The sequence below is a fragment of the Desmodus rotundus genome, chromosome 10 (genome assembly GCF_022682495.2).
Source record: "Desmodus rotundus isolate HL8 chromosome 10, HLdesRot8A.1, whole genome shotgun sequence".
Lineage (NCBI taxonomy): Eukaryota > Metazoa > Chordata > Mammalia > Chiroptera > Phyllostomidae > Desmodus > Desmodus rotundus.
In genome coordinates, this window is record NC_071396.1 from 22,259,587 (window position 1) to 22,401,768 (window position 142,182).

General features: G+C 51.2%; 3 protein-coding genes and 1 pseudogene across 4 annotated transcripts; 1 reads left to right on the forward strand and 3 right to left on the reverse strand.

Annotated features, from left to right (window-relative positions):
- Positions 1-6,482: 6,482 nt before the first annotated feature.
- GNPAT (glyceronephosphate O-acyltransferase) lies at positions 6,483-31,901 on the reverse strand. 2 transcript variants are annotated; one of them, XM_053912547.2, is made up of 16 exons: positions 31,682-31,900; positions 26,168-26,350; positions 22,286-22,462; positions 20,366-20,495; positions 17,930-18,057; positions 17,564-17,639; positions 17,168-17,319; positions 16,916-17,046; positions 15,426-15,649; positions 12,337-12,579; positions 10,920-10,999; positions 10,039-10,179; positions 8,839-8,938; positions 8,665-8,758; positions 8,048-8,109; positions 6,483-6,789 (listed from the first exon to the last, which is right to left on the reverse strand). In XM_053912547.2, exons 1-16 carry the CDS (start codon positions 31,757-31,759, stop codon positions 6,746-6,748), a joined length of 2,043 nt encoding a protein of 680 aa, XP_053768522.1. In that variant the 5' UTR covers positions 31,760-31,900; the 3' UTR covers positions 6,483-6,745. The 2 variants fall into 2 exon arrangements, with proteins under 2 accessions (XP_053768522.1, XP_071075539.1); XM_071219438.1 differs by lacking the exon at positions 26,168-26,350 and having other exon boundaries at positions 31,682-31,901.
- Positions 23,553-25,455, reverse strand: LOC139440327 (heterogeneous nuclear ribonucleoprotein D-like pseudogene; annotated as a pseudogene).
- FSAF1 (40S small subunit processome assembly factor 1) lies at positions 31,854-46,527 on the forward strand (the record flags this gene model as incomplete). Its single annotated transcript, XM_071219439.1, has 7 exons — positions 31,854-32,123; positions 33,942-34,289; positions 42,826-42,882; positions 43,691-43,786; positions 43,904-43,990; positions 44,561-44,613; positions 45,538-46,527. Coding segments are annotated over 7 exons (1,050 nt in total), but the record flags the coding sequence as incomplete, so codon positions are not given.
- A 1,787-nt stretch (positions 46,528-48,314) lies between these two features.
- Positions 48,315-89,721, reverse strand: TRIM67 (tripartite motif containing 67). Its single transcript, XM_053912546.1, has 10 exons — positions 88,583-89,721; positions 67,666-67,761; positions 65,932-66,054; positions 64,824-64,934; positions 63,636-63,789; positions 61,366-61,511; positions 59,601-59,739; positions 57,925-58,228; positions 55,500-55,662; positions 48,315-54,326 (listed from the first exon to the last, which is right to left on the reverse strand). The coding sequence occupies exons 1-10, from the start codon at positions 89,621-89,623 to the stop codon at positions 54,261-54,263; spliced, it is 2,343 nt and encodes a 780-aa protein (XP_053768521.1). The 5' UTR covers positions 89,624-89,721; the 3' UTR covers positions 48,315-54,260.
- Between the last annotated feature and the right edge of the window lie 52,461 nt (positions 89,722-142,182).

A 142,182-nucleotide genomic window follows, 5' to 3' on the forward strand; every position in this document is an offset into this window, starting at 1 on the left:
TTTGCACCGTGGTGGGAGCGCAAAGTCTCAGCTGCCTCCGGGCGGGGCGCGGGCAGTGCCGGCCTCGTGGAGCAGGGAGTGGGGCCCGCCCTCTACGTTAACAGCCCTTCCCGCGTCTGCTGGAAGGACCCGCAGTTGCAGGGGGAGCGGGGATGCAAATGTGGACGAATGGTTACGAGGACAAGCCACAGGTGTTCAGGACGGTATGGCAGCCCCGAAGAAGTTCACTGAGAACCAAGGAGTGAGGGCGTTTCCAGGGGGTGAGGACAGTGGGGATCGCGGAGAGGAGGCACGCGGGGCGGAGTGTACAGGCCGTGCGGGTCTGGGACCCAGGCTCTGATCGCCCCTCCGACTTTGCTGGCTCTCGTTACCTGGCGGTACTGTCCCTTCCAGGCCCAGGCGGTTGGACTGGGGACCGCGTCCCTGCCGGCTCACCCTGCCCGCGCCCTGCGCCCCGCACCCCGCTCCTGTGCCGTTTGTTCCCTGCCCCCCCCCCCCCACCGCAGTACAGGCGCCCGGCCGTCCCTGGCAGGATCACCAGATAGAGTGCGCAGTTAAACTTGTATCTCATTCTAAATACCGCTTGTGTAAGTGTGTCCCAAATGTTGCAATTCTTTGGACACATTGAAGCATCGCGAATACTACCGCGGAAACAATAAAACAAAACCCACCCCTTCCAGGCTGGGTGCCCTCGGCGGATTCTGCGGCCTTGCGGGCGGTGCAGGGTCGCCCCGTGGGCGGAAGACGCGCCCCGACCGGCGCAGCGTCCGACCGGCTTTGTCGGGAACGAGACCACGTGGTCTCTGGCCACCTGGCTCCCTCGTCTCTGTCCCACTTCCTCAAGTCCGGGGAGCAGACGCTGCTTCGTGCCCAGCACAACCTCTCGCCTCGGCCTCAGCCTCCGCCGCGGTGCCGCGCCCCTGTCGAGCGCGGAGGCGGTGCTGGGGTCCAGCTCTGTGTGCGGCACCATGTGGGGCGGCTCCTGCTGCGGGTTCTGGTCTCGAGTCCACGGGGGTTACAGCTCGATGTCCCTCTGGCCGCCGGCCCAGCGGCGCCATCCGCGGGGGGGGGGGGGGGGGGGGGCTCTGTGCCACGTTTGGGATTCAGGACTTTCTTCGAGACGGCCCCTCTCCGGCGTCTGGGGTCTCCCGAGCGTGGCCCAGGAGAGAGCGTGCGGGGCGGACACCCTCACTCGCTTCTCCCGCTGGGGGACTCTCCCTCCCGCGCCAGTCACCTGGCGCGGCGCCGCTTCCTCCTGCCTCGGGCTCCAGTTGCCTGGAAGCCTAAGGGGGAAGCATTTCAGGACGTTATTTATTAGAGAGAGGGGAAGGAAGGGAGAGAAACGTGTGTGCGAGAGACAGAGATCAGCTGCCTCCTGCGCGCCCCCAGCTACGGGCCAGGCCGGCAGCCCAGGGACTGGGAGCAAGTAGCTGAATTGTCTCTTTGAGCTGCGGAAAAAGGCGAAGAAAAATATCAGCAGAAAAATAACAAAACCATCGATACGACTCACCCACGTATGGTTCACGCACCGAGTCTCACCCGCACGATGATTTTAAACAAAAGAGGGGAAGAAAGAGGAAGGAGATGGTGGGTGGGTAGGTCCCGGGACCTGCGATAATAAAACTAGTCTCGGCTCGCAGCCCCGGCAGCCTCGCGGCGGGGCCCTGGGGACCCTCATCCAGGGCATCCAGTCCCTAGCAGGGCCCCGGGGCAGCGTCCGTGACCTCCCCACCCAGGACCCGTGGGTCTTTTTGCCTGGGCCCTGCAACTTCAGCCATTAGCCCTCTGGCCTGGGACTTTGTTTTTTTTCTTTTTTTTAAGAAAATAAGAGTTGGACTTTAGAGTCTTGTCAGCCTGTGATTCTTTCCCAAAAAGCACTTGCGAAACGGAAACGAAAACAGTTAACAGCGTGCTGCATTCATTTCGTCACTGGACGCCCAGCGGCTCCGCTCCTGGTTGCCGAGGGAGGACAGTCACCGCCCCCCCCACTCCCATCTCCACTTCACTGTCGTCGGAGGGTCAAAGCGCTGGGATTTGTGAAGCACTTAGAAGGAGCCCGCAGAAGTGTTGGTCAAACAGCACACGCATGTCACGAGTCTCTCTTCTGCGAGGGACACAGGCCAGGTGACTCAGGAGGCAGAGGCATGGGGTGAGGCCCCAGGCCGCCCCCTTCTCCCCCCTCCCCGCTGCTGCTGGGAGAAACTCTTCAGCCCCAGGCTGGGCAGCTGACTCACAGTCCACTGGGTTTAAGGGAGCTTCAATTTTTTGAGCAAAACAGGACCTTCCATTTTAATTCATGAGTTTTGCACTTCTAGAGGGTAACTTTCTTCTGCAAAGCTAAGGATAGTGTGAGTCAGCAACGGTCCATTGGATTTCTCCGAACGTTCTACCAGCACCCGGTGCAGGGCTCGGCTAGCAGAGAAGGCCTGACCTGCGGCCACGCGAAGGCACCACCAGGGAGCTCCTGGTCACAGGCGGCCTGGCAGGGCTCTGCAGGTGCCTGGATGTGTGAGAACAGACAACCTGCAATGACATTTGTATTATTATCTGCTTGTGTCAAGTTTCCGCCCTTTAGCCGAATGCTTCCTGTGGATCACGGGACTTGAACTTCACCACAGCTAATGCAACAGGTGCTCTTGTTATCCTCACGTAACAGACAGGAAACTGAGGCCTCCCGCGGATAGGAACCTGCCTGAGGCCTCGCTGCTCCTAAGTGGCAGACCTGGGCCTGGTTTCCTAACCCAGAGCCTGCACTCTGCTCCCGGTTCCGGTCCGTTCACCACGGAGGGGCAAAGGCGCAGAGCACAGCGACGTCACAGGCAGAGGGCAAAGCCAGGGTCCTGCCCGGAAGCTCGGCCCCAGAGCACAGCTCTTATCCCTACAGACCGCCGGACACTAGGGCCAGGGACAACAGTCAGAATGGTGGTCCTGCTCAGACCCGCCCCTAGCTGTTTCTTCCCAGCCCCCTCCCCCAGCCTTACTGCCTTTCCTGGAGGCCCAGGAAGCTGCATGGGGGGACATGGGCCCTTCCTCCTCCCGGGAAGAGCTGTTTTACCTACATTCTTCTCAGAAGTGTTGCCCTCTCCCCCACCCTTGGGTCACCATGGCTTCTGCCCATGGTCAGCTCTGGCAGGGACAGCTCCACGGCAGCAAGTGCAAGTTTGGCACCTACCCCCTTGAATCTCTAGCTGCCTGCATTTGGGTAAGTTAAGCGCACAGTCTGTGAGGTCAGACATGCAGTGCATGGTCCACGGGGCTCTCTGGAGGGTTAAATGAGATGATACTTGTAGAGGATTTGGAACCACGCCCGGCACACAGTAGGTGCTTATACGTTAGCTGCTATGACCACTGTGTGTTCAGCAGTGGGGCAGGCTGCGGTGCCCAGAATACCCAGCCACCCGAGGCCCAGAGGAGCCCCGGGGGGCGTTGATGGGCCCAGTGCAGACCAGCCCTGTCCCCACTAAGCAGACAGAAACAGAACGAGCTGTTGGAGAACACACACAGGTGTTTCCACGTGCAGCATGGAGACAGTCAGCTGACAGTCTGCTGTGGGGAAGTGCAGGGCACACCACCGCTGACTTGAAACGCGACTGAGTTCTAACCCAGAAACGTCACGAAGGGAAATGGGTAATGGAAGGAAAAACCAAGGCCACTGGAACGGTGGGAAGACATTGATTGTGACTTGGCCAGAACTCCTGTTTCCAAATGTCCTTTCTATTACCAGGACATCCCCATCTGCCGCCGTCACCGAGGGCAGGCTGGACGGAGCGCTGAATTGCTAGGCTGGGAAGGCGCCCGAGGCTGTTTCCCGCCACCCCCAGACTGCCCCTCCTTGTGTGGGGTGCTCATCACACCGTGAGAAGCAGCCTTGTGCGTGACCCCAACTGGTGTCTGCCCGGTGTCCTATCGCAGAAGCCTCCTTTGCGCCTCCCTAGATTTAGGGGCTGTTCTCAGACCCTGAAACCCGTCCTGGTGGGACAACCTGGTGACCCCGGAGCTCGCCTGCAGAAACCGAAATCGCTCCACCCACAAGGTTCCGGGGCGGCGGGGGGGGGGGGGGGGGGGGGCTAGAAAGCGAAACATTGTCGTCTCTTTGCTTTGTCGAATGGAAGCGGTCAGAAAACTCAGGTTCCATTTCTAGTTTACACAGGTGAGGCAGGATTACCTTTTCTAAGCTAAGCTTTGGGCGTTAGCTGTGTGTGGGATTGTTTGTTGGTATGCAATGGCCTGGTTTCCCAAGCAGCGTGGGCTTCACACTCTGAGAGCTGACGTGGAAGCAGGAAAGACTTCCTCGGACCCAAGTCCAGTTTTCACCAGAGATAATCAAGCTCTTCTCTCAGCTCCCTCCTAGTTCACAGTCTGAACGTCTAATAGGGTTCTCATTTCCTGGCTCCCAGGAGTTGTTCTCCAGCCGGTTGACTCCCAGACAAGGTAGAAGAGGCTGATTCCTGCTTCCGGAGCCTCCCAAGTGAGTGAGGTTTGGCCTGTTCCACAGCTCTTTGCAGAACGAGACACGTGTGAACTGGGGCACAGGGCCCGGTGACCTGCGGGCGGGTCCCCCCATTCTGGTGCAGTCCCAGTCACGCATGCAGATGAAGCCCTCCCCCCAGCGTGGCACACTGGTCTTACAGATTACCTTTTAAACATCACTAGAAAGGTGGCGAAACCCAAAAGGGTCTTTCACAAAGAGGTAATACGTATCTGTAAGTCAAGCACACACCTTTTTTAAGTAGGCTAAAACACTGCAGGCTGTACATGTGTGAGCCGAGAGCCGACACATCGGTGGCAACTGGTTTCAAAGATCCGAACCTTAGTCTGTGTGAGATGAAGCAAACAGTCTGCACCACCAATGCCTAGAAAGGCTCAGGACGGGGAGGGGCTTGGAGGGCAGGAGTGGAGGCGGGGACCGCGTGGAGGTCCAGTGGAGGTCTGTGGGAGGGCAGCCACGGCCCTGGAGAACCTGCCCTTCTCCCCGCCAGGCAGCCGCTCCTCCAGCCCAGACTTGCTTCCGGAAGAGGTTCAAGAGCGGGGCTGGGGGCATGTGCTGTGTGAGCCTTCCCGCTGCAGGAGACCCTCAGGCCTCGCACATGGGCAGCTCACAGGGGACTGAAGGGGTCCTCTCTGGAGACCCTGACTCAGCACAGAGAACAAGGCCGAGTACGCTGACGTCTGGGCCCCCAGCTAAACCACTGGCTGCCTGTCCCAGGGGCAGCCTGCGTGGCCCGCTCTGGGAAGCCCACCCACCCGCACAGAGAGCTGCTGGTCTGCTCCACCCTGTCCCCTCTGCAGGGGCAACCAGTGGCCAACGGTCTCTAGGTCTCTGGGGGAAAACTCAAACAGGAAGGACAAAACACACAAACAAACTTGGTGAGAACAGGGAGAATTAATTGTGAAAGATGAAAACTTCCACAAAACTGGACTATCAGACAGAGAAGCAGCTACTGAGTCCACAAGAAAAAAACAAGGTGCTAGAAAATCAGAAGCTAGGTCCTAAAATAACACCGATTCTCTCTGCACACCTCCCCCTCTCTGGCCCGTCCTTCATCGCCCCAACAGCGCCCTCTGAGAACTGGTCCCGCCCATCCCAGAGGCTTGAATGCCACCTCCAGAGGTGGCCAGCTGCCAAGTCTTCTGGTGTTCGCCCATCCCATCTCACACTTTCCTTCCCTGGGATTCTTGAGCCCACTCAGACACCTACCTTCTCTCTGATGCACATACTTCCTCTAACTTCTATTGATTCAGGACCTTGAATGGCAATATTTAACGTTAGCTAATTTATTATATACAGCAGGCCTTTGAACAATGTTGTTCAGCCATAGTGTTGGTGAGAAAAAGATAGATCCCTGGCCGGGGCGGCTGTGTGGAGTGTGCATGTCCTCCTCATGTCCTGAGGATGGGCAGCCGCGGTGAACTGGTGTGGCTGCACTGTCCCCGTCCCTGTCTGAGCGAGTGGGAGGGCTCCTGCGACGGATGGAGGGGCACTCTGTCCAGGGCGGGCCCTGCCTTGTGCTGCGAGTTGCCGGACAGGCTCTGGCCACCCCGACCCTGACCTGAAGCCAGCAGGCCCGGCTCACACGGACTTCAGCATTTACTGTCGCAGGGGCTGGGTCTGTGCTCAGAAGTCTGGTGACGCCCGGTGACCGGACGCGTGCTGTGGGAACCGAGCGCCTGTCCGCACTGGCTAGCCCGTGGTGGCAGGGGTTTCGCCAAACGTCGTTTCCCTCCAAGCTGCAGTTTCCCAGAACCTATCGGCTACGTCGGGGGGAGCTTACCGTCTGTCAGCTGCACCCTAGTCCGAGGCTATCGGCACTGAGGAGAGGCGCCCCGACACCAGGGAGGCGCCCCGAGAAACACACAGACACCCTCCTCAGGGGCCTGCTACCGCCCGCCTCTGGCTCCAGCGGCGGTGTCGCACTGTAACTCAGGAGTCGGTGTGCCAGTTTACCACGTGAGCGGCCGAAAAATGTGTGACAGGACTGGGCTATGTTTTTCCAAACATGTTTCCAAAAGGCTGTTTTATTTTAAAACACACACAGGCTGGACACCAACGCCCTCTGGACCGCAGTGGTGGAGATGCTCACGCCGCCTGCTCTAACCGCTCGCGCAGCCCCTCCCCTGAGCCCCCCGTCTCAAAGTCTTGGGAAGCATGAGAAGAAAGAAGGGTCTATTCCTTGACATCCCTGCTTGCTGTGATGAGAGTCCTTGGAGACTTTATGACCGGAATTTCCGTAACCGTTGGCAATTGTTAAAGTTTTGCGGTTGCTGCTTTTCCTACTGGTGTCTTACAACCTGGGGGAAAGAGAGACAACTCATGATGTGACACGCACTTGACCTTTCTCCCACAACCACTGAACCCACTGGCAGAGAGAAACAGCTGGCCTTTGGGCCCAGTGTGACCCAGGCAGACACTGGCCACTGCGTGAAAGCAGCAGCATCTCAGAGAGCTGCAGGCGTCACCAGCGCCCCTCCAGGGCGGAGGCGGCATCTGAACCCAGTGCAGTGTTGTGAACTTCCAGTCTAGGATGCTCTCTCTCGTGGGTTCATACTCGTACCATACTGGCTTCCCGTCACTAAGAAATCAATTCCATCCTCCTCGCAGAACGAGGGATTTGGGGTTTGTTTCAGCTATTTGCCCCTCTCACCAAACTGAAAACTGAGTTTCAAGGTTCCATGTTCCGAGAGTCCAGTTTCGCCTTCTCGATCTATGTCCGCAACTCCTCTGCCCTCTCCTGCCCCCCTTCCTTTAACCACAGGCCCGCCCTGGTCTCCCCGTTTGCCAGCGACCCCCATCTAGCGCTCTGCCAAGCAGGCATAACCAAGGTGCTCCTTTAGGGCCAGGCACAAACATACAACTGGTAAGAGTACTGCTCAGGGCTTCTTTCAGTGTGGTCGGCAGTAATGTTTCTCAACTGCTGACACCCTCCCCTTCTAACGTCACCCTGCACTCCTAGGAGAAGCGGTCCCCACCTCCTCTGGCCTTTTATCTGTCCCTATCACACTCTGGGCTCTCACCGTGCATCCCATCAACAGCGCCCCCACCTCCTGGGGCTGAGCTGGTCCTCCGTGAGCTGCCAGCCTCTGGAGAAGAGGGAGGTGGGACACTCCCCTGAGGACCCACCGTCTGCCACCAACTCTGAGTGCAGAGTGTGTGCGTGAGTGGGCACCACCCCCAACCCTCCCCGGGGAAGGAAGGCACCGAGGGCCCAGGGGGAAACGAGGCCAAGGCCGGCAGCGTGAGGTGTGAGCTCGACATCTGCCAGTGCCGACGCCAAGGGTCGCGACCTCAGACCTTGAGTGGTCAGGTGACAGTCTCTCTTTTGTGCGAGACTGCCTGTTTGACGCTTGTGGCATTTTTCTGGCGATTTCCCTTGAACTTTCTGCTTAGTTTCCTTGAGAACATCCGCGGTGACACACTAGTTCTGTTTATATCAAAACTCAGCTGCAGTCCACTTCGATCCGCCTTCGGTGCCGAAGGCCACTCCCTCGCTTCACCGCGGGTTGGCAAAGTCACTCGAACACCAATCGCACTTCACCGAACTGTACTTACCAAGCATTTCTTCTAATTTTGTCATGACAGGCTCATTCACATTAAACACACAGTCGTCATTTCTAGGAGGAAGAGTAACAAGCTTTCTTACTGCCTAAGCCAGGGGAGAGACAGCCTTCACCACCGACACAGACACCTCCCTTAAGGTGAGCCTTCAGTTAGGTGCCAGGTCCCCTGCTCCTTCCCGTCCCCCTTTCTGGCTTGTGGCTTCATTCCTTTGGCCACTAAGAGACACCCTGAGAGTTTACCCACTGAGCTTTCTCAGTCTTACATTTGCTCACTCAGAAGAGTGAACAGCGGGTGTACATGCATGTATTATACATGTACGCGTGTACAAATGTACCAGGCACACTCCTCTGCACTCCCCAGATCTTCCTTACACTTTGTAAGTGTCAGTACTCGGCCAAAGTCAAATGCTGGCCCAAAGCACTTCCTTTCTGTGCTTCACCGTCGCTTCCATTTCTAACCGTGAAGAGCTCGCAGGGGAACGCCTCCCACCGCAGCTAGTCGGGAGGTGGGTAGGTGAAGCCCACTGCTGCGCCTCTCTGGGCTCCGGTCAACTGCTCCTAGCTGCCACGGCCCAGTGAGCACCCATGGGAGTTCCCCACAGTACTTACACCTTCTTCTTCTCTACCCCGCCTAGCCTCACCAAAACCGCTAAGGCGTTTTTCTGCACATCAGAGGACAACACGTCGTAGCACCGCGAGGCACCTGAAACAGAGGCGGCGGGAGGGTCAGGACTACTCTAGTTCTCGGCCAAGGAAATCACCACCCACGGAGACGCGACTGACCTTGATCGAGAAGCTGACTCGTGAACGTCCTAACTCTAGCCAAGTACTGTTTCTCAGTGAAGCGGTCGTCTTCTTCCATCAAGAGGTATTTGCAGATGATCTGATTTTAAGAGGGGGGATGAGAAGAACAGGGAGAGGAAGAGGGCAGTCAAATGCAATGGAGCAGCAGGTAATCTCGCGTTACCTCGCTTACGAGAAGGACACGTTAGAGCAGACTAAGCCCCTGCAAGGTCTGAGCACAGAAAAGCGGCAGAATTTTTAACTGCTCCATTGAGCTCGTATCACCGTTTACAGTTAGAAAAAAATGTTTTGCAATAGTGTTGACATTTATTAAAATACAATTTTTACTTGAATGGGTTGCAAATGAAATAAATTACTATCAGGTTAGTCTATCTTATACTGCTTAGGAAGAGAGGGCCCAGATTTCTGTAACTTTACTTTTCCTGTAAAAGGACCTAATAACATGCTAGACCCCCAAATATCTGGGGATTTCTACTAAGACAGGGCCTAAAGGCAGAGATGGTATTGATCCAACACCGACTGAGGGCAAGGCTCTGTGCGTAGGGGCTGTGGGGCCCTGTCACCGACCACAGCGCCAGGCGCTGGAAGTCCTCCCGGGAGTCCCTCGCCAGCGCAGAGCTGACAGCCACGGAGGCCTCTTCTCGCAAACACACGGACCCCCCCCCCCCCATGGCTTCCATCTCCCGCAACCTGCCTCCCTCCGAACCCAGCGCAGTTGCTGCTGACGTACACACCGTCCCCCTCTTTAATCGCTCCTTAGAGCTCTGCCAAACCTTCAGGTACCTACACCTGCACCTTGTCTTTTTCCTTCCAACTGACTCTATGTGTCATTCAAATCTTGCATTTACTGAGTGCCTACTCTGTGTCAAACACCTTGCTACGTGCTCTGAACGAACACAGTGTAAGGAAGGTGTAGCAATACTTGGGTGTCACCGTGGTTACAGGAATGCTGTGCTCAAAGGTGGTAGTAAACTGTCCTCTTGGGTCTGCAATGGACCAAGTCTCCTCTGCGTCCAGGGAGCCAGGTCTCACCTGACAGGTGACATCACTCATCCCACTAATCAGTCCCTTTCGTTCTCCCATTCACCTGGGAGGATACTTGCCCTCCAGGCCAGAAATAAGTACAGGGCAAGAAAATCTTATGGAAGGTAACAGGGAACTTGTGAAAGATGTACATACCCGGTAACATTCCATAAAAGGTTTAAAGAGTCCTATTAAAAATTCTAGCACAGTTTTTCCTTTCTCTGTAACTAGGATGTCCCTCGTGGTCACCTGAATGGTCTCACTTTTACAAAGCAGGTAACAGCCTTCTTCAAAGTCCTGGAGGGGAAGAGGGGAGATGGAATGTACCACGCAGTCAGCACACTGCAGCGTGCAGCCAGGTGCCCTCGGAACAGAATGCAGGCCGCCTCGGCCCTCCCCAGAGGGCGCTGGCTGTTGCCTGGGGGCCACAGAAGCCAAACAAGTCGTTTATGAGCCTGCTGAACGACAACCTGAGAGATGGATGTTCTTTCACTTTGCTAAGCCCATTCATTAAACTTAAAAAGGCAGTGCCTACAGCAAGTCCTAAAATACTTAGAATCTCATTCAAAAGGCCGGCACCCTGCTGTCCTTCTCTACTGCACAGCACCCTTCTCCTTAGCACAGCCTACAGAGAGCTGGCCCTCCTGCTGTGTGTCTGGGGTGGGGGGGGGCGCCTCCCCACCCCAGCGCCCAGCAGTCTGGCTCCAGCGCCAGGCAAGGGCAGACTCTCCCCTTCAAGCAGCAGGCGCCACCCATTCCAACAAGCTGTTAACAGGATACTGTGTGCTGGCTGGTAATCTTTTGCAAAACACAGCTGATTTATTTGGAGTGGCTGCACTACCAGTTCTGAGAGTGGCCTCCTTCTTAACCAACCCCTCAGTCACGGATCAAACTTAAGCAAGAGCCCACCGGAGCGTGCTGAGTCGGGAGTGCCCTGCTGCAGTCACCCGGACAGAGGGAGACACCTCGTGAACCCGTGGCCAACTCTCCAGAGCTCGCCCCGCTCATGTGCGTGCTCTTCGGCTGCAAGGATTTACCTGTAGCTCGTTTCCTGGAAGGAAGATGAACTCCTCCGACAAAACACTGCGTAGGAAGCGAAAGTAACCGTAGATATCCTCTGAAATAAATTCATTACAGAAATCGCATCGTTTTTTAAAATTTCAGGGAGTGGCAAGAAGTCCATGCTACTACCCCCCAAATGCAACATTCCAAAGGCATTGTGTGCATCTGTCAGGGACTAGAGGAATGAAGGCCCCCAACAAAAGCTACAACCGATCCAAATTTCACCTGCAGAGCCAGCTGTGGTCTAGCAGTTTCAGTGTTGAATCCAAACTACAACCAAGCCTCTAATCGGTCAGACTGGAATGAGCAAGACACCACATTCCTTAGAAACTGGGGAGCTTCCCTTTGCCGACCCCAGGTCCCCAGCAGAGAAGACATGGTTTCCTCGTCCCTTCCGACTTCCCACTTCCCATCTCCTGGCCACGCCTGAAGCACTGGAGCCGGGAGGGAACAGCAGAAAACACTCTCTCCTTCCCGGATGTGCAGGGCTGCCTTGCCCGCCAACTACAGAGGCTTCTCACCTTTCTCACTGTCTGTGCCGTGAGCTTTCTCTTTAGAAAGACACGCACACAGGTGACTGTCAAATGTTGCCTCCAGGTTCGGTGTGTTTGTATCACCCTGGAAGACCATGTGCATACCCCTCAGTTACATATGAATTCTCAAGTAAGAAACCTCAGCTAGAGCTGAGACCAAGATTTAAGGTTTCCGTGTCCTGAGCTAAGTCCTCCGAGCTCTCTGGGCCCGTCTCCTCCCTCAGTGACAAAATGAAGGCCCGTAGGGACCAGGACCTCCAAGGCTCCTCCCAAGGCTGACGGTCTGGCTGAGTCCCGTTTCTCTCCACTGCGAATGTTCCTTAGATTCACCCACAGAGCTTTGAGAACAAGACTGGAAGTGCCATTGTCTGGTCCACACTCCAGACCAACCGACTCAGGACTTTCGGGGCTGGGTCTCACCCTCCAGTAATTCAACTGTGTGGCCTGGGCAGAAACCCCAGGCCTTGGCAACAGGCTCCCATGAGCAAAAGCCGTGTCCTACTCATGCACCCACTGCGACTAGGGTGCCGCTGAGTGTCTGCCCTTCCCGTCTCTTGTCCAGTGGGGGAACTGCCAGAGCAGAGAGAGCGTCCGACTCCAGTCCCAGATCCTTCCCAGGTGACTGTGCAACCTTCTAGGCTGATTTCCACATTTATAAAAGGACAGGCTTAGGTTTCTTAGCAGATGGCCATGTATTTAGGGGAAAACCCAATTTCCGAGTGTATGGGCCCCGTTACTTGCGGGGGTTTAAGGGCTGCACGTGTGTGGCTGAGCGTTAAAGGCTCCACATGTCACTCCCTACGCACAACTGAACGGCTGGGTCTCTTCCAAAATTCAAGACCGCGGTCCCCGAGGTTACCTTTCCTGCACCCAGGTGCCATCTGCAACGCCAGAGCTACTAAGGAGGGACGAACAAAGATGTTGAGCAACTGGTTCCTGTAAGCCGAGCACATGAGGAGGGTGATGTGCTGGTAGGTGAGGCCATCGACCACTTCCGGGTCGCCGGTGTCCACTTTCAGAGCCACCCGGTCTTTGACAAGGCTGGCGACGTTGGCGTGCAGAAGAATGCTGGACTGGATCACTTCGTCCGCAGGTTCGTTATCTGCACGCAAGAAAGTTCGTTCAGAACAATGGCAAAAAAATGGGGGTGGGGGCGCTGCTGGGCCCCACAGCCATCAGTGCCGGCAGCCTGACTAGAACGCCAGGTACTGGCTTTAGGCTCTTCCAACTGAGCTAATGTCATATGTGAAGGGTGTTTTATTTATTTTATTTTTATTATTATTACTTTTAATCCTCACCTGAGGATATGTTTATTGATGAGATAGAGAGAGAGAGAGAGAGAAAGAGCGCAAGCGTGCACAAGACATTGATTGGTTGCTTCCTGTATGCTCCCCAACAGGGGATTGAACCCACAACCTAGGTATGTGCCTTGACTGGGAATCAAACCTGCAACCTTTTGTTGTATGGGGCAACGCTCCTACCAACTGAGCCACACCGGCCAGGGCTGTGAAGGGTATTTTAAAAATTCTATTTCAAAAACCAAACTCTCTCTGTAAGGACATGTACCATATCCACCCCAAATTTTTCAGCCATTCTGAAATGCCCATTAGTTCCCACTCTGAAAACAAATACTTCCTCAGGAACCAAGGGTACCCAAAGTTTTATGAGAGCTTCAAGCTGCCTGACTAGAAAAATCGTATGTGAGTTTAATAATACTAAGACAAGAAGACCCATTAGTATATATTAAAACATGCTTCAACCCCCCGCCCCTGCCCCGGCTTACACCAATTCCAAGATGGCAAACATATCACTTTGCCCTTTTACAGGTGAACCAAAGGGTAACGCAAAGCGGCCCCTCCTGGTGTCGGACCTCCCGGAGTGCAGAGGGACACCGAGGGGATCCTCCGGTTCTCCTGCATCAGAGATGACTAAGGACGTGGCCCCAGCAGCTCCTGATAACCCATCAGCAGGCACCACGCTGTCCCGGAGATAACGGAGGGCCTGGCTTACAGAAGCATACGGGAGAGATGGAGGTATTTAATGAATATTCTTGGCAGTGAGATTATTTCACTGTTCACTGCACCAAAGGGCTGGCTGACAGGCAGGCAGGCGGCACACTGCTCAAGCAGGGCAGCGAGCCCTGCCCGGGCTCCGTGGAAAGGACTGGGGAGAAGAGTGGTGTTTCTTCTGGAGGCCCTCACAGCTGTTCTGGACGGACGCGTCCCGTCTCAGCCTGCTTACGGTAATGACACAGGGCGTGACGACACAGGGGGCGGCAGGGGCAGGGTTACCGGTGTTGGTATGGAAAGTAACATGATGATAAACAATATACAAGAATTACCTCTGTTTCACATACTCACAGCTGTAAACCTACTTTTGCCCCATTCTGCATTATATGATACATATCATAAAAGGGTCTAGAAATGAGTTTAGGAATATGCAATAATTTGAAAATAATAAAACTGAGTATACATGACATTCTAATGTAGAAATGAGGTTTAATCACACCACACTATTACTGTACTTAGATGCCAACGGATTCTCACTTTATAACAAAGAGTTATTTTAGGGGCTGAGCTGATATCCTTAGCTATGGATTGGCCACATATTTGTCCCATCTCGAAAAGAACGACTTAGAAAGGCAGGCGTCTGTGTGTTCTCGTGCTCCGGGCCAAACGGAGCCATGAGCTGGCCCCCTTATGACTTCCTACCTTGTATTAGAATCAGGGCACGCTCTGCCCCGTTAGACCAGCAAAGCACCGAGAATAGACATCTAGTTCACCTGCACTTTCCCGTCGGGGACCGACACTCAGCTGATGGCCTCTTCGGTCAGGAATTGCTCCTCAACACTGCTCAGCTCAGCTCCGCCCCGCATGGCCCGCCCAGGCTTCTACGTTTCTTTTGGGCACAGTGGCCTCCCTGAGTGCCTCCCCGCCACCCCCTCCCCACTGTGGCCCACCCTAAAACAGATGCCAGGCTGCTTTCTGAAGGCCAGTTGGTCCTCCTTCCCTGCTCAACACCCTTAACTGCTTCGCACAACCGATGGACCACAGGGCAGACCTCACAGCACACATCCTCACTGTCCCCACCCCCGCAAGCCAGGCCAGGCCAAGGCCCCAACCCTCTGTCAGCAGTGCGCCTCTCCTGCCTTCTTCCTGAAGACTCTTGTTTCCCCCAAGACGGACTCAGAGCCACTCCTCCGCACCTGTCCCCAGGCTGGGCCCTCCCCTCCGCAGTGTTCTCAGGCCCCGGCTGCAGCCCTTTGTCCTTGCCAGTCTGCACGTCCCCCACCCCGCCCTGTGCAAACCAGGTGAACCTGCAGAGCAGGCGCTGCGTCTTGCTCATCTGTGTATCCCTGGCAGTATCAGCACCAACTAGGTGCCCCACACAGGTTTCATGAGTGAGCACAGGTGCCCGACTGTAAGTAATTACCTGGTCTTAGGAGGAACTGTGCTTCCAACTGCAGTCTCCACAATTTCAAATCACAAAGATTGAAAACTTAAGCTGATTATCGTCACATACACCCCAGCTCCCAGCACAGTATCTGCAACTCCGACGGAGTTTTCACAGACTCGTTATTAATACTCACAATCCAGCGAGGCAAACGGGTTGCAAACACTACGTGGTGTAAAAAGAGCTGCGTGTAAAGGGAAGCCATGTGAAGTGCAAGAAGATTCACTATTTATTCCCCCCTCTGCTCCGTGCCCAGGAGGTCGTGCTCTGGTCGGTCCTCAGGACAGAGTCCCGTGGGGAGAAATGACACATAAACAATCATCCTCAGAAGAACCAACGTCCAATAGTGACAGCAACAGATTGGGTTTCCTTTCTCTCTCTGAACAATGCTTGGCTCTACGTCCTATGCAGCTTTTTCATGTCTAGGCTACAACTTCCCCAAATTAAGAAATAAAAAAAGCTGGCATCCTCATCCCGTGCGTCCCACGTACGTACCCGGCCAACTGAGAAACCCCCCGAAGGTCTGGGTTAAGCCTTTCAGCCACAGAGTCTTCTCCACCAGAGTGTCGAAGTCCACGGACGGCTGGTTCTGCAGCAGGACCGCCACGACGAGGACCCACGGGCTCAGCACCAGGTTCTGAATCTGCAGGAGCTGCACTCTGTAGGCAACCTCAGTGACGAAGGCATGCGTGCCCCCCGGCTGTTTCTGAGGGATGTACCTGACGGCAGAGGACAGAGCAAGTTACAGCTGTGCTACCGAGACAAGCGCGAAGGGAGAGGGGTGGGAGAGGCCCCGTCCCCCGGAAGCCTTCTCAGACTTCCTGCCACCCAAGCTCTCCCAGGTCACTGCGCAGGGAGCCTGCCTTTGCTCTACTCTCTCCACGTCTCTTGGCACGCTCTCGATGGGTGATAAAGACACTCAAGAAAAGAGGGCCCTATTATCTCCACGTTTGTTGCTTCTGTGAACACGGAGCAGAATGAACTACTCTGTCTCCCCCAGACCCACGGGACTCAGACCCTCTCGGGAACACACATATCAGGTCACAGGGTAACTGCTCCTGTCCGCACTGGACAGGTGTCCAGGGTGTCGAACTGCCATGCTGTCCCCGAGAAGCTTCAGGGCGCCTGCCGGCACTGCCACTACCCTCGCCCCACAAGGTCCCCAAGCATGGATCACCAAACTGAACCAGATGACACTGGGAACCTACAGGGCTGGCTGGGGCAGGAAGACACATCTACCTAAAAGCAAGCCACGTAATCAGGTGGCTTAATATAAAAGCCGTAGCCAATGAGGGTGCCCTGTTCGCGGTAACAGCCTGATCTGAGACCTACAGAGAGAAAGCCACGACAGCCAAAGCGCACGCCTGCTCCGCAGGCTCTCGAAGCTGCAGCGAGGCGCTGGCTGCTGTGCGGCTGCGGGGGGACCGACAACTTATGAACGATGTTGCAGTCACGTGCCGCCTGTCCAGGCGGGCGCTTTCTGTCTCCCTTGCTTCTCCAGGTCTGTTTCTCTTAGTTAAGAAAACCTAAATGTGTATCATACCTGCATCCTGAAAGAACCTAATTCACTTTCGTGCCCATAAAACTCTCCCCTTGTTGAGAACAGAAGCTCATTCCTATTCGTTATTACTATACAATCCTTTCTGGGATCCAGAGTGCTCTGTGCACACATTGGCTGGCCCACCGTTTCTGTACATTCACGTGTTAACGATGCGCATTTCTTCCCACGCTTCAGTGAGTCGGGGCCTGGCTCCCCTGGGAAGGATGAACACTGTCTGACTTTGCGTATCTATCTAGCATACCTACCCCGCAGCTAATTGTTTTTGGCAAACATATAATTCTTCTTTAATAGAGGCTTTGTACTTCCCCATTGTGTGACCTCAAATAACCAAGTTTCAGTTCTAGAAGTAGTCCAGAAAAGCAGTCCACACTTCGGGATTTTCATCCTTGTTTCCACATCAGTTACGACAATACCAGCCGCGTACCTGGGAACCAAGTTGTATGGGCTTCGGCTTATCCTCCCAGCTGCCAGGGATCGCAGGGACAGAGGGTCTCCAAAGTACACGTGGATGTTGCCAAAATTTTCAGAGAGAATCTTCCTGGCTTTCAGTAATCCCTAACAGTATCACAGCAGGGGCGAAGAAAGCACAAACAAGTAAATCAGGAAATCGGCTGATGTGTAAACTGGCATTTCCTCGAAATCCCAATAAAGTCAGGCTTGGCCATCCTTTACGTACAGTTGTGGACTCTTTCGGCTTAGGGACCCCGAGAAGCTCATACACATACAGAGTTTCCTCCAGTATCTTATCGTAACTGATGCTAATTGGAACCAGGTAGGTGTCAAAAACTTCTTTTTTGAGAAATGGTTCCATCACAATATTCAGGAGACCTGTAAACATCAGGAGAAACGGGTTTTCATAAATATCAAGGAGCCTGAAAACAAGAGCACGTAAGCGGGAATGTACTGAAAGTGTACATTCCATATAAGCCCATAAACAGCCCGGCGTAAACAGTCACACTTACAAAGAAAACAATACCTTGCAAAAAAGGTGTCAAGTCCCACTGAGCAGCTCTAGGGACACCACACCCAAACCTTTGGGTCTGTACTTCTCCCCAGTCTCTAAGTGACCTACCGAATTTAGGGGTCAATGTCTTGGCAGTGCGGCTTCTTGTCCCTTCGAGGAAAAATTCAACAGGAGCATAACCATTCTTTAAAGAGAAAACACAAACAAACACAACAAGACACAAAACCCATCGCCTAGGCTCCAAGGGATGGACGCTGCTTCTGGCTCCTCCCCGCTCCCAGCCCGGCCCCGTGAACACACACTGACAGGGGAGCCACGCAGAGGAGCCGGCCTGCTGAGCTGTGCACGTCCCTTCTGGGGGCACATGCAGCTCAGCGGCCCACTGGGAAGTTAAGCATCTAAACGAGCTCTTTTAGCAAACTTTAGTGAAAAGAAAATAGAGCTTGAAAGTATGTGGAAATTACTTGCATTTACCCGTAACATGGTCTTTACGTATTCGGAGAACACAGCCCAGTAGAGTCTGTTGCCGCGAAAGGTGCGCCGCATGAAGAAGGCACCCGACATCCGCAGCAGCTCCCCGACCATTTTCATGCCTAGGAAGTCTAAACAGAGAGCGGGGTTAATACTGGCCCGGAGAGTCTGAAACTTTCTACAAAGACCTAAACTCAAACTCTATGAAGAAAGATTTCATGTGTATAAGACACCCCTGCGGTATTAGCACACTTTCTGAGATTCAGATCCCTGAGGGGAGACATCTAATGGAATTGTGGAAAAGAAGGAATCCTATGTGCAGGTGCTCACTGGGAGGTCACCTTGTGCCCTCCGCGCACCTCCGTGTTTACAAGGGGACCAGCCGGAGACAGACGGCCACTAGGCACGTGACTGCCACTAACAATGTCAGCACGCTGACGTCTGCAGTCGGCACTGCTGCCTGACCCGACAGACGGACATGCATCCACCACGCCCTGGACAGCCAGGCCAAACGAGCACTCGCTCTCGTTTTTACCCATCAGGTGAAAGCGTCCACCTTCGTTTAGAGGCATAGATTTAACAGAGCAAGCCCAGAAGAGGGCGGGGAGATCTATCTTTAGTTTTACAATAGTCCTTCTTTTCACTTTCCTCACTTTCCAATAGCCTCCTCCCATGTCTATACAGATGAAAATGCCTTTAAAGGGCTAAGTCCCAGCAGTTCTTTGCTCACTGTTCACTGCACTCACTGACAAAGGCACACATTCAAACCCATGGCCTTGGCAGATACTAAAGAAAACTTATTTGCCTTAGCAACCCTACTTTTGGGAATCACCACCACAGGAATAAAAGAACTGAAGTAAAAACACATTGCAAAATTGTTTGTAACAGCAAACCCAAAGTATTATACATCTACACTACTGAATGTTGCTGTTAAAAATTTTAGAAATTAAGTTGGACTCTTTGTCTAATACCAGGTACAATAATTAACTCAAAATGGACCAAAGACCTACATGTAAGCCTAAAACTATAAAACTCTTAGAAGAAAGCTTCATGACATTGGATTTGGGAATGTTTTCTTGGATATGACACCAAAGGCACAGACAACAGAAGAAAAAACCAGAAAGTGGACTCTATCAGAGTGAGAAACTTCTGTGCACCGAAGGAACAGTCAACAGAGGGCGAGTCGGCCCACAGAAGGGAGGAAATATCTGCACATCATGCATCTGACACGGGGCTGATGTCCAGAACACATAAGAACTCCTACAATTCAACAACAAAAAATAAACAAGCAAATTTAAAAGTGGGCAAAGGATCTGAATAGATATTTCTCTTAAGAAGACACAGTAACAGGCAACAAGTATATGAAAAGATGCTCAGCATCACATCATCAGGGAAGTGCAAATCTCCACACCAATGAGAGCGGCTGTTTTATAGTCTCTCACACACACACACACACACACACACACATAGGAAACAAGAGGAACTGGTGAGGCTGTGGAGAAACTGGAACCCTGTGCGTTGTTGGTGGGAATGTAAAACGGAGCTGCCACTATGGAAAACAGGATGGGGGTTCTCAAAAAGTTAAAAGTAATGTTACCACAGAAGCCAGCAACTCTACTTTCGGGAATACACTGGGAGAACTGAGGGCGGGGCCTTGGGCAGACGTCTGAGCCTCTGTGTCCACAGCAGCAGTATTCGGAACAGCCAGGAAGCAGAGCAACCCTCCTGGCCGCCGGTGGAGGCATGCGAAACAAGATGTGGTCTGCACGTACATAGGAGTATCACACAGCCTTCAAAGGAAGGGGATTCAGACACGGCTGTGACATGGATGAACCTTGAAAACCATGCTGAGTGAAACAAGCTGGTCACGAAAGGGGGAGTGCTGTGTGATTCCACTAGTACGAGGTGCGTAGAGGAGTCAGATTCACAGGGACGGAGGAGAACGGTTGCCAGGGCCTTGGGGGAGCGCACCCTGGGGAGCTAGAGTTCAATGGGGACAGAGTGTTGGTCCCACAGGATGGGAAGACTCCTGCGGGTGGGTGGTGGTGACGGCAGCACAACGTGTTGTCCTTAATGCCACGGAACTGTGCGCTCGAAAGTGGTTCACATGATAAATGTTATGTTCTGTGTGTTTTACCACAACGTAAAAATATACTTAAAACATTTAGATCTACTTATTGACCTGCGGTGATGATATATTACCGAATTAAACAAAGCAAGAGGCACGTAATACACAAAGGGAGTATAATCCCCATTTCGACCCAAACCAGAAGCCCTCCGTGCACACATTTTGTGTGCCAGTGTCGTACAGCACAGAGGACACGGGCAATATGCCCTGAGCCTGCGGGCAGGAGGGAGGGGCTGTCCTCGGCCGGCTCAAACTGCTGCGGCGCACATTTCCATGTCTACAGAGGGAGAAAGCGGAAGAGCGACACGTACCCATTCCCGCCGCTATGACCGGCACAGGTAAGTCGTAGTTGTATAAAAGGAAGGACAGCATCAGAAAGTCGATGTAGCTCCGATGGCTGGGCAGCAGGACGACGGGGTGCTCCTGGATGGCTCGCTGTAGCTTTAGAGTAAATAATGCGACGTGTTCATAATTTAGGTTTTTAATTGAATTTACTGGGGTGACCCCGATTAACAAAACTATGCAGGTTTCAGGTGCACGGCTCTACAACCGTTTCGGTTTTCATTGGATTGAAATCGCACGTCAAACCGGAACATGAAGAGTGCGGGCACGAGGCGGGGACGCCACCTGCGTTCTGCCCTTCTACACGCACAACACTCACCGCAGAGTTCTTGTCAAACCACCTCGCGCGATGCAAGAACGTGAAAAAGGTAAATTTTTATGGATCTTCAGATAACAGTGATGATCACTAACGTATATGAGCTGGGCATCATATTAAACATTCTATGTGCCAAGCATTTCACACACGTTGTTCACCACCACCCACTGACGAACAGCCTTAGCTCCCTTGTTTGTGACACGGTCGTGTGTCTAATAAATGACGGAGCTGGGAACACAACTGAAGTCAGCTGTGAACTGCTGCACCGAACTGGCTATGCACAGAGAGAGAGAACGCTCTTCTCCTGTGGGCAGAAAATCCATGAATGTTTAGGACAAATGAGGGGAGCGGTATTAGCAGGGAGGAGGAGGGCCACGTGGCTGGGAGGGATGCCCCTGAGCCGCCAGATGCAGTCCCGAGGCTGCAGACCTCCGCAATGGTCACTGGTGTCAGTGTTGCCTGTTTTCCTGAAATCTAGGCAGGACTAACTGAGGCAAGTGATTTACCATCAGTTAGGACAGGGCCCGCCCACATGCCCAGCCCCGCACGCTGCACTGGTCGCTCTCTGGCAGAGACCCGGCGTGTGTCAGCACTCTAGAGAGTCATGCGGGAAGAAGGTGCGGAGTTTTTCCGTGCAGGAAAAAGCAATCAGATAATAAGAGTGATGCAGTTAGAAAAACCGCCATTGGGCAATCATTACAGTAACTGCTGACTTGGGAAAAAAATCAATCAGTGATGATAATTCTCAAAGGATCTCTCCATAAGATACTTCTTACTTACAAAGGGAAAAATGGTAACTTTACAGTGGGGAAACCTGGCGAATACCCAATACCACCTTAACCAACTGATGCAAGTAAGTGACCACCACCCAAAACGGGACAGACACTACGCATCCCCCTCTGATGCATGGAGGACACGATACTGCTTCGGGGGTATGCCTGCCCACAGGATACAACCCGAGTCCACTGCTGAGAAAACATCACTCCAACTCACATCAAGGGGCCTATAAAACAACTGGTCTGTTCTCTCCATAAATAAGACCACGAAATGCAAAGACCAGGGCACTGGTCCAGACTGAAGAGTCACAGGGGCTGGAAGCTGAGGGCAACGACACAATCTGCAGGACAGGATGTGGCAGGGACAGCTGTGAGGCGTGAACGAGGCTGGATGACAGCGTTGTATCAACGCTGATTTGCTCATGTTGGTAACGGCACCATAAGAGAATGTCTTCGTTTATAGGAAAGACACAGAATATTGAGGAAAGGGTAAAGGAAATGTAGGGGAGTCTAGGCGAAGCATACATAGAAATAATTCGTCTGCTTCTGTAACTTTGTGAACATCTGTACTTCTGTAACCTTGTTTACTTCTGTAACTTTGTGACGTTAGCTTCCTTGGTAAGTCTTACCTGACTAAGTAGGTTAGTCTGAAGCCTCTAGGTCCGGAGGCCAAAGGGGCACACACCATCAGACGGAGGCCTGGTGACCTGGCCTGCCCGCGTAGTGCAGGGTGAGAAGTCTCGGAGTTCACCAAATAGCGAGGGGTTGAAGAAGTGACTGTAAAAGGCAATACTCACCTTCTGAATACCTTCTTCATTGACACACACTTTTGAGAAAATCTGCTTAAATATCTTGCTCAGGGCAAAGGCCAAAAACCGGATGGCTCCCAGACGCAGCTTGTGGCTCATTTCATCCAAGATCTGAGAGGCTTCCTCATGGAGGGCATCCACGGACTGGAGGGATTCCTTGGAAAGCTAAAAGGAAAGAGAGAATGGGACTACATTTCTAAAAATAAATAAATAAATAAATAAATAAAAAGAAAGAAAAAAGACGCCAGAGCCCTTGTTACTCAAGCCAGTTCTAAATGGACCAATATTTTTAAACTCAAAAACGGTATGTTTTCTCCTTAATTTAAATGGACACTTTATTTTCCAACAAAACAAAAGTAGATAAATGATCCAATTTAGACAAGCTTAAAGACTAGAAAAATTCAAGGAGAATCGGCTTTGCAGGACAGCATTTGAGACCCAGGAGAGCCTCTTGCCGCTCCATCTGAGGCATTACACCCAGGAGCCAGGGCCCTAGCCCCCCGTTCAGCAGAACCTTGCGGTAGACTCTCACAGCACCTCATCTGCCCGCTCAACGCCGTTACAAGGTAGTACACAAGGTGAAGGGACAAGTCACACTGAAATACCACCCAGACTACATCAGATACAGGACACGGGTACAGAACCCCCAAACTGTCAAAGGGTAATTAGTGAACTCAACGATTCACAAGGGAAGCCTCTATTTTTTTCAAAAGATTTTATTTATTTACTTTTAGAGAGGGGAATGGAGGGAGAAGAGAGGGAAAGAAACAGCAACTGGTTGCTTCTCTCATGCCCCGAACCTGGGACCTGGCCTGCAATCCAGGCATGCGCCCAGGAATCAAACCGGTGACCTTTCAGTTTGTGGGACAATGCCCAACCCCCTGAGCCACACCAGCCAGGGCATTGCTGATTTTAATAACCTCAAACCTACTTGCCAAAATCCTTGTGTGATAATGGAACTATTTTTGATACTCTCAGACTGTAGCTCCTACCGGTTTAACAGTGCTTTCCCCTGGGCATATCTGGATTTTTTAGCAAGAGAACCATTAAAGTCGGTATTATGAATACTCAAAGGTCTTTTTAACAGATCACTGGTTAAGTTAGAAATATTTGGCAAATCATAACAAATGGCTTTCCAGGGACAGGAACAAGGCAAAATCCTTTCTATTCACAAGAGGAGCTACCGACACACTTCGTGCCGTTAAAGGGGTACTTTTCCCCAGAAGATAACCGTTAGAAGGCTCCTGGTCTACTAGAGCGCTTCCACCAGTCACAACACTACGAACAGTGCACGGCGACTTCCATGACGACGTGCCCAGATCCACAGACAGGGGCCACATTACTGAGAAGCGTGGTGAAAGCCTCGGTTCACCGGGAAGTGGGACCGGGAGCAGAGAGCACACCGAACGAGAACGGGGAGCAGGGTGGTGCCGGAGCTGGCTGTGCATGAGGACCACGGTTCCTCCTTAGAGATCAGTGCTCCTTACAAAATGAACCGTGCCTTCATTACTGCTTACTTAAAATCACACTTCGGCGGAGGTGTTTAGTATCTGACGCAGAAAAACCATCACACAAGGAAGCATTTGTTTGAGGTTTAACATGGAATCATACAAGTAAAATCTGTATAAACACAAATCCACATTGAATTGTAACACAGAAGGCAAAAGACAAAGTCAAAGCAAAGAGAACTGGCAGCAGCACCCAGTGGTGTCACGTACACTGGAAAGTCTTTTACAAGAGAACCCTCTAGGGCGACGACGACCAGTGGGCAAGGCCGTCCCGCAGGACGGGCTGCTTTAGCAATCTCCCCATTTTCTCCAGTGCCCCCCTTAGCATGGCTGGTCACTGCTTTGGTGGTTGCGCCCCCTCGAGACGCCCAGCCGCCAGCGCTCTGCTGGCCACTGCAGTCTGCACACCCATGTCCCCATCCACAGTCAGTGCCCGTGGCCACACCCAGTGCAACCGAGCCGCCATAGCCACGGCAGTTCTGATCGTCGCCCTCGGCACTGCTGTGACCTCCACGTCCTGGGTCGGCACAGTTACTACATCCTTGGTGCCGTCTTGGCCGACCTCGGCCACCAGCACCGCGCCCTCGTTGTTGCTGCCACAGCTGCCTACGCACCTCTTTGGGTCGGACAGCTCTGAGTTCACGCTTCCCAGACCCATCTACTTCCTAACAGTTTCTCTGCCGGCTCCTCATCTGTATGTGTGACAAAGCAAAAACCTCTTCACTTGTTTTGTATCCATGGGAAGCTCAGTATTTCAATCTCTCCAAAGGCTCCAAAGTATTCTTTAATTTGTTCTTCAGAAATATCTGGACTCAACCCCCGCACAAAAAACTTTTTTGGGGGGGGGGGTTCCTTTCTTTTTTTAATCCTCACCTGAGGATATCTTCATTGATCTTAGAGACAGCAAGGGAGAGAGAAACATCGATGCAAGAGAGAACTAGCGACTGGTTGCCTGCTGCACACACCCAGAGTGGGGATCAAACCGGCGACACAGGATGTGCCCTGTCCGGGAATCGAACCTGCGACCCTTTGGCACATGGGACAATGCTCCAACCTCCTGAGCCACCCCACCCAGGCAGGGGTTCCTTCCCTTTTAGAGCTCTGGCACCATCTTTGGAAGCACAAATACAAATCCTCTTGATCTTCCAGTGACAAGATCTGTTTTAATTGTGCTGTTTACAGCTTCCCCAAATCAAGATAAATATTCAGTCAAATCTTTCTTGCTTGTATCCCAGCTCCAGCCTCCAATGCACATTTCACCATCATCCTGCTGATTCTTGCTCCTGTGGCGAACCCCTCCACGTTGTTGTCCTCCTTCACGTCCTCCGTGGTGGCGGAGCTGTCGGCCAGGGGCTGCTGGCACACAGTTCAAGTTGCGGTGGCAGCAGCGGCTCAACTCTTAAATCTGTGCATTTCTCTGTTTCCACGGCTGCTCAGAAGTCTGGGAACTACAGCCCTACACAGGGATCATTGAAAGAGCATCATAAGTAGATTTCTCATGTCCATGTAGCAAAATGGGTTTCTAAAACATAAACGGATCACACGAACTCCAACTTGAAATCTTGCGATGGCTTTGCACAAAATCGAATTCCTCTACGTGGCTTACAAAGCGTTTGGGACAGAGGCCCTGCTTACCTCCCCAGTCTCCATTCTACTGTTGCCCCTTCTTTGCTTCCTTGGCCTGCTCACACTGAACCACTTTCGGCGCTGCAAGTATGCATGTTCTCCGGTCCATACGACAAGCCGGTGGCTCCCAAACTCCGCCAGACCCTGGAATCAGCTTCTTCAAAGACTGCTGAAGGTGGGCTTCCTCCCCGACATTCTGATGTGGTTTGTATGGGGCGAGATCAGTGCGCAGGAATCTTTAAAAGCTCCCAAGGAATTTTAATGTGCAGTGAGGTTTGAAAACCACGGGGGAAAGTTACTGGTATTTGCTCTGCCAGAAATACTGTTTTTCACTTACTTCACCTGGAAAACCCCTAATCATCTTCCGGGCCTCACTTTAAAAAATCCCTAACTCCCTACATAGAACCAGCTCCCCATCTAACTAGCAGGCCCGCCCAGCGGGCTCCCACCTGCGTGTCTTGTACCATAGCTGACTGTGTAAGTGTCGTCATTCCCTATCAGACTACACCCTAAGGACCAGGAACTCTGCTCAGCTTGCTCACTGCTAGGCCCCCCAGTGTCTCACAGAGAGGCTAACATGCATTGTGGCTATGGTAACCATTGGATGGATGTGCCAAATATAGCTAGACATAAAAAGATACATTAAAGAGAGCAAAATGCAGCCACAGCATCAAGAAGAGAAAGAACTTGTTGACAATGAGCACAGCTGGCTGTGGCTGAAGAGGGACTCACTCACCTGTTTAATGACATAGAACACCTCTTCAGAATTGAGGACGCTACATTTAATATCGCTGGGCTTGCACGGAATGAGTCCCTTGTACAGGAGAGGGGTGTAACACTTCATCGCGAACTTCAAGTCACTGACATGCCTCCTTTCCTCTAAAATATCTTCAAACTCATCCCACTTTTTGGGCTCCTTCTGTGGATAAGACAAATGAAAGAAAGTAACGCACATACTATAAAATAAATCGGGACAGATTCGGGCTATACTTGTACGGTTTCATTTTTACCGGAATTTTCATTCTGTGACGTGAACAGGAGCAGAGTGATCTCATGGTAGATCTTCACATACCAAGAAAAAATGCAGTTAGGGTCAGTGCACCGACACTGAACAGTCACAGCACTTTCCACCTTTATGTTTCTGACTGCTATCTTTGTAAAGCCAGCACCCTCTGGGAAAGTCAACAAAGGCAGCGAAGATGAGCCACTAAGCTGACCAATCTTAGAAGGCTCCATCAGCCACACAGATAAGCTGGTTTTGTCTGCTTCTTCCACTTAGCCTTAAAAATTAAATCAAAGCATACATTAGAAACTCAAAATCTTGTCCAATCAAATAAAACCGAATGGGTGCCAACAAAAGGAAGATTCACTCAAGGAAAAAGTCCGCATCGGCTGTGATCACTTCATCTCCTTCCAGCGCTCTGCCGTTCAGCTTCTACCCCCGCTCCTGCGACAGCTGGCTATCAGGCTGCCAGGGACTCCTGCATTGTTACTTCCTAAAAGTCTTTTTCTGATTATAAAAGTCACAAGAGTAATAACAGTTACAGCTAACACACACAGTTGCTTACTAAATGTCGGGTGCTATTCTAAGGACTTTACATCCATTAAAGAACAATCTTATTTTTACATGCTAACATGTATTTAAAAAAGGAACAGTCCTCACAACAAACCCAGGAGAGCTATGAGATAGTTCTGACCATGATCCTCATTCTACAGCAGGGAAGCCAAGGCCCAGGGAAGTGAAGCAGCCCTGCCGAGGCCCCACCCCACCGAGCACTCCCCTTGTTCCAACAGCCCGACTCTACACAGACCTGCAGCCTCCTACACAAGCCGCAATGTCTCGTGGGTCCCCACCTCTTTGTTCAAGATGTGGCTACCTCCAGGGATAACCCTCACTATCACGTATTTGAGCACGTACTGTATGCTTGGCACTGTGGTGAGTGTTGGGATTGCAGACTCAGTCTCTTTGGGGAGTAACCAGGTGTACCCTGGGTCTTTACAAACGGCCCTTCCCTGCTGTTCACCTGGAAAACGCTCAGCAGTCAACCACAGCTCCCCGTTCACCTCCTGGGTACCACTTTCCGATTCTCCCTGAACCCAGACTGAACTGGTCATCTTCTCTGTTGAGTTTTTACTGAACCTTCAATACGTTTTCATGACGGCATCTAAAACAGTCCATAAACTCGTGTTTGGTGTCCCCAAGACTGTGAACTTCTTGTCTGGGCGGGTAATGTGTCTTACACGTTTTTGTGTTCCCAGTTCCTAGTAGGAACTCCATCATTACAGAATGGAAAGGAAAGTTACTGAGCGAAGGTACTTCTGAAACCCTGCTGATGATTCCCTACCATTCACAGGCCCAAGTTCAAACTGCTGCCCATCTGGCCCTAACCTAACGTCTAATCCAGCGGTTTTTAACCCAGGTTGCATGTTAAAACAACCTGGGACACTTAAAAAATACGGATGCCCAGGCCCCCTAGAGATTCTTGATTCTTGGTCTCTGAGGGGTGCCTGGGCACCAGAACTACTTTTGAAAGTACGCCAAGTGGTTCCTACCCACAGGTTGATTATTGTAACTATCTCATATAGGCCTCTCCTCATCCACCCACACCCAGCCCACCCAGCAGGCCTCTCCTTGCACTTCCTTCTCCACCTGATGGTGACTGAGACCCACCACTACCAGGCGCAGTCCTACCGCTGGGAACACAGCCCGACCAAAATGCACCAGGGATGTGCCCCGAGGGAGCTCACTCCCTGAGGAAAGACAGCACCTTCACTCGGGCGTTCTGCCAACAGCACCAGCAGCAGCAAGCAGCCGCTGTGGGACCGTGGGAGAGCCCTGCCTCACAGCACCGGCCCCCTTCAGGGCTACACCAGAGTGCTCCCACCCCGGCGGACTTCAAGCTGCCAGTGTGACCTCACTGGACACGGAGTGGGGAGAGACGGGCCATGGCCGTGTGTACACGGGCTCTCCACCTTACAGCGTGATAAGCAGCCCTGCGCAAACTCAAAAGCACAAACAGTGAAATTTTGTAAGATAATTCGGAAGTGCTGAGATTTGAGTATATATCACTTTTGTTTTTAACAGGATTTATTGAATGGTAAATTTATACCCTAATCTTTAATTTTTTCTTTTTTCTTGAATTTATTGGGATGACGTATGTTAATAAAATTATATAGGATTCAGATATACAATTCTGTAATATAATATCTGTACACTGTATTGTGTGTTCACCACAAGTCTGGTCTCATTCCATCACCATCCCCCCCATATCTTCCTCTACCTCCCTGCACCCCCTTAATCTTTAATTTTAAATAATGGCTGTGTTTCAACCATGGGCTTACAAACTCCATGAAAATTTAAGATCGGCCTGATGGCAAGTACAAGACCACCGCAGCCACCACTGGAAAGAGAATGTAAGGACAGTGAGGTAGAATAACTAATGAGAAAGTGAGCGGAGCGCTACTTGGGATGGAGCGGTGGCTGCGTCCTCTCTGAGGAGGTGTTATTTGTGCTGGGACCTCTGTAGTAAAAAAGCCAGCAATGCTGGCAAAACACAGCAGCCACACCGACGGGGCCCCGGGCGCTCTGAGGAGAAGGCATGCCTCTGCCTGGGGGGCCACACAGGGCCAGTGTGGCTGCAGCCCTGCGAACACGCGAAGTCAAGTCAGAGGTAGCAGTCACTTGGTGATGTAGCGTCCTGTAGCACATTGTAAGGACTTGAGGTTTTTCATTCAGACCCTAACAGGAAGCGATAGTTTGGCCGGAGGGGACGCCAGGTACACCGGCGATCACCCATCCCCATTCTTCTTTTTGTTCTGGGGTCTCACTGAATGATTCCAAGCAGACCTGTGGCTTTGGACACGACCTACTGGCGGGTGGCCGGCAGCCAAATCTACACACCTAGACCAGCCCTTCCTCATCTGCTCAGCTACTGTCTCTAACTCTATTTAGATGTCTCCCAAGTCCCTTGCGAAGCATCTGGTCCATAACGTAATAATCCACCAATCAGAAATCACTAACGTCGCCTCTCACATCTCAAACAGAACACACCCCCAAGTATTACACGACCCTGACTAAGCCTGCTTTTCTCCTGCACTTCCTATCTGTGAAAGACATCATCACCCACCCAGGTGCCATGTCACAGGAGCCAGGAGCCAAATTCAGAGGCTCCCTCTTCCTCAGGCGCCACCAGCTCTCCCCTCCCTTCTCCCCAGAGTCCCAGCCACCGCCTTCCTCAGGCTGTTGTCCCTTCTCTCGGTTACTGCAAAGGCGTCCAGACCCAGCTCCATGACGGAGGCATCAGATTCCCTCCCAACCAGACCCTTTGTTTCTCATGCTCCCTCCATTCTACCCCTACCCAACCATTTGGTTCCCCCAAACATGCGAGGGGGTAGTTTTCTCACACTGATGTCTAGAGCAGCTTCCTCTCCCCCATCTCCCACTCACAGCTCAAAAACTCAGCTCAGTGTCTCTTTCCCTTCGAGTCCCCAAACAGGTCAGGGTGCTCCTTGTCATCCTCCCACAACAAACTGTACATACTTCAACCACTGCCCTTGTCCCACTTCGTTGGAGTTATCTGTTTATTTTATGATTCCCTTTGACGTCCTTGAAGGCAAGGGCTGGATCTTCAAGTTCTATACCCTGGACACTGAGAACGACAACCCAGGACACTGTAGACACCCATTGCTGGAGTGTTTGTCGCAATCAGCAGTAACTTCAGTATCTCCAATATCGTTCTCAGATTAGATAGAGCATTGCACAATCACAGTGTGGCTGAGGAAATAACCACAGCCTAAAATAGTTAAGAAACAGGTGATGAGTTAAAAACTGTGTAGTCACAAGAAGTGTGCAGCGTCAGAGTCCAAAAGCTCACGTACAACTGCCCCAGTCCTTCATGCGAGAAGGTGACAAACGTCTCATCTCATCGCAAAGAGCCACTGGTGAATGGGGAAGTAAAATACGAGCTGTTTCCTTCAGAGAGCTGCACTCAACGCACAAACCAGTCCAGGACTGAAACAGCGACCTACGGGGAGGGGAGGCAGAGCTAGAGGGCAACCCTCTTTCCCGCATTCCTGGCATTCTCCCTCTGGAGTAGCAGAGTTGGAGGGCGAGGTATTTCCTCTCCAGGACCTGGGGTGAGAAGGCCCATGAAGAGAGGGGCTAGAGAAATGGACATTTAATCGCAATTAAGAGCTCTCGACTGTGACAAACAGAAATTTCCCCTTGTTCCAAGGAATGCTGATGTCCCAATGTGAAGGTAGCCACGCTCTTTTGAAACTTTTTGTGGGGGTTTATCTTGCTTTTTCTGTTTTCCCTGTTTTGACCTTCCTACACAAATTAACATTATGTTTAAGTCAGAAGCTAACACTAACCACTTAGGAATGCAGGTAACATACCATTAAAATGCATTTTTATTTCCTTCTAAAGTAGATAAAAATTATCCAGTGGTTAAAAAAAAAAAGATCAGTTACCCCAGGATTGTGTAATCCTGAGCCCTGAGCTACAAAGCTCTCAGGAAAATTGTTAGTGACCAATAAACGTTTTGTTGGCAAAAGAAAATAAAAAAGGACTGGTTCAGGAGAGAGAGACAGGCAGACACAGAAAGACAGGTTTGGCGGTGAAAAGGGAAGCTGGACAGAGGTTAGGTGCCATTCATTGTCTTCCGAAATGACAATTCTGGGAAAAGTACAATGATAGATGGAAGGCAAAAACAGGCAACGCAAATTTCCAGAAGTTCCAAATCTTCCCAGATTAAGAAAAGACTTAAGCTGTAAAAACTCTATGCCCGCAGATGAGCCCAATACTTTTCTGCCAGGAATACGGGAGCGGCAAAAGGGCGGGGCGGGGAACCTGGGCTGGGGAGGACCCGCAGGTTCCTCAGGTTCGCCCAAAAGGCAGCCCGACACGCCCTCGTCAGAGATGCGGAGCCTCCAACTCTCATGCCTGGCTCCCGAGTCAGGCTGGGGCTTTCTGAAGGCCAGGCGCCTAGTGGAGGGAGAGAGAAGGAACGGGTGGAAGGGAATCGGAGGAACCATCACCGGTACAAACTTCTACACACACACACACACACACACACACACACACAGCGAGGCATCGTTGCCGTGGAAACCAAGTCAACCACCCAATCCCTCCTTGGGGAAGTCGGGACCCGCTCTTTGGGCCACGGATCGTGGCCCGGAGGAAATGGGACGGAGGGGAAGGAGGTCCCCTGTCGGGCCCGCCCCCGGCCTTTCTTCCCTGGGCGCTTACCGAGTAAAGGAGCGCGACAGTGCCGGGACTGGTGGAGCCGACGGAAAAACTGGAGTTAGATGGACTGGAAGAATCCATGGTGCGGCTGCAGTCCCGGGCGGGGCCTGGGATGCTTTGCTAGGCGGAGGTGGTGTGGCGGCTGGGGGCGGTTCTTCCGTGCGGGGCGGCCTGACCTCGCCTAGGGCGGTGGCACCCTCTGCGACCGCTCCGCGGGACCCCGGGCGTCGCCATCTTAACCAGGACGGAAGCCGCGCGGGGACCTGCGGCGCGCGCGCAGCCGGCGGAACCCGGAAGTGGGGGCGCAGCGCTCACGCGCCCTGGCGGGCTCAGGGTCGTCTCGCGGAGTCCGACCCCACGATGGCGCTGGAGCAGGGGCTGGGGGCCTCCTCGCCCCGCTCTTCTCGGCTCCTGGACGCAGTGCTCCAGAACCTCTACGACTTTGGTGAGTGCGGGTCTCGGCGCCCACGTGGAGAGCCGACTTGAGGAGCCGAGGGTCTGCTGTGCGCCGCGAACTGGGCAGGTCTCCGCTTTCGGGCTAAAGGTTCTTGCAAGCCCTGCTCCCCTCAGTTCGTCCGCCCTGGTGCCGTTCTGGGTGCAGGATGCACCTTCTCCGCCTGTCACCTTTCTCCTGCCCGCCGTGGTCGAGTTATTCTTTTTGAATGAAACCTCCCAGCACTTCTCTGAGAGTGGGGAGCAACGTAGTTGTCGGAAGCACCAAGGCTTTCAGACCTAATGGTGGGTGGGGGTGGGCGTGGGCGTGATGCACAAGGTTTCGGGACCTACGGGAAGCCCCCTCGCGTCGCCACTCCCCAGACCCAGCTTGACCCTCGTGCATTAGTTAGCATCCCCTTGTCACACGATGGGGCCCGCATCCTCCAGAGTGTCCCCTCGCCCAGGACTTAAGAGAACGTTTTCACATGAAGCTTTTCACAACCTTAAATTGGCCGATTTATGCTCTCCTTCTTTTATCTTGAGGGGAGGAAAGCAAAATAAAACTTGCCATTATAACTTGGCAGCCGCCTTTTCCACACTCAGAAGAACTGGCCCCGGGGAAGGAACAAGTTGTCTCTCCTTCCTGCACCACAGATAATCTTCGTAAATTTGAAGCATGATGTTGCAAAAGTCATTTTATTTTGGAGCCATTGCTGAAAATTCTAAGCTCAGTTGAACAGTAAAAGTGATATCTAAGAAGTATTGAAAACGTACCATATGCTGTATGCTTTTCGTGTATTTACTCATTTAATTTTCACAGCAGTCCACAAACTAGATTCTGTCAATCACCCCATTGTTACAAATGTAGAGACAAGCAGGAGAGATTAAAACCCTTTCTGAAGCTGCCACAGCTATCGACCTGCAGAGTCGAGGTTCAACTTGTAGGGTCTGGCTCCAGTCTCTGCGCTTGTGTTCACTTTGTACTGTGACCAGGGCATCGCTGTGCCCTTGGGAATGTAGGAGGGGACGGGAAACTCAGTTTCCGACCTTGAGAAGCTTAAAATGTAGAGGAAAAGGCTAAGCTGCAAAATCCTGGACAGTATCTGTGAACACAGGATGGAAATGAGGCTTGGAAGGCACGGGCTATTAACTGCTGATTGTTACATCCCAAACTCCAAAGTTTAGTTGGCTCTTAGTAAGTGTTTGTTGAGTGAAAGACTAAGCAAACAGAAGCAAATGTAAGTGATCAGCTGCTGTTTGGACAGCTCTTGTACTGTTTGGTGAGGGAGGAGGCCCCAAATACTTGTCCGAACCTTCCGGTGAGCGGGTCAGAATTGGAGCAGGTGAAACAAACAAAAGCTATGAGGATTTAGACAATAAAGGCATTCAAATGAAGCCTGTTGTCTTAGGTTCATTTTCATTTCACAACTGACAGAAGAGAGGAAAACTACAATCCCTGCCTGTAACCCTAGGAAGTTTTTAACAAGAAACACTAGCTGTGATTTTTAGTACCAAGCGTGAGCCGAGTAGGTTTACCAGCCTGGGGCTATTGCCACCACGACACTTTAAGAAGGACTCAGGTGAGGGCTGAATGGCTATGCTAATAGGAATCAGAACGTAACTATAGTTACCTAGGGGCAGATACTGTGCATTTGGGATTCTAGGAATTGTGCAAATGCAGCCCTCTTTGAAGAAAAATGATTAGTTTTTTTCTTTGTGTGCATTTCAGGGTGTTTCTAGCTGGGGCACATGTATACATGCATTCGCATGATTTGATATGGGTGGTAGCTAAAACCAAAAATACTTATTTTTCCTTCTTGTGTTTGAGCAAACAGGGGAGAGGGAAGATGAAGCAGGACAGAAACAAATCAGAAAGAAGAAGGAAAACAAGAGAGACGTGGAGACTCCAGTGGCCTTGGGGGCAGAGCCAGCTCCCCCACCTGGTTCTCCTGTAAGAGGCCAGAGGAAGAGCGCTTCTGCCTTCTTCTGGGAGCTCAGAGAAGAGCTGCAGGGTGCCCCTGCCGTGACCCCCACTGGTGCCCCTGCAGGGCCACAAGCCCCTTGTGCCTCTGCAGCTCCCTCTCCCCTGGACCACGGGGAACGAGTACAAGTGGTGGAATTCCACAGCAGAAATAAAAAAAGAAAACAGAAGCCGGATCAAGATGAGAACACAAAGGTAATGAGTTGGTTAGCTTATATGTAAAGGGTGAACACCCTGATATTGAAGTATTAGGTGAATGTCTCTGTAGACTACGTCAGGGGTCCTCAAGACCACCCCCAGGCTTGAGGATCTGCGAAAAGCACTCATGGTACTCAGGATTTAGCTACTGTCCCAGTTATGATTTATCACAGCAAAGGGATACAGTGTAGCATCGCCAAAGGTACCTGGGGCGACATCTGGCGGAAACTGGGAGCAGTGTGGGGGGTCCCCTCCCAGGGGAGCCACATGGGATGGGCTTCATCTCCCCAGGGGTTTACCACATCTTTCTCATGGTTTAACACACCACCCATGTAGTCTTTTTTACAGTTCAGGGAGCGCCTCATGTCCAGCTCAGCAGCATCTCCTCCTCGAAGATTATTGGTGCATTCTGTAATCATCTGCACCTTCACTTTAGGGTGCTAGGTCAGCTCTCCCACTCTTGTCCTTCCAATTCCGAGGCACTGGGAACTATCACAGGCTGGCTGGGGAACATATTCCCTCGGCCCCTAGGCCCACCAGAGCTCCCCAGCTGGCTGGCCAGGGTAGCTTACAACAAGTAGCGTTAATTACCCCAGCGTACCATATAAATATTAGGATTTTCTGTATGTACCACTGCCTTTATTTTTATTTATTTACTTTTTGCTTGCGCCAAAATACATTTTAATTTTTTTATTTTTAATATATTTTATTGATTATGCTATTACAGTTGTCCCATTTACCCCCCTTCACTCAACTCCACCCTGCACACCCCCTCCCGCCTACATTCCCCCCCTTTAGTTCATGTCCGTGGGTCATACATATACATTCTTTGTCTTCTACATTTCCTATACTATTCTTACCCTCTCCCTGTCTATTTTCTACCTACCATTTATGCTACTTATTCTGTGTACCTTTTCCCCCTCTCTTCCCCTCCCACTCCCCTGTTGATAACCCTCCATGTGATCTCCATGTCTGGGATTCTGTTCCTATTCTACTTGTTTGCGTAGTTTGTTTTTGTTTTTTTAGGTTCGGTTGTTGATAGTTGTGAGTTTGTTGTCATTTTATTGTTCATAGTTTTCATCTTCTTTTTCTTAGGTAAGTCCCTTTAACATTTCATATAATAAGGGCTTGGTGATGATGAACTCCTTGAACTTGACCTTATCTGAGAAGCACTTTATCTGCCCTTCCATTCTAAATGATAGCTTTGCTGGATACAGTAACCTTGGATGTAGGCCCTTGCCTTTCATGACTTGGAATACTTCTTTCCAGCCCCTTCTTGCCTGTAAGGTTTCTTCTGAGAAATCAGCTGACAGTCTTATGGGAACTCCTTTGTAGGTAACTGTGTCCTTTTCTCTTGCTGCTTTTAAGATTCTCTCCTCATCTTTAATATTGGGTAATGTAATTATGATATGCCTTGGTGTGTGCTTCCTTGGGTACAACTTCTTTGGGACTCCCTGAGCTTCCTGGACTTCCTGGAGGTCTATTTCCTTTGCCAGACTGAGGAAGTTCTCCTTCATTATTTGTTCAAATAAATTTTCAATTTTTTGTTCTTCCTCTTCTCCTGGCACCACTATAATTCGGATGTTGGAATGTTTCAAGATGTCCTGGAGGTTCCTAAGCCTCTCCTCATTTTTTTTGAATTCTTGTTTCTTCATTCTTTTCTGGTTGGATGTTTCTTTCTTCCTTCTGGTCCACACCGTTGATTTGAGTCCCAGTTTCCTTCCCATCACTATTGGTTCCCTGTACATTTTCCTTTGTTTCTGTTAGCATAGCCTTCATTTTTTCATCTAATTTGTGACCAAATTAAACCAATTCTGTGAGCTTCCTGATTACCAGTGTTTTGAACTGTGCATCTGATAGGTTGGCTATCTCTTCATTGCTTAGTTGTATTTTTTTCTGGAGCTTTGATCTGTTCTTTCATTGGGGCCATTTTTTTGTCCTGGTGCACCTGTTACATAAAGGGGCAGAGCCTTAGGTATTCACTGGGGCCGGGTAACACTGGTCGCTGCTCTGTGACAATGTACGGAGGGGAGGGGCCGAGAGGGAGCAATGGCGCCCACTCTGCTCTCTGATTTTCAGTCACTGCCCCACTACCCACAATCAAATTGGGCCCCTCTGGTGCTGGTTCCCGAGTGGGTGGGCTTGTGCACACCCCAGGCCCCTGTGGGTCTCTCCAACGAACTCCCCTGTGAGGCTGGGAGTTTCTCCTGCTGCCACCTCAACCCCCACGGGTGTTTTCACTCAGAGGTTTGAGGCTTTATTTCCCTGAGCTGGAGCCCTGGGCTGCGTGGTGTGTCACCTGGTCCACCAGCTGCAGCCTTGCCCACCCCGCTCCACAATCTGCCACCTTGCTGGGTCCACCAGCCGCCATTTTGCCACGAGTCCTCTCTGCCCGGGGCCCGACTCCGCCCCTCCTACCGGTCTGGGTGAGTGTTTCTTCTTTATCTCCTTGGTTGTTGGACTTCCATACAGTTAGATTTTCTGTCAGTTCTGGTTATTTTTTGTTTTTGAATTGTCGTTGCCCTTCTTTTGGTTGTGCGAGGGGGCACAGTATGTCTACCTACGCCTCCATCTTGGCCGGAAGTCTCCACTGCCTTTATTTAAAAAAAAAAAAAAAAATTATTGATTGATTTGAGAGAGAGACCAGCCTGTGGTTCCACTTACTGATGCGTTCATTGGCCGACTCTTGTGTGTGCCCCGACCAGGGGCTGAACCACAACCGTGGTGCATCAGGGTGGTACTCTAGCCAGCTGAGCTGCCCGGCCGGGGTGTGTTCCACTGCTTTGCCCTGTGATTCTGCATTTGGAGAACTTAGCTACCCTTGTTCCCTCGAAGTCTAGATCTTCAGTGTCCTGTTACGCTCACTTGTGTTTCTCCTTCTGGAATGGAAAGTGTTCTTTTCAATAGAAAGGACAGATGTTGGCATCGAGTGAGTCTGCATTTCCCTGTCTCTTAATAACGGCACCTCTGCAGGAGGCTGTTGAACAGTCTTTTCTTCCTGCCCCCGACGGGCCCTTTTTCAGTGTAGTTGGCTTTGGTTGGGGACCTCGGCTCCTTCTACATTTTGGACTTCCTAACATTAGTGAAAGCTTCCAGTCATCCTCAGCGCTCTGCTCTTTTCCCCTTTTTAAAACTTAAACTCCGAACATGTGAATGTGTCTGGCTAAGGGGACATCGTGTGGACTCAGGAAAAACCATATATGCACGTAAAAAGGCTTTAGCATGCGGGCATTGCACCGTGTAAATAGGTCCAGGTGAGCACAGTGCTAGTTACTATGTCGTATCCTGGGTGTAGGGAATGCCAGGTAAAGAATAATCAGTCAGTTGGGGTGATTAGGACATATAATGCTAAAAATTTTTTGTAAAGATTTTATTTATTTATTTTTAGAGAGGGGAGGAGGGAGAGAGAAAGAGAGGGAGAGAAACATTGGCCCGCAACCCGGGTATGCGCCCCAACTGGGAGCTTGAACCGGCAACCCTTGGGTTCACAGGCAGGCACACCATCCACTGAGCCACTCCAGCCAGGGCATAATGCTAAGTTTTTATAACATGGTAAAACATCGTGTGCCCTGGCTCTCTAAAAGCTTACACGTTATTATGGGACAGTCCAAACGGATACAGAATCAGCAAATATATACGGTCAAACAATGGTAGCCTCCATTGATCAATGACGAACTCAGCTGGTCATGTTGGAAGAGTACTCGAGGGCAGAAGAGATATTGGCCAGTTGGGCAGCAGTCCAGCCTGGCCCCAGGAAGTGACCTTTCCCAGACCTTGGGCTTGTGCTGTCAGTACTGTGGTTCAGCTGCACTGTGTCCTGAAGCGGGTTTTCATGGGCCGATGTGAGGCATGATACACATTCATTTGGTCTTTGTCCCCATTCTGGCACAGAACTCGCCAAGCCCTGGGGCTTCCTGGGGGATGAGCGTGATGAAGGTGTCTTTCACGGGAGTGAGTTGATTTGGGGAAGCATCTGAGGGTGGCAGCTGGTTGCTTGGAGAACCAGCCCTGTGATTGGAGGTTTGGGATTTTCAGTGCTACTGCCCTTACCTCCGGGGAGCAGGGAGGGGCCAGAGAGTGAGTTCAGTCACCAGCAGCTGGTGCTTTAATCCATCTTGCCTCTGCGATGAAGCCTCCGTAAAACCCCAAGGACGGGGCTCCGGGAGCTTCTAGGTGGGTGGGCATGTGGAGGCACAGGGAGGGGGTGCGTGGCAGCCCCGCACCCTTTCCCCGGGTCTCGCACCCCTTCCCCGGGTCTCGCCCTGTGCTTCTCTTCCATCTGGCTCTTCTGAGTTTCATCCTTTTACAGCAGAGCAGGGAGCTGGTGAGTAAATAGGTTTCCTGAGTTCTGTGAGTCGCCTTAGCAAATTAATTGAACCCCAGAAGGGGGTTGTGGGAATCTCCGAATTCTAGCCAGCTGGTCAGAAGGACAGGTGACAACCTGGACTTGGGCGATTGCCATCTGAAGTGGAGGGTGGTCTTGTGGGGCTGAGCAATTGAGTTGAATTGTAGCTCACCCAGCCTATTGGGTGTGTGGAGAAACCTCCCCCGGGATGTCGGGATTGGTGCCCAGAACTCCTTTCAGTGGGTTTATTTGGGAGCTCGGCCACCATTTATTTAACATTTTCCCCTGCCAACCAACGAGTGAATTTCTTAGTCATGTCCCATTTAATTAGTTTTTTTTCACTCCTCACCCGAGGACCTGTTTTTTATTGATCCTAGAGAGAGAGACACGTATGTGAGAAACATTGGTCCGTTGCCTCCCATACACACCCCGCCCGGGTATTGAACCCACAGCCTAGGTGTGTGCCCCGCCCGGGTACCGAACCCGCAGCCTGGGTAAGTGCCCTGCCTGGGTATTGAACCCACAACCCTTTTGGTGTACAGGAAGATGCTCCGACCAGCTGAGTCATCCGGCCAGGGTGTCATGTCCCATCTGTAGAGTGGTGACTGCCAAAGTAGTGTGACAGGACTAGTAGGTAAGAGATCGCTTATCTGCTCATTCATTTATTTCACAAATAATTGCGTGCCTACTGTTTGCCAGGCCCAGGAGAGAGCAGTGAACTGGATACAGTCCTTTGCTCTCATGGTGCATCAGGCAGCCCCCAGGAAAATGAATAATGTGCTTTAACAGAGTTGGAAATGCCCTGAAGGAAAGACTCAGGGCCCCTTGAGTCACAGGCAGAACCGCCTCAGGTCAGTCTGAGGAGGTGGCATCAGGCAGGCTGCTGTTCAGGGTGCTTGTGGGAGGAGCCAGAAGCTGGCGGACAGGAGGGAGTAGGACAGAAGGGAGAGTGACAGTGAGGCCTTCAGACTTAGTTTCAGGAACATGAAATGCCACCAAAAAGTTTTAAGCAAGGGCATGGGGGGATTTATACTTTGGCAAGGTCACTCTGGCCCCTGCAAGGGAAATGGTACAGGTCCACTCTCACAAGAGCGGGAGGGGCCATCAGGACTGTGTTGCCGTGGGCCAGGCCGGTGGGGCGGCCTGGGCTTGGCGTGGAGGACGGGCCCACTCTCTGATGGGCACTGCAGCGCTGCCAGTGAGGAAAAAAACCCTGCGCGCTTCAGAAAGAGCCACGTGTGGTTTGCAGTAACCCAAGTGTTGTTTGGCCCTTAGGCACATGCCTTATAAGTGCCATTCCTCCACCCTGACGTCCGGGCCATCTTGACAAAGGTCATTCCCTCCCCCGGTCACGAACCTTATCTTCTTCTGTGGCCTGCGCAGAAGAGGGATAAGAAAGATGTAATAGAAGTAGTGGGGCCGTGCGCTGAGACCAGATGGGACTCTCGGCTCCCCAGCCTGGGCTGAGGTCCACATAGACCGCCTCTGAGCGTGTGACGGGTTGCTAATAATCATCAGTATTTACTGGGTGCTTCCTGTGTGCTGAAAGTAATTATAATATTGATTAATTCATTATCTTACTGAAGCCTCACAATTCCTGGGGCCTCTCTTCATTTTAAACGCTCTGCATGCATTTAAACAGTAACCCCCAGTCTCACATCTACAGCTCTAAAAGCCCAGAGCTTTGGAAATCACAACTTAGTTTTTTGATTGTTTGTTTGTTGTAAGTTTAGTACAGATTTCTTTGGCAGCAAAATCTGACCTGGACTGACATGAGGCTTCAGAATTATTTTCGTTTGTTCCGTTTGGCATGAATACTCGTAGGTGCCACACAAATATGAATGTGCTTAATTATGGGTGGTTGTCTGGGCCCCCCTGGGCCCCCTGGAGCCTTCAGAACATTCGCAGTCTTACCTTCTCCAGGTGTAAAGACTTCTGAGTTGTGCGGGGGTCCCAGATGCAGGGTTGTGGATGTGAAGTGAGGACCAGAGGCCAGGTTCGGGTGGAGGCCTTCTGCCTTCTGCCTTAGAAGCTGTGCGCCCACTGCGCCATGGGGCAGAATGCAGGTTGGGCTAGGCTCTTGTCCAGGGCCTTCGCTGACAAAAGGACTTTGTCCCAAGTCATTGCCCCAGGGTCCTGCTGCCCTCATACTCTGTGTATTACCTGGATCGCTCCCCAGGACTCTACCCTGAGGTGCTCCCTCCTCCAGCGGCACCCCTGTCCTTCAGTAGACCCAGTGTCAGATAACGTGTTGAGAAGAAAGCGATCTGGTTGAAGTAATTTAGACTCAACACAATTCGTCAAAAGTTTATCAAGACAGAAGTGAAACCAGTGAGTCACTGAGGCGGAAGTAGGAAGAGTGCGTGGCGCACGCCGAGTGCAACCCCGGAGCAACCCCAGAGCGCACACACTCAGACGTAGCAGGAGTCTCGGGGGTGTGGTCCTGGAGCAGCTCAGCGAGTGTGGAGGCAGTGACTTTACTCTTCGCAGTGACTGGTGGCAGCGTTCGGGTCTCCTTAGATGGAAGGGATGGTTAGTGGTTATCTCATAGTAATTTGGGGGGCGAATTTTTCACTTAAGGTTTTCAAAGGCAAAAGCAAGGAGTGACCCAGGTCAAGTTAGCCTCGCTTGTCCTGCAAAATGAGCCACGTTAAGCGTGGCTCGTGTTACTCAACTGGTTTTGTCTGCTCAGGGAGTCTTCAAGTCTGATCTCTATTTGTTTCATTTTAACAGATGTGAATACATTTCTCAGTATCCCTAGAACCACTTGAATTTTAAAAACAGTGTTTATTTACACAGCTATCTCTAGCTGAACAGAAGTTGGACAGGGTAACTAATGGAATAGGAAAGATGTCTTAACTTCAAAGTCCGCGCAGAATTTTTCCAGCTGCGGGAGAGGAAATAAGCCTTTCTGGGGTCGGTACACAGAAGTACCCCACACAGCAGCCCCTGGGCTCCTCCCGGGTCTCAGTGAAGGCACCTGATTCTGGGAACTGTGTGAGTCTGAACACGTTGGGAGCATAACAAAAGCGTGGTGATGTGGGCAGTGTGTCTGTGGGCCTGACGGCCCAGAGCTCGGCCGTGTGCCGAGCATGGCACACGCCCTCCGTGTGGGACCCTGTAAGCCAGCACCAGGCACGTCCACAGCTGGGGTCCACGTGACAGCGGGCCAGCCGTGCTGCGAGGTCACCGGGAGCCGGTTGGCTCCTCGTCGGTGGATTAGTGGGTACCAAGAGCGCCGGTCAGGTCTTCCTGTTCACCGGGCCTGTGCTGCACCCTCATGACATTTTATCCGATATTGTTGTAACAGTCCCTGAGAGGTTAGTGCAGGGTCCTCGTGGAGACAGAGGCCACGGTCTGTAACTGACACCCACACCCACCACACAGTGACAGACAGGATAAGCTGAGGTACGACTCCCGCTTGCAGAGGGAGAACGAGCAGACACCTGGGCTGCAGGGCGCCTGCCAGCGAGGTGGGAGGCGGGGGCCCTCCCCCAACTGCTCTGCGCCAGCACAGCCCACCCCGCTGAGCGGACGGGCAGGACCGCCTTTCCAGCGCTCTGCTGCCTTTTCCCTCTGCTTCCTGTCGTCCAGATTGGGGTGGGGTTGAGTCGGGACCTCTGTCGCTGGCTGGGTTCATCAGTACAGTTTCCTGGTCAGTTCTGTGGGGTGGAAGCCACAGCCAGAGGACATCCTGATGTAAAGAGTCACGTATTTTGAAAGCTTGTCCTATCGTCTTCTATTGGGAATTATAAACCAAATCTCCACCAGGGCTGAGTCTTGTTAGCCATTAGAATGGGCAGGAGAGAAGAAGAAAGAGAGAATTATTTAGGTATAAGCTTTTTACCCTCTAACATCCCTGCTCACTCAGTTACCCTTTTTGGAACCCCCCACCAAACAGGTACGGACGGTATGTGAGATACAGACGTTGGTCTCGCTCCCCACCTTTTCTTTTCTCTGAGTTTCTCTTCTGTCCTTTCTTAAGCCTTGAGACCTTAACATCGTTTCTGCGTTTTTCTTCCACTAGATGGTAGTTGGGAACGTGTGCTCCGAGCTTGCACTTTTGTTTGGTGTTTGGGCACCGGGGCCAGTGCCAAGGCTGTCCACAGCCCGGCCGTGCAGTTGGTGGTAGACACTGTAATGACGTAGCGACCAAGGATCTTAATGAGAAATTGTTTTCCTTTTCAGACCAAAACTAGTATCCTTGAGAAAGTCGTGAACATACAAGAATTTAACTTAGAAAAGGTATGTGTTTGCAATTGTTACTTTTTCGATCTTTGTACTGCCAGAAGAGACGAATAAGTTACCATGTCCAAGGGTTGGGGGATGGTGAGGTAATCACTACGTTCACTTACCTGAATGTCATGCGGTCATTTGGAACCCGGTGGTTTTGTGACCGCAGCACCAGCGACCCGGTGGTAAGTAGGACACACAGGGATGCATGTAACCTGTGAGTGTAACTAGGTTTTTAAAATGCGTGAGGAAAAAGGAGATAATTTAACTGCTAGGAGTGGATATTGGTGACTTCTCTCCTTTCTACAATCTCTCTTTAAAGAAAAACCACAGCTCTGTGTCTAAAGCTGTGACAAATGGTCTCTAAGTGTGAGTAGGTATGTTTGGAGAGGTGCTTTTAAGTTAAAGGTGTGGCCCCCGTGGGCAGCAGCCCTTTTGGAGAGCGTGAGGGGTGCCGCAGGCTCCGCATTTACTCCTGGCTCTGTCACTGACGAGGGCAAAGAGAATGCTTTGCTTCGGCGGTCCGAACGAAAGCCGGGAGCGGCGCTGTGAGGGGGTGGTCGGCTGGGGCAGACCTCACACAGCCCCTTAAACCACCGTCACTGGGCTCTCGCTGGCTGCAGCCACTGCAAGGTGTGGGAGTACTTGACGCACAGCCGTCAGCCGTCGTGTCTGAAACGCACCACCGCTGGGCGTGGATTTCCCCTGCGGCGTTTTTGGAGCTCACTCGGGTCTGATTCTGCCCTGTGCCTGCAGGCTCGGCTGGAGGTGCACCGGTTTTTGGAGTGCACTCGGGTCTGATTCTGCCCTGTGCCTGCAGGCTCGGCTGGAGGTGCACCGGTTTGGGATCACGGGCTATGGAAAAGGAAAGGAGCGAGTCCTGGAGCGGGAACGCGCGGTTATGCTGGGCGCTCAGGTGAGGGGCCGCGCAGCCTGCTGTCCCCAGACAGGGCACGGCAAGCCAGGGCAAGGGACAGTGGGACATGTGTGCAAAATGAAAATTACAATGTGTGTCCCTTTTCTTTCATTTCAGCCTCCCAAAAAGAGTTATGTGAATTACAAGGTTCTGCAGGAGCAGATCAAAGAAAAGCAGGCAGCAAAGGCAGGAGAAAAGAGAATGGTAGGTGTAATGGCCTCTTCTTCATTAAAACTGGAGCAGACAGATGGCTGCAGTTTGTCGCAGTGGAGCGCTGGGCTTGGCTGCCTGGAAAGATCTAGAGTACCTATGTATGATCCAGATCTCTCCACTTACTCGGGTCAGCAGCATTTTACAGTACCAGCCAAGTCCTCTGGCGCGTGTGCACGAACAGTCGGCTTACGGTAACCGCTCCTGTTCAGGTCCCGCCAGCCACTTTGGTCAGTGGCCAAGTCGGTCCCTTTGTTTGTATTGTATGTTATGCGGTGCACAAGGGCTGATGAAGCCCCAAGTGGGGGGAGCGGGATGGATATTAGACTCCCTTTCGTCTGAGACAGAGACTGGACATTTCTACAGTCAGTCCTCTCTGGAACGGCCTTTCACATTCTTGAACAGGTTTTAGGATGAAATTTTGAGTCTGTTATTTTAATAGGTCTACTCAAAAAATATTAAAATAAATAGTATCTTAGTGGCTTTTGATCACAGACCTCTTGCCTTTTTTCGAATCTCCATATCCATTACTGATGCATATGTTACCTTAAATTCTGAAATCAGGCCCGGGACACAGATATTTTCAAGAAGAAGAGGAGGAAAGGGCAGGAAGACAGGTGAGTGGCCCCGTTAGATGCTAGGGCGGAGTGGTATGGATAAACCTGTTGGTCAGTTCTGAGAGTGGACGCCTTGAGCGAATGCGGTGTCTCCAGCCTGCTGGCGTGCTTCACTGTCCTGTCGCCTCGTCAAGCCCTCCAAGGGGGCGACAGGATTCAGTGCATTGCCCCAAGCCCTCCAAGGGGGCGACAGGATTCAGTGCATTGCCCAACGCCAAACACCGACCCCCGAACTGAGTTGGGAGCCTTCTCCAGGCTCCTGTTCTCAGAGACCAGAGACAAAAGTGACCAGTGGAGATGCTGAGACTGAATTTCCAGCAAGAGATGCGAGTTCCCTGCTGGTGCACCTGACGGTGCCTCTGGGCCTGCGGCACCTCCCCTCCGACACGCTGCACAAGGCGGGCGCCGCGATTTCAGTAACGGAACGTCGATTCTGTTCCTTAAGCGTGTCTGTTGGCTTTTATTCCAGTGCCTCTTCCCCCGCCTTGAGGTACTGTTTCATAATTGACTCCTTCTGTCTTGACCGTTTTCTCGGACTCCTGGTGAGCATGCACATGTCATCAGCTGGTCACTTGCTCTGGCCACAGACATGTGTCTTTGAGGGCCCCTGGGTGCCAGGCACGCAGGCCTCTTGGGTGTCAGGGATGGACTGGGATGTCAGGGTAAGGAGGTGACATCTGAGGGGAGAACTGAGTGAAGAGGAGTGGCCAGCCTGAAAAGATCTGGTAGCAGAACCTTCCACAAAGAAGAAGCCAGTGCAAAGGCCCCGAGGCAGGAGCCTGTGGCGTTTCAGGGACCCCGGGGAGGTCACGGCAGGTGGCTGGGGGGGGCGGCACTTTGCAGGAGCAGACCATGGTGGTCCGGTTAGAGGGGCTGCAATCCTTTAAAAGCTTCACTAGTACCTTCCTCTCCCTTTCAATGTAGGAAATCCAAAAAGAAGAACTCGGCTCCCAGTATTCTGTCAAATGGACGGGTCGGACAGGTTGGGAAATTCAAAAATGGGACATTGATTCTGAGCCAAGTTGACATCAGGAAAATAAATTCTTCCCGAGGGGCCAAGTGAAGTGGCCTGGGAGCCGGAGAGAGGACGGGGAGTGCTGCTGTGCTACAGCGGGCCGAGCGGGGCTCCAGGCTCCTCCTCACTTCCTGTTTCACAGACTGCTTTGTAGGGAAAAAGTCAATAGGAGTGATAGAACTGCGGGCTGCTGAAGCGTCTGTGTGATAACCATGCTGGGCCAACCACACACAGTGTGAACATAAAGTAACCTGTTGGAAAGAATGTTTAATTTTCTTCGGTGAGGTTCACTTGAGCTCCGTTTTCACCGATGTTTACGTGTTTGCACATAATAAGATTTTTCAAAAATACTGATTTGCAAGTGCTAATAATTGGCTTTAAACTACCATTTAATTTTCGAGAAGCGGTTTACTATATCATGGAAGAACTAAGAATGATACCGTTTGTCAGTTATTTGGGGGAAAAGCAGTCACAGTTCTCAAAACCCGCCTCACAAGCAGTCGTGTAAATAAGATGCAACTTGCGTGGCAGGTGCGATGGTGACTGTTACACAGCACACGACAGAGGAGTTTGACTCCGCCCGAGTACCTGCGCTGGAGCGAATGTTACCTCCTTCAAAGGCATCACCTGGGGCAGCCAAACGTGAATTTTTTAATGACATCACCTGTGCCAAGACTGCCTGGAACTTTCAAAGCTTATGGTACATTTAAAGTGTTCAGTGCTAGTAATCCATTTTGGATTTTTTTTTTAGTCCCCTAAAAGTCATATCCAAACCTAACAAAGTTTTGGTTGAGACAGAGGGGTATAAATGGCTTTTTTATGTGACTTGCAAGTTGACTCTGAAGGCCCTGCCAGGTGAGCTCCAAAAATGTTTTGAATTAAAGCAAAATTGGAATTAGTGCTTTACTTCCCAGGTCTGTTTTGAAAGGCAGTGTTGATCGGGATATATATTTTGGTGGTTCCTGAAAAATAATTACTTGAAAAGGTGTAGAAGATCCCAAGTGGGACAAAGCAGTAGGAACGTCCTCAGGAGCCAGAAACGACCTCTGCTGTCAGAGCTGGTGCGCTGAGCACCGGGAGGCAAAGGCATCCCCTCGCCTGGCCTGCCACCAGCCCTCGAGGGTCAGATGGCTGAGCCTGTGGCCAGACGGAACGAGAGCCCAGACTGGTCAATTCTGGAGCACGTGGCAAGTCCCAAGTATAAGTTACCTGGTTATGGTTTCACCTTTTAGTTCCCGAGTGAATGTTGAAAAGGGCAGTATTGCGGCCACAGGGTGCTCCGGAAGCACTCGGAGGTTTAGGAGCTGCCTGCTCTCCAAGGACTGGTAATGAAGCTTTCAGCCGTATTTTATCTCCCCTTGGATACTCGCCTCCAGCAAGGGTAGCAGCAGAGAGAAGTGCCAATGAGAGAGTCACCCAAGGAAGAGGGTTACGACTAAGGTTCTGGCAACAGCCACAGCGGGGGAGATGGCTTCAGAGCCCCAGGAAGTGCTTCCCCATTATCTTCGTCCCGCCATTCCCCTTGGCAGGGGTTTCTCCTCAGCTGTGGACACACCTGCCTGGGCCAGTCCTCACCACACCTGACACCACGCCTGCCTTCACGAGACAGAACCACACATGTCCCGCTGAGCCCAGGGATCAGCCTGGGCATGAACTGCCTCGCTGGGGTGATTGACCTTGACCATGGAGAGGAGGTAGGGCTGCTGTCCCGGGTGGGCAGGGAGGAACCTGCGCCCAGCGCCCACTCAGGCACCTCTTGCTGCTCCCCTTGCCCTGTTCTGATGGTAAGTGGACCATGGCAGCAGCCCTGGGCTGAGAAGGGCCCGGGAGTTGAGGCTCAGAGCCCCCAGGGTGAGCAGGGGCACTAGGGGAGGGCCAGGGGTCTGAGTGAAGGGGAGGGGAGGCAGCCCCATGCCAGCTAAGGCAGAAAGAGTGCGGTTTGTCCTGTCCCCCTAGGCTCCTCTCTAAGCGTTCCTCCCTAAGCATTCCCCCTCTAAGTTCCCTCCACCGATGTTCTGGAAGAGCTGCTCCCTGAACCCCAGGGAGGCACTGATCCATGGCGTAGGGCGGGACTGTGGTGGACCCTGTGATGTCCCCTCAGACGCCCTCTCAGCAATGAGGGCTTCCTCCCTTGGCTGCTGACAGTGCCTAGACCATGGCTGGTGGCTGTTAGCTCTCTAGGGACTGCGTGGGCCCGTGCTGGGGTGGCCCCATCAGTGAACGGGCAGAGCCAGGGCACCGGAGCCCCATCCTCACAGCCCAGCTGGGGCAGCGCCACAGCCTGGAGGCCTTGGCCTGGCTGCCTCGCTGCGCAGCACCGCCCCCGCCCTCTCCCTCTCCCTCTCCCTCTGCCCGCCCAGTCCCGCTGCCGCCTCTGTGTCGGCTCCCAGAGCACCTGCCAACAGCCTCCCACCCTCTAACCCCAGGACCTGCCACTGTCCCCACCCACTGAACAGTGACGTGCAGGGCACAGAAGGCGAGGCCAGTCTCGGGCTGCTGGGGTCCAGCGAGGCAGCGGAGCCTGAGGGTGGCGATCTAGGGAAAGCAACAGGGACGGCCTCTGGGTCAGACACGCGGGCTTTGAGGGCAGGGACCGGTCGGTAGGCTCCGGTGCTCCGGGTCAGCGAGGGTGTTGGCCCCGACCTGTTGCCACTTACATCTGTGGTCACTTGTATTCACAAGTTACCTCAACCATATGTTCACTGTTCCCAATTTATAGCCTTGTCCCCTCTTGCAAAAATGAATTCCAAGAACTCCTGCTGTTTGAGGGGATACTTGATGGTTTTGAGTCACATGTAATCCCCCCTAGGCTTCCCGGCAGGGACCGTACAACCACATCGACCCTGGCGCCTGACACCAGGCCCTCTGGGCCAGAGACAGGGTAGCTGTCCCTTGCGCAGCCTCTGCTCCGTCCAGCGGCAGCCATAGCTGTTTGGGAAGGGGCCCACCCGCTGCCCACCAGCCATCACAGACCACGCCTTGTCTTGTAGTTGTTGGCAGTGTCAAAAGAATTTATTTCAAATCTGCTCAAGACTGAGGTGAAACTCAGGTTTTCCAAAAGCCGATACACAAAGTCCAACCAACCCCCAGAGACCAGAAAACACAGTGTTTGCAATCCAAAAAATACAAAGGCTTGTGGATACCAATACAAAAATTAGAAAAGCACTCCCCCCTGCCCCCTCCGTGCTTCCAGTGGGACATGAACACCAAAGGGACCAAGGGCTGCCACCAAACACCAGCAACTAGTGACAAAGTAGATGCAGTGGGGGAGGAGGGGAGGGAGAAAAGGGTAAAGAAAGGCAGGAAAATGGAAGGTCTGTGGACAGCCAAAACAAGGACACAAAGCGTTTCGTTACTTTTTAAATTCCTTTGCCAACGTCAAACAAACATCTCTCATGCTTAATACAACGGATCAGTGCGAAAGCAGCAATTCTGCATCATGCATTTAACGTTTTCTGCTCTGCTCGCCCTGCTCTTGCTCCCGGTGCTGAGGACGCCCTGTGCCCGGCAGTGGGGGGCAGGGAAGGCCTTCCCAGGCAGGACTCGGGAGCAGCACAGGGGTCCTGCCGGCACGCTGCTAGCTGTCTCTGCTGCAAACCCAAAGCTCGTTTTGGACTCTCGGAGCCTTCCTGAGCCTCTGGCCTGGTAGGCGGTACCCACCTTGCTGGTCCAGGAGCCCCTGGGTCCTCCCCAGGACCAGTGCCCTCAATGAGCAGCGCCCTTTGGGAGAACACCAGCCAGCGCCTGCCCCACAGGTCTCACCTCCCAAGGCCTGACTGAAGTCAAGGTCTCTCATGGAGAAAACTGGGAACTCACCTTTGTAGGCAGTGCAAGGGAAGCCCCAGGGCTGGCAGGGCACAGCCCCTCCACCTTGGAGCCCCCATCCCCCGGCCCTCTGCAGCTGCGGCTCGGGCGCATCTCCATTCTCTGAGACCCTGGCTCCAAGTGCTCCCTCTGCCTAGACCTTTGGCAACAAAGGGGTCACATTACGAGTGCAGGAGCCCTTAAATACCAGAATGAATGGTGACCGAGGAGTCAGATCAGGGGGTGTTCATCTCTGTATTTGAAGGGAACTTCTGCACGCAGATGCCCCGGGGACGGAGAACGAGGGTGCGGACTTGTGGCCTGCTGACCGCATCTGGTGCAGCGTGCTCAGGCCACATGGGAGTGGGGACGTTTGGGATGTTGCTTTCTGTCGTCACAGGACTGTGTGAAATGTCAGCTTCGCCCCGCAAGGCCAGGCAACTGCATAATAAATGCAGTCATAAGAGGCTTGGATGGAAGACACTGTGGTCAGAGAATACTCCGGAAAGTCACCAATGGACTTGATACATTGAATGTGAGCCACGAGCCGGGACTCAGTAGATGACAGAATATACTTGTTTTTAAAGTGTTACTCTATAATCCTCACAATACATCAGAGGAGGTAGGTTAGTAGGACTAGTCCCATTTTCAGGTGGGGGTACCGAGGCACAGAAATATTTAGGAGATTCACCCCCACCCGTACCTGGCCCAGTATCCAAGCCAGGTTAGAAGATGAGTTTCTGAGGGTTGAACTTGGCATCTGATCAGTATATCCTGCCCCCAACCTACTCCTGTCTACTTTACAGCCAGGAATGTGACTGGAAACAGCCACGGGCTGAGTTTCCTTTCAGAGGGGTCCCGAGACGTCCCGGGCTCAGCGCAGACCTCGAGCATCTTCTAAGGATATCTGGGCACGTTTCTAAGCAGTTAAAGGACACCAACCCATTAAGTTTCTGTTGATTTCAGTCAACAAGTGGCCAAGGGCAGCAAAGGAGTTTCATTTCTAGGAATGGGGGTGGGAGCTGGGGGCATCTTTGGCGAACTCGAAGTACATCAGACAGGTTGGCTCCTGTTCGCCGCCGACGCCACCTTCCCTACCTGTCCCTAGCGGGCCGAACACCGAAGACCTTCAGAGAAGCCTGGTCTTGGGGACAGAGACGAGAGCCCGCAGCCCTGTCATACAGGTTTCCCATGTCACACTGAGGGGACACCCCCCCAATCCCGCTCTGCCTGTTGACACATGACAAACCACACCCAGTGGTCCTCAACCAGGGGTGTCCCCCAGGGGACACTGGCCATGTCTGTAGACACTTCTAGTTGTCACAACTAACCTGGGGGTTGCTACTGGCACCTAGAAGGTGGAGGCCAGAGATGCTGCTGACACCCTCCAATGCATGGAGCAGCCCCCACAGGGGAGCATTACCCAGGACGCGCCCCAGATGTCACTGGTGCTGAGGCTGAGAAACGGCAGCGCCCTCCATAGGCCTTGCAACAGTGCCGTTCAGCATTCACACGTTGGGTCCCCAAGGATCTGACCTGCCCTGTCTCGAAGCCAGCAGGCAGCCACAGGACCGCAGCAGCTTCACCTATGAGTCGCCTGTCACCCGTGCTGAAACACACCTTTGCAAGGGACCAGGCCTTACACCTGCCATTAGGATTAAGGCTCAACTGCAAATAGCCCTGGGAAAAGTTCACACAGGTCCTTCAGTTTGCTGCCTTGCTGAGTGGGCAGCCGAGGGCAGGGGCACCAAGAGCAAGGATGGACAGGCCTGTGCCCTCGGCGAACCCCACTGAGGTGGCCCAGGCTCGCTCTGGGCGCCTGAGGGTGCCGTCGCAACTACAGACTACACACACACGGCTGCAGATCCAGCCTCGAACTATGTACAGTTTATATAGGTCAGTTCCTCTGTGGGCCAGGATTTCTGATGTCCACTCTCGCTGGGATCATTAACTGGTTAGAAGGGGAAAGGCAGGGCTGAGTAATGTCCTTATGTTGCTGTGCATTGGGAGCTAGGAGGTTATGCAGTGAGATGCTATTGGAAACTTTGGAAAAAGATTAATCGCAAAAGGAAAGGTGTAGGCTTTGGCTGAACTTGCTGACCGGCGAAGAACAGAGGGCAGAGGAACTACTGAACAGAGGCGTTATTTACAAGGCAGGGGAACCGTTTTCAAGTTACTTTCAATCCCCTTCTCACTGGAACTGCTTTGTAGATGGACTCCAAGTTATTCCTCAGCCAGCCCAACAAAAGTATCATCTTGATACAATTTTCATGTACAAAAATGTCACCACGTTGTGAAGGAACAGGGAATGCCATGGCCGATGAGATGCCCATGCCGTGTGGCTTCCACTTGGACTCCCAGAGCCTCCTGGGAGGGTGATGGAAGGCCACTAGGAGCCGCTGAGCTCCTGCTCCGTGTCACCGATCCCTTGAAAGCTCAAGTATGTGGCATGGACCTGCCTTTTAGGTCCATTGTCCCTGAAAGGCGTTTTTGTGCTGAAGACGGGAGAGGTGGCTGCAGGGATGGCTTGGCGCCGTCCCTGGTATCAGCCGTATTGCTTCTGTGTTCCTGCAGGGGTCAGAAAAGGTAGCGTCGCACCACTCTGGCACCCACAGGACCTCCCGCCCCGCTGCCTGCGGGGGGTGGGGGAGTGGCAGGGTGTTTTGGCAGCTTCTCTATGAATTTCAGGTAATTTTCTTCCTGGAGAGGCCACCTGAAATTGTGGGAATGCCCCTTCTCCTTTCCACATATTCCTGGGACTGAGGTGCTGGCTCTCCTAGGGTGACGCCAAGCCCAGGCGAGCAGCTCCTCTCCAAATTCACAGAGCCAGGGCCACCAGGTGAACCCAGTTTCGATGATTCTTGGAGGTCTCCAACCTCTCATCTGGATTCCACTGTGAAAAGCCACCTCCACCAGGCAGCTCTCCCTGCCTTCCCAGGTGCACTCTTATTCTTGGCAGACTGGCCTCGTCTTTTTCCAGAAGACGTTTCCCAAAGCTGACACGTCCGAACCAGCTGCCCATGGCTTCGCTGGCCCCAGGAAGCCATAGCTCTTCTGTGTCTTCCAATCTTCAGGAATCTTCTCCACCCTCCAAGCTGACTCCACCCAGAGCTACGGCCAAGGAGTGAAACTGAGGAACGTGGGAGCAGAGAAGAGAGGCAGCCGCACAGATGAGGACCAGTGGCAGCCCAGGGTGGCCCTAGTTGCCAGGACCTTGGCGGGTGAGGCTTAAATACAGCACCAGACAGCTCCTGGAGCCACCAGGCAGTTGGCCCAGCCAGCCACACCTGCGGACATAGCTGGACAGGGCATCCTTGAGGTCCAGGAGTGGGGGCTCGAGGTAGGATCGTCGGATCTGCTGAACAGAGGGTGGGACCTGCCCAGCTTGGGCCGGGTCACTCAGAAAGCAAGTGCGGTGTCTCAACAAGCAGCTAGAGCCAAGTGGACACAGCAGGGGCCGGTTTACGGGCTAAGTTTTATAAAAATCCAATCCAGCAAACAGAAGTGACTCCTCAACCTCAAAAATAAAATGCTCAATAAAATATATCCTTGTAAAAAGGAGAGAGGTTTACTACCAGATGGAGGTGGAGGTGGCAGGCGGCAAGGACAAGGAGGAGAGGCAGGAGGGGCAAGGGGCTCTGAGGCAGGACCGGCCCCTGGAATGAGCTCTTGTGCTGAGAGATGGATGTGACTAGATGTGGGTCTTAGGGGAGAAGGGTTGTGTTCTCAGCAAGGAGGGGCGGGCTCAGCCAGAGCCCCACCCCGGCCACGCAGCCTCCGGGCACCCGGGCTGGGCAGCTGGGAGACAAGGAACGTGATATTGCTGTCTACTTCCTGCCTTTCAGAGGCCCTGCCTGCCCGTCACGGGAGGACCACTCTGCCAGGAGGGCCACCTCTTGCTCGGGAGGCGCTCGTGATGACGGACAGACGGGTCTCTGGGCCTGCTCTCAGAGGCTCCCCAGGTCTCCCCTGCTACACACCGAGAGTCTGAGTGTGGCACAGCTCGGGAGAGCAGCTCAGACGGGTTTGCAGTGGCCTCTTGGGGAGCCGGATCCAGGTGGAGACGTGTCACGTAGTCACTGAAATTCAAATTTCAGTGTTTTCTTCTGTGTTTAAGAACTGGGAACTGAGTGAATTAATTTTAGTAGACTATTGTGTGTGTGTGTGTGTGTGTATGTGTGTGAGAGAGAGAGAGAGAGAGAGAGAGAGAGAGAGAGAGAGAGAGAGAGATTGATGAATGAAGGACCTAAGGAAACGAGAGAGGCAAAGGCCAATTGAATGATTAGTGCCCCTTTTTATCCACCCTGGGTTGGGGCTGCAAGTGGCGGAACATACTGAAGTGCCCAGGACCAGAAAGCTAAAGAACTTTTCCCAGCAAAGATGAGAACGCTGGGACTCTGAAGGAGTGACACCCAGCAAAGGCCGGACCCTCGGGACATGGGGTTCCAGAGGGTCTCCTGCCGCCTGCTCTCAGCATGGGGTGCCCTCCACTAGACACCCGCCCTGCACCCTCAAAAGACCAGCTCTGAAAACAGATGGCAGGAAACAAACCCCGAATACTTTCTCTCTCCCTTGAGAAAGGTCCTTCTTTGTGAGTATTTGAAACGTCTGGGCAGGACCGAGGGGAACACACGCCCATGTTCTCCACTGATGGTGGCCTCCACAGACCCGGCCTGCAGACCCGTCCTCTGTCCCCCAAAGAAAACATGTCTCAGTGGCTTCTGGGTCGCATGGTGGCGCCGTCCTCTGCCTGTGTGGTGGTTGAATTCAGATTTCGCGAGGGATGTCGGGCTTCTCCCCGAGGCCCGTGCAGGGCTGGAGCTGGAGGCTAGTTGCCCGACAGCTTTGGCCGCCCGAGGTTTGTTGGCACTTCCAGTCCTGTGTGCAGGGTGACCTGGAAACGAGGGCAGGCTGGGTAAGGGTGGAGAGGCCGCCACCTGAGCCCCAAGCAGCCAGACAGCGCAGCAGCCACGAGTTACGTGTGGCTTACTGGGGTCCCCACAGGCTGCAGCTGCTCTGTGCTGTGGGTCCACTGTTGATGCCGCCACTCAAACCACTGTTGTAAGGTCCACGAGTCCCCCCCAGGAGCTGGTCTGCACCCCCCATCATGAGAACCCCCCGGCTGCTGCCTGGGCCCCACTCTGCCCTCGTGGCCAGGCTGGCACTTGGACACAGCAGGTGTGCTGGCCGTGGTTGCTCCTGCTTTCTCCCTGTGGCCCTCTTTCCTTCCCTGCATCCATGCCGTCAACCCTGTGGAATACCAGTCCATCCTTCAGGCTGCCCCAAAGCCCTCTTGCAAGTTTGTAGATGTACAAAACAATCAGGAAGTGGTTGGCGTAGACCATCAATATCCAGGGCCACGGGTGCCACAGGGAGGCCGCCACCCCACCTGCCCTGCTCCCTGGGGGACGAAGACTCTGCTGGAGACACGGATGGCACCCCTGCACTTCTCTCCCTCCCTGGGGAGCTCCCAAGTCATCAGCAACTTCTAGGCCCTGCCCAGTCCTGAGCTCTGAAGGACAAACTTCCTGCCTGTCTCATTTGGGGGCCAGAGAGGGGCAGAGGGGCTGAGAGGGAACAGGACGGGACTAACAGCGCCTTAGGATTCGTCTGTCCCCCACTCTGCTCTCAGGGCAAAGCCAAGGGGCAGCTCCATGATGACTCCCTCCCTCCCCCCGCCACCCCGAATGCCCCAGTATGTGCCTGGCCATCAGGGTCCACACTGGGCAAGGGAATGGCCTGGCTGTCCTCTGATTGCTTCCCCAGAAAACAGAATTGCTTCATCTTCCCTGCTCCGTGCTCCTGCCCCAACCCTCCCCGGCTTGTCCCCAAGCTGCCGCCTTAGCACCTCTGCCCATTTCAAAGGAACAGGGAGAATTTATCATGTCAGAGAGGACAGTCTCCAGGGAACGCCCAAGCTGGGCCACTAGAGTAAGCCCTCTACCTGGGCAGGCGCTGTGGTGGGCTTTTCCATGGCCCTCTCTGCCCAAGTGCCCCACAGGAGCCCCTGGAGCAGCAGGGGAAGCAGACAGGCTCTGGCCCCGTGGGTGGGGGGTGGGGGAGGTACCTGCACGTTGCGGTTGAGGCTGAGGGCCGGCATGAAGACCCCGTCCACGTGGCTGAAGGCCGTGGGGCCCTGCTGCTGCCCGTTGATGAAGAAGGTCAGTGTGTGCTTATTCAGGTCCAGCAGCACACCCACAGTGGCCCCCTTGCACACGCCACCTTCCGTCCTAGGGGAGAGAGGCCCCAGGGCGAGCCATCACCACTCCCAGCCTGGGACACAGGTGGGGGCTCAGGAAAACTGCCGGAAGGATGCCAGGAACGCCCTCACCTAAAACACACAGCCCCTCGGTGGTGCAGGGAGCTGCTCTCCTGGGCTTGTGATCCTTCAAGCGAAGCACACCCACCTGTTAAAGGGCTGCACGGGAAGACCTTCCCCTCAGGAAAGGCTCCTCACCCTAAAGGAACCAGGGTGTGCAGCCCCTTCTTTCCCGACTGTGTCTGAGGCCTGGACACTAGGGAGTTAGGGTCCCGATGAGTGGGCCCCTCGTGGAAATGCGGGTAGGGAGCTTGGGTGGGAAAGGCTCCTTATCCTGCCAGGGGAAAGAACCCACTTGGCTCCTTTTTGGTGGTAGACGGTGCCATTGCGGAGGTGACGGCAGGGGCAGACCCTCAGGCCCAGGGGATTTTGAAGGGCCCCACCTGCTTCAGTGCCTCCCCCTGGAAGTATCCGGGCCTCTGGTGAGGAAGTGCATAGCATGAGGCAGGTGCTGAAGGTGGACTTGGGTCCCCCCTCTGAGTCACACCCCACAGGTGATCAGCAGCCCTGGGGGTAAACTGGAAGCTCTTGACAAATGTCAGTGATCCTATTGTACATTTTGTGGTGGTGGAAATTCACACCCACTGAGCAGAAAGAGCCTGGAATCAGGGGAGCGGCCCTTTCCGGGCGCCTTGGCCCACCTGCCTCCTCCCTGCTGGGCTGTCTGAACCCTGACCGAGGCCGAGCTGCCTGTGTAGAAAGCCATCTGTGTCCTTTGCGGGTGGGTGGGGAATGAGCGATCGGCTGGCGGCTGAAGGCGGGGCAGAGAGCAGGGAAGTTCGTGAGGGTCCGCATGTGGGAAAGGGCAGAACAGGGCCGCTGGTGCTATTCCAACACCGACGACCAGGGGGCGGTAGCGACCAGCCTGAGGTGCAGGAGCTTGATTCCCACTGGAGCGCAGCATCCGACCAAGGTCAGCTCCTGCGCCCCGCCCCCCTGCGGCCCCTCCTTGCGGCCATGTTCTGCTCTAGTCGCGCTCCTCTGGAACTATTCTATCAACACAGCACCTCCTCCCCATCCCCACGCCGTTCCTAGAACCCGGCCAGGATCCCGAGCTGACTGCTGTGGCACCACTAATTAGCTCAGTGACTTGGGCTCCGGTTAAGCTTTAAGCCCAGGTCTCATCATCTGTAAAATGGAGATAACACTTGCACTTTTGTGAGGAATTAACGAGATCCTGTAAACTGGGGCTTCCTGCAGCGTCTGCCTCCTAGTCGGCGCTGCAGCGATGCGGGCCTGGATTCCTGCCTGCTGTGGTCTAGGAACAGGGGCCGGTCAGCCGGGGCCCAGCTAGCCCTGGCCCAGGGGCGGGAGGTGGGTGCTGAGGCCAGAGCTGCCCTCCCCCAGGCCTCTGCCAGTGAAAGGCGGGTAGAAGGGGCCTGGTCGGCTTCCAGCCCCTCCGCCCCAGACCACGACACGTATGCAGGAGCAGCAGGTGGGCTCAGAACACAGAGAACCTCCAGGGCCCACTTTGCCCAGAGCGGGGTCCGCTGAGGCTGCCCCTCAAGGCTCCTGCCTTCTCCTGGTTGTGAAGACGACCTTCGGCAGCCCCGGACGGAGACCAAAGCAAGGAGGCCTCCAGGTGGCTGCGACTCTCCCTTTCGGGGTCCTTGGCACATGCTGGCTTCGAGGATTCCCGCCCCCGCCCCCGCCCCCGCCCCACCTCCTATGCACAGAGCCCCCGGGAGGCGGGGGAAAGCAGAAGGAGGACCCGGAGCTCTGATGGGAGGTGTGGACCCACGGCCTTCCCAGTCGAGGCGCCCACAGTCCCTGGGGGCGCCTGGCATCGGGGCATCTTCCCGGGGCAGCCCCTGACAAAGTCGTTATCAGGGAGCACCCCGACAGTGCAGGGATCGGCCCGGGCTGCCAGTGTGTGGAGGAAAGGGGAGCAGAAGCAGAGAGAGAACCACAGCCGAGGGTCCCGCGGATGCTGGGCGCGCATGCGCCGTGCTGCGTAACCGGTTTGCCCTTTACACTCATTGGGGCTGCAGTCACTTCTACCTGGTCAGAGTCGAAGCCACTTGGAAATTGGACACCAGTGTGGCTGAAAACACCTCCCACATTCCTGATGCCTGAACTTGGGAATGGCAGGAGGTACACGGGTCCTACAGGCCCCGCATTCCCAAACTCCTGCGAGTGAGGAGGGCAGGGCAAGGGGCCCGCGCACGCGCACCTGTTGGTGTGGGAGTTGCAGTGCATGAACCAGCTGCGGTTGTTGTCCACGTACATGGCCCAGGCCTTGTCGTCCTTGCCCAGCATCATGTCCTTGACCACGCTGGCCCTGGCCACCCCGAAGGCGGGGTCCGGGTGGTTGTCATACCGGTCCACATGCAGCTCCCAGTAATGCACACCCTTGGAGAAGGCGGCCGTGCCCAGCACCACCCGGTCGTCATAGCTGCTGCAGGTGGCTGTCTGGTTGTCATTGGATAAAATGATGTCCCGGTGCCCAGAGTTGGGGTCAAAGGTGAACCAGGCCACTGGAAAGGGAGGAGGCAAAGGAGCAGGTCAGGGGATGGAATCTGCTAGCAGTCTCCAAGCTGGGCTCAGAGACACAGGCGTGCTCACATCTATCAGGAAGTTGACACCCAGTATCACACGTGTTAGTACACACGCACACGCACACACGCACTCCCTGATCTGTATTCATCCACTATACAACTTGTCAAGAAACCCAGACGTTCGGGCCTGGAAGCCCCACATCTACATGCACTTCAGAGAGCCTTGGTTTCTGCCGCCTCTCTGTGTGCTTCGCACGCTGTCAGGAGCTAAAGAGAAAGGAGACACTCGTGCCCCACCTCGTCGTGGGTGGGAGACTTGAGACACGAGAGGGCAAGTGATCTAACCAAAGTCACAGGGCTCCATTCTTCCAGTTCCTGGCCCTTTGGGTGGCACCCCCTCCTGCTCCCCAACCCCCTCTGGTCGTGGGAAATGAGGCCCTTCCTCCAAAGTCACAGCCACGCTGCACAGGGCAGGGCTGCCCGTCTTCAGGCCAGGAGCCCCCAGGGGCAGAAAGCTGAGTGAGCCTTGCGGGATATAAGACGTCTCTGCAGGCTGCACCACTTTCAGAGAAGCATCCCGGCTGTGCCCCTGATAAGAGCATCTGCGCTTGTCCTCCCTCCTCCAGGGCCGGAGACCATCTAGGCCTGGCCATGTTTTCCTGGGCAATCCGAGGTGTGCTGGGATAAATGAGGACAATGCCAGTGGCTTGGCACCATCCGGGAACATCTGTGGCCTGGGCAGGATGGCCTCGTGTAGCCAGACAGACTGTCTTTGGCTCGTGTGCCTTATTCACACCGTGGCTCCCGCTGAGCGCTCAGCCATCACCGTGGGTGTGGTCGCCTTGTCTGAAACCCAGAAGTCCACGGCGAGCGAGCTGTGGAAGCCACAGATCTGGGCCCCTGCACTGGGTGTTTGGGGTGACAGGTTCCTGCTGCGAGGCAGGCTCGACCCGGGAGCTGGCACGCCTCCCTGGTGGCAGCGTGGCCGTCTCCTCCTTGGGATTGTCCCTCAGAAGTGGGACTTCAGTCTCCCTGAGCCTCTCAAATGCTAGTGCCCTTTGCCAGGCCCAGCAAATGGGGTGAAGGAATGTCTCTGTCCTTTGTGGCTTGTGAGGAGGGAGGAGGGGGCAAGGGGCAGATGAGCAGAGCAGGGATGGGGTGGGGGGCAGATGTACATGCCTCACGGCCACCTCATTCCCTCTGTCACTGCTCCGTCCTCAGCAGCTGACAGTTGTTCCTGGTCCCTGGGATGAAAGGCGGGTTCCTCCCTCGGAAGCTCACCCACAGTGCCTGCGTCTGTCCCTCACCTCATCCTCCCCACCCCCTACAAAAGAGAGACCCCAGTTCTCACCGTCGGACGTCTGCAGGAGGACAGTTTTACTGTAAGGCCCGACGCCGGAGGAGTTGAAGGCCTTGACCCTGGCGTTGTAGGTGCTGTTGAAATGGAGGCCGTCAATGGTGCACAGGGTCTCCTTGCCGACATACACCTCCTAAAGGAGAGCCAGGACTGCTTGTTAGGAAAACCTGTCTTAGTGACGTGTCGGCATCAAGCGTATCAGAGTTATGGAATAAGGAAAACGGGGTAAGTAGTCACAGGAGCACAGCCGTGTTCACGTCAGGCACCGACCCTCACCAGTGGCTGCCCAGCCCCTCAGCCCGTGAGGTGTGACAGGGTCCTAGGGAGGCCGGGAGGGACCACAGGTCTGCAGTCAGCAGGACGCAGCCAATGTCCGGCAGTGGCCGAGCCAGCCCTTTGACGCCAACGCTTCCAGGGCGATGAAGGTGCAGAAGTGCCCCTTCCTTCTCGCATGCGGCACTAGAAGGTTGCTGGTTTCCAGCGGGAATTGAAGTTAGAAAAAGGAGCTAAGCATCTACATGAACAAAAGGACCACTGTTTTAGAAACAAGGACCATCGCACACGGTGGGGAAAGGCAGACAAAGGAAGGGTGTGACCAAGCGCAGGTAGGTGCGAATCGACTTGGGCTGGAAACATTTCTGGGGAGAGAATGCTCTAGGCCTTCCCACCTTCCCCCACCCCTGAGTTGGCACCTTCCACTCCTTGTTCCCCCTTCCCCACCTTCCAGTGGCTTTTTTTCTTGGCTTCCCAGGGGAGTGAGATGGTTCTGCATCGGACCCCAAAGATTTTTTTTTCTAGGGATTTACCTTGTTCCCCATTCACTTCACATTTACCCCTGTCCTATTAATGTCCCTCCCGCCCCCGTACACCTCTCCTGTCTCCACACTCTGCTTAAAATGTCCTTCCTATCTGGTTGTTTGGGGGGCTTACTCTTCATTGGTTTTTCCAAGTTATTAATGATCAGAGCGTCCCGGGGACAGAAAGCAGGAGCTCTACATGACCCCGAGTTTGTGCTTCCTGGTGTTCATGTCAATGAACCAACTTGACCAAACCTGAATTTCACTGTGTCGAATCTCCAGGGAAGTTCTATTAGGGGCCTGGGTTGGGGCGGGGGGCTGCCCCAGGGTTGAGACCAGATGGGGGAGTCGAAGACACATTTCTGGCTCACTCAGAGCCCTTATTGTTCCCACGATATTTCATCACCGGGGCCGTGTGTGTGATCACCTGATTCCCGCAGCCATTTATCAAGTGTCTTCCACACGCAGGCAAAAGGAAGAGCGAGTCAGGCAAGGCAAGGTGTGAGAGAGGGCTGAGGGACTGGGGAGCTGTGTGAGGGGTGCGTGGGAGGGTGTTGGGGAGCAGATAAGGCTGGACTACTGGGTCAACGGGGAGGTAGGCCCGTGCCAGGTCACACCGTTCCTGAGCTCTGTGTCTGTCTTTACAGAAAAGTCACCTCAGGCTTCCCCTGTGGCCACCACCTCTACCTGCTGGGCCCCACCCTGACCCAGCCCTTGGTGGACAAGGCCCATCCTCTCCCGTGAGCCCCGGGCCCCTCTGGCCTCCTTGCTTTTCTTGGAACACAGAAAACCTATTCCTGCCTCAGGGCCTTTGTACCCCCAGCTCTCTGTCCTTGGGGCCAATACTCTCTCTGGTGGCATCAGGGCTGAGAGCAGCCTCTTGGGCTGGCCTGGACGTCGGGGCATAGAGAGACACCGTGGCCTGTGCGTTTGGACCCCTGAAAGCAGCAGGCAGGGCTCACCCGGAACTGCCCCCCGTCCCCGTCGTCCAGCTCCAGGATGTAGCCGTCCACGGGGCTGTGGGTGAAGGGCGGCATCCTCCAGGCCAGCGTGACACTGTTGTTGCGGGTGCAGCACTTCTCCAGCTGCAGCAGGGGGACGGGCGGCACTGTGACAGGGACCGGCCAGGTTTAGAACACACCCCCTCTCAGGGCACCAGGACACCCGTGGCCCCCCGCCCATCCCAGGGCCTGGTACCAGAAGGAAATGTAGCTGAACCCCCCCTCCTGGCCTCCCTGCAGGCACTCCCAGCCTCGCCCTAGGGGTCCAGACTCAAGGCAGCTGGGTGAGGGCAGGCACCGGGTACCCAGGAATCTCAGGGGCCACAGCAGGCGCCTCCACCTCTGTAAAGAAGGGCAATTCCTTGCCACCCACCCACTGACATTCGCTGGTTTTGACTGTTGGACGGTGAGGAGCCGTGGGAATTCCAGCAGAGTCTCTGTGCACATGCCCAGCACGGCCCCAGCAACACTTTGGGGCCAGCCTGCCGCCTACACCTGGGGCTGGGAAGGTGCTGGGGGTGGGTGCAAGATGCAAAGGCACATTTAAGCCTTTGGCTGGGAGCATTTTATTTTTTATTTTATTCCTTTTTGTAAGAGAACGTTTAGAAAGTTACAAAGGTAGTAGAAGTGAGCCAGCTGGGCTGTGCGGGCTCAGGAAACTAGTTACTCAAGAAAGGGCGCTTTGGAGAGAGAGCGCCAAGGCAACAGGCCAGGGGGAAAGAGGGGGTAGGGAAAGGTGTGGGCGTGCGCCCAAGAGGGAGACAGGGAGCACGAGCCTGCCTGGGAGCATTTTAAAGGCCCAGGGAACTAGATCCAGGACGGGGCGGAGGGGGGGAGGGCACCGGGGGCATCGGACAGTCAAGTCGTGGAAGCAGGGATTTGAATCAAATGTATCACAAACCCTATTCAGGCGAGATTGGGAGAATGTTTTTGTTCTAAAACTGTATTCAGGCTCAGACAATCTCAGAAAGAGATGTAGTTCCCACTGATCTTTTCTAAAGGGAAAACTGCAATATCAGTTTTGTAAACTCTACAGGTTTCCATTTGGGGCCAAATGGTCGGGCATCACCTCCCAGGTTTCCACCTCGGCTGGCCAGCGCGCAGGAGCCCTCGCTGTGTCCCTGGGCTCCGCTATCCACTCTCCCCCGTCCTCCATGAACCCCACGGCCCTGTCCATCCAGAGCAGCATCTAGAGAAGCTCCAAGCCTCCTTCTTCAGCACCCCTCTTTCAGCGCCACCCCCTCCTTCCTGCTTCACCCTGCCAGACTCTTCCTGTTCCTCATGGGCACCTGGGATACCAACCCCACCTCCAGGTGTAAACTGAGTGTGGGGGTGAGCATGGAGATGTGCAAGAGGCTGGTTTTTTTCTTTAGTTTACAAATGGCCACAGACTTTCCTGAGCTCACAGATTCTGTAGGTATGTCCACTCAGCCCTTTGCTATTTTCGCTTAAAAAGTCTAAACAGCCTCATTCCCTCTCCTGAATGCCCCCTGGGTGCCTCTGGAGAAGCAGCCTTTAGAAGAGCATTCTGGATCTGGTGAATTTTGTAACGTGGGCAAGTTATGCAAATTTACTTAATCCTTAGCCTGTGTCCCCCGTGGCTCTCTGAACTCTCCTCTTACCCTCCTCCGCCTGGTGCATTCTGCCCTCCCCTCTGATCTCCTTGCGCTGCTCAGAACACAGAACACTCATTCCTGCCTCAGGGCCTTTGCACTTGCCATCCCTCTGCCTCCTGGAATGTTCTTTTCTATATCACACCTCTCTCCTCCTCCTCACCTCAACAGACATCTCCCGCCCCTTCTGGGAAGTCACCCGCCTCTGTCAGACGGTGTATTATAGGTTTGTTTGTGTATAGTCTCTTTTTCTCTCTAAAATACCAGCTCAGTCTGGCGAGGGGGTTTGTAGGGCTGTTCCCGGCTCCGTCCTCAGCACCTGGAACAGTGCCTGGCATATGCGGACACTCAGTGAGTGTCACTGAATGAACAAATGACCCTCTTTTACAAATGGGAAAACCTGGGCTCAGACCAGGGTGTTGCCTGCCCTAGGCCACGCGGCCAGTGGGATGCTGAGCCGGGACCGGAGCCAGGCCTGTGACTTGGGCGTCCCTCCCCTCCCCGTCTGCCTCCCTCCCTGTCCCTCAGTCTCCTACTGGCACTCAGCTGCCCCTCAGAGGGGACACCTGTTCCGACAGAAGCCCTGACTGAACTGGGCCAGTCCCAGCTCACCCCTACATTTCATCTGAATGAAGTCCAGCTGGTGGATGGCCTGCAGCAGCGGCTCGCTGTCCAAGGTCAGGTCAAACTCCGCAGACACCTTCGGCTCCAGGGCGCCCTTGACCCACTGCTCCTGAGACACCTGGACACGCTTGATCAGGGCGTCCGAGATCTTAAAGGGAGCACACAGTTTAGGGTTTTGATTTGCAAAGGAAGAGTCGTGCAGCAAGTGGTGAGGGAGCAGTTGGCGCCTTGGCCCTGTGCTCGGGGACAGGAACCCCTGGACAAATGCAAATGCACTAGTCTGTTTAAACCATATTTGAAGTGTGCAACCATGTGACGTGTGAAGTGTACTGGCTACTTAAAAAAATCAGGCCCAGCCCTTTCGTGAGACAAATGACACTTTCAAATATACAAAAGCATTCTTCATTCTACCGCTTGTGCTAGATCAAGCACTTCGCACAATGAAACAGACTGTTTGTCACAGGACCTGAAGAACGCACCTTGCATAGCCCCAGAGTTTGGAAGCTCACCCCCCCACCCCGATGCACGTCCTCCAAGTGCCCTTCGGCCTCTGCCCCAGACTCTGTGGACCACCCCCAGCTGTGCTCTCCTTGGCTGCAAAGTCCTGCCCATTCAGACGTCTGCACGTGTCCCCTTAGAGCGTGACCCCATACGCTCCTCTGGGGAACCAAGCAAGGGGAGTCATCATTTTCTCCACAGACGGAGGACGGAGATCCGGTCAGAATCTCTGCCATGTGCCCGAGAGACACTCCTGACCCTGCCAGCCTGGCAGAAGTCATCCGTCCAGGCCCACAGGACTCCGCACCTAGAGGTGACAAGCCACGTGGATTCTGCTAACTCACCTTTCCAGCGTGTCTGGCAAAGACTGACCTTTCCATTTTGGGGGGAAAAGGTTGCATTGGGGCCTCTGGAAGTCAAAGCATAAAAGCAAGGCATTTGGGCCCTGCCGATGATGACACTTGACCTGCTCGGCTGTCAATGACACAGAACCCAGGTCACCAGGAGTGAGAGGGAGAGGCAAGATGAGAACTTAGGTCTTTGGGAACCCTTGAGCAAAGGAGAAGCTACTCAACGCCAGGCCACTGAGAGGGACCTTGCTACAGCTTTGGCTGGTTTGGGCAGTGGTGGCGGAGTTGGAGGAAGGAACCCACCCTTGCCCACTGTCCTTGGGAGCTGACTCACCTGCAGGAATCCGGCGGGGTCGTTCTCCTTGATCACCTCCAGGCAGTACTCCATCAGCCCCGTGGACTGGCGCAGCTTCAGTGTGCAGTGATTGATCTGGTCCCAAACCATCTGTGATGCAAGAATCCCTAGTCAGCCCCTCGCCAGCGGATGAGCAGCCCAGCTGCGGCGAGCATCACAGAAACAGCACGGAGAAAGGTCTGGGAGGGCGGCCCTGGTCCGGACCACTGCGTACCCTCCCTTCTGGCTCCCTGCTCCCGAGCGACACGTGCCCTCTTTACTGGTGGACAAATGGGCCCACTTCCCAACACGCGAGGCCACAACACCCAATGGGGCAAACTTCCTGAACTCTGGACTGAAGAGCGGAGAAAGTGCACGGTCGGAAACTCCAACTTCTTGTGTCCCTTCCCCCTGGGACCTGGGCAACTCGATGGGCTCAGCTGCTCTGCTGGTAAACCACGGACCACCCCCAACACTCACTCCCTCTTTCGTTGAAAGTAGTATCTTCTGAATCAGTTGGGAAATGTCTATAAAACAGACTAAGCCTGAGGACAATGAAGCAGTCCTTTGTCAACACAGCATGCTCACGGGCACCTGCCTGGACCAGGAGCCCAGCGCTGCATAAGGGGAACGCCCCTCCCCGTGGTGGAGGGGGGTCATGTCATTATCACTGACTAGTGAGTGCACGGCACATCAGGGACAGCCTGAAGGAGGGGACAGAGCTGGAGACCTGAGTACAGCAAGGTCTTGTCACCATCCGTGGCCACTTCTGCTCTGCAAGATGGGAACAGGAGTCCCTGAGGCAGAACATAAAGGTAGAGGCAAGCCAGAGGGGGACCTCTGACTCGAACCCAGTGGGACTCAGGGCGTCTGACTCGCTTTGGAGGGAGAGCATGTGCGCTGACTGGCTTCGGGGAAAGTCACACGCGTGTAAGGAGGCCCAGGGGCAGCTCAGCCTGCTCATCTCTTCCCTGTTTCATTCATTCATTCACTCACTCACTCACTCACTCACCCAATATTGCCCCAGCGCTCACTGCGTGTGCTCCGCCCCACGCCATGAGCAGAGGCTGCACCAGGGCCTGGAGGTGTCTGCCTCCCAGGGACCTACCTTCAGCTTGTGCTCCCTCTCTTTAGTGACCTTGGTGAGCAGCTTGGCTTTCTGCCGCGTTAAAGCGTCGACCAGCGCATCACACTGAGCGACCAGGCAGGCTTCATAGTCCAGTCCGTTTTCCTGTGGGGAGCAGGGCGCTTTAGGAGGAGGCATGCTGAACCCCGGGGTGCTCCACACAGACCCACGCGTGGGTCAGAGAGGCCGGCCGGAGCCCTCCGCGAGGTCGGAAAGTGGGGCACAGTGAGAGTGTGGGTGTGGGGGGACCTGCCGCACTGCCCCACCTGTCTAGGGTGGAGCTTTCCTTGGTCATTCGAACCTCCTTCAGAGAGAGTTTTCCATGTCTTGGGAGATCCTCGCCAGAGGGGGAAAAGCCGGTTGCACGTCGTGCACGGCAGAATGCCAGCCTAGTGCCTGTGCACGCGTGTCTAAGGCAACGGAAACACGTGTCCGGGGGGGGGGGGGGGGCTGCCTCTGGTAGTGAGGTGGGGGTGAACTTTTCTTCCTTCTGGCTATTAATTCCCTCCTTTTCACATTTCCCATAATGCATTCTTCTGCTTTTTATAATTAAATGGCAGGAAAACAAACAAACAAACATCACAGCGCTCCTGCTGTAGGGTCAGCCTTTCTCAGTTCAAAAAAAGTCCTTCCGGGTCCCTAGGATCAGCAGGAGTCAGGCCTCTTGTGAGGGGCTGGATGGTGCAGTCCCCCAAGTTCCCATGTCCAAGTCCTAACCCCAGCACCTCAGCCCGCGAGTGTATTTGGAAATAAGGCCTTTAAAGAGGGAATTAAGTTACTTCGAGGTCGTTGGGGTGCGCCCTAGTCCGATGACTGGGGTCCTTCGGAGCAGACGAGGCTGGGCCCGACTCACACCAAGGGATGACCATGGGAGGACACTGGGAGGGGATGGCCAGCCACACGCCCAGGAGAGGACACAGGAAAACCCCACACCTGCTGACACCTTGACCTTGAACGTAGAGCTTCCAGAACCGTGAGACAATAAATCCCCGTTGTGTGAAACACCCCATTTGCAGAGCTCCAGTACCACAAACCGATACCCCTCCGTCTCTGAGACGTCAGAGACACGACTGCAAAGGCCTCGCAGCCCGATCTGCACTCTGACTTGTGGGGCGGGCCGGTCCTGCCGGCTGGTTAAGGACTCGACTCCCTTCGTCCCTTCCTCCACCCTGACGCTGGAATGTGTTTCGGGGCCCGCACGTGTATGTTCCTCCACGTGTGCATTCACATGGAGCACATGCGTGTGCACCGCCCCCTACACACAGAGCTCCTGGGGCCAGGCACGGCGCCTTCCTGCTCTCTGTCTGCCTCAGGGTGTGACATAGCTCGAGTGCTCACAGACACTCTTACTCGGTGAGTGAGGCGGTTACATGTGATGCATTGATTACGTTGACACCACACACCGTGGAGTCAGACAGACACCGCTCAGAAAAACGTGGCCATGCAGGGCGCTGCTGCGTGACTTCTTCCCAGCTCTTAATATGACCCTGTCTCACTGAGTTGATGCACGACCTCTGACACCTGGTCAGGTGTGACATGGGTGCCTGTGGACCGAGGGTGTGGCGTCCGCAGTGTCGGAGGCTGTGCGGTCAGGCAAGCCAAACTCTGCGTGTGTGCACCACTGAAAACATGCCTGCCGCCCACTGTCCTTTCTTCCCGGTGCTTCTCCTGAACTTGCCACACCGGCTGCCCCGCCGACGCTGGAGCGGTGCTCACCTGGATCTGCTGCAGAATGTTCTTCAGCTGGACCAGAAACTCCTTCGCTTCTTTTGCCTTGTCGGAAACTCCATTTAAGGCCTGAGACAGTTGGGCCTAAAGAGGGATCACAGGTTGAAAAGGAGAATGAGGTGCGGAAGGCACAGAGTTTGCACCACATCGTGCGGACTTGAGTTTACAGCGGGGGTGAGGCTGACGCCGCCCGCACGCCGTCCTCACTGATGAAGGACCGGGGTGGACTCGTGGTGCCTACAACGTATGCTCATTTCCCAGCATGGGTTGACAGTGTTGACTGATCTCCTCTCCTCCATCCGGACCCCAAAGCTGCAGAGGGGCAAGGGGCGCTCGGCTGATGGGCTCAGGCTGGACGGGCTGCTCCTGCTGTTCGCAGACCCCAGGACAAGAGCCCGTGGCTCAGTTGGGTCCCTTCCCCTCCCAGGGCAGCTCCACCCTCCTCACTAGGACTCTCAGACACTTACGTTGGGACAGCCCAGGTGCCAGGCCAACCTCCACCCAACACACCCTCACACAGTCGCCTTTGGCCTAGGAGGAGCTGGGCAGGAAAGAGGCCTTCGGATCCTAGAATTGGGCTGGAACTGTGTGGCTGGGGATCCTGAGATGTCACCTAGGCTCCTGGTGGCAGCCCCCTTAGCCCCAGGGACTCCCCACCTGCAGAGAGGGGTGCGGGCATAGGCAACTGGGACCCCGAGGTGAACCTACCGGCTGAGGTCAGATCTACGGCCTTCAGCATCACGTTTCTTTGTAACAAAACACACACACAGTTAAATTTGTCTCCGAAACCTAGCTATCGAGTAGAGTGATGGCCTTGCTTTGTCTCCCATTTCACACTAAGAAGCCGAAGATGCAGCACCGCAGGGCCAGACAGGCCAGGGTCAAGCCCGGCCCCCACCCCCCATTTTCTTCACAACTCCGCTCAGAGGTCACCTTGTCAGTGAGGCCTCTCCCCCCACCTTTTCTCAGAACATCCCTCACCAGCCCACGTAGATTCATCTGCTGCCCGTCTCCCCTCCCTGCAATGTGCACCCCCAGAACGGAGACCCGGCCTGGATCACTCCCATCCAGGAAGGGCACCGGGCACATGGTCGCGTGAAACAGAACTTGCTGAAGGAATGAATCGGTGAGTGGGCTTCTTCAGACCATATCGGTGGTTCTCAAAGCATGGTCGCTGGCCCAGCAGCCTCACGGGCACCTGGGAACGAGTTAGAAAAGCAAATTCCCTGGCCCCATCCCAGGCCTTCTGGTCAGACCCAGGGTGAAGCGCAGGAACCTGCCTTCTAGCAAGCCCTCCAGGAGTTCTGATGAGTTTGAGGTCCACTGGACTGGACGGACACACACAGCCTCAGCTGGACGCCTCTGAAGAAGGCAAACGAAACCACAGCGTGGGTGAGAGAACGGGGAGATGCGTGGAAAGGGGAGGAAGGGCCTTGAGCCTGGGGAGCATCAGCAGTCAAGGTGAGGTCAAGGGAAGGTTTGGGCTCGTCCTGCTCTGGGAGAGCAGCGAGCCTGGGACAGTGGCTCAGCGCAGATGCCGCTCCTTGGAGGAGTTCCTCACTCTGCCCTGGCTTCACCCTCCCTCCCCCATCTCGGCTGATGTAGGCACCTTCCTCCATAGCTCAGCCAGGGTGTCCCCCGTCTCCTGCAACGGTCTGTGCAGAACAAATAGCCAGTAGAGCTCAGGGAGATGGTACGCGCCCTATGTCTGCTCGGCGTGGGATGGCAGAAAGCTGCACGCAGCGAAGGGGCCGGATGTTTTGTTTTATTTAATAGTTTAAGTTTCACGTACCACCTGTGGCCTGTGGCCGCTGCTCTGGGCGGCACAGATCGGCACACCCATCCTCAGAGGCACACCGGCCCATCCCCAGCCAACTACCCTTGGAAGGAGAGTAAGGTGTCAGTACGGTTTGTAGGCCTGGGAGGTGGGAGATGGGGGAGTACTCTTTAGTAACAGGATTTTCAAACTGGAGTTTATCAGTGTCCAAAATGTTGCCCTCCCTCCCCACCACATTCTCCCTGAACATGCGGCCCGAGGCTGCACCCAATTCCTTCCCAAGGAGGGGCTGCCTCCTGCTGACCTGCCCAGTCCTTGGTGATGGTGACTTGGTCTTCTCTGCGTGTCTAGCAGTGGTGCTGGCACAATAGGGGCTCAGAAAAACGCTCCCTGGCTGACTACATAGCAGAGTGCTTGCTTGACTGAGGCAGGACAGGTCCCAGCAGACCCACGTCCACTGCCAGCAGCCTTTGGACAGAAGCCCCGAGAAGCTGCATTAGTGAGGGGCTGCCAGCCTCCAGCCGGCCCTGGGAGCCAGCACAGCTGTCCCACCAGCGCCGGCTCCCCCTTCCCCCCAGCCCACCCCAGGCCTGCCCACCTGCTTCCTGCTTGGTGAGTAGACTGAGGAGAAGCTCGGCAAGGAGCCCAGAGTAGAGTGGTTTTGAAGGACATCAGTGAGCTTAGGCAAATACCGGGCTGAAAAAGGAAGAATCTCAGTGGACACGGCTTCCAGGCCCACCAGACTCACTGCCTGATCTTTCCCTCTGCTTCTTAGTGCCCGTTGGGGAGGGGTCCCCAGCACACCCCACCCCAGGGCCTGGCTGGGGCTCATCGGCAGGCAGCCCATTGTATTTGGCTGCGGTTTTTTGAGACACACACTTCTTTCCCAAGGGGACTCTTTGGGGTGCCTGTAGTGGACACTGAAAATTGTCCCTTTCCAGTCAGACAGAAGAGCCTGCGGACTGAGAAACCTGGGTGGCCTGCTGGTCTCCGTGGCTGTTGATTGTACTAAACTCTCGGGGAAAAGGAAATATCTGGGCAGAAGACAGTTTTTTTAAATGGTGGATTTTAACATGAATTAAAAAGTTGCATTTTATGTCTTTCAATTTCTTTTTTTAAATTGATTTGAGAGAGAGAGAGAGATTGATTTGCGGTTTCCCTTATTCATTCATTGGTTGATTCCTGTAAGTGCCCGGACCAGGGATGGAACCCGCAACCTTGGTGTATCGGGACCGTGGTCTAACCAACTGGACCACCCGGCCAGGGTATGTCTTCCTATTTCTTTAAGGTTAGAATTACATTCTTTTAGTCTCGAGTTCAGAGGAACAACTTAAAAATACAAGTACTTGCATGCTGGCTCAGACCAGCTGCCTGCCTGGCCCAGCACCATGTCTTAGCAGGCAGCCCCGAGGGGCAGCTTCAGGGACCCAGGGCAGGCTTCTGTCCTACTGGCCTGACCGGATGGCTATAGTGCCTTATGACGCATTAGCCATGAGGACCCTGAGCTGCTGCGCTTCAAATCCCGGCTCTGTCACCCATCAGCTGTGTGTCTTGGGAAGACACTTCATCTCTCTGCTCTATGATGTTCTCCTCCCTTGTAGGATGGGGATGAGAATAACAGTCCCTACCCCGTAAGAGTGCCTACTATTATGCTTAGTAACATAACCCAAGCATTCCCCAAATGCTCTTTGATCGTTCAGTCTGGGTCTATCATATGTGAATTGTTAGAGACCGAATGTTTGCGTCCCGCCCCACCCAAATCCGTATGTTGAAGCCTTAAATCCTGGCTCAGGGGTATCTGAGAGGGGGCCTTTGGGCGGTAAGTAGGTCATGAGGGTGAAGGTCCCATCGTGCCCTTCGAAGAAGGGACAGAGAAATCACATGCACTAAGAAAAGGTCACGTGAGGACACGGTGTGAAGGTGGCCATCTGCAAGGCAGGAAAAGAGCCCTCAGAGGAACTGAGTTGGCTGGCACCTTGACCTTGGATTTCCAGCCCCCCCAGTCCTGAGAAATCAATCTCTCTTGTTTACGTCTCTCAGTCGATGGGACTTTATTACCGCAGCCCAGACTAAGACATGAACTTCTCCCTCAGTTACCCAACCGGGGCCTACTTATCTTTTCAGCTCAGCCTCGGAGGGATTCCTCACGTCTGCCGTGGTCTCTGTGGAGAACCCTAACCTGCCTCCTTTTAGGCCTGGCCTCGCTCTCCTCCATGAGGATTGCCTGGCAGGTGTGCACAAGGTTAGACACCGAGGATCCAGACGGGGTTCCGTCCCACCCCTCCTCTTACACAAGCAGAAACCGAGCTTCCGGGAAGATTTAACGGCGAGGCAGCGGGCAAATGTGTTTGTGTGCTGCTGAAGGGTGCGATGTGCCCAAGCAGAGGCACCACGCCTGACACCCAGGAGACACTCGTTAGGGGTTTCTTTCGGTGACACTGCCTGGACCCTATGGCTCATCAGAGGCCGTTCTTATTTGAATGTAAAAGTCCTGGAAACTGGGCGTCCCTCTCAAAGAAGCTGTTGTCCCCAGACTCGAAGAGGGAGGAGGAGAAGACTAGGTGATTCAAATGCCCGACTACGGAATGCTGCTAACGCCGCCTACCAGTGTTTGGGGAACGTTTTTCACAGAAGCCAGTCAGCCCTTTCCTCTGGCGCTATACACCCCCCGACGGACGAGAGAAAGCACGGCCCTTAGGAGAGCCGTCAGACCTGGTCAGCTGGAGCGCAGGGCAGGGTCGGGCCTCAACGCTGCCCACATGCTGGGGTGGGGGCATCGTCCTGTTACTTGCTGAAGTTCACCACTCAAGGTTCACTTCAGAAAATTGGACCCTGCACAGAAAATAACCTCCTGACCACCTCTCTCTAGCACAGCTCTGACCGTGTCCCGTCCCCAGCCACCCACATGCACCCCTCCCACTGAATCAAGGTCCAGCCCCAGAGCCCCGTGTCCAAGCTCTTCCCCGGCATTACCTCCCTGCGTTGCCCACGTGGTTTCCACCCTGTGGTCAAACTGGACTCGGCCGCCCCGGCCTTCCCCCTCCTGGCTCAGCCCTGCCGTCCGCTCGGCCTTCTGAGTTCCCCGTTCCCGCTCTGGTGGTTTCTTGGGAGCACCCCAGCCGGCTGCAAAGACCCTTCCAAATGCCACCCGCTCCTGAAGCTTCTGCACCTCTCCCCGGATGGAATGTGCCCCGCAGCCTTGTTGCACCTCTGTGAGGGCAGCGGGGGCTCACGTGCGGGAAGTGTTCCATAAATACCCGTGTCGGGGAATTGGCTTTGTTCTATATTTGTCTGACTAGCCCCCCTGAGCTACTCAAGTCTCGATCCTGTCACACGCTGGGCATAATTAAAATGGCCATGTGGCCACTCTGAACCCATTTTTAGGGCACAGAGCTCCATATGCTGTTGGATGCTGGCGGTGTGACCCTACCCTGTGTGTTGAGATGCTTTGCAGGACTCTGGGTGTTAACTGCCATCACCGATCCCGCCAAAACTTCATCCTACGACCTGGAGCTCCCAGTGGTCTGCTCCCTGCTCTGCTCCAAGTCTGGGGGTCCCTTCACCCGGTCCTGCTCCCTCCTTTCCCAAGCAACCTGTCACAGCTGGGAGCCCCCCCACCTCAGAGCAGCCCCCTTCTCCAGCCAGCAAAGAGGGGATTTGCTTTCTAGTCCTCCCTGAACTGCCAGCCACAGGCTCCAAGGGCCCAGCCATCGAAACAATCAGAACCGCCCTCGGGGTCAGCTGGACCGAGGCTCTGGATCGTGGGCGCGGTGATGGGCCGAGTCTGCCCTGACTGCTGAAGCAGAGGCAGACAGAGCTGGGGACCAGAGGACACAGCAGCGCTCGCCGCAGGGACGGGAAGAGGGCCAGGCAGGTGATGGAGGCCCTGCAGTGGGGAGGGGACAGGACCCCTGAGAGGTCCTGAGAGAGGGGCTGGGCCAGACCCTCCCTTGAGGTGGCAGCAGCCAGACCTTCTGGACCCCCCAACCCCAGAGGACCCCCCCTTCCAGGTCATGGAGACTTTGCTCACACAGTGTGAATGATGGATGCCAATGGCAAACGGAGGGGTGGCCGTTGGGTAGAAGCCACCTGGGGGAAGAGCAGGCCAGGGTTTGCTGTGAGGGACACTGCTGCGGGGCAGGTCCCTTCTATGTGGGTCTGCTCACAGACTGAGGGGGCCCGCCCCCCAGAAGCAGAAAGGGTCTTCGGCTGAAGAACTATGATCCAGGGGTGACCCAGGGAGCTTCTCTCCAGGGGATGTGACCCAGACTTGGGAAACCCCCAAAGGCAAAACAGCTCTCTCCTGTGGCCTTCCCCCAGGCGACCTGCCCTGGTGGGAGCTCCCGCACCCTCTCTTTTGGGCAATTTTAGATTCTCCGCCACCTCAGATGAGAAAACACAGAGGCAGACACACTTCCGACGTCCCTTCCTTCTTTCCTCAGCCCCCCGAATGTAGGTGGGTGGGATGGGGGTGGTCCAGGGGAAGGTCCTGCCAGCAGTCGCAGGGGACCAGGAAGTGTCACTGCAAGTCACCCGATTTCCCACAGACCGGCATGTCCCTGGAAGCCCTGGCCCTTGTTTGCTTCACCTTGGTGTGAGCCACCAGAACGGAGTCACTACGTATTTCTCGAATAAACAAATTCATTATTTTTTTTTCTTGGGCCATGTGACAGGGAAGTTGATAAAATGACCCAAAGTTTGGAAGCAAAGACCAGAGCTCTATAACATCAGAACGGTCACGCAAGTTCCCTTCTTACACTTTGGGGTAACTTAGCATAAAAAAGGATTATGTGGGCCTCATTTGTCACTCACCACGTAGAGATGTTACGAGAACATGCCTGTGAGGTACACTAAATATCTCAAACTGTCACTGTCAGCCTCGCTCAGACAGTGCTAGCTTTATTGCTGCCATAGCAGAATAAATGGATTTTAAGCAAAATGAAACTCTCCAGAGAAAAATTTAGGATGGAGAAAAGAAGTTCAAAGGAAACCCAAGTAAAGGCAAGGCCAGTGAGTGGCCACCTGGGGACAGCACGCCCTGCTCCAGGAGCCAGACGTGTGACAGAGGACGCCTGCCTATCTCTCTATTGTTCAGGGGAGGATGGAAAAATTCCATTAAAAAAATCAAATTAAAAAGAAACCTAACTATGGGTCTAGCAGGGGACACTGATAGGTTTTAAAAGCATTTCTGCATTTTTCCTGCAACCGAAAGACAAGAGAGAAATCCTTTGACCGATAACCAGAGCTCAGCGACAGCAGCAAGACCGGGGGGTTGGACGAGTGTGGTTGCATCAGACGGCGCAGGCCAGCTGTGCAGCGGCGTCCCTGCTCCTCAGTAGCTTCAGACAATAGAGACCTGCCTCCTGCTCAATTGAACGCCCACTGCAGGTCACCGGTGGCTGGGTTTCCCGGCCTCTGCACCTCAGGATCCAGGCTGAAGGAGCATCCCACATTTGAGACGTCCTCGCTTCTGAGCCGAGGGAAAAGAGCTGCAACCAAAACACACACTGGCCCTGCCAGCCTGAGAGCGGACGACGTCACTTCCTTTCTCATTTCATTGGCCCAAGGAAGTCACGTGGCCTATCCTTAGCTAGATGGGGCGAGACGCGTTAGCTCATCCATGGGAAGAGCGGAAATTACTGTGAACAAGTCATACAATCTAGTCAAGTTTTCTCTGGAGTCAGGGCGATTTGGGTTTTGCTTTGCCAGCCATGCTTCGAAGGCATGCTTCTTAGTTGTGACAATTAACATGAAATATTACAATGTATGATTTTTTTTCTTTCTTCTCCTGGGTCATCCAACCCTCGCCCCTCCCACTGTCCTCTTCCTCCACCCTCCCTGCTGCCGACTTTAGTGCAGGAGGTTGGATGGGAGCCTCCAGTCCGACCAGGGCAGGAGAGTGTGTGAGCGGTGGGCAGGGAGGGGAGAGGGTCGGGCACACTGGGAGCAATGTAACAGTTCGGAATTGCCTCTTAAAGACGAGATCCTGGCTTACAGATTCCGGTATTCAGGGGTCGGTAAGAAAGCAATCCCTAACTTGTTAGAATGTTTCCATAGGACTTTATCTTAATGGGAATAAGAGGATAAGCGCGCAAACATTTGTTTGCATGAATGGTCACTGCAGTTTTAAAAATGGTAAAAAACTTATAAATGATCTGAATGTTCAGCAATAGTGATTAAATCAATAGTACTTTAGTCACATAACTGAATATACTCAGCTATTAAATGTTTTTCTGTATTTATTGACATGAAACAATCTCTATGATAGCTTGTTCAGTAGCAAGAAAAACATACCAAAAAGGACACATAAAAATGGCTCATTAAAATTATGTAAGTAAGGGCCTTATGCAGATATATCAACTATTAACATAATTATATATGTGTGTATCAAACACATTTAAGAGTTTTAAGAGTAAAGGTCGTTTTTCATATTTTTTCATCTCCGTATTGTCTAAAATTTTTAAGCAATGACTATTATCCTTTTTTTTCAATTTTTTGAAAACGTTTTATTTATTTATTTTAACAGAGAGGGGAAGGGAGGGAGAAAGAGAGGGAGAGAAACATCAATATGTAGTTGCCTCTTGCACGCCCCCTACTAGGGACCTGGCCTGCAATCCAGGCATGTGCCCTGACTGGGAATCGAACCGGTAACCCTTTGGTTCTCAGGCCGGCACTCAGTCCACTGAGCCACACCAACCAGGGCTATTATTCTTTTACAATGAGAAAAACTGATAGCTATTTTCGTTTTAAAAATTCCTATGTTACTAAGCAGTCATTTGAAATCTCCATCCTTGAGCAACTCAGCCGTTTTGCAACTAAAAGCTAACAGCCACTCTGCTGTCTCCAGATGTGCTCTGACCAGGACGTTTAAGCGCCAGGACCCTGATACAGCGACACCATCTCTTACTGTAACCCCCGAGGGCTAACGCTTCCAACAGTTACTTTTGGTGATTGTCACGGGGGCCCAGGGGAAGGTCACAAGGATGAAGAGACTCCCTTTGAAACTGCCCATCCCTCCTCTCCCCATTCTCTTACTCTTCACGGAGTCTTCAGGGCCCACAGCCATCTAGCTGCCCACCTGACACCGCACAGCCTTTCCCCGACCCCAAGCCTCCATTCTCCCCGAGTTCTCCCTGAGTCACCGCTGGAATCTGCACCCCACACCCCTGGCGAGCCTGGTGTCCGCTAGTGCCGGGAGGAAGGCAGCTCAGTCTGGCTGAGTGTTTTCACAGGGTACGAGGGAACAGCTGGCTTAACCTGCCTGGGTTAGTAACATTTAATGAATCTTCCAATTTCCAGCTCTTCCCTTGTTTCATTTCCCCACCCAGGTTAATAACTAACGTGATTGTGTGCTGTGGGTTGGTGTCCCCAAAATATCCTTGTGCTGGCATCTTAATCGCGAGTACCTCAGCATGTGACGTATTTGGAGACAGGTTCTTGGCGGATGTATTTGGTCACCACGAGGTCATAGTGGAGTATGGTGGGCCCCTTACCTCGTATGACTGATGAACACAACAAAAGGGGAGTTTGGGACACAGCGACACCTGCAGGGAGAAGGCTGTAACAGTGGGGAACTGTAACAGCGGGGAGTGGTAACCCCCCATTCTTCTGACGTCGTTTCTGACTCTGACTAATATGTGGCTTGTAGATAAACAGCACATTTGTATAAGATTCCTAGGAATTGATTTCAAAAGATACAGAGTTCGACCTTCGATAATCCCAGCTCTGGAAGATTTGCTGGCCTTCGATCTCGACCACAAAACCGAGATGACAAAAGCCAGGATGATACATACCAGACCACTGCTTGGCCAGTTTGAGGTCCTTGTTGGAATGGACTGGGCGGGCCGGCAGTTGGTCTCCTCAACAGGGAACGTTCAACCCCTCCCATCGATCTCTTTGTCCTGCTTCCCCTCTCCCTCCTCATAAAAACCTCTGCCTGCCCTGAGATGTGAAGACGAGCTTTGAGACCTAAGTCCCCCATCTTCTTGAGATGCTGGCGCTTGAAAAAAATCTACTTTCCTTTCCACCAGCACCTGTCTCGCAAGTTTGGCTTTCTTGTGGCAGGCAGCCGGACCTGTGCCCGGTGACAAGGCCACATGAAAACTGGAGGTAAGCAGCCACACAAGGAGCCACCCCAAGCGGGCAGAGATGGACCCTTCCCTAGAGCCCACAGAGGGAGCATGGCCCGCTGACACCCGAGCTCCGACTGCTGGCCTCCGGGGCTGTGAGAGAATGCACTGGGTGGTTTTCAAACGTTCAGTTTGTGATCCTTTGTCACAGCAGCCCTGGTAAACTAATACATTCTCTGTGGTTTCCTTCCTATCGTAATACACGTTCTTTCATATATTTTCAGTAAATGGAGTCGTATTACAAGTGGTCTTTCTCCGTGTCTTATGTACGGTATTGGGTTCTCTAGAAAAGGCGAGAAGCAGACAAAGTTCCTTACAGCTGCAGAAAAGAGGTCAGGGACCACACCGAGGATGAGAGATGTTAAGAAACTTATCTGAAAACATAGCTCCAAGCTGAACCCAGATCTTTTGATTTCAATTCAGATCCTTCTCATTATATCAGCAATGACTGATCAGAAGCTTGGTCCAGGAAATCCTGGGATCCATCTCTCTAGCACCCATTCCATGTGACATGGTGAAGTGGCCCCCACGAAGGAACAAGTGTCATGAGGGCAAACACTGCTTCTCAGCCCCCCCACAAAAGGGCTCAGCACAACCTCGGACCCTGGAGCCTTCCCTTCTTTCACACCCATGCTTGGCCTTGACTCACACAGAGAGGATGCTGACGATGGCAGTAGCTTCCCTTCCCTGAGCACTTACTATGTGCTGTGCACCCCCCTATGCTCTTAAAAGGCATCATCTCATTTGATCAAGGTCATTCCAGGGCAAGTGATAGAGTTTTAGGACTGCTGTCTCAAAAACGAATTTTCTTACTCCCCACATTCTACTGCCTCCATAGCATTAAAGATTTCAGTAACGTCGGTCTAGTAAACTTACGCTCAGTCAATTCTCTGGACAAGATGTTGCAGTTCTAACATCTGGGAAAAGCCACACCAAGATGCCCAGCTGTCTTCTGCCACCCATCCAGACCCCTGGTCGTTTCTGCTAGCACTGCTACATACAATGAGGAGGGAGAGGAGCGCCGTGCCAGTGAGTGTGGGTGGCTGTGCAATAGAAGGCCCAGGAAAACGCAGAATTCCTCCTCCCCCTGTTTTCCATTTGGTCCCCTTCTTGCAGGAATCACTGTGTTTTCACGATTCACCATGAAGTGATAGGGACTGCACCGGAATAGTTATTTATGGCATTGATATTGCAATACATGGGGGTGTTAAGTCACCATTCATTTATCAAATAAATGTTTCTCATGGCCTACCAGGTGCCAGCTGCCCCGCTGGGTGCTGGGAGCGCAGAGATAAATAAGACACACTCCTTGCTGTCAAAATGTTCAAAGTAGTGTTATTTATGTATGTGACATGCGAAGTCGGTTACATTAGGCAAAAAATACTGTAAGTCCCTGTTAGCTACGAGACGTCACCGAGAGGTGTAAATAAGGAAAGCCTAATCAAGTGGGATTTTATTTGTAAAGCTGCCTGGGGTGTTAGAATGTGTCCATGGAGACTCGGAGAAGACTCAGTTGGCAGAAAAGTAAAAGTGAGCACAGCAAGATCATGCTTGCGTGAGCAACAGCCAGAGGCCAGAGAGTAATTCAGATCACACTCCGTGGGTACCTAAGTGGCCTGGGATAGAGCATCCTCAGGTGCAGGGCATGCTCAGGGGCACGGGCCTCTTGGACCAGAATCCTGATTTAGCCAAAGTGCAAAGCCAGGGGAGATTCGTTATCATCCAGTAACCGAAACTGCCTCCTTATTAGGATCGGGCCAACTCCAGCCACTGCTAATCATCGGAGGATTGTCTTTGTGACAGTCGTGTTTGATGAGAATTGGTCTTTGAGTGTCTCTCCAGGGTCAAATTACAAAAAAAAAAAAAAAAAAAAAAAAGAACATTTGTGTTTTTGTTTGCACACCTCCCTCCTTTCTGTTTGAAACCCGACCAGCAACCTGGTCCTCCATGCGGCCTCCCCCGCAACCATGTCTGCGGTCGGTCTGTTCTCTACTCCGAGCTCGTGTTCACCAGTGCTGGTCCCATACACTGTCAGCAGCAGCTGTTTGTGTTTATTTCCTGTGTGGAAGTGGGGAGACGAGCCCTCTTGTCCATCAAAACAAAACTAAGGCCCATGACCAACCCCAAACCGGCTTCTGAATCAACTTTTTCCATGTCCCTTTTCCTATCCCCTTCCCCTTGCGAGTCTCTTTTCTCATCCAGGTCCCTGACGTCTGCTTTGCTCCCTCTTTCCCCTCTTCCCTCCTCTTAACTTAGCGAAACAAATTGAGACCTTCAAAAGGTTTCAGCTGCCAAGTTTTACTGGCAAACAGGGTAAATATAACAACCTGGGAAAATGATGAAAATTTACGAGACTCTTCAAAAGGATGATAGCCAGGCTATTTCTGTTCTTCGCTGAAATTTAAGTGAAGCTAATGTTTAATCTTAGCCTCTCAAGCTAGATGTTCCCTTAAATGTGCCTCCTGGAATCCATTTATCCCACTAATCTTTCCCCACTGTCTGTAGGCACAGCAGGTTTTCTGTAAGTTTCAGATGCTAAAGGGTGTGTAACTCTGGTTGCCTCATTTTTATCAGAAATAACGTCATATTTCTGTGTTCTTCTGCTTCGTGCGAATGAATATATGTCGATCCCTGGCACTTGGCCAGCAGATAATAAGCTCTTTGAAAGAAGGAACTAGATTTTAAAGCAAGTTTTTATTTTTTAAATCCTCACTTGACGATATGTTCATTGATTTTAGAGAGGGAGGGGTGTGGGGGGGGAGAGAGAAAGAGAGAAACATTGATGTGAGAGAGAAATACTGATCAGCTGCCTCCTGCACATGCCCCAACTGGGAATGGAGCCCCCAACCCAGGCATGTGCCCTGACCTGGAATTGAACTGGTGACCTTTCGGTTACAGGATGATGCTCCAACCAACGGAGCCACACCAGCCAGGGCTTCACTGTAAGCTTTAACTGCTACTCTCCTTGGGCATCATCGGACATCATCACCATCTTCTTCTTCTTCATCATCATGATACCCAGCAAATCCCACAGGAGCAAGGGGCTTGAGTGGCGAGAGAGTGGTCCTGCCTGATTTACGCAGGTGGTCCTGAGACCTGTGTACCCCAACTGAAACGAGAAGTTTCTAGAACCAGAGGAGCCTGGGAAGTTACCCACGATGCACCTGAAGCGGAGATCACTTGAGGAACTACTTGAATTTTGATGTGATCCTCCTGTGGGAACATAATTTCCGACGGGTCTCTGGACTTTCTGCAAGCCTTGCCAGGGAGGCGCGAGCTGCCTTTGATTCTGGGCCATCTTTCAAACATGCTCGTATAGACAGCAACCTCAGAAGCTAGAGATGCAGCCTCCCTGTGGAGCAAAGTGCTCGTGCTCACTGCCCTTTATAAAAGATGGGGACTCCCTGAGCTCAGGGTTCCTCTCGTGTCAGGTACCGTCCTGTGTGTGTGGGTGTCACCTGGCCCTCTTCATGTTACTCAGAGGGACTGAGGCTCTGGGAGCTGCCGCAGACCTGCTGCTATTCTGGCTACTGCTACAAACTGCTCTTTGTCTCTGGCCCAGGAGTCTCACACCTCCTGCCTGCAGCCCTGAAACTGCAGCAGGCGGATGGTTAGCCTGTACATAACGGAGGCTAAGATCTCAAACCTCTCGTGGTTTCTGACACCCCCGCCCCCTGCCGGGTCCTCTGGCTTTTAGGGTACCACAACTTCCCTCTCTGAGCATCTTCCTATTACCAAAAGGCTGCAGGAGTGGAGCCCTGCTGGAGAGGCAGGGCTGTGCGTGGGGTAAACACTCATCAATGATAAGCTGCAAATACTTATAAAGGAAACCAGTTTGAGAAGCAATAATCACGTGCTCCAAACGAGCGGAAGGTAGGTGGTGACGTCCCAGGGAAGGGTGTGAAACGGCACGAATGACCCAGCTGCACAGACCAGGCATGGCCACTGCGGAGTCTCTTTACTGTATGGCATGGATAGGGTGCAGTCACCCGTCCCAGTGACCGGGAAGGTCCCCATTCCTTGATATGAGTATTTTCAAGCCACATTCAGTTTTTGTAACAGTGACTGAGCGCTGCTTAGCAGTAGAGGGCTGTTTTCATAAGATTTCCCAGAGGGTTTTTTTTGTTGTTCTCTTTGACTTTAAGTGGACCACTTGTTTGCGTATTGATTAATCTATTTATTTCAAATGAGATTTAAGGCAGCTTTCAAGGGTCTATCGAATTCAAGAGTGCTTAACTTAAAAAAAAAAAAAAGAAATACAAGGGTGGGGACATACATGCAACCAGAAATACAGCTCAACATTTATAAAACAATGACATCCATTATGTATGCACCAAATATTTGGCTCTAAGCATTGTAGGAGCCAAAGAGAAAAGTAAAACATGATCAGTTACACAATGACCTAAAGTGTCCATTAGATTAAAAGAGAGAAGCGCACATATTTACACCCCAGAAGTGGCTTGGAGGAGGGACGTGACACCCACCACAGGAAAATAAACAGCCCCGCCAGGACCCTTCTCTCCTCCAGAACAAAACTGTAAGCCTTTGGGCACCAGCAGCAAATCCTGTACCTCTCCTCTACCACCCTGAGCAAGGTGAAGACCACATGTGGCTAAAGGAAGTGGAAAGAAAAAAAAAATTGCTTTTTTCTGGAGAGTTGCAGAAAATAGCAGTCATGGGCCTAGATCGCTGCCCAAGGGGCAGGATGCTGAGAAGATGCAGAGAAAAGCAGGAAAGGGGCGAATCGGCTGACCTGACACAGCCTCGGATGGAATCAGTGACCCTGAAGAGGGGCAACAGAAATCAGGTAGCCGCAAGACAGAAGGAATGATGAAAGAAAAAAGAGCAGAGCGCCCAAGAACTGCAGGAAAATATCCAATGTGGACAAGAAAGGGGCTCTGTAATAAACCTGACACGCCCAGGGACAGAAAGCAGCCTCTCAGGGTGATCTGATCATACTTTCCTAATGGGGCAGGTGACGTGGGGAGTCAGGCAACCCTGGGGATCTCGAAATGCGTCTCCTGCAGACGCCTGGGGAGACTACCGCACACACAAACCAACTGGAGGGCTTGCCAGGCTCCAAGTCCTCAGGCAGGAGGGCGGTGGCTCATCTCGAGACTGCATTGCCAGCGTTTCCAGCAGGCTCCTGGGTGAGACCGTGACATATGCTGAGTCACAGGGTCTCAGTCCAGAGGTCACTACCTTTTTTTCCTAAAGGACCCGGTTGTAAACATTTTTGGGTTTGCAGGCCACAGATCTCTGTCGAAACCACGCAACTCTTCCAAAAGCCATGTAGCCAAAAGCAGCCACAGGCACCCTGTGCACCAATGAGCGTGGCTGCGTCCCAGTAACGCTTGACTTGGCAGCAGCGGGCCGCCGTTGTTGCTCCTCTCCCGAGTCTGTCTCTGAGAGCAGGGGCCCCTCCCCTCTAGAACACTCCATGTCGCTGACATCCACAGGTCAGGCCCCTCACCCTGAACCTCCTCCCACTTAGAGGACCCCCAACTGCAGCTGAAACTAGGGTACCTCAGAGGCCACAGGGTGACCAGCATCCATTGGTAATAGAGCGGGGCGTCCTTTTGCAATCTTCAAAGCCCTCCTCCATTCAAAACCCCAGTATCTCTACACATGGTCTTCAAAAAGAAGATGACAGCAAAAAGTTGAAAGATTCTACTTTCAAAAATTCAGGCTTTCACTAAGCCTGTGCCTATTTCCAGGCCTCACACTTTGAGGGTCTTGATGGATTTGCACTCAGTATCAGGGGACCTGGAATCAGCAGCTTGTGAGTAGCAACCAGGCACCGACTTCAGACCCCCCCCCCCCCCCCCCCCCCCCCCCCCCGCCCAGAAGGTCTGTGCCAGGCACTGCTCTCTGCCTAACTCTCTTTTCCCATCCCCACCCAAAATGCCTTAGCGGGGCCGGGAAGGCTTGGTCTTCTCAAGGGCCGTGTGCAGCAAAGCAATGTCTGAGACAAGGCAGACAGACCCCAGCAGTGAAAAATGTGACATCTTGCTATCTGCCACTGTCTTTTACAAAGTAGCTCTAACGATAATGTAACGAAAATAGCAAACAATAATTACCAGGAACAGGAAAGTCCTTATTGTTCCCTTCCATGGTCCCTATCTACAGGAATTTTTATGGACATAGTTTTGCTCTTGGGAGAAAAAAAATAAGTACAAACTTTATGGAAGACAATTTGGCAACATTAGTCCGATGTCTTAAAGCCAGATGACCTTTGACACAGCAACTCCACATTTAGAAATTTAAAGAAAATAATCAAGAGTATAGGCATAGATTTAACTAAAAAAAATGTTTATAACAGCAAAAGATTGAAAGCAACCCAACGGCCAGCATGAGGGCGTGGATTAAATCAAATAATAAACTCTTCATAAGAAATGGCATGCAGCCATAAAAAGTGACGTGCCTTAATTGACAGGAAAGACACTTATATTGCATTAGTAAAGAAAAAAAAGGGATGGGCCCAAAATAAATATGCTGCAGAATTCTAGGAGAAAAACTGCAAATTGAAATTCGGGGATGCTATTTAATATCTACACTTCTACATGTGTAAATCTAATTATTAACAATGGGCCTCTATTAATTGTGTTACAAAGTACTATACGTATTCAAATAAACTATACTTACGAGCATGTAATCCGCTGTGATTACATGCTCAGCCTTCGTCAGTCATGTGTTACCTCTTTTCACGGAGGGAGTCTTTCACCGGAGGCTTTTCAGGCTAAACGCCTTTCCTTATCTCTTTTGTGACTTGAGGTAGGACAGGGGGCCTTTGTCAGAGCTGTCTGGCTGTCCTAAGATTTCCAGGCCTCTGGCTCCCTTGCCTTTGCGAGGTGCTGACTCGCTGGGAGCAGTCATCCAGAGGTGTCACTGAGGTTAGGGGTTGATACTCTTCTATTTTCTGGGATTCTCAAAGACTTCTGGAGGAGGGGCTTACCTGGCTTTCCATAGCTCCGTTTGGGAGTCACCTTCTGCCCATTGCAATGCTGGATCCACTGTCTGCACCTAGCGGGCGTTGTCGACATGCTGTGACTTGTCACACTAGGGAGGAGACGTGACCCACACTGACCCTTTCCCTTGGGCTTCAGGAAAATTAGAATTCCATAACCCACAGGCAATCAGGAGAAAAGCACTTCCCCCTCGGACCTGTCTTTCACAGCCCACCCTCTTTTCACACCACAGCTTCTTCGAAACAATTGATCCTTTCCCGGGAAACCAGCTAAAAATATGTTTAGCTAAGACCTGGAGTTTTTACACTGTTTTTCAAAGGTGATAATCAACTTTGGTCTAAAACAGATTTTGGTCTTGCCGCGTGTCTCTTCACCCGCGAGTCGCTAACTGGATGGCGAGCCCAGGGCGGGCTGGGGAGGAAGACAAGCAAGACTCCGAGGAAGGCTCCTGCAGGCTCCAGGAGGTTGGGGAAGGGCTCCTGGCTGATTCTCATTCCAGGTACACACCTGCCTTTTCACGGCTTTCTGGGTCTTTGGACCAGAGCGACCACAAAAATCCCAGGACGTTTTACTAAAGAACTTAAACTGCCACAGTGGGAGCATGAAACTATTCCACTCCATCTGTCACAGGTAGCCCCTCCCAGGTCACCAGGGTGCTTTAGATGCCTGCCCACAAAGCAACACGGACCCCCTCCGGGCCCTCCTCTGTCTTCCCTTTTGCTCTCCAGCCCCTGGTTGAGAAGGCTCCTAGGCGGCCCTCAGTAATTCCCCTTCCTGCAGAAAAACACACCTGCTGAAGGAGAACGGCAGAATGGCTGTTCATTCTTGGAAACAGCCTTTCACAAAAGCACTACCTCATAATATTCCTTCTGGACTTAGGATGTCTCGGTTCCCTGAAGTGGTGGCACTAAATGCAAAATCGAGACGCTAGATTCTGCAGGCAGTTCCCTCCCCAATCTGCAGGGGATACATTCCGAGACCCCCAGTGGGGGCCTAAACCTTAAATAGTCCTGAACCCTACATATACTTTTCCCCCTATATATGCATACCTATGATTAAGTTTAATTATAAGTTAGGCACCATTAGAAATGAACAATAACTCATAATAAAAATACAATCATAACGATACACTGTGATAAAAGTTATGTGAATGTGGAATTATTCGGCAGAATACGGGTGACCCGAACACAAGCATTGTGATGCCCCAGCGGTGGACGTGATACCCTAAGTGCAGCCGATGGACGAAGGGATGATTCACAGCCCAGCTGACATGGAGCAGGAAGGTGAGAGATGTCCTCCTGCTACTCAGAATGGCGTGAAATTTTAAACTCATGAATTATTTATTTCGGGAATTTTCGTTTCATATTTACAGACAGCAGTTGACCGGGGGGTGACTGAAACCTCAGGGAATGACACTGTGGACAAGGCGGGGACACTGTGGTGGCATTTCCCAGATTACTGTCCCATTCTACAGAGCAATGTCCCATGGGCTCTCTTTACTTCCTCACCAACTTCCATTGTCGGATGAAGACAGAAATGCTGTAAAACAGCTGCGAACACCAAGTCAAGGATGACCCGTGACTTTCCCTGCATGACCTTGGTTCTTGAAACTGTAACTCATTATCCAGCCCACTTTCTCTTGTAAGAGGCTGAATCTCTCTTAGGGTTGCAAGCTTGTCTCAACTTATTTCCGTTCCCACTCTTCACTGAGTCTAAAGATTTAGCTGACAACATCCTGAGTAACTTCTAGCCTCCTCAGCTGTGAAAATTTAACAGGTCATGAAATCTGAGCCCGTACTTCTGGCCTCGGCACTGGATCGCAGCCTCTTGGCAAAAGATTTCATTTGGAAAATGTCTTTTTGCTTGAAAAAAAAAAACCCACCCAAATAAGCAATGCGGCTACAACCACTGTGAAGCAATTTGCAACAAAATGTCATAGAATGATAACTAACCCAAGGCATACATTCCCATTTCCTGGAAGCTATTTTAGGACTCAGCATAAACAATGTCAGAAGTTATCAGTGCATTTTCCCCAGGAAACCAAGTCACTGAGGTCAAATAAGCACTCTTTGCCGCGCCCTGTAGCTTTCTGCAGGTCTACTGGTTTTAAGTGAAAGAATGCGAAAAATAACATGTATTCGTTACTGTGGATCAGGTCCGGTGGTAGAGACTAAACGTACAGTGTTACATTTACTCCTTACAACAACGATCTGAGTTAGACGTTATTATCCAGTGGGTTTTAAACTGTGCCTAGAGCTCATAGCGAGTGAATACAAGCTCTGAGATCTGGACCCAGGTCTGTGTAACTGTACAGCAGGGTTTCTCAGCAGAGATGCTATTGACATCTGGGGCTAGATAGTTGTTTGGGGGAAGTTTCCTGTGCACTGTGAGATGTTTGGCAGCCTCCCTGGCCTCTGCTCACTACATTCCAGTAGTACCCCCTGAATGTGACAACCCAAAGTGTTTCCAGACATTGCCAAATGTTCTGGAAGGGGAGTGAAATTGTCCCCAAATGAGAACCATAGCTCAGGAATGAGGGATCCGACTGCAGATGGCCCGTCTGCCCTAAGATGCAAACTTCCCTCTCCAAGGCAGATTTCTAAAATCTTCCTCATTTTTCCTTTCCTGATGGTTTATTTGAACATGTTAAATTACGATGATAACATGCATGTTGTAGCAGATGAAATTATGTAGTAACTATGTATGATAAATCCAGTACTTATCCCTTCTTCTCCTCTCGTCTATACTCCCCGTCTTGTCCATTTCTGGTTGGTTCCGGGAGATAGTTGTGGCGAATCACTCTATTTTCCCGTTTCTTTCCTCAACCAGAACATGCATTTCCTGCTGGGCGATTTGGAGACCTCCTGCCTCTTTAAGGCATGAGAAGTATACTGGAAAGAGGGCACTAAAATGATAAACGTCCACATTTGCGGACGGGGTTGGGGACCTTGAATGAGGGACTCTAACTCTGTCAGGCCCGACTCACTGACCTCACTGGCCAGTGAGTCCCCTTGTACAGCTCAGCGTTCAGATGAGCAATGAAGTGAATGTTCCTTAGAAGAACTGCCCCCGCTCTTGCCCTGCGGCCATACCAAGCGCCTGACCTGATTGGCAGCCACGAGTGAGCTGCAGCCAGTAGCATTTAGAGGCTGTTTCATTTCTGCTTGGGAGGTGGCCCCCCAGGCAGGTCCCTGGGGAGGAAGGCTCGTGCAATCTGCAGATGAAAGTGTGCGTCGCTCGGTTACAAAGAGCTTGCTCTCCCGCTACACCCCACTCCCACTTCGACTGCGGCACAGTCCTCAGAGGGGAAGGTCTCTGGGGGAAAATGATGCTCCTTCTTCAAAGAGCACATGCCCCTGTTCGCAGACAATGTGCTTGAGGAATTACACCTCCCCTCTAGGCTGGGAAGCGTTTGGCGGGTAGGAAGTGCTGGAGACTAGCTGAGAGAGTAGGACATTTTCCGCTCTGGAAACTGATGGGAGTTGTGCTCTGGAGGAAAGAGTGTAGCCCTTCACCAAGGGCTGGGATCAAATCCCTCCTGCCTCCAGAGAAGATGATCCAAGCGCAAAGGCATCAGGACACTTTCCTGCGGGCAGGTAGTAACACTTGACTTAAAAAATAAAACAACTTTTGCGGGGGAGGGAGGGGCCCTGGATGCCTTCCATCTGGAGAGGTCATCAAGGTAACTAATTAGCCAACTTCAGATGCGAGAGAGCCCTGCTTCTGCATTCTGGGTGCCTTTCGTGCAGAATCATAAAAGCGCGGGGGTGGGGGGGCGCAGAGGTGCCCGCTACGTCGTCTTCCTATGCCCTTGCCGTCTCCAACACCCAGCTCCGAGTACCTGGGGCTCATGTAAGTGTTTGCCAAGTGACGGATGAGGGAACGAGTGAACGAACGAACGAACGAACGAGGCAATCGCTGCTCGGTCCTGCGGCCGACCTTCTCCGTCAGTTCTCCAGGGACGAGGCCAAGAACGCCTCTCCGGGACGCCCCCTCCCCCCCCCCCCGGCCCCTGCCCCGCGGGCGCTCACCTTGTGCTGCTTCCACACGGCCCCCAGCGGCTTCACCTCGTGCTGGCCGTGCCGGCCCTCCTCCAGACACAGGTAGCACACGGGGGCTCGGCAGCTCCCACAGTACATGCTGTAATTCTCCATTTCGTGCTCGGGGCACGTGGGGGACTTGCGGGTGGCGCCGCCCCCAGTCGCCCCGGTGCCCGCGCCCCCCGGACTCTTGCAGCCGCCGCCTCCGCTGGGGGCGCCCTGGGCTGCTCCCGGGGACGCAGAGGCGGCCTCAGCGGGTGCGGGCGGCGGCGGCGGCTGCACCAGGCGATGCTTAGCGAAGGGTCCCCGGGACGGATGGCACTTGAGCTGGCAGGCAGCGCAGTAGAGCACGTCGCACTGCTCGCAGAGCGTGGCGGCCGGCTCCGGCGGGGTGCGGTCGCACAACTGGCAGATGGCCACGGCCGGGACCGCGGGCGCCCCCTGAGCCGTCCCGCGGCCCTGCTGGTACCGATGCACGATGGCCTCCAGGAGCCGGTTGCGCTGGAAGCCGCGCAGGCCGCGGTGGTCCAGGGAGGCGCTGCGGTGGCACTGCGGGCACGTGATGGAGCTGGAGGACGAGGACAGCGAGGAGCAGGCGGCACCCCGGGCCGCGGCGGCCGAGGAGCCGGGCGGCGCAGGCACCATGGGCAGCACGCGCACCCCGTTGGGGGACTTGAGGCTGGGCGTGTAGGAGCCATAACCGCTGTCCGTCTCACTGTACAGGCTCAGCTTGTCCGCGTGGTCCCCGCCACCTCCCGCACCCCCGCCCAGGCCGCTGGCTGCGCTGCCCGCCCCGCCGCTGCAGGCCGGGCCAGCCGCGGCGTCGTGGTCCAGAGGGGGCGCGGCGGCGGCGCCCGCCGGCAGCCCCGAGCCCCGCGAGTGCAGGAGCGGCTGGGGCAAGTGCTGCTCGCCGTCCGGGGTCTGCACTGCGATGGTCCGAGCGCAGGGCAGGCAGACGTTGTGGGAACAGGGCAAGATGATGGGCTCCCGGAACAGGGAGCCGCACACTGGGCACTTCAGCTCCTCCTCCATCGCGGCGCGGGCAGGACGAGCTGCTCAGGTCCCGGGGTGGAATGAATGGCCCAAGCTCCGGGGACGGGCGGAGGGGAACCAGCCTGGTTCGCTCCGGTGACACTGGAGGCGGGAGCATCACACAGGCATGACTGCTGCACAGCTCGGGGGCACGCCCCTCTCTCTGTTCTGGGGCCACCGCCCTAAGACGACGGGGAGCAAGGGAAGGGAGGGGTCCTCACCTCGAGCCAGCGAGGCCCCTGCACCAGCGGCTTCCCCCTGCGGCCAGAGTCCGGGCCCGGTCGGCTGCCCCGGCGGTGGCCTGGGAGGCACTCTAGGTGATGAATCAGCACTGGCGCCAGCGGCGGCTGCAGCGCGCGTGTCCTCTCCGCATCAGGAGCAGCGGCCGGGCTGCCGGTCGCTGGCTTTCCTGCTCCAAGCCCTCGGCTCCAATGAGCAGCTGCCCAGGGACCTCTTTTTGCCCCTGCCCCGCCCCCAGCCGGGGCGGTCTGTAGGTGAGAAGGCGGGGGAGCAGGCCTCTTGGCAGTGGGGCTGCGATCAGCACCACGAACCGGCGGACAGCGCCCGGGAGCCCCAGCTGCAGCCTCGACTGCCCGCGCGCGGACTGGGGGGCCGCCGACCTGCCAGGTGGGTCGCTGAGCCGGCGCCTCTCTCCGCGGGGCCCCGCTGGCCAGGAGACCTCCGTTCACCTCCCTTCCTGGCGGCTGCCGGTGCGGGCCAAATTCGCCCTGCGCTTCCCCCCAGGAAAGACCCGCTTCTCTGGTTCTCTGCTGCCGCTCCGGCGGCGCCTCTGACCTTGGCCGCACCGCGCTGCAGCCGGCGGGCGGAGGAGGAACGTCTGGTCGGCCCGGGGATCCCCTCCCCGCCTCCCTCTCGCCGCGGCAGCTTCCTCCCCGCGCGGCGCGCAGAGCGGTTGTAATTTCCAGAGCAGAGAGTGGCGGGGGTGGGGGAGGCGTCAGCTCGGCGAATTGGGGCTCTCCTCTTGCTGCCGGGGAAGTCGAGGGGCAATTTTAAGGGCTTTGCAGAGAGGATCATCGTTAATAACAGTCTATTATTGGGACGGAGATCGCATCTCGAATTAGTACAACGCCCCGCCCCGCCTCGCCCCTGCCATCGTCTGCCCTGCCCACTCCCGCGCCCCCTCCCACCACCATAAAGGGTAATAACGGGGACCCCAAAAGCCAGTTGTTTACAAATGGGTAGGGCGCATGGTTGGACAGTCGCTCCCTAAATCTGTGACAGAGCAAAAGATGCAAGTCACAAGATGTCGGACGCCCGAAGTCAGGGGGCGAGGTTTTATTGTACACGAACCACAAGCCATTTTGTCTCCGTTTCGCACCGAAGGGCGCATCCGCCGCGGCGTCCGTCGTCTTTGCAGACGGAGTGAGGACACCCGATAGGATTTGTAACATTCGACCCCCCCCCGCCCCCGGCGAGACGCGACCACGCGCCCCTTCAGGCCCCCGGGCCCTGGAAACCGCGCGCCCCCCGGGCCACCCCCACCCTGCTGCGGGCCCCGCGGGGCGCGGCGGGCGGCAAGTCGCTGAGCGGGGAGGTTAGTTTTATGAATGGAAAACATCTCGTTCCGCGACGCCAGCCGGAGCGGCGGGAACAGCCTCCCACCCGCGCGCAGCCCTGGCTGCTTCCCCGCGCCGCTGTTCTCTCTCCGCCGCCGCGGGAAGGGCGCGTGCAGAGGGGCGAGGGCGCGGCGGGCGGGGACGGGCAGAAGGAGGGCTCGCCGCGCAGCCGGCTCTGCCCACGGAGTCTCAGGCTGGCCCGAAACAGACACACATTAGGAACCGTTTGTTTAAAAACGACAGGAATATCGAAGTCACGCCTCCCCCTCTCCTCCGGGTCTCCATGACTCCGAACAAAGACAGGACAGGCGCGGTGCGCGAGGCCAGCGAGCTCAGCTTCTGCGGGCCGCCGGGGGAGGGAGCGGCGCCGGCTGGCGGGTCACCGCAGGACAGAGCTGCAGCCCCGGTGCAAGCCCGCTGCCCAGGGGACAGGGATGACCCAGAGAGAGGCCACTGCGAGGAGGTCGTGGCCCTGCACTCGTGACAGCTGTCCGTGTGGCCCAGAACTCCGGAAGCTAGGACTGCGGGTGGGAACCTCGGGTCCTTTCCTGAGCAGTCACCCCACCCCAGGACCTTGCTTATGCATTCTAGCCCCCGACCCTGCCCTCTGCTAAGGGAATACTAGAATACTGGTGTGAGAACTGAACGCAGCAGATACTGGCTGCATAGCCTACTTCCTGCTTGAAAACCCCGTGTCTCTTCTGTTCACACTGGTGTGTGCTAAGCTGGAAGAGCAGACCAACTTCGTGCCAGATGGAGCAGCAAGAGTTAAGGGACCTGGCTCTGCTTCCCCTCAGCAACGGGAAGCTCTCCGCAGTTATTTAACCAACCGGGCATCAGTGTCCCCAGGTGGAAGATGGCGACCCCCTTGTCCTCAGTTGCCTTCTATAGATAAAGCCACCACGCGCTGGATCCTGCCTGTGTCTACACTTTGATGAGCCCCCCTCCCCCCAGGAAGGTCGCTACATGTCCCATCAGAGATGCTGGGGCACAGGTGTAGGTAGGTCTGTGACTGAATGCACTTAAAGATGCATTTCTTGTGGTTCTACCAGCCTCATCACTGACCCCAGCCCAGCCCAGCCTCCTGCTGTCTACAGAAAAGTTATAATCTCTTGTGGTCCTACTGGGAACAGGCCTGCCACCAACCAGTCATACACCTGAGACTGCTCTGCTTTGCCATCTCCAGGCCGAGGTAAATGGCTTCGGGGGGGGGGGGGGGGAAGTGAGGCGCCCACCAGGAGGGTTGAATCTTTCCACCCTCTGGAGGGTTGCAGATGGACCTGCAATTTCAGCAGCTCTCTTCCTGCGGATGAGCACGATTTTGCTTCCCACGGAGGAGTCGTAGAATACTTCATAATTGCACCCCTTTGTATCTCTTACGTTCGCTCCATCCCCACCACCCCAATTTCAAGATGGAAATCAGCTTAGGCTTGGACGGCCCTGTTGCTGAGACACTGCTCACGAGGGGGGGTGGCACCCCACAGCTGCTCTGTGTGAGCTGAGATTACACAGCCAGTCCCAGTACCTCGCTGTGTATAACCGTAGTTATTAAGAGTGGTCAACACCATCCACAAAAAGTCCCTCTTCCTGTCCCAACTGTGCCAGGAACCATGGGTATGAAGAAAAGTCATTTTATTTCTCCGATCCTTAGTTTTTCCTACTATAAAATACAGCGATAGAATTCACCCAGAAGTCTCTCTATATTCGTTTTTAAGAATGATTTATCCCACTGAATAAAAATGACTGTCATGAAGAAATTAGATCTCAAGATTTGATTTTCACATATTCATTTTTTGAGTCTCTATTATATTATTAAAGGCTGGGCCATGCAGAGAGTGAGGCAAGTAATAATACTTATATCCTTACATGGGTGGCGTGGGGGGGGAGAGCAAACTCTCATGTCTCTTCTGATAAGGGCACTGATTCCACTCATGGGGGCTCCATCCTCATGACCTAATTACCTCGTGGCACTACCACACTGGGAGTTGGGGTATATAAATTTGGGGGGAGCATAAACATTTAGCCATAGTACATTGTGAAATTACGTTCTCATAGTAGCCGATTCAGTCCTCACAGCCACCCTGAGAAGTACACATCAGCACATTTCCTCAGTTCTACGATGCACATCATTTTCCATTTTAGTGTGGAAATCAGGAAGTATTTCGATTGCAATTGACGCATACTTCTCTTCCCACCCTTCCCTTGAAAATTTCTTATTAAATCCATGGGGTATCTTACAATCACTTAGAATCATGGGACTATTTTATTATTTCCATTTTACAGACATGGAAACTGAGATGGGGAAATTCAAGGTCTTGCAACTTGTCATGGTGGACCTAGAACTGGTCTGACTTCAAGTTCAAAGCATTTGTCTTTAAGCCACAGTTGCCAATAGGGTCCTCCCTCCCAGCTTTGAGTGGATAGCAGAGGGGAGCTCTGGCATGCAGGCTTGCCACTCTCTGTCCTCAGCCAGGGCCACTGAACGTGTAATCCTCTCTGCCTTCCCAGGCTGCCCTCACCCTCCAGGTTAGGCACATCTCTGATATGTTCCCGGGAGCACCTCTCTGGTCCCTGTGCAGCCCTAGCATCACCTGTCATTTTCATGTAGGCATCTTCCTCTTCTAGACAATGTGCTCCTCAAGGACTGGGACCGTTCTGTCTTGTTCCCCACGCTGTGCTTCCTCGGCCACTGCCTGGCTCTTCCTAAGTTATCCATCTTTGTGGCCCGATGCTACTGCTGTAGCTTCAAGAATATCCATCCCCATAACCTTCCCTGAAAAGCCTAGCTCTTGTGGAAATACTTTTCTTTCCTGTAGAAGATATCAATAGGTCCACCAGGAAATTTTCTTTTTAATGATCATGTTCAAATAGGTTTTTCTGTTTTTTCTGTTTTTGTGTGTATGTCTTTTCCCCTTAATAGCCTTTACTTACTCGATCTTCTTCGTCTTTAACCTCATTACCTCTACTTGGTTTTCTTGCCCTTGGTTATTTTCATCTCTATGCTAAACTGCTCACGGATCGCAGAAAGATGGCTTCATTTTCAATTTCTGGTTGTGAACATAAGGGCCATACTAGTCATCCCCATGTTCCATGGCCCTTTCCCTATTACAAGAGCAGCATTTGGACACATCTGAAGGGCACATTGGTAATTGACCCTCCACATGCCCTGTCATCGGGCAGAGAAGAATGCTGTCTGGGTTCCTTCGAGCTACAAGATGGTTTTATGCTCAAGGGTCCCCCAAACACTCCAGAGGCAGGATGATGTTACCTCTCCTCCCCAAAGAGCACGAATAAGTTAAATAATTCAATCCAGACTCCATAGCAAGTTATAAGTTAAAAAATCAATCTGCTTTGCTCTTTGAATTTCATGTGAAATAGAATGCAATTTAAAGCTTTTTCAGCTGCAAAATAAATGCTGTGATCTCAAGCATAAGAATCTCTGAGACAAAATTTTAAATGAAAGCTTGTGATATTTTTAAGTTACTTTTGTTTGTTTTTACAGTGTAAGAGGATCTAGTAAATTTAGTAAAATCTATAGCATAGACACCATATGGTCTAAAGTAGCTTGCATTTAACTTAGAAGAAAGTGGCTACATGCACCACTATGCACAGCACAAACCGAAGCTCCTTTGTGGCCAAGTTAATGAGGAATAATTATCATTAGCGACACAAAGTATCCTCTCCAGGGCATGCAATTGGCTTATTCTCCAGAAGACATATTCTATAGAGGAATCTTTTTTTTTAATTTATTTTTAGACAGAGGGGAAGGGAAGGAAAAACACATCAATGTGTTGTTGCTTTTCGTGCACCCCTACTGGAGACCTGGCCTGCAACCCAGGCATGTGCCCTGACTGGGAATTGAACCAGTGACCCTTATGGTTCGCAGGCCAGCACTCAATCCACTGAGCCACACCAGCCAGGGATCTAGAGGGTTCTTAAAATCCAGCCACTTTCCCCTTCAAACATCCTTGTTTGGTACTTCGCAATCTTCTGTTTTAACTTTTGAATACCAAATAATGAGCACCCCTTCTCTAATTCTGAGGTGACTCTCCTTTCTAGATGAGGAGACCGGGCCTTGAAAAGCCTGCTCAGCTCTCATTGTCTCCTTTGCAGGCAAAAGGGTTTAGAATCAAATCTCAGCTGAAACAAATTGATTCCAATTTACAGGACTCTTCCTATATACCCAGGGCATCTTTGTAATGCATGGAAACTAACATTGTTAGCACAAGAGCAGTTTGGGCTTCCAATATTCCCCATGGTTACAAATCTCAGCCATGAGAGTTGTAATAGGAACTGCAGTTACATGTGGGTTTTCAGCTGCATGGGAGGTCGGCCTCCTGACCCCCTAGATGTCCTTGACATTTTCATGGTATCCTTTCATGTATTACGATCTAGTTTGCTCTTTACAGCAACATGGACTAGCCTGGGAGATGGTGAACGTGGAGGATGGGCCTTGACCCACCGGGTAGGTTCTCACCAGCTGTGCTAACACAACTTGATCCCAAATGTAGGCACAACTGTTCATTCCAAGGGCGGGCGACTGATCAGGCTGGGCCAATCAGAATCTTTCCTTCCTGGGATGTAGAATCGGAACCCAGACAAAGAATCTGGATGGGACTTTCACACTGAAGCCGAGGAGCTGTTGAAGTCTTAGAGAACAAAGTAGAAATGCAGAACCTGCATTTCTGAGAGTCCCTCAGCCTTGCAAGATTCTAAGACTCAGTTACACCCCTGTCTTTGGATTCCATAAAACACCCCTCTACCCTTGTGATATTTTGATACTTACTTTCCCTTCAGAAAAGATAAGGGCTCCGCAAAGAGTTCAGCAAGGTGAGATTGGGTTGACCCACCTGCCTATTGAAGTGTTTACGATAATGACCTCGTTTCGTTGGATGCTTTAGGCATCTGTCTGCATGTTAGAATTTTTCTGCTCTCAACTTGTTTCTGAAGGACCCTGGCCTTGATTATTCACTGGTTTTGCTCTTTTCATTCTCAGATGTTGTTTTCTACCCATAGCTTGACCTCTTCAGTCTGTTAAGCTTCCCCTCCCTCTTTGTTTTCGCTCTCACTGCCAACGCCAATGGGCCCTGACTTCCCTTGGTTGGACTCCCTGCTTCCTCTCTGTGACCACCGCAGGAGCCACGGCTCCACCATGTCCTTACTCTCCCCACTCAGTATTCTTCTAGACAAAAAGCCAATGGGAGGTGAGAATATACTTGGTAGTGCCTAAAAGTACAGCAGCTTCCCGTATGAAAACAAAGGGCAAACTCCTAAGGTGTGTAAACTGTAAGGGGCCGCACCTGGGACAACCAGCTGGTTACTTGGTGGGAACAAGGGAGATCAGAGAAGCAGTTGTGGAAGATGGTGTGGAAGAGCTTTCAGACTCTGGCAGCTCTACTGCCCATCTCTCCTGCAAGGGTCTACCAGCGAAGGCAAGGACCTCATGGGCTCCAGGCAGAGCACCTTCTCTGTGCTCTGTGCAAAGTGTGGACGACCACTGGCTACATCCCATTCACTAGCCCACATCATTACTTTAGGACAGGGAATTCGCTCATGCTTGAGTGGACTATAGTTTCTTTCTTTCTTTTTTTAATGATGTTATTTATTTATTTTTAGAGAGAGGGGAAAGGGAGGAGAAAGAGAGGGAGAGAAACATCGATGTGTGGTTGCCTCTTGCACGCCCCCAGCTGGGAACCTGGCCCACAAACCAGATGTGCGCCCTGACTGGGAATCAAACCAGTGACCCTTTGCTTCATAAGCCAGCACTCAATTCACTGAGCCACACCAGCCAGGGCTGGACTAGAGTTTTGTAACATCAATCATATTTGACTTATTTCTACTTAAGGATCCCTCAGGTTTTGGTAGAAATTTGACAAAGTTCCTGGGTCCTGGGGCAGCATGGAGGCTTGGAGTCTGCACTGTGGAGCTGGACTTCGTGGGATAGAATCCTGGCTGTACTTGGAAAAATTTGGAAAGATGTTCAGCCTCTCAGAGACTTGGGTTTTTCAGCTGTGAAAGGAAGGTAATAACAATATATACCTCAAAGAGTTGAGACTGAAAAAACACATAGACACCATTAAGAAAAGCGGGTGGCATACAGTGCCCGACAGGCATCAGGTCGTATCATTCACTTACTTTTCTGCACCCCCCCAACATATGTCATATCATTGATTCTCAGTACATAGTGGGGAAGGAATGAACTTCAGGGAGACCACTTGGGCTGGAGGGGAGGACTGTGTTTGAGAAGAGTACCCTGCGTGAGTGAGAAGGGGAGACGAAAGAGTCATCAGAACCGACCTATCAGGAAATGGGTGAAATCCTACAAAAAATACAGTGTCTGCTCCCGAGGAGCTGGGTGTCTAAGGCAGATATCGCAGTCAGAGCCAAGAAAACACAGAAGCCTGAACCTGCTAAAAATAGAGAACAAGCATTTTTTTTTAAAACAAAAGAAAAAGAGAGACTTTAAAATATGTATACTATGTGTAACTTAAGGGTCAAGGGCATTGATTTTTTTTTCAATCAAAGTAGTATTTATTTCCATTTTTTGATTTATTTATTGATTATGCTATTACAGTTGTCCCATTTCCACCCCTTCACTCAACTCCATCCTGCCCACCCGCTCCCTCCCACATTCCCCCCCTATAGTTCATGTCCATGGGTCATACTTATAAGTTCTTTGGCTTCTACATTTCCTACACTATTCTTACCCTCCCCCTGTCTATTTTCCACCTATCATTTATGCTATTTATTCTCTGTACCTTTCCCCCCTGTCTCCCCCTCCCAATCCCCTATTGATAACCCTCCATGTGATCTCCATTTCTGTGGTTCTGTTCCTGTTCTAGTTGTTTGCTTAGTTTTCTTTTGTTTTGGTTTTAGGTGTGGTTGTTAATAACTGTGAGTTTGCTGTCATTTTTACTGTTCATATTTTTTATCTTCTTTTTCTTAGATAAGTCCCTTTAACATTTCATATAATAATGGCTTGGTGATGATGAACTCCTTGAACTTGACCTTATCTGAGAAGCACTTTATCAAGGGCATTGATTTTAAAGCTTTTAGCGAAACAATGCTAAATAATTTCCTTATATGTCATAATTGACTAATACTTGCATATCTTTTATAAATAGGTAACTGGGTAATATTTTGATGTATGAATCAAAACAGTTTCGATACATTTTCAATAGTTCTCAATACGATGCTTCTCTTGCACATTGATGTTTCTCTCTCTCTCCCTTCCCCTCTCTGTAAAAAATAAATCAAAAATATTATTTTAAATCATAGTTTTAGAAGACTATAAGATCAGTTTGAATCAGTTTTTCCTGCCTCCAGAAAAAAACAAAAACCAGCCAAACAAAACTCCACTTAAGAGAAGAGAAAATAGAAAGGAAACTAGAGAGCTGAGGTATTGGTACGACACTAGAGAGGCCTCATGAGCCCCTGTTTCTGGAATGACCCTGTGGGAAGGGCTAAGGGACACCAGACACTGCATGCGAGTCAGGGGGCCTGAGAGCAGAGGGAATCGGAACCTTTATTTCTGCGAGAACAGTGAAAAGCCACACACTTCATGCAGGGCCGCAGTGGGTAAAAAGGCAGGAGGACTGAACTGACTCTCTGCTGTGTCCAGACAGACAGCCCAGCTGGGTCTTTGCACTCCCCACATGTGTTCCAGGCACACCAAAATGTTTGCGTGTTTGTGGGCAGGCATGTCGTGACTCAGACTAAGAGAAGACTGGCGAACCTAAAGCAGCTTTGCAGTCAGAATCTACGAGAACTGAAGGACAGAAAGCAGACCGGAAACCAGATGTCTCAGCTGATGACGAAGTGAGTGAGGATGATGGCATGTAAGTCGAGAGTCCTAGTCCCCTTACACAGACATGCAGTCTCGTGACGAGCCCTCCGGAGCTCAAGCTAATCCCAGGGAACAGAGGAGGAGAGCGGAAGGTTTCCCTGGAAATGCCTAAGAGGACACTTAATGGAGATAAAATATTTCCACCGCCCAGCAGCATGGTGGCTGACCCAGAAACTCAATTCACTCACAGAGGCAATAGAAAAGTTACCTTTCTCGTTCCCCAAAGTCTTTGGAATGAGATTCATATCCGATTCATATCCTTCCTTGATCAATCATTGCAACAACCCCGGAAACTGAAATGGTGACCACGCCACTGTGTAGATGAGGAGGGAAGGGGTGGAAAACTTGAAGCAAGTGCTCCAGCCTGCTTGAGTGGTGGGACTGAGATGGAACCCGCACTTTCTGATTTCCTATCATCGCCTATTTGACAACGTTTGCATAGCTGTTATGTGCCAGGCACCCTTAGCGAAGGAGACAGATATAATTCCTAACTTCACAGACCTTCCCGGCCAAGTGGAGGAGACAGAAATTTTAAATGTGTCGTAAATAGCATCTGGGAGCACGCTTGCCCCTGGAGATGTGGGTATTTGGTTCAGATTGGTGGCTGCACATCATTTGAAAGCCCCGATCCCTTCATTAGTTTTTAAAATTCACAGTGGGCTGACACCGTGTCACCTCTGCCTGTGGCCATCTGCCACAACACGCCATTTCTGTTCCTGACTCAGGTCCGGTTGTCTTGTCAGCTCGTCCTGAGTTTCCTCAATGTGCACTCGCCCTTCTCTCCAGCTCTGAGCTCATAGTCTGAATCAAGATGTGGGGTTTTTTACACCTGTGCCTTGTTGGTCTGGCTAAGCTTCTACTCGGACCCTCCATCCCGCTCAGAGGGGTCAAATTCTGGTGCTGCTGTGGCTCCACCCTGCTCCTTTTAGCCCTCGCCCTCCACTCCCACGTGAACAAGGGGTCTAGCTCGCCAGAGAGTCTAGAAGTACCACGTGGGATGTGGCTCTAAGAGTGCGGGGCCAAGTCACATGATCTCGCGCACAGGTAACTGGAGAGGCAGGGGGAAATGAGAGAGAGCACAGATTGTGATACTTTAAGGTGTGGGCGGTAATCCTGAGGGCAATCACTACAAATACAATAAAGTGGGATAATGGAGTCATTAGTGAAGGTAAGTGGACTCATTTAGAACATCTCAATTCAGAAGGTGACAAATAAGAAGCAAATAGCAAGATGGCCGACGTCACCCCAGTCATAGTAACAATTACACCAAATGTCCACATTCTGATCCTGCCAATTAAAAGGCAAAGACTGCTAGGTTGGACTAAGAAAAACAAGAAATGCAGTTTATTATTATTATTATTTTAAGAAATGCCCTTTAAATTTATAAACTTAAATAGGGAATAAGTAAAACTGTGTGTAAAGATATGTTATGTAAATACTGGGGGGGAGCATCATGGGCCACCCCAAAATAGGTCACTTTGGCATACTGATTATTTCAAATTAAAGTTACTTGAGAAACAGCCAGGGCAAGAGGGACACTCTGACCTTCCTTTGTCCCCCTGAAAGGAGGAGGTGAAGCTGCCATGGAAAAGGTACTCTCCCAGTGCCAGGAGAATAAAAGACACCCCCCATCACAAGAGGTAGGAAACACAGGGCTGAGAAGGCTACATAAACAAACCGATTACTTCTTCACTAATTCAATACCCAAGACCAACCTTGCCTTGTCGATTCTTCACAACTTTATTGTTGGTCTGAAAGCTGCCTGCTGTGGTCCCTTCCGTGAGTCTCAGGTTTTTATGGGCTTCTGCATGTCCCAGATCACATTTCTTTTAACCTGTCTTATGTTAATGTAATTAGTAGACCGCCAAAGAATGTAGATGGGAAGAAGGAAGAAGTTTTCCTCCCACGCAATACTAACCAAAGTAAAGCTAGAGGGACTACGTATTGAGACAAAGTACATGCAGAATGAGAAATTTTAGCAGAAATAAAGAAGATTGTTATATAATTAGAAAGGGGTGAAAGCAAGAAAGCAAAACAACTCTAAATGTGTGTGCAGAGTGTAATAACAGAGTTTGAAAGTATCCAAACAGAAAAGGACAGCGTTGAAAAGGAAATAGACGAACCTGCAACTACTGTGGGAAAGTTCGACACTCCTCTCCCAGGGGCACAGCAAACAGACGAAACATCAGTGAGGCCTGGAAGACTGAACAATACCACTAGTCAACTTGATATATTTGATATTTATAGAACACTCAATCCAGCATTAGCAGAATATATAATCTTTTCAAGTGCACATACAAACTTTTATCAAAATAATCCATACTCTGGGCCACAAAACAAATCTCAATAAATTAAAAAGAATTCTACTCATACCAATTATGCTTTCTGACCACAGTAACAGAAAAATATCTGGAAATTCACACACATTGAAAATTCAATAAACACCGATAAAAACGCTTCTAAAAATTCTATAGGTCAGAGAAAAATCAAGGAGAAAATTAATAAGTGTTTTGAACTAAATAGAAATAAAAATACGACATATCAAAACTCACGTGAAACAGTGAGAAAGCAGTAATTAGAAAAAATTCACAGCACCAAATGGCCACATCAGTAAAGAAGAAATGTCTTCATCAGTGGCCTCAGCTTCCACTTTATGAAACTAGAAATAGAAGAGTAAATTAACCAAATTAAGAAATTAACCAAATTTTCTTTCTTCTGCATAACCAAATTAAGCAGAAGAAAGAAAATAATAGAGACAAATGAAATAGAAAAAAATCAATAGATCCAAAAGTTGCTGCTTTAAGATGAATAAAATTGATAAACTCCCAGCAAGACTATTCAGCGACAGAGAGAAGGAGTAAGAGAGGAGATATCACTGTAGATCCCTAGTTATTAAAAAGTAATAATGAGTTTATCATGAACAATTGTAAGCCAATAAATTTTACAGCTTACATGGAATGCATCTATTCTTTAAGAGACACAAACTACTCAAGAAGAAATAGATAACCTGATGAGTCCTAGATCTAGGAAATAATTCTATGGCTATATAATAATTCTAGTAAATGAACTCATAATTGAAAACCTTCCTAAAAAAACCACTCCAGGCTTAGATGGCTTCACTAGCAAATTCTACGAAACTTTTAAGAAATAATAGAAATTTTACACAAGCTTTTCCAGAAAATCTAAGTCGAGCAACACTGGGAAGCTCATGATTTGAGACCATCACCACCCCGATGCCAACACAGGGCCAAGATCTTACGGGAAGAAAGCTACAGGCCAATATCCCTCATGAACACACTAGCAAAAATCCTTAACAACATTTTAACTCAAACTCTTCAATATATAAAAATGATAGTATTTCATGACCAAGTGGGTTTTTCCCCAAGATGCAAGTCTGTGTCAATATTAGATTAATCAATATAATTTACGTTATTGCTACACCAACAAAGAAAAACAACTATGATCATATCAACAGATAAAGAAACAGCATGAGACAAAATTGGAGATCCATTCGTGATTTCGAGCTCTCGGCAAGCTCAGAGTAGCAGAAGCTTCCTCCACCCAGCAAAGCGCCTCCATGACAAGCCTACAGCTGACAGCGCATTTAATGCTAAAAAACTGAATGCTTTCCCCTTAGGTTCAAGAATAAGGGAGGGAATGCCTTTACCATTTCTATTTAGTATTTTACTTGTGGTCCCGGTCAGTGCAATAAGCCAGGAAAAAGAAATTAAAGGCTGACAGATTAGAAGGAAAAAGGTAAAACTTTATTTGCATATGACAAGATCATCGACACAGAAACTCCCAAGGAATCCACTGAAAAGCTACTAGAACTAATCAGCAGGTTTAGCGATGTTGCAAAAGTCAAGCTACAAATATTAATTGTATTTCTGTATGCTAACAATGAGTTACTGGGCATAAGAATTTAAACACCATTATATAAGCATCAACAAATTAAATATTTTGGGAAAATATTAATAAAATACGTACAAGACCTCTGAATCGGAAACTATAAAACACCGCTGACAGAAATGAAAGAACTAAATAAGTATAGGGTTATACCTGGTTCCTGGATTGGAAAACTCAATATTGTTAAACTATCATTTTTCCCCAAAGTAGTCTGTATGTTGAACAAAATCCTTCAATGTTTTTTTCATGGAAGTTGACAAGCTGATTCTAAAATTCATGTGGAAATGTAAAGGATATAGAATAGTCAAATGACGCAGATACCTGCCAGCAGGATCTGTTGTGGTTGCAATATTCAAATATACACGGACTACAGAAATCCTATGGAGAAAAAGGGGCTGCGTGGCTGCTCTCCAAGTTAGAGAGAGGGCCCCTGACCCCCACCTGGACAGGCTTTTATTGCTTTTCTGGGCACATTACATCGAGGGCGATCCTCATTTACCATGCACAGGTTCACCACAGGTGATTACCTTTTAAGGATGACAAAGGACAGAACACTGCTGATTGCTTCAAAGAGAAGGATGTTACAGCTCAAGGGGGAAACTACTCACACTCCATACCTGGGTGGCTTAGCACAGACTTTAGGAAGTTAAAGATACTCAGTAAACATTTGCTGCCTCAGGGTGAGGGAGTTTTAGCAAAAGCAAGTCTCATAGCAGTCAAGGTACAATGCAGGCCTGATTTCCTACTGGAGAACCTATCCATGGACGTGGGTCCTGCCCACCAACCTCGCTTCCCACTGGCTTTTTCGATTGGGGGCTGAGCCACATTTCCCACGCTTGGAATGGTTCCCCACAGTCAAAAGGGTTTTGAAAAAGAACAAAGCTGAAAGACTCACTCTACATCATTTCAAGACTTACTATAAAACTATAGTAACCAAAGCATTAAGTATGACTTAAAAATAGATGTATAAAGTAACAGAATAGCCTCACACATGCGCGGTCAATTGTTTTGACAAAGATACAAAAGCAATTCAATAAAGAAGTGTAATCCTTTACTAAATGGTTCTGGAACAGCTCGATAGTTTATTTATAAGCAAAACCCGAATCCTTTCCACTTCTTTGCATCGTACATAATAAATTAATTTAAAATCGATCATAAACCTAAATATAAGAGCTACTGTGATAAAACTATCAGAAGAAAAGCTTTGTGACCTTCAGTCAGGCACAGATTTTTTTAGATATGACAGAAAAAGCACAAACCATAAAAAAGCTGATAGATTGGGCTTCACCAAAATTAAAAATTTCTGCTCTTCACAAGATACTGTTAAGGAAATGAAAAGATAAACCATAGACTGGGAGAAAATGTTTACAAAACGCATAGCTGATAGAAGATTTGTATCTAGAACATTCCAAAAAAAATGAGTGATTTGCATAGAGCCTTCACCAAGGAAGACACCCAGATAGCAAATAAGCAAATGAAAAGATGCTCAACGGCATTAATCACTAGGGAAATACAAATTAAAATCTCATGAGATGCTACTACATGCTCACGTGAATAGTTCAAATGAGAGACTTTGGCAGTTTCTCCTACATTAAACACAACATATACAATTCATACTTAGATATTTACCAAGGGAAATAAAAATACATGTCTACACACAGACTTTTATGCCAATGTTCAGGGCAGTCTTATTCATCACTGAAAACCATCCAGGCACATCAGGTGAGCAGATAAATCAGGATACATTCATACAGCGGAACACTACCCAACAATGAAAGGACGAGCTACGGATGCACGCGGCAAGGCAGAGGAATTTCAAAAGTGTTGGGCTACGTGAAATAAGCCAGACGCAAAGGGCTATCTATATCTGTCCCATTTATATGACGTTCTAGGCAAGAAATGACGGGAACAGAAAACAGGCATTTCAAAGAGTTGGGGGGAGGGTGTGACAAAAGGAGCTGTGGAGCGCTGGAAATGTCCTTTCTGTTGATGGTGAAGGTGGCTGCATGTGTAACTAAATTTGTCAAAACTCACTGAGCTCACCACTGAAAAGTGGTGAATCTATTTGATGTTAGTTGTACCTGTATTACTTTTCTTTTTTAAAATAAAGATCACTTTGTTTATTTTTCCTTACACAAGGACATTTTGTCCCATTGCTTTTAGAGAGCGAGGAAGAGAGAGAGAGAGAGAGAAACTGATGTGAGAGAGAAACATCGACTGGTTGCCTCCCGTATGCACCCTAACAGGGGACTGAACCCTAAACCTAGATGTGTGCCTTGACCAGGAGCTGAACCTGCAGCCTTTTGGTTACAGGACGACGCTCCGACCAACCGAGCCACAGCAGCCAGGGCCTGTGTTACTTTCCTCCTGCTGTAACAAATCTTCACGAATTTAGCAGCTTCACGCCCACTGCGCTCACAGTCCTGTGAGTCAGGACCCTGGTGTGCAGGGGCCGGGCTCTCAGCTCAGCTGAGCAAGAGGTCAGCCCAGCTGAGTCATGTAGCGCGGATGCTCTGGACAAAACCCTGCCGTCAAGCTCATTCTGTTTTGGACAGAATTCAGTTCCTTGATGACAGGACTGGGGGCCCGTTTAGTTTTCTCTGCTGCCTGCCAGCTGGGTTACCTCTCAGTTTCTAGAGGCCACCTGTACGCCTTGCCCCGTGGCCTCTCCACCTTCAAGCCAGCAAAGCCTTGTTGCATCTCTGACTTCCTCCCTTCCGACCAGCCTGAGAAAATGCCCTGCTTTAAAGGGCTCGTGGGGAGAGATCAGGCTTACCTGGATAGTCTCGCTGTTTTGCAGTCAACTGTGCCGTGTAGCGTACTGTATTTTTCCATGTATAACGCGCTCCTGCATATAATGTGAAACCAGGTTTTTGTGTGCATTATACACAGTATTATCATGCCCATTACCATACCCATGTATGTAAACATTATACCCGTGTATAATGCGCATCCTTATTTTCCCTCAAAAATTTAGGCCAAAAAGCTGCACATTATACATGGCAAAATACAGTAACTTCATTATGAGGGTGAAATGCACTGTTTACACTGACAGGGATTATTCTGGGCACACGGTGGGGGGGGGGCAGGAATTCCAGGGGCCATCCTAGAATTCTGTCCACCACAGCACTTGGACAAACCTTTCTTTCAGAACAAGACTTCATGTAATTATCCATTTAATCGTTGCCTTTTAAAAAGGGATAAAATCATTTAAATATGGGACCGTCTCAGAAAATCTGGGATAGATTATTGCCAAGTGATCTAGTTGCTTTCCTGCTACGTATGTTAGGGTAGGAAAGGGGGGCTAAGCCAACATATTTTGGATGCCTACCATGCGCCAGACATGTGCTAGACATTTTGCATAAATAAAGATCAAAGAGCCTCTGATTCAAAGGAAATGATGGAATGGGGGTACAGGGGGAGGGGAGGCAGGCACGATTTCTAAGGCACAGAGTGGAAGAGAGCGGATATGTCAGAACGCAAAGCTGGGTCATTCTGGGGCCCGGTCCCCAACAGGGCGGAGAACAAGGGAACCAGAATGAAGGGGAAGTGGTGATAAAGCCGTAAACAGTGCCCATCTAATGTCCCAGGCGGAGCTTCCCAGCTGGGGGGTCTGGAATGGGTTACAGTGTCAGGCTAGGTGAGCCCAGAGCAGCTTCTTCTGTTTACCTAGTCGATCTGTACCAAGAGCATCCTTTAAAAATGTGCCATCGGTTTAAAACATTTGCGAAGCTCTGGTCTGGATACCAGACAAGGCTCCGCAAACGTGAGAAACGCCAAGGACCTGGTAGAACAGAACGATGCCTCTTATAGAAGTGGGGGCGTGCCCTTCAATCCCCCAGAGCTGCACAGCATGCCTTTTCTGAGTCACAAAGCAGCAGACAGAGCTGGGATTTAAGTGTTGGGGGACCGGAGCCATTCAAATGGTCCCCGGCTGCAGACCCCAGAGGAAGGAGCAGGACAGGGACTATGACGAGACGGGGGAGGAGGTTGAATGGTGAGTTACCTGTTGCTGCTGCTGCTGCCTGGCCCGACTGTCCCCAAAGTCCCTGCAGGCATTGGCACTAACACCACAGCCTGCATCCTTGCCCAGTCCCAAGCGAAGTTGGCCCATTCCACGGCTAAGCTGCTGTGGTGGAAAGGGTAAGGATTCTGGAGTGAGACACGCCCGAGATCCCGACCTGCCACCCTTAGCAGCTTTTTACAAATCCTCACCTGAGGATACGTTTATTGGTTTAGAGAGAGAGGAAGGGAGGGAGGGAAGGGTGTGGGGAGGAGAGAGAGAGAAAAAGAGAGAGAGAGAGAGAGGAGCATTGATGTGAGAGAGATGTATGCACCACAAGTGGAGACTGAACCCACAACCTAGGTGCGTGCCCTGACCAGGAATCGAACCCGCATCCTTTTTGGTGTACAGGATGATACTCCAACCAGGTGTGCCCCCTGTCTAGGACTGCAACTTTCCGGCTTTGAGGCCCTAGGCAACTGCTGAGTGGCAGCGTCCACAGGCACAGGATGAGACACCAGTAGTCCTTACCTGCTAGGGTGGTGTGAGTGTGACGTGAAGTCGCTGTCTGCCGCAGTACCTGGCACTCGGTCCATGGGAGCTGGGATACACCTGATGGAGGGGTCTGGCTCTACTGTGGCCTGGGGGTGTGACACCTTTGGAGACAGGGGAGACCACATACCTGTCCTCCGCTGGGTTGACCCGGTCTGTATGTCTGGGATTTATCCCCCACCCAGCTCTCACTTGCCCCCTTGCCTTTCCCTTTGGGGTTGGACCCCGCTCCCGTCCTGTGGCTGCCCACTAGTGTTCTTCCTCCACTGCGACTGTCACTCTGAACCACAGGGGCTATACCTTGGCCTTGCTCCCTTGCTGGTTTGCATCCCTCAGTTCCGGGGCTGGACTTTTCCTTACCCACTGGGCCTCCTGGTCCCGCTCTGCTGGTGGCTGTACTTAGGAGGCCTTTTCTATGCAGGGTCAGCTTTTCTGGCCATGGTCTCCTTCCCTCCTTCTCCATCCTGCACCAAATGGTTCGCCTGTCTGAGCCCCAACAGCTGAGGGTTGAGAAGCAAGTGAAACAGCACCATGCAGAAGATGTCCCAGCAGGACCCCTCCTCAGGTTAGAGAAGTGGGGAGAAGGCCTGCCTGGAAGGAGCATTGCATGGTGAAGAAAGGAGGAAGAAGGCTTCCCAGGGTGGTCAGAACAGGAAGCGCATTCCAGGTGGAGCAGTGCAGGCAGATGCCCTGGAGGATAGAGAGGGGTTAGGGAGAGGACACCCACCCACTGGTGACTTGTATTCCCTCTTTCCTCCCCTGAGCTGCCCTGTCCCTACCTACTGCTTTGCTAAGCTATGGTCCCTCCCCAAGGCTTTTCCTCATCAGAAAGTGCACCATCAAGGAAAAAAACCCAGCACTCACCTTGGATTCCAGTTCACCTCCAAGTCCTGTTGGTTCTACTTGTAAAACCGATCTTTAGTCAGCCCACTCGCCCCAGCCCCACCCTCTTCCCTGGAGTCCAGGCTTCCACCGCCTTTCCTCTGGATATCCTGTACCCTCCTCGCTGCTCCCCTGAACGATCCCATGCTCTCCTCCCCAGCTGCCCTCCTTTTGCTTCTGCCGTCCGGCACCTGCAGTGATTCACAGCTTGCACACACGTGCACACACACGCACATGTGCACACACATGCACATGTGCACACGGTAGCACTTTTAGCAGGGCTTAAAATCCTTCTCTTGCTTCTCCTGGCCTTCCAACAGCCCCCAACTTCCCACCAGGGCCACGTGTCCTACCCCATGTCCTTTTGCTCAGCTCCGCAGTTCCTCAGCTCCCGCCCCGTTGGCCCCCTGGCTGTGCCTGGAGTGCTGCAAGCCCTTCCCTCCCTCTGCCCCAGCCGGGTGCCCCTGCTGCTGCAGAGCCTTCTCTGACCACCCCTCTGTGGAGCACAGACCCCTCCTCACTGCTAGTTCCTGCTTCTGCTTTTCCTCAGAGAACTTGTAATGATCTGCGATGTTCTTGCTCTCTGTTGACTGACTTTTCAGTGGTTTCCCCCTGGCGGGATAGTACAGTCAGAGGGCAGAGACCTCATGGGTCATGTTCACAGCAGCCCCAGAGCCCAATGCACCGGCGAAACTGGTAGGTCGTAAACAGTATCGGTCACAGAAAGAGCCCATGAATGAGGGTGGGGAAGGAGGCCAGATGAGGCTCTGGCCCCCAGGGCATGTGTATTGCCTACGTGCCTGAACATAAGGGGGAGGCTGGGGCATGGTCTAGGGGGAAGGAAGGCTTCTCTCAGCCTTGGGAGGGTGCCAGGCAAGAGGACAGGACACTGCCCCCCCCCCCCCGCCACACATTCTCTCTGGAGAGGGAGCTGGGCAGAGGCTGCCCCCTTCCCCGTCCCTCACCATTCCTGGCTGCGGAGCTGGTGCAGAGTCTGGGTTAGCCAGGCGGCTGTGCCAGAGATCTGAACTCAGCCCCGCTGGGCCCACTAAGCAGCTTAGCCCCGGAATCTGCCTCTGCCTTTTGCCAGACATTCCAGTACATTCCACTCACCCTCCCCTCTGGGCTCCAGCAGCAGCAAACTCATAAAGGCCCCTTTCACCAATCACCGTGCACTGAATGTACCGGCTTTGGGCTGTGAAATGGGGCCTGGAACTGGCTGTATCTCAGAGATGAAGGACTCTGGAATTTATGACTTTACTGAGGGCTTTGAGGCTTTTGGCTGGAACACACCGCATAAACTTCAGCTCCGGGAGTGCAGCTCTCTGTGATGTTCCTGCATCGGCAATGCAGTTTAATAGCAGTTCCAACTGCAGCCCTTGCAGAGAGAGTTATAACCTGCTGCCTGTGGTCAGCCTGCAGCCCCATCCCTGTGTCTCCCATGGTCAGCACGCAGCCCCATCTCCTGTGTCCCCCGTGGTCAGCACGCAGCCCCATCCCTGTGTCCCCCGTGGTCAGCATGCAGCCCCATCCCCTGAGTCCCCCGTGGTCAGCACACAGCCCCATCCCCTGAGTCCCCATGGTCAGCACGCAGTTCCCTCCCCAGACCACACTCTGAGCACATTCTCAGGACCCATGCTTTGTGTTTTTCTTGTACAAGGAAGAGGACAAATTCTTGTTAAGTGAGAGAAGAGTGTAGCCCAGAAAACCAACAGCAAATCTGTGGATTTGCCAGTCTCTTCTTTCTTCTTCTCTTGAGTTGTTTTGGAAAAATCTCATCATCTCCAGTGTGCATCCGGTTACCCCTCCTGCACGCTGGCCAGAACTGGTCTGCATGAGGCCGTTGTGCTAAACGTGTGGAAACGCTCCCACAAAGGCCAGGTGTCTCCACCAGCAATGCTGTGGGCCCAAGCTTGCCAAAAAAAGAAGATGAGGAAGAGAAAGAAGCCACTGAAAGGGAACCAAAAGACAAGGATATTTGAAACATCAGTGGCTGGATGTATTTAGAAGGAGCTGCATAACGGAATGGAGGAGTCACAGGGAAATAAAGCCCTCCTTGTTGGTCAGAATGTACAGTCACGGGACAACCTATTGAAGGGTTTCATGCTTCTGGAATATTTATAGCAGAGAACAAAAATCAGTACTTTGCTCAAAAGCCTGCACAGGAAGCCTCAAAGACTGGGGGGCATGTTGCACTTGAGATGGGGGTCCCAAAGCAAGGGCTGAGAGCCGTACTTGCTACCATTAAGTAAATTCCCAGGATGTTCCGTTATTTTCCTTATCTAATGCTAAACATCACAAACACCTCTGGGAAGTAGGCGTCATCATTCCTATTTCTCAGATGTGCACTCCAAGGTTCAGAAATGGCTAATTTTTTCTTTCCTTGTAAAGTCACAGAGATATTATTTGCTAGCCCACACTTTCCCTTATCCCACTGTGAAGTGATAAGAGGCAGCCTGGCATCATGAAAATGGCCATGGATTCTAGTACTGGACAGACTTCGGTGTGAGCCCCAATCTAGCCACCTACTAGATGACCAGCTAGGGGGAAACCGTCTCACCTCTTCAAGGTTTGATCCGTCATCTGTAAAAACTGGGGTTGATCCTTAACAAAACACTAGCAAACATAATTCAACAACACATTAAAAGAATTATATATCATGACCAAATGGGATTTATTCCTGAAATGTAAAGGTTCAACATATAAAAATCAGCGTAACATACCACATTCAGAAAATGGTGAGGGAGGGGAACCCGCAGGATCATCTCAACTGATGCAGAAAAAGCATTTGACAAAATTTGACATGATAAAAAACACTCAACAAACTAGAAATAGAAGGAAACTACCTCAACCTCAACCCAATAAAGGTCCTACATGACAAGCTCACAACTAACATACTCAATGGTGAAAGATTGAAAGCTTTTCCTTTAAGATCAAGAACCCGACCATGATGCTCATTTTCACTGCTTCTATTTAAAATAGTACTAGAGGTCCTAGCCAGTGCAATTAGGCAAGAAAAAGAAATAAAAGGCATCTTGGAAAGGAAGATGGAAAATCATCAGTTTTCACAAATGACATGATCTTGTATGTAAAGAACCCTTAAAGATTACACACACACACACACACACACACAAATGGTAACCTAATAAGTGAATTCATGAGGGTTGCAGGATACAAAACCAACAAACAGAAACATCTGCCTTTCTATTCAATAACCAGGAACAGTCCAAAAAAAGAAAGTAAGAACACAATGCCATTTGCAATAACATCAAAAAGAATAAAATACTTAGGAGTTAACTGAACCAAGGAGGTCAAAGACTTGTACACTGAAAACTGCAAAATGTGGCTAAAAGAAATAGAAGAAGATACCAATAAATAGAAAGACACCCCATATTCATGAACTGTTAGGCTTAATATTGTCCAGGTACTGATACTACCCAATGCCGTCCTCGTCAAAATCCCAATGGCAGTTTTTCCAGAACTCTTTCTCCATCCCAAACTGAAACTTACCCCATTAATCACTGTCTAATGCCCCTCCTGCCAGCCGCTGGCAGCATGCATTCCACTTTACGTCTCTTTGAACTTGGGTACTCTAGACACTTCACACCAACAAACACGGTTGCATGCTCCAGACTAGCCCTTTGCGGTGGCTTATGGTGAGTTTTCTTAGAACAAGAGGGAATGAAACGTTCTCCGGTGGTGCAGGAAAGGACGAGGAGGGAGGGAATGTCTCAGAAATCTGCCCTCTCCTTGTGTTAAGTAATAGTCAGACCGCACCTTGGTTCTGGGACCAGTCTGTTACCCACCGCCCCTCCCTGTGCACGTGTGCACACCTACACACACGTATAGCATGCACACACACTCGTGTGCACACAGCAGTCCCGTACCCAGGTTTGCCACGGACAGCGCGGCGGCCCAGGTTCCAGGGCTGTGTGGCCTGGGCTGGGGCTTGTCTACCGCCAGGCCTGGGAGAGATGGGCTGGGAAGTTGCGTTTCCCTTCAGCCCTTAGGCCCTGTGGTATTAACAAGGACACTTGGTAAGTCTCCCTGAGGGGCGTTGGTAGAATTACGGGAATGCCAAAGCCTCTGTGGCCACCGACAGTGCCACCTCTGGGAGTGAAGTCTTTTGTCCCCCGCTACAGTATTACCACGTGCCTGTGACAGGGGTAGGCTGGTGGGAATCTGGAGACATAGGACGCTCCCCAGCATCTCAAAAGCCACGTGAAGCAGAGGACATGACTAGCAAGGGTCTTTGGCATGTCCCCATGCCTCTGGAATCGAGGAGGAGCTGTTGTATTTGTAAGGAAGGAGGGGCAACACTGTGGGCGCGCCCAACGGCTTCCGGTCTGTCCGTCTGTCCTCTGTCTCCTGACGCTGCCCCCACTGCCTTATCATCAGTCACAAGGTTCGACAGAGATGGAGAACAGCAAAAAGAGAGCCATGCAGAAGCCAGACTGCAGTGGGGACAGTCAGTCCTGCGGGGGAGCGTGACCGGAGGAGAGACCAGGCCTGGGGCCTGAGCATGCAGTGGAAGCTCCCCTCTGCCCAGCCCTCTTTGCAGGAGGTTTTGGAAGCGCATATGATGAGAGAGAGAGAGAGAGAGAGAGAGAGAGAGAGAGAGAGAGAGAGAGCGCGAGCAGGAGGAGGGAAAGGAAGAGGAGAGAGAGGAGAGAGCCTGCAGCCAGGGGGGCTCTTGGAAAACCTGCAGGACTCTGTCATGTTGCATCATCATCAAAGAGACCAAGTGTGGACTAAAAAACTGTGGGGAAGACTCCCAGAAAATCAGCGGCACGGACTCAGGACTGACCTAATTAAAAGCTGCTCTGTCTGCTGCCGGGTTCCCTTCACAGCTGACATACCCTCCATCCTGACAGTAAATGTAAGTGATGGCAAACCTAGGGCTTTACGTCAATAGGTTCAGGGTTGCTTCATACATCCTCTCTGTGCTCACGAGGTGAGATGTCTTCATTCATGTGATTTTTTCCATGTCGATGACATTGTTAGTTTGGATCTCTTTTCTGCAAGCCATCACAGTCCCGGGGTGCATCTGTCATTCCGGGACTTGAAGAGAGAAGGAAAAGAGTCCTTTTGCATAAAACCTTCTGCTCAATACACATGAACTTCATACACACAGCACTCAAGATGCCTTAACTTTTGGTCGCTGGTTTTTCAGGTTGTATCGTAGCTGCCATTTTCAGAGATCATCATAAATTATAAAGTGTTAGCAAACTCATCACAAAAACTAAACTAATACGCAAATCTTTTAACAAGAAGCATCTAGGGCCTTCTACTAAATGTCAGGAGGAAAAAGCAGAATACGCGGCCCTCTGCGGAGGTGCCAGCCAGTTCCGTCGCTGCGCTGGGAGCAGGGCCAGAGTTAACCTCTCACGGAAGACTGCGTTTTAGTGTTTGGGGAGGAAATCTCTAACAGGCTCTTCAGTTCTATGGACAGTGCCCTTTACCTTGAGGATAGTTCAAATGTTTTTACAGGAAACAAAGTATACAGACCCTCCCCATCCCCACTTCACCCAGTGCTGAGTTAAAGTGTTTTTATTAAAATACTTTATGTATTTAAGACAAGATTTGAAGTCTCGGCTCTTGTATAAGTTTAAACCCCAGATAAGCTGTGGTATTTAATTTTGTGTGTCAACTTGGCTAAGCCACGGTGCCCAGATACTCGGTCAGACTCCAGTCCAAATGTCGCTGTGAAAGTAGTTTTGGATGAAGTTCATTCGCGGATCAGCAGACTTGGAGGAAAGCAGACCACCCTCCGTCACGTGGGTGGGCTCGCTCATCCGTTGAAGGCCTTCGGAGAGAAAGACTGGGTTCCCCAGAGGAAGAGGCAGCCCTGCTCCAGACGGCTTCCGACTCAAGTTCAACATCAACTCTGCTCTGGGTCTCCAGCCTGGGCTTGGCTCTCAGGATCGCAGAGTCATGAGCTCCCGTAGTCACGCAAACAAATTCCTCACAATCTCTCTCCCTCTCCTTCCAGACCCAGATTCCCACACACATATCTCATTGGTTCTGTTTCTCTGGAGAACACCGACTAATACGCAAAGCCACAAATTAGATACCCCCCAACTACAAAACCGGTAAAACTGAGCAAGCGAATATAATGGGACAGATACTGTCAGTTTGGTGGGATCTGTGGTGGAAAGGTGTCTTCTCAGGGATGTTTCAATATTTCATCTGTTTCTCTATCTGACTTTAAAAACAGGAATGCCAAGAAAAGTTGTTTATATAAATGCATTGTACACAACAATACAAATAACGTTAAGCTGCTTTGGAAAGTCCTGGAAAATTCAAACTTCTACTTAATTAAAATTTTACCAACAGGCAATCTTCTTTAGGGTGCTCTAAAGTGGATTTATTCTTTGGAGGATAAGACCGGCAGGGTAGCATTACTTAAACCTACATTCAATATTATCTAACTGAATTACTGCTGGGCCGGGGACGGAGAACATTCTTCACTGTAAGGAAACTGCTTTACTTGGTGCATACAAATACAGGACACTCAGTACAGCTTCTCCGAAACGGAAAGCTGGCTCTCCCGGACGGAAAGCAGGATCTTCACAAACACCACATTCGTATGCTCACAGGCTGTGGCTGATTCAGGTCTTCTACCACGTATTCAAGCTTTTACAAGCCCTCCGTTCAAACAGCATGCTACGGTCCCGTCTGGGTTCAGTTCACAGACTTCTCAAATGCAAATGCAGGCACGAAACCTTCTTGCCAGCCCTCATTTGTAAGCTGGTCTACCAGATAATCCAGAATACACTTGTATTTTTTAAAACTTCTCATTGAAATGAAAGCACAATGTATTTAAAATGATTATAATCCTTTATATGCTGAGTTCTTAAATATTAATAAAGATAAATACTCTCAGTGATAAAGAACATGAATAGTTAAATTGCAAAAAAAAAAAGAAATTAAAATGGCAGACAAACATATGAAAAGACTTCTGTTTAAGCATAGCTGATTAAACATACACATGTATCTTTGCTTTTCCCTACACCCTGCTAAAAGGTCCTGCAGGCAGAACTAAAAGAGCAAAACCCCACAGTGGGAAAGAAATGTCAGCAGCTGAGTAATATGGATGTCACTTGGGAAACCAGAAAGCCCATAGACAAGAGGCACTTGACTTAGAAGTCAGAGCAGAACCTAAGACTACAAGAGTGGAGGGTGGGGGAGGGCACAGAAGCCAAGAAGCAGCAAACCAATTCATACTGCCACCCCACAAAAGACACAGATTGGAGGTTCCGGGTTCCCCTGAAAACAGAGTTCTGAGGTAAACCCCCAAATAGGAGAATTTGTTGCAAGTGACCAAAAGGAGCAGTTGCCCTTCAGGATCCTCTGTGTTCCGTTGCAGAGCTAACAGCTGCCCTCCCCTGTCCAGGCAGAAAACTGGAAGCACACTCTCTCCCCTGAACGTGGAAACACCGGGTGCAACTGAGCACGGGGGAGTAAGGAAAGTCCACGTGCTGGGTGGTGCCTCCCCTGACCCCACTTTTCTCCCCATCTTGTGTTCAGAATGTGAACAGTCAGGAGATTGGAGAAAGACTAATGAGCCCCATGAAAGAGAGATACAACAAATGGCCTTTGGGGGTTTCCTACAAGGCGCTTCACACATGATCACCCTGCAGGGAAGCCAAAAGGTCAAAACATCCCCACCCATGCACACCAAGCTTCGAAACCAAGATTTTGGGGGTCTCACTTTTAAGTGTGAATAAACAATGAATGATCAGATATCTCAGAAAGACTTATAACATGAGAGACAGAGGCACCGAACTTCCTGACAGCAACCCCAGCAGGTAGAAGACAGTGGAAGGATGCCTTCAGAATTCTGGGACAGCCATTTTCATACTGAAATTTCACATGCAGCCAAATTAATATTATTACCTAGTAAGAACATAGAGAGAGAAGAAAGGCATTTTCAAACATGGCGAGGCCTCGAAAGTTTAAATCTCAGGTACCCTTCCACAGAAAACTACTGGGCAGTGTTCTCCACGAGAACCAATTAGTAAGCAAAGAAAGAGGAAGATGGGCTATTCCGAAAATAGAGAATCCAAGAGGAGGGAGGGGAAAGGAATTCCTAGGTTTTGCTGGAGAAGAGAATCCTAGAATAACAACGGGGCAGCGGGCCTAGATGGGACAGGCCAAACTGGAGCCAAAGAACAGAGGGCTCTAGAAAAGGAGTCTTGTGGGGTGGGCCACCATACCATTTGAACATATGGGAGAAGGCTTTTAAAAATTCTGTCAGAGATCTTGAAGATGAAAGGTGCATAAGAGAACAAAGCAGATAAAGTGTAGGGCAATGATCAACTCCAGGAGAAACAAAGAGCACAGGAAAGGCATCGTATTATACAATTGACTTAATTGTAGATAATATTCACATGCACGTAATAATAAACTATCTATACGAATGTAACCAACAAAACAGAGGGAAGTGTGTGACGAAGTGTGAGCCTGAAGAAATAGTGTAGGGGGTCTAACCCCGTATCTCCTACAGTGGAAAGCCAACTGAAAAATCAGGAAAACCCGCATTCTGCCACTTCGCCTCCCCATGCTTTCAGGTTCCACCAGCAGGTCACCCCATGTGAGTACTTCTTGTTTTCAAATACGTGGTTTATAACATTGGTTCAGGTGCATGTTTGCAGTTACATTCCAGTCCTAAGGATCTGAGCCACTCACCCCTCTGGGCTGGGTGTTCTCCTGGTCTCCTTGGTGTCATAGAAACCTTCTCTTGGGGGGCAGGTGGCGCTTACTATCATTGGTGTGTGAGTTTTTCTCTCATATGGTGCCCCTCCCTACGCATCCTGAGAGTTTCCTCTGTGAGGTCACCATGAGTGTCTCTGAAGTGTATCTGAGTAGGAACTGGGTAGTAGGAACTGGGTATCCTCAACCGAGGACAGTGTATGAGAAAAACTACACCGTGAAAATAGTATCAAATAACGAAATGAGTTTCTTAGTCATGGTCTAGCAGTGTCACGAACTGAGGCCACAAACCGGGATGAGTTTGCTTTGCATCCTCATGTCCTTCTTTCTTTCTTTTTTTTAATCCTCACCCAAGGATATATTTATGGATTTGAGAGAGAGAGAGGAAGGGTGGGGAGAGAGAGAGAGAGAGACATCAATTTGTTGCCTCCCGTACGCACCCCGACTGGAGATTGAACCCTCAACCCAGTTATGTGCCCTGACCAGGAATCAAACCTGCAACTTTTTGGTGTACTGGACGACGCTTCAACCAACTGAGCCTCCCGACCAAGACCACGTCTTTCAGATTCCAAAAGAAATGCCCAAGCCTGCTGTGGAAAGAAAATGACTAGACCACTGGGAACAATTTGCCTTTATACAGAAGACACCTGGACGAACTGACCTGACAGCCACGAGAGTGTGCCTGACGCTGATTTGCTTCCTAACTGGATTACAAAGAGCTAAATTTCCTGGTGAGTCTAGTCGCTCGGGCTGTGGTTCTGACTACGGAATTCCAGGACCACCCGGCCTTGTTTCTGGGTGTAGCCGGGGGCAAGTGCAGGGTAGGACTTTTTGTCTGACTTCTGTCAGGGGAAGCTACACTTTTTGAACTTGCCTGGAAGGGGCGGGCACAGCAGCAAGCTTCTGGAGTTGGAAACACTCTGAGCATCGTGGAAATTTGTTGAATCTGCTGACTTAAAAAAAAATCCTCACCCTAGGATATGTCCGAGGATATGTTTATTGATTTTAGAGAGGGAGGGAGAGAGAGAGAAATATCGATGCGAGACAGAGACATTGGTCTGTTGGTTGACTACCATAGGCGCCCTGACTGGGGATCGAACCCGCAGCCTTTTGGTGTAGGAGATGCCACTCCAGTCAACCGAGCCACCTGGGCGGGGCTAAACCTGCAGATTTTGAAGAGCATTGGATCCAAGGAAAAATGAGCGTACCTTAGTGTATTTTAGACATGAAAAGGTCTGGAACACTCTTCTGTTAAAAGTCCAGGGATGTGGAATTTGTTTTGTTCCTTACCTCTGGAGATCCCCACATTAAATTCAAATTAGTTGAATTCAATTAAATTCAATAGATATTGTATTTGAAGAGTCAACTGGAGTGTGTGGGGTACACACACAAAACTACACACACACAACCACACACTCACACACACACAACACCAGAGTCATTTTCCAAGCTGCTTTCCCAAAGGAAATGGGGTTTTAAAAGGTCTCCGCCACACTTACATCAATCAAACGTCAGGGAGCAGCCGCACTCATTCAGCCAGGCACAAAACCTGCCGGGGAGGCCTGTGTCCCGAGGGAGCTTAATGGGGTTTCTGCCTGAATGGGAGCCCAGCAGAGAGGTCAGCGTGTGGTAGCCAGCCCCCGGGGGCAGCACGCACACCGGACACTTGGCGCTGGCTCCAGCTGCAGGTAAAACGGGGAAGGCGGGAGAGCAGAGTGGGGATTCGGGAAGCCACCAGGCCCAGGATGTTGCTTGGATGATTTTCTTCTTCCACAATGTAGGGCTTTCCCTGTGCCCACCTTCACGGTGGTTTTTAAGGTGGACGGTGAAGTCTGATGCACAGGCGCCCACCAGCATCACTCTTTTGGACACCTATTTCCTAAGTCTGGGGTCAGGTTGCCCAGGTAGGAGGTGTTAAGGGGAAGAAAGGTAGATAGAGATAATCAGGTGATGCCTGAGAGATCTTATTTCGGCAGCTCTTTCATTCCAGGGCAAGTGAGAAACTGGCCCGCTGTGTTCTCCGGGGCAAGCGCCGTCCTGAATTAGACCGTGTCCAGAAACTCTCCCACGAGGCACCGTCTGGCGGCCTTTATTTTGAAGGTGACCAGGTAACTGGGCACTTGAATTCTAGCCCTTTAGTAACACTCAGCTGTTCATACATCGTGACCTAAATAGGATTTTTTTTTAAAGAAACACGATCAAGAAATAAAATGATTTCCCCCAGACACTTACTTTTCTTCATGCCACAGCTAAATTTGGAATTGTCACACAATACGATTGTCACACAATTTCTGTCTGTAAATCACACTGGGGCCCTACAAAGGCTCTAAGAGGGAGAACTATCACTACCTGAGCACCTGCTGAATGATTCTGGCTGCATCTTCCCAGGTAATTTCACAACTGCAAGGCAAGCATCACTACACTAGTACCATTTTATAGACGGGGAAGCCAGGCAATTAATGAACGGGAAGAAGGAGGAGCAAGGAAATGGCTGACCAGTTTATAGAGCTAGGAACCAAGGGAGCCAGAGTTTGACCCTGGGACACGCAGTTTCCATTTCTGCCTGCCACTCCCACAAAATCTGCACGGTCTCTCGCTCTCTTTTCCACATAGGTGGCTTCACTCCTACCCACACCCCATCCTGTTTTAACTGAGATGCCTGTGTGATCCCCAGTAAAGACTGGAGCAAAGTGTGAACCGCAGGCCTAGCTCCCAGCGGTCCCCACACAGAGTGCTCTCTGTCGCTGAGGAAGACAGATCTGTTGATACTTGGAATTCGGTGCTGTGGCCACAGGGCCGGGAGGGGAGCCAGCACACACCCCTTCCCGTGCACCTTGATATCCAAGCAGAGCTCGTGACAATCCCCTTCTCCCTGTGCCAGAGGAGCACGGATTTCACAGGCTCTGAACACAAGGACGGGTCATGGCTACAGAACTAAAGCAATGACTTCCTCCATCTCAGGTAGCGACAACCAGACACCCGGCCAGGCCCCCATGGAGCTCACGGAGGACAGGTGCTGGTTTCGCACTTCGGTGTGGGAGCCGGCTCCAGCTCCCACTCGCTGGGTGGGGGGGAAGGGTGCTCTGTGCGGTGTTTCTCAGCTCGCCTTCCTCCTCTGCAGCGTCCACACGAGGACCCTGTGAAATGACCCGGGTTCAGACAGCGCCTGGGAGTCAGTAAGCACTCTGTAACTGGTAGACACCACCTTCAAAATCAGGTATTTAAAAGTCCTGGAGAGAGAAAGAAATGGATGATACCACAGCCTTTCCACATGTGGGGCACCTCTGAGCAAAACATGGCTTAGAAACAGTGCTTCTCACCCACCCCGTGTCCTAAACGCCACGTCATTGTCATAGCTATAAATGACAAATTTCTTAGGGTGGCTGTGCACCCCAGAAAATGGCCTGAGAAGAGGCTGTTTTAACCATCTAAAACCGTGGATGCTATTTTTAAATAGTACACGGGTACATTGCAGATCCCTTCTGCTTCCCAGGGTCCCTCTGGAAAATCTGCGCCTGATGTAATAAGTGTTTCAAACTAAGAAGATACAGTTTCCAGGGACTGGTCTGCAACCTCACAGGGGCATCTGGAGAGCCAGTGCCCTGGAACCCCACTGCCTGGGTCTGAATCCTCATCTAGCGACCTACTTGCCTGCCTGTGCGGCCCTGGGCAACTTACTCAACTTCTCTGTTCCTCAGTTTGTAACTTACTAGATGGACAGTAACAGTACGTATTTCATAAAGGTGGGATGAGACGATTGATATGCGTAAACACCAAACCCAGCGCCCACTGCATCGTAATGTCTGCTATTGTTTATGTCACAACCAGTGGGCAAGGACCCACTGCTAGTGAATGCCAGGCACTGAGAGAGATCCGCATCTTTAAAAAGTGAGTGTAACGCTCCAGGATAAGTGCCATTTCCCCCGTGGTGCTGGGACTAGATGAGAGAAGTGGATTATACACCCACCGGTTCAGGGTTATATTGAAGGAAGCACACCTGTCTGGGGGAGTTGAAGAACAAGTCACCGAAGCTGAAATTTGACATGTAGGAATTCCCAGGCAGAGAAGGTGATTGTCTCTGGCAAATATTGTTAGAGCTAAAATCGATTTGAATAAACTCAAATAAAATGGTAAATTGAATGGGGAAGCGTGAAGGAGGTCCGAGGCCCCTGGGGCCTGCAGGAGGGCCGGGAGCTGGGAAGCAGAATCCACCTTCTGGGTCTCCTGTCTCTGTCTCCTGACAGCCTCCCAGTGAAGCGTCCTCACGTCTTCCTCGTCTTCTGTCCACAGTGGTCTCTTTGCTGCGCTGCTGACCGCAGGCCTGGAAGCCACTCTGTCCTCTCCCCAGTCTTTTCCTCTGGGCCAGCTCCAGGGAACATCCCAGGATGTGGGACGGGGGGCACCTCCAATTGATTGGGAAGCAATGTCAGATGATTATCACAGACGTAATAAGTTGGCTTATCAACGGGGCAAGTTACATTCAATTTTTTCCTTTTAAAACAATCTTACATTTCTGCAAATACATGTATCTAGTTTTAAAAATCACAATGCTGGATTTTGTTTGCTAATATTTAATTCTGCAACTAATTTCATGAGTGAGAACCATCAGCAATGTTCTTCTCCTGCACTACCTCTGCCTAATTTCAGTATGAAGGTTTTACTAGCCTCGTAAAATGACTTGAGGAATGTCCTGTTCTTTTCTGTGTAAGATTGAAACATCCTGTCCTTAAATATTTGCCAGAATTTGCCTATGAATGATTTGTCAGCACTCAGTCCACTGAGCCACACCAGCCAGGGCATATATTATGTTATATTTCTGTTGAATAGCACGGTTAGAAGACTACACTAAATATTTTGACATATGTATTTATCTTAACAAAGTCTAATGGAAACAAAACCCCTTACTTCTTCCTGGATGACAGGGAGACAAGACTCATTTATCTGAACACATACCTTTCGAAGTTTGTTAATAAGGTACGTATTAGCTATTACTATTGTGGTTTTTATAAAACTTAAAGAAAAACTATATAATTAGCACAAGAGATACAGAATAATTATTTAATAATATTAATACCCATTCATGATTTTTAAAAACAAAAGCAAAGTAAACTAGGAGTAAAAGGGATTGCTCATAGCTTAATTTATTTTTTTTAAGCATCTGAAAGCCCTTAAAGCAAACAGCTTACTTAAAATTGAAGTTGCGAAATCATCTTGTTCGTACCGGGAAGCAGGTGAGGACGCAGTGAATTTCTTTGCCAGGGCAGTAAAGTGGCCGTGGGGGAGATGGGCCAAAAAAAAACCAAGCAAACGCGTCCTGATTTCAGCATGATATGGTTGTCCTTGTGGAAAGCCCAAAAGAACCTACAGGGACATTAATAAAATTAACGAGAGAATATTAACAATGTACTCAATGCAAAAGTCAATATTTTAACTGAATTTCAATTGCATTTTTGCATATCTACATTAATCAGTAATAAAAGGTAATAACATACTAGCAACAAAAATGTTAAGCGCCTAGGAACAAATCTTAAATGCAAGCTCTTCATGAAGGAAAATGATAAAACTTTACTGAAAAACATTTAAGATCACCTAAATCAATGGAAGAAATATGCCATATACGTAAGCAGGAAGACTCAGACCTTAAAATGTAATTTCTTCTCAACTCAATCTATATTTCAGGACAATGCCAATAGAAAGTCCAACACAGTTTTCTTTCCTGCTGCTGCTGCTATTTCTTCTTTGCCTTCTTTCTTGCCCCTTCCCCCCACCCCATCCTTCTTTATGTTTAATAAAACCTGGCCACCTTTTTCTAAAATTTATAAGGCTGAGCAAATGCTTAGGATGCGCTGTAGCCCTCCTTAAAAACAAGGAGGCAGGGCTCTCCTCCTCACGGGAAGACACAGAGAGAAGGCAGACTTTCGTCTCACCCCCTGATCTCAGACTCCAGGCCTCCACCACCGTGAGCAGTAAACGTGTATTGGGGGTGGCGGGGGGAACAAGGTAGAGAAACCTACCTACCAAATACAGAATTAAGTAATAATTTTCTAAGCTATTACAATTAAGACCAACTGAACAGTGAACACAATGGAAGACCTAGGAACTGGCCCAGGCAAGTTTGATTTATGGCAACGGCAGCATTTCGGAGGAGGAAAAAAAAGCTGAAATAAACTCCCTGCATTGTGTCCCATGCAATAACCAATGCCAGGCAGATTAAAGTCTTAAAAACTATAAAACTTCTACAAGACAAAATCTGAAACTATTTTAATGAATTCAAACTAGGGCAAAGAGATTTTTACACAAGACCAAAAGACTATGAATCAAAAAGGAAAGAGTGATACATTCAACTACATTAAAAATAACCATTTCTGTTCATCAAGAGACATCATACAGGGAACGAAAAGACCAGCCACATGCTGGCAGAAGACCTTTGCAACCTATAACATTGGCAGAGTTCCTGGATTAGACCATGGCAGGAATTCCTGTGCATCAATCAGAAAAAGATACACAACTGCCCGAAATGAACAAAAGACGTTCAATCTCAAGAACCAAGAGAAACACATAAATTAAAACCACAGTGAGATATCTTGTCACATCCACTAAATTAAAAAAACATATTTTCTATCAAGGGTTGGCAGGGATTTGGAGCAAAACATCCCCGTGTACATTGTTGGTGGGACGGATGACAGGTACGACCGCTTTGGAGAACCAGTCTGGCGTTATTTAATGCGACTGTACACGCACTCAGCACCGTGTACACCAAGAGGCAGCAGCATGGGTTATAGTGTCCTCAGTCTAGCAACCACTCAGCTTTCTGTCACACAGAGCAATGGATGCAGCATGCATGTGCACGCCGTGGAGTATTTCATAGTAAAAATGAATGAGTGCAGGCGGACGAATCTCAGTACTGGGTGAAAAAAGTCTCAGCGTACACACAAGGACACTCTGTGTTTGAAAGTTAAACCGAGGAAACTGAACAGTGCAGGCATCATTTATCTGTTATTTACTCTCCCACCCAAGTGGACCACAGGAGGCCTGAGCGCTGGACATGCAGCTCTGCACTGAGGATTTGCTAAATGAATGTATTTTCAGGGCTTAATACACACCTACATACATGTTAAGGTATAAGCAAATGCAATGGAATGACAGATGCAAGTGTTGGGGACAGAGTGGGACCGTGTTGGCTGAAGAGGAGCAAGCCCACGAAAGCTAGGGCCCTGGTCAGGTTTTATTCAGCAAGTTCAGATTGTTTCGGAAATTTGCTTTGCCTGCATTCTTTGCACTATGCGCATGTGCTATAGACTCTCTCTTCTTAAAGTCCATGTGCTTTATACCATTTGGAATGCTCTCCATTCTTTCATGGCATTTGAAGCTGTGGGGAGGAAGACATTCATCAAAGAATAGCACAAGTACATGGTTACAAACTCCAGTAAGCGAGAGAAAGGGCATCTAGGGGATCATTGGTGTTTCCTTGCAGAAGTGACATTTGAGCTGAGATCTGAAGGGCAAATGGGAGTAATGGAGGTGAAGGATCTCGGGGCTAGAGGAGCGGAAAGCTTCCAGGCAGAGAGAGCAGCATGTGCAAAGGCCCTGAGGTAGGAAGGAGCAGGTGAAGTCGCCATGGCTGGATACCATCAGGCGGGGAAAGGAGAGGAGGCTGAAAGAAGGCAGGCTCAGCTCATGCAAGGCCCTCAGAGCCACGATGAGGTTTTTCCCTTAGCCCATAGAGCAATGGGCGGTCACTGAGGGACTTTAACGGGGGGTGGCGTGATTACATTTGACTTTTAAGGTGGTTGCCCCGGTTAGTGTGAAGAATGAAACAAAGCTGGGGTGAGAGGAAACGTGAGGCAGGTGGAGTTGCTGGAGCCATCCGGTCCCTGGCCGGGACTAGGGTGGTGGCACCAGATGGAGACTCAGCAAGATGAAACTGTGCCAGCAGGCTGTGGTGATACAATATTGAGAGGTGGAGTTGCTGAAGATATCAAAGGAAAGCAGGAGTGAAGAGAACTCCTTGCTTCCAGGGCTGCTACCTGGACTGCTGATACTATCGATGGAGATAAGATGGATGGGGGAGGATTCGGTTTGGAATCTGATGTACCTTTCTTTGTCCATCCAAGTAGCGATTTCTGGTAGGCACTGGGCTAAAGAAGCTCAGAGGAGATGACTAGGCAGAAGATAGAGACTAGGGGGAATTCAGCCTGAGTGTAAGGGAAGCCATGGGCAGATGAGAAAGCCCAGCGACGGAGAACACATGGGCTAGGGTATCGTGCTGAGTACAGACCACGAGGCAACCTGGGGAGCTGAGGAGCAGGAATCAGAGGTGGGAGGAAATGCAGACAGTGGGTATTGCTCACTTTCCCCTTAAGTATGGCAGCTCTGCAAAAAATGAAACCCAGCGTTCCCACCTGACCCAGTAGCTCCACTGCCGGGAAGGGACACAAAGGAATTGAAGGGGAGACGTGAGGAGATATTTGTGCACCGTGTCCTTAGCATGTTAATGGGAAAGCGGGCATCAAACCCAGCAAACCAATGAGTCTGAGTTACTCATGCAACAAAAATGTCTTGCAAGCCTGGTGCTGAAGACACAGAGACAGGACTCTGGCCGAATGCTCACATCTCCACTGGCCTCAGACGGGCACTGTCCGTTTTGAAAATGGGATCAGGTACGCCTGTTTCACCTAGACGGGTTATCTGGGATGAGGTAATGAAAGTGAGTGAAGGGTTAAGGATTTTGGTTTAGCAATAAGAAAAGACTGTGGACAGTTTGATAACCAAAAAAAAAAAAAAAAAAAAAGTCTTCCTGTTGCTATCTTCTCTTGAGAAAATTGATCCACTGAATTCTGGTGACGGCATGATTGGATCTGCGCCGGAGGCAAGCACACAGTGTAAATTTTGAGGGAGTTGCCCCAGGCTGTAAAGTTTGGGGAAGTAAGTTTCAAAGACATCGTGTTTCTACGGCTTCTGGCGCTCACGGTCAGTGTTCTTCGGTCCTATCGTCCTCCTGCCTCGCTGTGACATACAGACTGGAATTAGCCCTTATTAATTAATCTTCATAGAGTTAAATACTGTTCATTTTCTACATTTGTAAATGGCCAAATCCCCAAAATACTACAAGGAACACTCATGGTCCCACGGCCTCCTTTTTGTTGTGACATCTTTCTCCGCAGGGGCCTCCCTGTCCCCTTCCACCACCCCCTGGCTGCACTCACCTGTCTCAGCCCCCGCAGGTGCCTGGGTCTGAGTTACAGAGATTCTGAGATGAGGCCTGGGCATCGGGGGCTTGGGGCCTCCCAGGAGGCTTCTGTGTGCAGCTGAGGCTGAGAGCCCCTGCTTTTGTCTTCCCGGTAGATTCCAGTCACACAGTGCACAGGCACTTTACTCTACTGACACCTTTGGGTTGGCCCTTTCACGCTTTAAAACCGCATGCAATCAGTAGGACTGGCCTATCCTACATCGCACTAGTTTCTCATTTACTTTGGGAATCACAAAGGAGATTTTGTTGTTTAACAACCCCAAACGATCGCTAAGGAAGGAGCATGAGGCGGATGAAGAGAACGTCTTCATTCCGTTCAGCAGCCCTGATGGGTTTGTGGTTGCCAAGGAGAGGGTTAAAGCCAGAGAGAACTGACATTGCGAGGTGTAGCAGTAACTCTGAAGGTCAGGGCCACGGTGGAATCTGTGGAGGAGGAAGAGGAATCTGAAACCTGGTTTGGGGGAGGACCACAAGGAATAGCCTTTCCTCATTCATTCATTTATTCAGAAAATAGATCTTGAGCTCCTGGCACACCGAGGAATTGGGGCCAAAGTGGTGAATCCCAGCGGGAGTTCAGGAGAACGGAAGTGTCTATTGCCACAGAGCTTTGAAACCCCTGCTGCCTCCCCTTTTAAATCTTCAGTGAAAACCCTGCTGCTCCCGTCACGGCTTTTGGTCTGGTGCTGAATCTCCCAGTGACTCGCGGGGACACCTCAGGGTGCAGATGCTGGGAGCCAGAAGCAGGCAGAGAGAGTTAGCCCCTGGGAAGCTTCAGAAATCACACAGAGCGTAGGAACTTGGAATGTAGAGTTCTAAGCAATCCTGTTTGGATTTCTAAGGCTGGGGGGCACGGGGTTCCAACCCAAAAGTTGAATTATTCTTTGTTGCATCATTTTCCCCCATCACATCCCTAAATACTGGTATATAACAAATTTCTCATCTCACCCCCTCTCTTCTCAATCCACATGGTTTTCAAGGAAATGTTGTCTCTTATTTTTGAAATTGATCCTGGACATCTCAAATGTCCCCCACACACTCCAAATGTGCAAAACTGAATGAATTCTCTTCATCTTTAGTTGTGGCCCACGCTCCCTGTCTTGGTTAGTGTCAGCACAAACTGCTTACGATGCTTTCTTTAAAAAAAAATTATTTAAATTATTGGGGTGACATTGGTTAATAAAATTACGCAGGTTTCAACTGTACAGTTCTATAAGGATGCCTTTATAAGTTCATATAAGGATGCCTTTTAACGTTTCTCCTTCTTCTAATCGGGTTCTGAGTCCCGGGAATTCTACCTTCTGACATCCATTGAATTTGTCTCCTCTCCACCCTCTTTGTGGGTGCTGCTGGAACTCAGCCCCTCCTCATCTCATGCCCTGTCAGTTACAAGAGGGTCCCTACTGGCTGCCCCTCTCTCCCCAGTCGGACCCATCTCCACACTCCTAAAGAGTGCGCTCCTACTGTTGCTTGCCTTCCTGAGATCCATTAGTTTCCTTTCCTTCCCAATGCCCTCACCCACTGCTTTCTTCCTCTCAGAACCTGATTTGTATTCAGGTATCCTCCCCTCCCCACACAGCCCCTGTACCTCAGGGGAAGCTGACCCTGACCTAGTCTCAGGAACTGACCATATACGCAAGGGGTATCCCAGTCCCATCGCCAGCCATTGGTTAGGGAGGGGTGTCTAACTGAGTCTGCTCAGCAAGACAGGAGGAAGGGTATGTGGGGAGCCTCTGGGACAGGGCCTCTTATTCTTAGAGGGCTTTGGGGAGCCCCCAGAAGTGTCAGTGAGGACGCATTCAGGTTCCGTTGGTCTTGGCCGCCATTCTCCAACCTCTGGAAGAACTGGCTTTAACGTGACGCCAGCACTGTGGAGGGCGGACTGAAGACAGAGAGGGCATCCTCGGCTTCTGGGCTCAGAGCTACGCCACCTCTGGACTTCTCAGTATGTGGGTCGGTAGACTTCCTGATCGTTTAAGCTACTTTTCATTGGCTCTTCTGGTACTTGCAGCCAAATGCATTCTATCAGAGACAGAGAGTGATTTAAAATGAAAATCTGGTCCGATCATGTCCCTTACTTAAAGGCTCTCCACGGCCGGGGACGGGCCCCCGCCTTGCAGCAGTAATGCAGAATGCGTGCAGACCTGCTCGGCTGGCCGGAGCCGATGGCTCGCATCCCTCTCCAACTCTGCGGTGCCGCCCAGGGCCGCGGGAAGTCGGCACTGGTGGGAGTGTTGACACCCACGGAACTGGCAGGCCTACAAATTAGGGTGTTTTTGTTTTTTTTCTCCCAAGAGCCGGCTGATAAGCATTTCCGAGCACACCACGACCTAAAGTGTAACATTCCAGGCCTCTCTCAACTGGCCCAGGCCTGCCTCTCCAGCCTCTTCTCCTCTCCTCAGCTTCCCTGTAGCTCTAGCCCCGACGAACTTGTGATTTTACAGGCATACCATGCGGTTTCCTGGCCTTGAGTTCTTACATACAGTACCTTTTCCCTCACCTCCAGGGCCGACTTCTCCATCAGGCAGGGAAGTCTCTTGTGCCTGGAGTTCACAGGACTTTTAGGGGCCCATGAAAATGTTTTCATTTCCTTTAAAATTAAGAGAGAAAAATAAACTATTAGGGCAAAAAGTGCTTTAATAGGTAATATATTTTTAATCCCTACCCAAAGACATATTTCCATTTTATTTTTAGAGAGAGAGGGAAGGGGAGAGAGAGAGAGGGAGGGAGAGAGAGAGAGAAACATCATTTGGTTGCCTCCCGTACGCACCCCGACTGGGGATCGAACCCACAACCTAGGCATGTGCCGTGACACAGAATCAAACTGGCAAAGTTTCAGTACATGAAATGATGCTCCAACCAACTGAGCCACGTGGCCATGGCTACATATTTTTCTTTTACCAGTTCAGTCAGTAAAATATAATAGTAACAATTTTTTTTTTAATGGAGGAAGGAGCCCACAAAGGCAGTGCCTGGCCCCACAAAGTTATCACGTGGCCCTGGCTCATTGCTCTGTCAGATTCATCTCTGTGAAGCTTTTCTAAATTCCTCCAGGTTAATTCTCCTAGCCTCCACAACACTCTGTTTGTACTTTTGAAATGATTTTTAGAACAGTGTGGCTGCAAATAAATAACATTCCTCCGTAATAACACATGTGTGTATAACTGTCCTCTTCACTAACTTATGGCCCTATTTGAAGACAGTGAATATGTTTTATTCTGTAGCTCCAGGATCTTGCTCAGGCTTGAAACAGTATGTGCTGTACGCATCTTTTCTCTGAATGAATGAGTGAATGAATGAATACTGTGTGTACTAGTCTGCTCTGGTAGCCATAACAAAGTACTGCAGATGGGGTGGCTTAAACAGCAGAAATTAATTTTCTCACAGTTCTGGAGACTGAAAGTTCAAGGTCAAGGTGTCGGCAGGGCTGGTTCTTCCTGAGGTTCTGGGCTTCTCTCCTCCGCGGGCAGGGGGCCGCCTCCTCCCCGTGCCTTCACCTGGTCTTCCCCCTGGGGGTCTGTGCCCCGATTGCTTCTTTTAAGGATACTCCATTCTAACTTTGGTTGCTTCCTTAAAGACACTTTCTCTACATAAAGTCCCAAACACTCAGAGGGCTTCTGGGCTTTGTAAAGCTTATTGAATGACTGATTTGCATAAAATAGCCTTTTAAAAGAAGCAGCTGTTTTCTCTCTTCCAAAAGGCTCACTGGAACAGAGTAAATCACAGCAGCGCTCCCTGGTTGCACCATCCCAAAGGGATGATGTATGTATACATCTGGTGGGAATAAGAATTTTTTTTTTGATTGGGGGATGGGATAGAGCCCCACGCCATATATCTCCACTCAAGTTGCATTTGCCGTCTTTAGAAAATTGAAAGCTGCTCTGAGGTTCCAGCCTGCAGAGGGGCCCTGCAATGCCGTACAGATTTCTCAGATTATGTCCCAGCTTTTACTCTGGGCATTTTGGCTTCTCATCTCAGATCACTGAACTCTGGAGCTGGAAACCCAAATCCCTCACCTGCTAGCTGAAGAAAGAGGGGGTCCCCTAGTGGGTGAGTGGTTGGACAGTAATGTGAGTTGCTAACCCTCCGTCCCAGATCATTGCCACCACCTTCCTGCCACCCAGTTCTCAGCCGGTGGTTTAAGTCCTCTCTGCAACAGGGTGGAATTTGAGTAAGTAAGTAAAAGTTCAAATGTGCAATAGATAGATGCATAGTTAAACTGCCCCAGTCTGTGGAGGATTAGGCCTCTGGGCAGCCCCCCACCCCCCACTCCCCGAGGGAAAGAGGGCTCATTTGGACCAGGAAGCCTGCCCCGTGACCCTGAGTTTACATCGTTTCATGCAAAAGTAGCCAGCAGCTGTGGTCTTGCCCCAAGATGTTTGATAATATCTTTGTCCGGAAATCTTTTTCTGTGCAGTCACACTCTACTCTTCTCAGTGGGGCTGAAGGCAGCACCTAACAAACAGTTTGCCTCTTTCCTGGTTCAGAAAAGCATTGAAAGACCTCCTCTGATCCCAGGCGGAAAGATACAATTAACCCCCTTGGCCTGGCTTGGTAGCACTTGGGTTTCCAGGCAAATGAGCTAGAATGACCCCTGAGGGGCCCCAGGCTTGGAGGATAAATCCCAGCCTCGGTTGAGACGATTTTGTGTGGGAAGCACTGAGCAATTCTGGTGGCGGATGCTGCCCTGGGGGCAGGGGGCAGCAGGCACTGTGCCCCAAATGCCCCGGGGGGCCAAAGCATCGCCTCATGGGAAACGTTCTTCCCCTATTCGATTTCTCCTCCATGTCATAGTCTCCAGATCCTCACCGTGGAAGGTCACTGAGGGCCAAGACTGTGGATTCTCCAGCCCCATTTGGGAGCGAGTTGTCTGTGTGCGCCTGTGCCTCCGTCTCTTTGCCACATTGTCACTGGTCTGTCACCCAAGAGACCCTAACGTTTCTCACTACCTGAACCATGTCAGGAGCTGTGCTTGCTTATAGGAACCGACAGGATTCCCCACCAGGAAGACCAAGGAGTTGGGCACAAAAACCAAGATGGTGCTGGGGACTATGCATGCCTGAAGGAGTCTCTTCACCCCACGCTGCAGCCTGTAAACACCGAGAAGGCCTCTCCCAGGCGGGGAGAAGGTGTTGTTAGGGCATGAATTTACCCTTCTCCATTCTGTGATCGAAGAATAAACTTTCTTCTCTGCTTAAGCAAACTCAGTCTCGTTCTATGGGCACAAAGGGCCCTGGGCAGAAGCACCTCAGTCTAGGTCACCAACCCAGACAACACGCACAGGCTCTCAACATGGGCTCGAATGGGGCAAGAGGGGTTGATAGTCACTACCCCTGAGATTGCTAAACAAACCTAAATGGACCTGCAAGAGGTTCCACGTGAGTTTAGAAATCAAAGTGCACCTGATGTGGAATTGTGCCTATTCCTCCCATTATGGAGAAATCCAGAACCACCCTCTTGCCAGCCCCAGCCCAGGGAAGGAGGGCTCTACGAGTCTCGGTGAAGCTGGACTTAGGGGTCAGGAGTCAAGAGCAAGAAGGTGAGAGTGACAACGGAGGGGGCAGGGTGATGCTGGGTCTTGTTACTGTTTCTTTAAAATTATTATTTCATGTAAATAAAGAAAATTCTGCTGAGAGCCTTACAGGCTTGTCTCTGGGCAGCATTAGACCCAATTGTGGGCCTCCAGTGTGTGGATTAAATGCACCTGGGTGTTCTAGGTCCTTCTTGCCCTCTGTGGGGTGTTGACACACCTCAGGGAAGCCAGAGTCACACTTCTGTCCTTTGTAATGACACTTGCTGCAGCCGAGAGTGACGACGTGTTTTCTTTCATCATCATCTTGCCCCTTCACCATCTTCTCTGTGCCCTGGCCCACCTCCTTTTTGTGTCCTGTATCGGGAAGCCTTCACAGGGGAGGCGTGGGCTTAGGGGAGGAGGACGGAGACGTGGACGGCAGTGTAAGTGGCAGAAATAACCGGCGGTCCCTAAGACAAGGCCTCAGATCGTCTGCCTGTCTGATGCAGAACTCACTCCCACGCACCAGTGCGACACGCTCCTGTCTTATCACCTCCTGAGGGGGTTGGAGAACTCAGAGCGGGCAGGGGGCTCACTTCAGGACCATTGTTTTCAACCCACTTGCTGGCATGCATCGGTTGCTATGGCCTCACTCCTCTCTCCCATGGAGGCTGGGGGCCCCTGGAGGTACCCTGCCAGGGCCTCCCGGTCACCCCCACAATCTTATTCTTTGAGAGGCTGAGGTCTGAGCTCTCTCCGTCCAGCAGCAGAGAGACTGACGGCCTTTCTCAGAGGCCTTGGGAGGCCACCGCCCCTCACGCTGCCACTATCCACTCTGCTTATTGGCCGGATGCTCTCTGTAGCTTTCAACCACAGAACCTTAACTGGAGCCTTTCCTGAAATAAAATCTTATCCGGAGCCCAATGTGTATAGAGAAGAGATGGCGTTGTGGCTGCTCTGATGAAGCAGGAAAGGGGGTACCTCTCAGCTCTTCTCTTCCTCTGTTTGGATGCCTTTGAGGGGCAACCCTGGACCCCTAGGGGCTTCTGCAAATACAGTTTGAAAGTCACTGCACTAGCACATGACTCCTCCATTGAGGGGCCTCAGGCTCCCAGGTAATCACTCGGCTCCTCCTGCCCCCTAAGGCACAAGGAGCAGACACGTCGGTACCAGTGAAGCTTAGTTACAACATCGGCTTCACCGAGGGGGCAGAAAGCAGGTCTCTCTGGGTTTCAGATCTCATCACGCCCCTACCAGCTCGCCCTGTGCAGAAGGACCACCAGATGATCGTGTAGACCCCAAACGCCCTCTGGTTTGGTTCAACAGTAAGTCTGTGGAAAGACACCCCTCGACTAAGATCTCTCTCTAGGGGTGCAACCTTGACGATTAGAATCCTGCCACTGACGAGGTTCCCAGCTTCTGGGCCAGGTGGGGGCCTCTTCCTAAGTTAGCTGACCTACTAGACATTCTGGTGTTCTCCCTGGCAAGCATTCAGTTCGAAGCCCCATCCTCTAGCCCTGGGCGTGTGGGGTTGGGTGTATGCATAGTTGTACACACACGTGCGAGGAGGACTCCCTGCAATGGGATGGGGGAACAGCGGGTCTCCCTGGGCCAGGCCCCACTTTGACCCCGCACCCTGAGGTTCAGATGCACGGAAGGTGGTGCTGAGGGCCCCCGCTTTCAGGTGAGAGTTCCACCACCACACTGTCAGCGAGGGGCTGGATGAAGACTCACACCCAGTCTGTCTGATGCCAAGGAGCTGCTTTTCGAGTGCAGCTGCTCCAGGAAATCACACGCTGGTCCCTGAGATGGGACAGCACGCTCCCTCTGCCACTGCTCCTTTTGTTCTCAGGCACAATAGTGGAGACACCCTTTCCTCCTAGGTCCCCTCCCCATCTCCTGTGGAATTTCTTTATGTAACAAGGGCCACATTTGCAGGCCCAGTCCCTCAGGGAGCTGGGGTGGGGCCATCCCTGGGGCTTTTTCTCCACAGCTGGCCCTTTGCCTAGCTGAAGGACAGATGATCAGTGGAACAGAGACTCCCCTGCCTCCCTGGGGGCGGTTCACAGGGAAGACGTAAAAACAGACGTGCCTGGACACAAACAGGAGGAGAACTGGCTCTCAGAGGTCAGATAAGGACATTAGCCCAGATTGGACCAGGAGCGCCCAGGACAGAGGGTGGTCAGAGCAGGAGAAGGGGGACACTTGATAAATATTCCTCAGCAGCCACCTCCCTCCCACTCCCTCGCTCTTTACCAATTGGTGGGTGAATGATTTCTGTGACTTTGGGTGAGCCAAGGACAACAAACGGTCCAACCCTGCTTTAAGGGAGTGCCACCTCTGGACAGAGTCTACGGGCAAGGCTGGGATTGACAGATGATGCAGCAAGATAATGCTGAGCTGGGAATGTGCCTGTGTCTTATGAGAAGCATGTGAAAGACAGCTCTGTTCAAAGGGGGAGGGGGAGGGGGAGGGGGAGGGGAGGGGAGGAAGGAAAGAAAGAAAAAGGAAGAAAAAGGAAAAAAAAGCTGTTCAAAATCACAAACCATACAGAGGAGAAAATATGTCACAACTGCATACATCTCCTTCAACGTCAACGCGCTAGATTTTCCTGTGGGAAACAATTTCGAAGAGAGAAGAGCAGGCAATTTAAAATTGCTTCCTGCTCACTCTCGAAAGGGCCTTAATCTTAGCAGGGCAGACGATACACAGAGATCACTTTCAGCAAACACTGATTAGAGAAATTGCATCTTTTCAAACAAAGGCCTGTGGACACATCTGGCAGTGAGCATCTTGGGCCCTTACCCCCACCGCGCCCCCCCAACCCTCCAGCCCCCACCTGCCTTGCATGACTGCCTTCCCTATTGCCAGCAACTGCTTCTAAATGGCCCGCTGAGATTGTGCCAAGTGGCTGAGCTTTGACCAAAGCAAACACAGGCAGAAGGCGCGATGCACTGGATGCATTGCAGACACGTCTGCTTTATTTGCGGCCCTGCACAGATGGAGTTCAAGTTGCTGCTCTCTGTCTTCCTCTGAAAGCAGCTTTGTCTTTTGTCCTGGACCAAAGCTCTGTGTTTGCCATAATCACACAAAGATCAGAGCAGCTATTCCTAAAGTGGTCTCCATTTTGGGGCTCAAACCACGAAAACATTGCAGGCCCGCCCTCTCCACCCAGACGTGGCCATTCGTTGGCTTGGAGTCACGCGGGCAGAGAAAACACCGGGTTCTTGTGTACTCGTGTGCTGGGGCTGCCAACACGGAGTGCGACACAACGGGAGTTTATTTCCTCCCAGTTCTGGAGGCCGGACCTCCAAGGTCAAGGTGTTGGCAGGTTTGGTTTCTCTGGAGCCTCCCTCCGTGTAGCTGGCTGTCTTCTTCCCGAGCATCACACGCTCTTCTCCGTGTGCGTGCCTGTGCCTAAATTTCCTCTTCTGGGGACACCACTCAGAGTGGATCAGGGCCCATCCTAATGACCTTGTTAAAACTTACTGGCCTCTTTAAAGACCTCTCTCCAAATACAGCCCCATCCTGAGGTACTGAGGGTCAAGATTTCAACATATAAATTTGGGGGGGATACCATTTAGCCCATAACGTTCAACAAAAATTGTACTCTTGTTTGGACTGTAGCCCTTTCCCGCGGAAAGAACACTCCAGAAGGCTAAAGACAGAAACCATTCGACCACCTCTGCGCACTACAGCTGAGGATTCTTTGTCCTGTTTGACGGGAACTTGCTATTTTAAGCACTGTATTATGGGAAATGCTGTTATGGTTAACTGTGAGATGCACTTTCTCATCTAATGCTCACTTCAGTGACCTCATAGGCCTTCCTAAATTAATGCAAGAGGTGATGACTACAGTACAAATAGATCTCGTAGGCACTCAAGACTTCTGTTAACAGAAGTGCATGGAGAAGGCCGTTTAATGGGTTTCTACACTCAGAAGTCGTCACTTATGAATATGAGTGGAATGTGTCTTTCAGCAGCAATTCTCCCATGTCAGGGGCTGTGGATTCTTTTCTTTCTTGATGAGACTGTGCCGTGTAGGTTTATAAGAATGTACATGGGGGTGGGGGGAGGTAGGAGAAGGAAAAGGGGAGATGAATGGGGAGAGAAGGAGATTGGACTTTGGGTGGTGAACACACCATGCAATATACAGATGATGTGGTCTAGAGCTGTACACCTGAACCTATGTAATTTATTAACCAACATCACCTCAACAAAGTCAACAGAAATTTAAGAATAAACAAATAAATAAATAACCTTACCAACAAAGGCTGGCCCTGGCTGGTGTGGCTCAGTGGATTGGGTACCAGCCTACATTCCCAGTCAGGGCACATGCCTGGGTTGCGGGCCAGGACCCCAGCTCGGGTGTGCAAGAGGCAACTGATTGTTATACCTCTTACACATGGATGTTTCTCTCTCTCTCTTTCTCCCTCTCTTCCTCTCTCTCTAAAAGGAAATAAAATATTTAAAAACAAACAAAGGCTCCAAGTTAGGATCATATAAGGTACCATTATGATTATTCATTAATAGATAAGAATTTCTCGCATGGCCTGCTCTGTGAAGAAATTCCTGATCTTACTGAAGTAAAGACATGTATCTCACCTCTGCACATACTAATGGAAGATCAATGCTTTAAGCCATTGCCTAGGAAATCAATAACCTAAAATACTGCAGCCTTGAGGACAGAGCAAGCGTTCCTCACCAGCTTTCCCTTCTCACTTTACATACCCCAGCTGGCTTCACCTCCCACATCCAAGCTTACATCCCCCACACTGAATTCTCCAGCGGGTGTCTGTCCTCTGAACTTAGACCCTAGGCACTTCCGAGCACTATACTTTTCCACTTTGTTTCCCCACAGGTAACCTGAACTCACCAGGAGCCAAATAGAAACCATCCTCTTACGTCCAGCCTGCCCCTCCTCCTACACAGTGCCTGTTGGTTAAACGGCTCCATCATCAGTCTAGCTGCCCTCCCCTTCGACTTGCCAATTCCTGCAGGTTCTACCTCCTCGGGACCTCTTGACCACTCTCCAGTCTCTCTTTCCTCATTGCTGCCGCCCTAGACTCCGTCCTCAAGTCTTCTCCCATGGGCTCTGAATGGCAGACTGGCACAGGGCAGCACCATGGTTAACGGCATGGCGAATAGCCTTAAAGACAACCTACATCACGGTTTGGGCTTTAGATGGTATGCATTCCAGTTCCGCCTCTGCCCCTTTGTAACTGGGTCCCTTGGGGCAAGGTACTTCATTTCCACAAGCCTGGGTATCCTCATCTGTAAAGCTGAGAAACTTCAGTGACAGAACATACGTCAAGTCCTTAGAACAGTGCCTGGGATATAGACATCACAGAGCTGATCATTTCATTGTTCTGATTGCAATAGTTCAATGACCCTCAATTTCCTTGGCACAGCACACAAAGCCAACCCCATTTCTTCTCTGACCCCATCTCGACCCTCCTCACCCAACCTTCGCCCCTCTGCCACGCTGAACTCTGAGGTTTCAGGAACGAGCCGGGCTTCTTCTGCTCACTGTACCTTCACATCAACAAGAAGCTTCACGACCTGACCACATGGCTCCTCCTCCCTACCTTCTCCATCTTCAAGATCCAGCTTAGCACAAATCCTTCCAGGACCTTCTCTGGTGCCTCCAGATTGCGTCTCGAACTTTTCCTCCTCATTCTAATAGCTTCCCTCTGTCATAGCCCTGATCACATTCCTTTCTATTCATTCATTCGCTTATCTCTCTACTTTTATGTTTGTATTGCTCCTTCCCAGCACTGGGCTTTATATATTCCAGGCATTCAATATATGTTGAGTGAATAAATGACAACCGCCAAGGTATGTTTAGCACTTATTAGTGTCGAGGTAATATTGACTCTGAATTCCTTTTGTTCAGCTCCACGAATGCGGAGTTCACTTAGCTTCCTAAGAGTCAAAACCCGTTTTCATACGTCTTTTGGTTGTCTCACCAGATTTGCAAACAGCATTCCCCATGGCAGAAACTTGCCTTGACCCCTACAGTGCTGCTCTGCCTCCATCCTTCATGCCTATAAGAGAAAGTTCACAGGGATGAGGCCAGGACGGGCCCCAGCTAAGTCCAATCCTCAAGCTGGCCATGAGGACTGAGGAGTTCAGAAGGTTTCTTCTCAGACCAGTGACCTTTGGACAAACTTCGTCCTGGGTCACTCATCAAACCTTATGAAATGAACCTTGAAAACGCTACACTAAGTAAAAGAAGTTAGACGCAAAAGGCCACACTCGTATATTGTATGATCCCGTTTATGTAAAATGTCCACAATAGGCAGAGGCACAGAGATGAAGTAAAGTCGTGGCCACCAGGGTTGGGCGCGGGGACCGAAATTGACGGCAACCGGCCCAACACTACCTTGTGATGACGGAATGTGCTAATGTTGGGTCGCCCTGATGGTTGCGCGATTCTGCAATTTACTGAAAGCTATCAAATTTATACTTAAGGTGGATGAATTTTATAATATATAGTCTATATCTTAATAAAGTTGTTGTTGTTTTTTAAAATCCTTATGAGAACTCTCCTCAGTCCTCCCTTGTTTTCTCCACGAAAGCCTGGTTTGGGAGAGATCTCTGCAAATCTTGCACCCCCTGGGAATGCAGATATTTGGGGCTTGTAGTTTCACAGTTCAGCCCGTGGCCGGGGGCCCTGCAACACACAGGGTTTAGACCGACTTTTCCAGACCCCATTTCCTGCAGGCCGCATTCCTACTTCTTATCTGCATTCATGCCACTAGTCAAATGTGTGTGCTTATTTTTCTCAATGGTGTCATCTTATCAAAGGCCATTTAGCATGCCATTAGCCATTTCAGGGAACTCTTCATAGGAACGAACTTGTTTATTTGAGAAATGCCTCAGAATAAAAAGGAAACATTTCCGAACATCCAAAGTTCTACATTTCCTGGATTGGTATGAGAAGCTGTCCGTAAGAAATTCAGATTCTCAAACTGCTTCTTTAAAGAGATTTCTTGGCCGAGGCAAAGAAAAATGTAAAAAAACAAACCGTCTTTTTTTTTTTTTAATCCCTTAATTTTAACTCCAACCTAATAGCCTTTATTCTTACTATTCCTTTAATCATTCTGGGTTCCTCCAACTCCCTCTGCCCCACTCTCTCCCCTGATCTACCCCTATTCCTCCTGAACAACCAGAAACTTCAAGACTCAATTACGCTTTCCAATTAAACCCTCCTCAGAAGAGAGACAAACCCTTCCGGGTGAGGTTAAGCCTTGTTCTTGCTCTGAGCTGAGACCCATCGGCAACGCCTTTCCAAAGCCTTCGGGGAAATTAGCAGGGTGGAGTGAAAGTTGCAGAGCAGTTTCGAAGGGTCTCCGACATCCAATCCAGGACGCACAGATCTACACCAATTCGTTCATATGTTAGCAGGAACCTCAGCTGCAAAAAAGGCTGGAAATGCAGAAGAGGAAAACCTGGGGGTGAGTGAAAATGGCAGAGGAAACTGGAGAGATTTAGTAAATCTGTAGGTGGGCAGATTGTTGGAAGCTATCCCCAGATCTTTCCTGTGAAAACAGAGCGGGCTCTGATTCAGTCCCACAGGCAAAGAAAGAATGAGCCCATTGGAGATTTCAGGAGCAGGCTTTTTCACCTCTCTGGACAATACTCAAAAGTACATCCTTGGGCAGGTGTGACCCAGCGCTTTCCTCACTCTTTGTAAATCCCCTTCACCCAGAAATGGGGGGGTTAACAGAGAAGCAGAAGCTAGAACGGGAAAGAGCCCCACTGCCAGACCTCCAGCTCCTCACTGAGTACTTTAAAAGACAAAATTAGGCTCAGAATAAATTTGCAAGCTTACAAAGGTTCCCGTAACTACCAAACCTGCCCTCCGCCTGTTTGTGCAGATAAATTTTGTTGGAATACAGCCGTCCCCATTCGTTTGTCTGTCCCTGGTGCTTTCACAACTGCAGAGGTAAATAATTACAACAGAGATACTAAGGCCTGCAAAGTCTAAAATGTTGACCATCCGCCCCATTGCAGAGAAAGTTGGCCGGCTCCTGGTATTACGAGTAAGATCGATCCTCCCCCCGCGCCTTGCCTCATTAATCCCCAAAGAAACAATCTCTAGGCCAAGATACTTCTAGAAAGGACATTAGAAAGTCAAACTGTTCTGCATTAGCTAAGACAGTAAAGAGAGGGAAAAAAAAATGGAGTGACCAACAAAAGAGCGAAGCACCTAATTTTCTGTTTTACCTTTAAACTCAAAGGAGACATTTCTCTAAATATTTTTTTTAAATGTTTAATCCTCACTTGAGGATACGTTTATTGATTTTAGAGAGAGAGGAAGGGATGGAGACACGGAGAGAAAGAGAAAGAGAGAAAAACATTGATGTGAGAGAGAAACACTGATCGGTTGCCTCCCCAATGTGCCCCGGCTGGGGATCAAACCTCCAACCTAGGTATGTGCCCTGACCAGGCATCGAACCCACAACCTTTCGGTGTATGGGATGATGTTCCAACCATCTGAGCCACCTGGCCAGGACTCTCTAAATATTAAAAGGACAACCTTGCACATTTTAAATTCATTTGGGTGCTACATATAAACTTTCAACTCCACCACTGTTTCAGAGGCAACACACTAGTCAGATGGTGGGCATCTCTCTTAATCCTCAAAGATTCCCAGCGCCGGGAACAGTCACGCTGGACCTTCACCCAGGGAACAGTCTCTTCCCCTCGCAACACAGCAGCACTGGTCCATAAGAAGGGGTTTGCTGTGCAGATAAAAATGCCGGATTAAATGTTCTCCTGAAGACCTCTTCCCTGCAGTCCCTGAAACCTCCCCTCTTCATGATGAGATCATAGCTAATTTGAGATACTGGTTGACCATTCCCCTAGTATCTCAATCAAACCCAAATAGGAGATATCAAGGAAATGCCAAAAAGTCTTGGACACAGGCAGGATTTGGGAGCGAAAACAATTAAGGTTCAGATTGATTTATTTAAATCTCTATCCAAACTCCACCATATCCTGCTAAACCAGAAGCTGAAAAAGGACTAAACCAATCTTTAAAAGCCTAATCCACAATAAATTTAGTTTAAAAACCGAAAAAGCAAGACAACCCCAACTAACCCTAACCCTAGCCCTTGGCATTAAGTCTTAGCATAGCTGTTACCCTAACTTGAACGAAACAGTCATTAAAACCTAAAAGCCAATCTCAAAGCTAACTCTAATCATAACACTAAGGCTAACCCTAATCATAAACCCAACCCTAACCCAAACACTAATGCCTCATCTAACTTTAACCCTGAACAAAACTAAAAACTACAACAGCCTAAGAGAAAAAGCTCAGCAATGGGCAAAGCTACAGATGCATTCAGGACTCTGACCAAAAACTCCGAGCTGTGCTACATTAAATTACAGCAGGCTGAAGGGTGGGAGGAAGAGACAAGAGAGGCCAATCAGCTAGCACCTGTGGGCCGAAACAGACCAAAGACTGCTCACATCGCTGAGTGTATGCTGAGATTTTTAATTAACTTCCAGGTGGCTGTGTCCACCATTACCTGGAGAGAACAGCTGAGCAACCGACCAGGAGACCATGAGGCATCACGGCGTCTTGCTCATGCATGAACTTTCTGGACTGTTGCCCACAGCCAATCCAAAGGAGCAAGCACATCTTTTGTTGTTGTTGTTGTTGTTAAGTAGCTCCCAGAAGCCCTCTCCCCATAACTATTCTGTATCTGTAGTTCTGTTTGCTTGATTGTATGATAATAGTATTATTGTTATCATATTACATTATTTTTACCCCACTTACTAGAGTTTCTTTTTTCAGACAACCACTTTTCATTTCATTGTTCCTTCCTGATTTCATTTTATTATTTTTTAGTTCTTATCTTTATTATTCCCTTTTTATTCCACTTCTTTCTGGTTTGCTCCATTATTTTATTTTCAACTTCTGAGGTGAATCCTCAGTCTATTTATTTTATTTAGTGACTTTTAGAGAGAGAAGGAGGGGGGAGAGAGAGAGAGAGGCATGGATTTGTTGCTCTACTTGTTGGTGCACTCATTAGTTGATTCTTGTATGTGCCCTGACTGGGGATTGAACCTGCAACCCTGGTGTATCAGGAACCTGGCCAGGGTCCTGAGTCTATTTATCTCAAATCTTGATTTCTAATAAATGTATTTAGATTTAGCTATTTCTCTGTGGGGACAGTTTCACAATTTTTGACATACCATGCTCCCATTATTGTTCAGTTCTAAAATGTTCATCATTTTTATTAAGACTTCCTTTCTGAGCCTGGCTGGTGTGGCTCAGTAGCTTGAGCACCAGCCTGCAAACCAAA

Excerpts from the sequence above, each read along its gene's own strand:
- GNPAT (XM_053912547.2), bottom strand. The coding sequence starts at position 31,759 with ATGGATTCTTCCAGTCCATCTAACTCCAGTTTTTCCGTCGGCTCCACC. Across the intron at positions 26,351-31,681 it reads CTGTCGCGCTCCTTTACTCG|AAGGAGCCCAAAAAGTGGGA; the intron begins GTAAGCGCCCAG and ends TCTTATCCACAG. Across the intron at positions 8,759-8,838 it reads GAGTCAGCTTCTCGATCAAG|GTGCCTCGCGGTGCTACGAC; the intron begins GTCAGTCGCGTC and ends CCTCTGTTTCAG.
- TRIM67 (XM_053912546.1), bottom strand. The coding sequence starts at position 89,623 with ATGGAGGAGGAGCTGAAGTGCCCAGTGTGCGGCTCCCTGTTCCGGGAG. Across the intron at positions 67,762-88,582 it reads CCGTGTGGAAGCAGCACAAG|GCCCAACTGTCTCAGGCCTT; the intron begins GTGAGCGCCCGC and ends ATCCCTCTTTAG. Across the intron at positions 63,790-64,823 it reads ACCCCGCCGGATTCCTGCAG|ATCTCGGACGCCCTGATCAA; the intron begins GTGAGTCAGCTC and ends GCTCCCTTTAAG.